The sequence below is a fragment of the Hemibagrus wyckioides genome, linkage group LG10 (assembly GCF_019097595.1).
Source record: "Hemibagrus wyckioides isolate EC202008001 linkage group LG10, SWU_Hwy_1.0, whole genome shotgun sequence".
NCBI classification, from domain to species: domain Eukaryota; kingdom Metazoa; phylum Chordata; class Actinopteri; order Siluriformes; family Bagridae; genus Hemibagrus; species Hemibagrus wyckioides.
Genome location: NC_080719.1, coordinates 8,655,479 through 8,781,817, shown reverse-complemented (window position 1 = coordinate 8,781,817; position 126,339 = coordinate 8,655,479). Strand labels below are relative to the sequence as shown.

General features: G+C 36.7%; 3 protein-coding genes, 2 long non-coding RNA genes and 4 other non-coding genes across 10 annotated transcripts; 5 read left to right on the top strand and 4 right to left on the bottom strand.

Annotated features, from left to right (window-relative positions):
- Positions 1-4,596: 4,596 nt before the first annotated feature.
- Positions 4,597-16,100, top strand: LOC131360070 (uncharacterized). The gene is made up of 4 exons (XR_009205839.1): positions 4,597-4,755; positions 4,892-4,941; positions 8,147-8,211; positions 15,551-16,100. It is a non-coding gene; the product is annotated as an uncharacterized LOC131360070 (long non-coding RNA).
- Positions 16,101-31,021: 14,921 nt separating this feature from the next.
- Positions 31,022-47,172, bottom strand: LOC131360069 (uncharacterized). Its single transcript, XR_009205838.1, has 5 exons — positions 46,749-47,172; positions 44,836-45,046; positions 42,655-42,719; positions 40,838-41,088; positions 31,022-31,937 (listed from the first exon to the last, which is right to left on the bottom strand). It is a non-coding gene; the product is annotated as an uncharacterized LOC131360069 (long non-coding RNA).
- A 4,934-nt stretch (positions 47,173-52,106) lies between these two features.
- On the top strand, positions 52,107-52,179 carry trnar-acg (transfer RNA arginine (anticodon ACG)). The gene has a single exon. It is a non-coding gene; the product is annotated as a tRNA-Arg (tRNA).
- Positions 52,180-52,668: 489 nt separating this feature from the next.
- Positions 52,669-52,741, bottom strand: trnar-ucg (transfer RNA arginine (anticodon UCG)). The gene has a single exon. It is a non-coding gene; the product is annotated as a tRNA-Arg (tRNA).
- Positions 52,742-53,538: 797 nt separating this feature from the next.
- Positions 53,539-53,611, top strand: trnar-acg (transfer RNA arginine (anticodon ACG)). The gene has a single exon. It is a non-coding gene; the product is annotated as a tRNA-Arg (tRNA).
- Positions 53,612-53,999: 388 nt separating this feature from the next.
- On the top strand, positions 54,000-54,072 carry trnar-acg (transfer RNA arginine (anticodon ACG)). Its single transcript has one exon. It is a non-coding gene; the product is annotated as a tRNA-Arg (tRNA).
- kif7 (kinesin family member 7) lies at positions 54,053-73,707 on the bottom strand. Of its 2 annotated transcripts, none has more exons than XM_058401280.1 (19): positions 73,520-73,707; positions 71,259-71,660; positions 69,912-70,112; positions 68,149-68,536; positions 66,825-67,365; positions 65,836-65,976; positions 65,545-65,739; positions 64,427-64,557; positions 63,641-63,768; positions 62,548-62,709; positions 62,124-62,326; positions 58,789-58,986; positions 58,374-58,499; positions 57,844-58,020; positions 57,331-57,546; positions 56,373-56,579; positions 56,002-56,200; positions 54,970-55,119; positions 54,053-54,810 (listed from the first exon to the last, which is right to left on the bottom strand). In XM_058401280.1, the coding sequence occupies exons 2-19, from the start codon at positions 71,587-71,589 to the stop codon at positions 54,440-54,442; spliced, it is 4,065 nt and encodes a 1,354-aa protein (XP_058257263.1). In that variant the 5' UTR covers positions 71,590-71,660; positions 73,520-73,707; the 3' UTR covers positions 54,053-54,439. The 2 variants fall into 2 exon arrangements, with proteins under 2 accessions (XP_058257263.1, XP_058257264.1); XM_058401281.1 differs by lacking the exon at positions 73,520-73,707 and adding an exon at positions 72,709-72,759.
- Positions 73,708-89,921: 16,214 nt separating this feature from the next.
- mrps11 (mitochondrial ribosomal protein S11) lies at positions 89,922-106,260 on the bottom strand. The gene is made up of 6 exons (XM_058401821.1): positions 106,077-106,260; positions 105,561-105,677; positions 103,892-103,990; positions 102,093-102,222; positions 99,367-99,432; positions 89,922-92,170 (listed from the first exon to the last, which is right to left on the bottom strand). The coding sequence occupies exons 1-6, from the start codon at positions 106,163-106,165 to the stop codon at positions 92,063-92,065; spliced, it is 609 nt and encodes a 202-aa protein (XP_058257804.1). The 5' UTR covers positions 106,166-106,260; the 3' UTR covers positions 89,922-92,062.
- A 231-nt stretch (positions 106,261-106,491) lies between these two features.
- On the top strand, positions 106,492-117,614 carry mrpl46 (mitochondrial ribosomal protein L46). The gene is made up of 4 exons (XM_058401390.1): positions 106,492-106,929; positions 107,498-107,699; positions 109,679-109,849; positions 116,914-117,614. Exons 1-4 carry the CDS (start codon positions 106,699-106,701, stop codon positions 117,159-117,161), a joined length of 852 nt encoding a protein of 283 aa, XP_058257373.1. The 5' UTR covers positions 106,492-106,698; the 3' UTR covers positions 117,162-117,614.
- Positions 117,615-126,339: the final 8,725 nt, after the last annotated feature.

The window sequence follows — 126,339 nt, the reverse complement described above, 5'->3', positions numbered from 1 at the left end:
TTAGACTTGGAAAAAAATTCTGGAGCTGAAAATGTTTACCTATAAAGAAATAACTGTTGCATGATATTTAGCAAGGAACATTACAGTATATTGTTGTGGAAGATATGTATATATATATAAAATGTGGCAATTTATGATTTACAGAGAATTTGGCAGTCCTTCATTAAAGTCAGTCACACAATAAAACTTTTTTTTTTCACAATAAAACGTCTTTGCTAACATGCTTCATTTAACATGAAAAGTTATAAAGTAATTAAACAAATCTCCTAGGATCAAGACATTTACTCTCAAACTATTCTACAAATCATACATAGCTTATAGATGATATCTTTTCTCTCCTGTGCGCGTGATTCATTCTTGGTCAATGTTCATTTATGACTGTGTAGGGTGTGTAATGTACCTGCCTTTCAGTTTTATATAACCTTGTTTTGATAACTTGATCACCAGCATAATCTCAGGGAAGCTTCTGCTTGACAGTTTCCAAATTCCAAGTCACACTTCATCTAAACAGCTTCCTGATTTTTTTCTCTGATGTAATTCTATGTTGTCTTCTAACATGGTCTAGCCAAAACACTGACAGAGCAGTAAGCTTTTGGTAAAAATGGTCTGGTTAATGTGTATAACAATTGTACTTTTTTTTTCTTTTTTTTTTACAATTTACTTGTTTTACTGAACAGGGATGGAAGGCTTTTTGCTCATAGTACAGCTGCACTTTTCAAGTTCTGCTTCAGTGAGGTAAATTAAATCAGTCTTACCCTAGCTGTTGGGTTCTATTTCACTTATCCAAACTGTCAGGGTCATTGAAAATCATCAGAATACCATCTTGTGTGTGAACACACACAAACGTACTGAGATATTTAACAAAGGTAAAATGACCTTGAGAGTGATGGCTTACACTGATACTTTCATGAGTGGTGGCTTCCTCCCTGAGCAGGTCTGCTATCCCAAGAGTGGAAGACTTGCATTTGGTCATGACTTTGAGGCGACTTTAAACCTGGGCTTTCTACTGATGGTCATAATACACAATTTTGTAAATCTATCCATTTATTGCATTGAATGTAGTAGAACCTACAGAACATTCCATCTTGTACAAGCCCCCCAGTACATTTCAGTTTACGGCATTTAGCTGACATTCTTATTCAGAAGATCTTACATTCTTTAAATACCATCCCCTCATGCAAGTTCAATAGGTCATGGACAAGAATACCATTGAGCAAAAGCCTGTTAGGGGGGTGTTAGAGGTTAGTACAGCATGAAAAATAAACATGAGTTCCAAAGATATCTAAAATAAATTCAATTGTGCTAATTCAAGTGCTTGATATAGTGGTAGGTCTTGAAACTTTGTTGGATGGCAGCCAGTGATTGAGCTGTTTGGACAGTTAGAAAAAAATTATCCATCTGAGTGTTAAGACAGGTTCTTGATTCATGTCTTACGTTTACCTTGACAGATAACGAGTCCAGTTGAGGGATTCTATATGGTGTGAGGCATGGTGTGGGGTGAGATGTGATAAGTCATGTCAGGTTGTTGTGGGCTGGTCCATGTGTGGCTTTATAGGCAAATGTCAGTGCTGTCAATTCGCAGCCAGCTGCCATGACACCTGAAGAAGGCTGTGAAGGGAACCCACCAGTGGGGTAATGTGGGTAAATTTTGGGTGGATGAAAACCAGTTATGCAGCTACATTCTGGATTAGTTGGATGGCATGCAGGTGGCATGCCTGAACAAGGGCCTGAGCTGCATGGCGTTTTAAAGAAAAAACAATGTGACCGAGTCAGGTTAGTAATGAATTGAGTGCCATTAGGCATAGCAATTGGTATATACGAGAATATGACCTCATTCAGAATTAGTAAAGAGTTCATCTCTGAAAGAGTCCATCTCTGAACCTTGTGGGACACCAGTGGAGAGTCTGCATGGAGTTGATTCCCTACATGTTAGCTGACACAAAGAAAACCACCATTATACTGTGCCACAGTACTGTATAGGCCTAATAGTGGACTTCTTATTCTCAGACCAACTGTTCATGTGTCATGGAAGTAATTACAATGGCCTAGTTACCTGGCCCCTACAGTGACATGCCATGACTCTGCAGGGAGCTTTGTCTCATCATGGACATTAATGAGAGGTGTGTTGCTCCATGAGGTCTGTGCTGCTGCTACCAGCCAGTCAGACACTGGGATTGCCACTTATATTAGTGATGGTCAGTATTTATTCGTGTCAAGACTGTGCACGCTGGATATAACCTGAAGTGCAACTTTGATAGTGCATCAGCCAACCCAAGTGTCATCGTTATTAATTAATATGTACCACGACAAATTATTGTTATATAATTTTTGTAAGGGTGTTGATTTTATTATTTTCAGGGCAAGATTTTAGAGCTATGAGTCATGACTGAGTGAGCTAACATTTGATATCATCAATCAGTTTAATCAAAGTTTAATCAAAGTAGCCGATGTAAAGTAGCATCTGAAAATATATTGTTGAACAGACACAGTCAACATTTAGCTCAAAAAAATTATTTTTTGAAAGAAAACAATTCAGTGCCTTCAATAATTTTCATCTAGCTCTGACACCTGCAGTGAGTTAAGGATTTGATTTCTATTATTGTTCAGACAGAGGAGCAAATGACGTACCATACCAAGCTACTCTGGGTGTTAGCTAAGGTGATATTAGTCGATATTAAATTTCCACTGAAGTTTAGCTGCCTTGGTTTATGCCAACATTTCATTCACTCACATTGTTTTGCTAACTATAACAGCAGTACAACAAGCTAGCTTAAACATCAAAATGAGCAAAAAACATCAAAATGAGCAACATGTCATAAGCTGAAGGTGTGTGTTGGAATGCACGAGTGTGTACTCAAAGCTCACCTGCTATGTCCAAAATTGTCAATCACTGTCAACCACTCCACCTTCTCATCACAGAAAATGAAAATTCATTTATCATATAGAAGAAAATTGGGGGAGATAAAGTCAAAGTCAACTTCAGTTAAATCAACACAACTCTAGTCCTGAGAATTTGAGGAGTTTGTAAGTTTGGATCCTTTCAAATACACTCCCACTCAAATACACTCCCAACAACATGAAATTTATTGCAGCCAGCCACTAGAGGGCCTCAGAGACTTTATGGGATTGTTGTTAAATCTGTTACGATATCAACCCAATATATTGTAAATACACCATATGTACAATGAACACACACTCCAGATTCTACAAGGATAACATTTTAACATATGTAGCATTTCTGCTAGTTACATATGTAACTGTGGCTCTACGAAACCAGATCAGCAACAAGGCTCATTGTCATTTGAAATCAATGTCAACCTTAAAAGATTAAGCAAGAAGGTTGCAGAGAAAGATAGCGGTATGACATCGGTATTTGTTGCACATACCTTTATATACGTAAATTCAGAGCTTTGTTTAAGATAATTAAATCTAAATAATTAAAATCTAAGCTTGAGCTCCAACATAAAATCTGAACCGTTTTTGTCATTTGGCTCTTCATGTAAATGATAGACAATGTCCTGACTTTTGCTCAAATGTATTTCTATAGAATTGTTGCCCATTGTGGTCAATGTAGTGTTCTAACAAAGCATATTCAAATTGTCGAGACCTTTTCTTGTTATGTTCAGACTTCCTGGTTAATATATATAACAATAAAATAGTATGGTATCCATCTGGGTTAAAGAACAAAGACGTGCACTTGAAAAGCGGTCAAGAACAACGTTTGGCTGCCCTATTTTTTAAGATGTCTGTCAGAGAGGCACAATTAACTCAGATTTGCCCTGGGAATATAGTTGATGAGTTTTGTCGGATTTTGTTTCAAGACCTACATTATTCTTGGACAACTCTTCTGGTGCAGTTTATTTTTTTCTTGAAGAACATGTTGCAAAATACACATTTGTCCTGCATGCCTGAAACTGAAATTGTACTCATTATTAAAAAACATTTTAAATACAAAAGCCCATTTGGGGGCTTATACTGCAGTCCAAATTAGAACTGCTGATTTAGGCTGAAGAAGCTAAAGCTGGTAAATATATCTAAATAAATGGTGTGTCAAAATTGTATTTAAAAAAAGTAAAACTAAAATTATATATAGTTTTTAGATTTTAACTTTTATGCAATTTTCTTCAAGGCATTCAACAAGAGTGTGTGATAATGACTGGTAACATCTGGGCAGGTGTACTGGGATTGTTGTTAATGTTTGGTTAACGTGTTTTGCCTTCTGAACAACATGAATTCATTTTGGGCATGAATTTTTTTTTTTAAATGCTGGATATGCTGTACAGGATGTGTTGTTCAAGACTGATGCAAAGTTGCTGTATAACCCCAAAAGGTGTGAAGCAGCTATTCCAATTATGCAGTCAAAACCCACTAGAGTATTTGTTAAATTCCAATCCTGAAAGTGATACCACCCATATACAGGTAAACATGTCTAGGTTATTTGATAAATTAGTATGTGCACTCAGGTAAAATAACTTCTGTGGGTGACATCTGGGCTTGACTTAAATGCTGGCTCCAAGCAATTAGTAGAGAAATGAGATTTGAAATGAGACTGTCAGTCAAATAACAAAGCCATTTATCATTGGTTTTGGGACAAGAGCAATGTTTCTTTTGAACATTGGCAGTTTCTGTAAACCTGCGTCACAAACTGAGCCTAAGGCACTGAACCATTGCGGATCAGTTGCCTACAGTATTTCCCTTATGTGGTTTAATTGTATTTTTTAATTCTGGTTCTTCACACGCGAACATGATGAACAGGTAACTAAGTTTCATTTTTACTTATTAACCTTCTAAGGCACATATTGAAAAACTCCCATTTAAGAAATGACATTGTGTTTTATCATTTTAAATAATTTTCAGTAGGTATTTTTTTATTTATTTATGTTTATTTTAGGGCATATTGTGGGATATGCTGCCATATGGCAACACCATACAACAATGGAAGTAGGTTTACTGAACATTTTTCATGAATTTTCACTGTTGAAAAGGAGTACTTATCTTTTCACTTTTCTTTTGTCAATATCATGTTGATGCTAGACTACATTCCCCATTAGCCCCTGCACCTCAAGAGCTCACAAGCACATGAGTCACATTAATGTCAAATGAGTGTTAGTATTTGAGTTCTCTCTTTGATAACACTCTTTGTCTTGCTCGCTCATGTTTGTGTGTGGGTTCTAGTTGCCAAGATTTTGTTCGTGTTTCTAAAGTTTGGATTTGTGTATTGAGCTAATTAAATGTTTATCTTCACTTGCATCCACCTCTGATACCTCATTACCCTGACAGTTATGTGAATATCTGTCTTGAGAATAAAGCCCTCTCTCCCATTAATATATGAACATTCTTTTCCTCACTTCTTGCATGATTGGGTCGCTCTACAATATGGTCTGCCTCGCTTTTTCATACCTTAAGTGCAATTCATGATGCCTTGAGATGAGCTCATTAGATAAATAAAGCGCACAGTGTGTTAAAATTGAGTTTTTATGATTTCAGTGGATTTCTTTGGAGTTCTCTCACATATTTCAAATAAAATGGAATCGAATAAGATCTTTTACTGGCATGTCTGGGTATGAATTAGCCTTTATTGTTATTCAGGGATATCACTTAGCTTTGTTTGTTTACCTGGTTTAAATAGAGGACAAGAAAACAATACATGTATATGTGCACTTAGCATCAGCAAGTTTATTTGAAATTATGTGTACCAGCTAGCTACATGAGTTAGGTTGGATTGGATAGGGTTTTGTTTCACTTTGGAAAAGCAGATCAACTGTAAGTAAATTGTGCTTCTTTGTTTTGTTTTTGTTCCTAATAATAATTTAGGCTTTTAGATTTTTGAAGCGCTATAGCTTTGGCAGAGTGGGCTTCAGTTTCCTTATCGTTGTCTTTAGGTTACAGTGTGCTGTGCAAGTCTGTTCTCATTAATACTCCATGGTTTATTTTCATTTCCAGTCACAGCTGGCCAAGGTGATCTAGATAAACTGGTTCTAGTAAAAAAAAAAAACAATGTCAAGTTACAGCATGGTTTAATCCCTTGGGTTTAGTCAGTGTTGTCTTTTTATTTTCAGTTTCCTCAATGCTGACTTCTGTGTGGCTGGGTGCCTAAATACATATTGAGCTTGTTTGATAAAAAGTTAGTTCTGTACAGCTCAAGATGTTAAATCTGATTGGAATCATCTTATATGCAGTGGAAAAGTGCAACATCCTCAGTCTTCTACATGTAAATGACACTGAATGTAACATAGTATGTACAAATCATGGTCATGTTTTATCATCTCCATTCTGGGATTAAAAGTAATCATGATTATCTGATCGTACAGACCAGAGATGTTGATGGCTCCATTGCCGTTTGGAGCATATTATGGCCTGTCAATATCATAGGTGCTTTATTGATCAAATTCGTATCAAAGCAAATGCTTTTAAGCCTTCACCTGCCAATCTGGTGTCTTTGCTATGGTTGTTGTGTTAAGAAAACCCATATAGCTACCTAAATATTAGTTTAAATTTTGCAGTTCCAAGATAATTAGAAGAGAGTTAGGGAATGTAACTTTAAACATGATTATGCAATAAAATTAATTTAAAAAATAAATAAATAAAACACCTTCATTAGGTAATTGGGATATTAGAGGATATTTTGGCCCAGTTTCAATTCAACACTGCTGACCATGGAGAAGAGGAACACAGAACTGTCATAAACACCTGTTTGGCTGTCACAAGGTGTCCTAAACACCTTTACTATTTCCCGCCTTTCTACCAAGTGGAGCAGGTTAGACATGGTAATTTTCCAACCTATGATTGTGACTGTACCAGACAGATAATTACCATTCCAATCTTTGTAAGCTAAGACCAAAAATTGGAAGAAGTTGCATCATGAGTCCATAATACACTGTGACTGTGTACCTTTATATTACTCATAAATTGGACAGCTTTTCTTTCAATTTTTTTGGTCTTATTGGCTAATATAGAAAGTTGACATAGCTACATAATTGAATTAGCTAATGCCTATGCAAGCTGTGCACAAGCTGGTGTAAGTTACACACAAAGCTTTTAAAGCAAGGAGATAAAATATTTCCACATGGACACCAAAACAAGCATTTTGCTTAAATTGATGTTATGTGTAGGAGAATTAATGTTTATTTTATCTTACATTCATAGACAACCAATCATTATACACTGTAGGAAGGGAAGACCAGTATGGTAGTGGCCTAGCATGATCTGATTTCTGGGTCCTGATAGACCTGTTATCAACAAAACACATTATTATATTTCATAATTGTATATTTTGGAAATAAATTGTCTTTTGGTAAAATACTGCCTATAATTTACTATATGGTCAGAAATATGTGGACATCTGATCATTACACCCATATATGGTTCTTCCCCAAACTATTGCCACAAACTGGAATCACACAATTGTATAGAATGCATTTGTATGTTGCAGAGCTTTCTTCACTGAAACTAACAAGCATAGGCCAAAATTATTCCATCATGACAATCCGCCTGTGTACAAAGCAAAGTCTATAAATACATGGTTTTCAGATGTTAGTGTCAAAAAAGGGATTTTTAACCTGATTGTGATGTCCTTGTTTCCACATACTTTGTCCATTTCGTGTATATGGAGTTGACTATTATCAAATTGAATGACTATGTGTGTATGTAGCACACTTTTTATTGGCTGCCAAGGCTCAGATTCAGAATGCCACTCTGGCTAGAGGTGTGGCCATGGGCACATCAGCTGAGTTCATGATCATGACCTATGTCCTTGGAGTCCTCTCTACCTTAGGCTAAATTGTGTCAACTGTGAGTGCATCTAAAGCCCTTGCATAATGCAATTTTTAGGATTAAACAGCATTTCTGTTTACATAGCCATTCTTTAAGAAATATTGAAATACCCAGGGCACTCATGGAGTTCACAATTGACACGCCATGCCAGGTGTTCTTGAAAGGATTTATAGGCATCATTACAGATTTCTGTGGATATGATCAGTGTGCATACTTGTTGATCAGTTTATACCAGATTATATTTTTAGTGCCCATTAGTGACAATGAATAAAATGTGATTTGCATTGCTTCATGATTGATGCTTGTATCATCATAAACATAAAAGATGTATTACTGAGTTGTCAGCTTTATTAACACAGTTATCTTTTACCAGATTGAAGAACTTGGAAAGAACCCAAGGAGCCAATCAGATGGCGAGCCTGTGTGGCTCTTATCATGGTAATCGAAGGAGAAGCATTGTGTGCAACTTCTTGTAACTTTCTATTGCCAGTAGCATTTTATAAAGCCTTTTTCTATGTATTCTATGTAATATTCTTGGTATTATTCTGATAATGACCAAAGAAAAACAAATGCTTATGATACAATTGATTATTTACACTGGGATTGAGTGAAATTTGAATGCTAAAATAAATGTAAAAAATCAAATATTTCACCACCAGGTAGCGCAGTTGAGCACAATTTCAGCTAAACACACCTCAGATATACACTCAGTGAGCACTTTATTAGGTACAAAATAATAATACTAGGTAGGGCCTCTCTGTGTTCTTAAAATAGCATTTTCATCATGACACGGATTCCACAAGATGTTGGAAACATTCCGTTGAGATTCTGGTCCATGTTGCATCATGCAATTCCTGCAAAATTTTCAGGTGCAGTTTCATTTGCAAATCACCTGTTCTACCATATCATAAAAGGTGTTCTGTTAGATTCAGATCTGGTGACTGGGAAGGCTTCTGAAGAACACTGAGATCATTGCCATGTCATGAATTTTGCATGTTAAATAATACATTATCATTCTGGAAGTAGCCATAAAAGATAGATAAATTGTGGCCATGAAAAGATGTACAAGGTCAGCAACAACGCTCAAATGTGCTGTGACATGTATGTGTATGGCATTTGGCAGACACCCTTATCCAGAGTGACTTATGTTTATGGTCCTGGGATTTTAGGTCAGAACATTCCAATCGGTTATTCAGTCTGGACTATCTATCTATCTATCTATCTATCTATCTATCTATCTATCTATCTATCTATCTATCTATCTATGTGAATACTGAATATAAAAAATATTATAGTTGAAATTACATTACAATTGTTAGGATGCGTTATGTTAGGTTCAGCTTTATTCACGTTTGTGTGTTTGTGTGCCTGAGGATGAGGAGAGAACCCGACCAATACAGCAGTATCACAGACAGATGGCTGCCAAACGTGTCCCGGTGAAATTATTCGCAGTCACATGATACTTCTTTACACTCTGATCTGATGTATAAAACTAAGTGGCCATTTCCTTCACTGACGCACGTGATAAGTCGCTTTACCTTGAACCACCACTCGGTGGCGGTATATAACCACCATATATCAATTATGATTGCACTTCATCTTCATCTTGTGCAAAAGTCAGAGCCCACCCTTTCCTGCCCCCCCCCCAATAAAATGGCCATTCAGCAGTTATTATTAGATATTTCGTGTTAAATAGTAATAAGAAAATACACAGTATATTCCAATTTCAGTCAAACAATCATGCATTCCATATTAACACAGGACAATATAAAAGCTCATTATTACAAGTTTAATATTTGAAGATTACATACTGCTTCACCCATTATTTCTTATTACAGAAATGTATTCAGCATGTAACAAACAAACAAACAGTATGGAAAAATAATTTATGTTGAACTTTAATATTGACCTGCACAAACATATACATGGTTTTTTGCCTAAAAATGAAATTACTGTACTATATTTTGAAAAAGGGTGATCTTTGACTTTGACAATTACATAAAAATAAGGACATTTTTATTAAAAAAAAAAAAAAACTTTAAGAAATAAGTCTCTCAGAAATAAGTTTACCAGTACCATTTCTTTGTTGCTGGAGTGGTACCATCAAGTGTACATATTTTGTATTATAAAATAAATAAAATAAATATCATATTTAGTTTGCACTAAATGTCTTGGAACACTAGTCTAAAAGCTAATTAAGGCTACACCATATGCACCTTCCTAAGTAAAAGATCCAAAGTAAAGGTACAAATGATGATGGTGAAAAGGAGTTTCTCTATTGAAAGCTACTGTATAAAGCAATTACGTAATATTGCTGTCTCTGCTTTTTAGAAAATGTGCAATTTTGAACTCCATAGAAGAGTAACCAGAAGATATCCACTATGGCATAGTTGTCATTTCTCATTCTCTTTTGGCATGTGAAGGCAGCAGGGCAGTCACTGTGTCTTCCTATGCTGGGGAAGCAGAACATGAACTGCACATTAAGTACAGTTACTTGGCTAAGTTCCCTAATTCTCTTTTATAGACAAATGAGTATGATATTATTCTATAACTTAAATACTGAATGGCCTACATTTTGAGAAACTGTGACCTAGGCTAATATTTGGCATTGCCATTGAGGACAAAGGCAGGGTTAGCACTGATGAGATCTGGGTTTTTTTTTTAACAATAATAAATGAACAATATGATTTAAATATTAATTTGTTGTTATGAACATACACAATCAAAAACATTTTTCTGTATTTTTTATGTTTCTCATTGTCATAGTGGATCAATCTGCTTCATGTTCTAATCTAAAACATGTAACAAGTCATTTTAGACCATTCTCAAATGAAGTAAATGGAATGCCCAATGGCTCAGTAACATGCAGAAACTTGCCATTTTGTAATCATGTCTTAAACTATATATTAACCTTGTAAAGACGAGTCTGTCTTTTTTTTTTTTTAAGTGCCACGGTCCACATTGTATCTGTTTTATCTGTGGTTATCTGCAAACAATAGATTTCTGTTTTAATATAATTTCATTTGCAGAGATCTGTTACAGAAGATTATACAGTCGATTTTCCTGATTTATTAAAAATATTTTTTTTAGAAGAAAGAAAAGAAAAAAGCTTGCTTTTGTGTTTCACAAGCCAGCCTTCTAACTTAGAAAATTCATTACATTATTCTCTGACCGGAATAAAGTAGTTAATGAAGATGAATCAACGAGTAAATGAATTGCTTCTACCTTTCATAGACTATCCACATTGTATTTTACATTCAGTGATGTTTTTGAAGAAGTATTTATAGACTAAATTTACAAACAGGAGAAGTTTTTCACTTCTTGAGACCAATATGGTTCTAATGCATTGGGCTATAGTAATCAAGACAAAGCCTACAATTTAGGGGGAATAGGTGCTGTCTGGCCCTGTTATTTTCCTTTTTGGCCCTCTGTCGCAAAAAGGGTTTGTACAATGCCCTTAAAGTGGTCACCTTATTGTTTTGCCCTTATGCCAGCTGTTCAGCCCCTGTGAGACTCCTAAACTGTTTGTTTAGTTAAGTGCAGAAACATGATGGAGGTCGAAGGGCAAATGGCTCAACACCAGACTCTTTAGCCTGCAGCCCTCATGCGTGTATGTTCTGCAGGTGGTGTTGTCGTCCTCCCTTCACCCCTCCTTTTTGGGAGAATTTACTCCAGTGCCACGAAGGCGTTATGTCATCAGAACACAGCAATGTTGTTGTTTGCATTAGCAGGTTACTGTATGTTATGCCCTCTATGATCTGTTAAACAGATAGTTCTTCAATGTCTTTCTTTTATTTTAAATAAGTTGCCATTGGATATGAAACGTTAAGCACAATCCAGTAAATAGTAATTAAAAATAGATAAATAACCAACAATTTTAGGATAAACATTCTACTGATCCTAACAACAGACTTGTGTATTGTTGTAAATTAAAATAATTACTGACAAAAACAATTAAATATTGGCAAATATTCAATGTTAATATTAATATTAAAATGAATTCACAAGTAAATCTGTTGGTGTTAAGCCTGTTGGTCACCCTCAGGTCCGACTCAATTCCACTATTCTTATGGAAATCAACTCCTTGTAGAGAGGTCAAACAGGGTCAATAGGGTTATTTCCTGATCAATCCCCATGACATTTTAATGGACTTAAAATACACATAAGGGTTTTGTGAATATCTGACAGCCAAATTGTAAGTAGCTATTACATGCATTTGTGAGTAATACTTGGATTTGTACTTTTTAAAAGGTAAAATAATGTGAGAAGGATTTTAAAAAAAAACAAGAAAATTTAATCGCCATTTAATAGCTACAAATATTTAAAATAAAAAAAAGAGAAAGAGCATTGATAGTATAATGAGTTTTTGCCGTAGATCTACACAGCCACAAGGAGTTTGTTATATAATATATTTTTTTACAGATTTCAGCTAGTGAGTTCTAACTATATGCACAATTGGATTTTTGCTCAGAAACCCTTTAGTGTACTTCTCACTAAACTAACTGTGTGAGCCTGTGCATAGCCACCAATACGTCTTTACATGAGTCTGTTATTTTTATACAGTTCTCCAATCTTTCTCTGAAGTAGATTCTTTTTAACATTTTTCTTCCTGTCAGTGTTTGCCTTGTTATATTGATTGTTTAAACAATTGAAAGCTCTGAATGTCTACTCTTGATTTGTGCCCTGGGTTTCACCTGTGAAGATTGCATTTGTTGTACAAAAGTATAAACCAACATGAAGACCAGAGAGGTGTCTACATAAGAAAAGCAAGCCCTATTGAATTTGAAAAAAAGGTTTGGCCAACAATTTGCAATGTCCTTATAAAGAAGGAAACCACTGATGTACAAGCAAACAGACATTAAACAGGGCAGGCCAAGGAAGACAATAAACCAACAAGTTTATAATAAACCAAAAGTCAACTGAATGTCATTGGCAATAACCTCCACAGGGCAGCGGTAAAGGTTTCACATTCCACTGTGTGAAGAAGGCTTCAAGAACCAAAATATAGAGGCCATACTATGAGCAAACCACTTAACAGCAATAAGAATCAGAGGTCCAAAGTGTAGAGAAAGAACTAATCTGCTCATGATCCAAAACAAGCTAGTGGTCAAGCATGGTTGTGGTAGTGTCATGGCTTGGGCTTGCATGGCTGCTTTTGGAATGAGATCACTAATTTTTAGGGATGATGTAACTCATGATATAGCAGCAGAATGAATTCAGATTCTGTCTGCTAATTTACAAAAAAATGCATCCAAACTAAACGGGATGAACATCATCATGCAACGAAACAATGGCCCAAAACACACTGCCAACACAACAAAGGACTTCATCTGGAGAAAACGTAAAAGGTTAAAGACTATCAAGTCAACCACAATACCTCAACTTACCCCTCCTAAAAACGAAGGGAGAAACCACCAAAACAATCAACAAGTGAAGAAGCTATGGCACAAGCCTTAGGTATTACAAAAAAAACAAAAAAAACAAACAGATTTGTCTGTGGGTTGCCAGATTGATGCAGTTATTGTAGTTATTGCAAAATTCAGATCTCTCAGCTAACTCATTTATTTTTTGATCTCCTGCGAATAACTGCAAATAATCATTTAAACAATCAAATTTTGAATTACCACAGCTCTATATACAACCATTGCCTTCACCAAAGAACCTATCAAGAACCGTTTTTCCTTAAAATGTAGCTTAACCATTCTGCAGTGGCTCTCTAAGGAATTCTCCAATTGTAAGGTTCTCACATAGAAAGTCAAGCAAGAGTAAAAAACATGACAGGGAGGATATGCAGGTTTTTTGGAAGGATTACAAGGTACAAATGAAATGGACAGCAGGGGATTGCGTTGGGCAGGCCAGCATTTGGATTGTTTGTTTTGGCTCCTTTCCCATGGGTTGGAGGAAGAACATGAAGCATCAAACCAAGTGGGCGAAAAGCGAAGGAGTCTGGGTCAAATCTCCCCTTCTTAATCAAACATGTCTGCAGGGGATGCAGAGAGGGAGGGAGGTTCAGGTTTTGCATGGAAAGGCGGGGGCTGACCCTGTAACAGAGATGTCCTCGTTAATCCCCCCTCCCGACCCTGTGCGACAGGTGGGCTGACCCAGCTATAGTGTAACCTGAAAGAGACTACTAGTCGAAGGAGAGCACCCTGAGTTTCCACACTTGGATCACATAGCTCAGAGGCTGTGTGTGAAACCACTTGGTCTTCCATTGTCCCGCAAGGCTGGTCTTGTCTGAAAAGCTGTAGAAAGCCTGTAATCAGATTAAAGATTGCCTGGAAGAAGGGGGCTAGTTTTTTCCCTCTCTCCCTCTCTTTTTGGAGAAGGGGAGGGAGATTGCAGCCCCTCTAATCAGTACCTGCCATTGAAGTGCAGGAGAGGAGCTAAATAACTCGGCAGGGAGTGTGGGCACAAGGGGCCTCGCGGACAAATTGGCCTGTTGTTGGTGGGGTATAATGGTGGGCTTTGAGTAGGGGGTGGGAGAAAGGTGGTGTCTTTTATGCACCAGCCGTTCCCCTCCTGACCTGATAATTATATCACTTTGAGGGGTTGATTGGTGCAGGATGATTGGTACATCTGGTCAGACAGATCTTTTTACAGAGAATTGGCATCCTTGGTTATTTTGCACTTATTAGTTGTTATTGACTTTCTTCCAGTGTTTTTTTTTTTTTGCAAACAATATGACAGTGACTTCTGTTGGTAAATGTTTCAGAGTTTTTAAATAATCAAATGAATCCCTAAAAAAACAGTTTTTTGCAAGAGTGAAGCCTGTAAATCTGTACATGCCAATGAATCAAGGGAATGTAAGAAGTTATCAAAAAATTTGTAGGCTAAGATTCAGATCCAGATTTCATATTCAGATTAATATAGATTAAATATTATAACGTCTTAATTTACATATTTATGTATGATGCTCCAGACAAAAAGAAGTATGCCAGTACAAAACTGTAGGTACTAAACTGTCAATAAAAATGCTAAACTGTTGGGTATGTTCTCTCATTAGGGACTCTTTCCTTCCAGTCTTTCATGTATTGGTTTTCTCAAATTTCTCCTCACATCTACTTTCTTTTTATGTTCATTCATCTTCCTTTCAGGCCAGGAACTTTGGTCCTTGTTAAAACGCAATCAAGCCTATCTTGATGTGACATGAATCCATTTGTAAGGGTCAACAGCTCTGGCACACTAGAGCATGACCCTACGGACAATGATGAGGGTAAGCCCGTGTGTAACGTATCACTAGAAATAGTTGAATCATTGGAAGCATGGGCCTTGTTGATTTGGACACAAAAGTAGAGGCATCGAGCCTATAATGAAAGGGATGCTGGCTGAACAATTGGAAGGAACGTGTGGGGTTTGGATTAAAAGATCCATCTAATTAGAGGATCCACCTGCATTGCGTCTTGCAAAAAAGAGTGGGAGGGATGTAACAGGACTCTACATAATGGCGACTAATTTCAAAAAGCTGATTATTTGCCTTTTCAGTCAGTTGTAGGACTTGATTGACAAGTTAAAGACCAAAAAAAACGAGAGGTGTTCAACCATGTGATGGAGCAGAGAGAACATTTTAAGCACTCAAAAGAGATTTGATTTGATGTCTGCAGAATGCAGATGACTGATCCCCTGTATGAAGTCATCATGAAAACGCTTGCGGTATACAACACGTAATCTTGCTGTGTGCTAGTTTTAGACTGTGCTAATTTAACTTCCTTTTTCCTCATTAACACATCCACTGCTGGTCTCACACCTCCTTTCACAGGATTGTTCTTCTGTTCCTCAGGTCTTCTCTCAACCCAAGAGATCTTGAGGTGACGATGGATAGAATCAATAGAGAAAAGCATCTGCTCTACATAAAGAGAAGGCAGTCTTTCCTGCCCAAGGCACCACATTCCCACCCCTAGTCAAGAGAGATCCTCAGTATAAGGAGTTGAAGCCACATCAGGGCTAGAATTACAGCTAATGATGAGGTGAAACCACTGATTATGGCTACCTCTGCTAAGCCAGGGCTCTGACCAAAAGGGGCCTAATTGATTGGAATAAACTGATTGGCAGACCCTTTTAATCAATCCCCTCAGTTATCTGACAGCGACAGGCGAAGATTAGCTTTCTTCAATAGTCAGAAAAAAAGGGGAGGTTACCTGACAGAATGGAGAAAAGTAGAGAGGAGAGGCTTGGTATAGCTGAAAAGTGCGGGCCATGAAACAAAAGGGAGCAAAAGTGGACTGCACCCCTCCCTCTGTTCCACCACCTGTTTGCTTTGTTTGTATTTTGAAACAGCATGCAAGGTGAAATCTACGTTGGTTAAGATGTGTAAACTTCACATATTAAAATGCATCAGAAATGTTTGATTATCAGTTTTACCTTGAAAATATACAATAAAATTTAAAAAGGTCTGTCCTAGGTACTTTAGGTCTTTTTTTCTTTAAGATACTTCTTGTATGTGATTATGACAATAAAAGCTTGGAGGAGAAAAATAGTTCTCCAAAGAATTTTAATTGCATTAAAACGTCTGTGTTTCATGCTAGAAAGAAATGGAAAAACTTTCTTCTAGAACAAAAACTCTCACATTTTTTCTAATCTGTATACAGGATTTACATCCACTCCAATGCTCACTTCCCCATTCATTCTTCATAGTCCATAAAGGTGTTGGTTGTAGGCAGTCATCTGTATTCACCTCAGCCAGCAACTTGTTTGAGAGACTCCGTCGGATCTCCGCAGTAAAGAACAACAGATTAGTCATGATCTTATCCACCAAGTATCTGCCCCTTTTTTTCTTCATTTGACAAGTGTCTGAGTTGGGGGAGGGCTGTCTTTTCAGAGCCATCGGATGAACTTCACACCATGGGGAAAAATAGGCTGTTTTAGGGGTGGGTGGTGGAGGAGGATGGTGTCTTTTCAGATACCCAGAGAAGTGCCTTTCTCAGCTGCAGGGCTCTTGTTGCTAAGGTGTGAGGCCTCCCCATCTCTCGGCTCTCGTTGCTATGGATGAAGCCTCTGTGTCACTTGATGGCGGTTGCTAGGCAGGACAGTGAGCGGAGGAGTGCACGCTATGCCTTATGGCTGCTTTGTCACGCCGGTCCAGATGTCTCTTTTCCTGACAGCGGGTCATAGACAGATCAGTCATGTACTTTGCGTGGGACCGGGATGTCTGTAGTTATTCCATAAGCATGGCAATAGAGATGCCTTTAAACATGACGGGCTGAATGTGGGCATATCTAACTTCTTCACTTCCATTTTTTTGTCTGAAATATGTGCATCGTTCCTGTGCAGGTAGAGGAAAGACAGGATTTCTATCCATGTTGACCACGTTTGTCAGTGATGGACATTAATACAGTAGGATCCAAAGGTTTGTCTTATGGTTTAATACTTGAGTAATGAGCTCAAGTATCAAACCATTACAAATTGATATTTAATTACCACAGTGCTTTCTAAATTCTCAAGTTTTAATACTGTATGTATTAACAAATTCTCTTGTGCAGCAAGGCTCTGACAGTTGTTATGGCTGTATCTCAATGTGTTTGTTCTTTTACATTATTATTCCTGTAGTAACAGCTCATACACAGCAAGTTATATGGCGGATAGCTCACAACATTGTTAAGACTAATAAAAATAATTTTTAAAATATGTTCAAACAAGAAAAAACATAATCGTTCATTAAAATAGGTAAGCTCTGTGCCATAAATTACTGCTGCCAACAATTTCCTTCCTTTCCGTAGGCCTTCCCCAAACTGTTGCTGCAAATTTGAGAGCGTACAATTGTGTTGGATGTCTTTGTATGCTGTAGAATTACACTTTCCCTTCACTGGAACTAAGGGGCCCAAAAATGTTTCCAGGAGGAAGCAGTGTCTATGAAGACATGGTTGACCAGGTTTGTAGTGGAAGAACTTGAGTGGGCCTTTAGAAAGCCCTGACTACAACTCCACCAGACATCTATGGAATGAGCTGGAATGCCAACTGTGCCCCAGGCTGACTTGCCTGTCGTCAGTGTCTAACCTCATCAATGCTCATATGGCTGAATGGGCAAATCCCCACAGCCACACTCCCAGAATCTAGTAAAAAGCCTTCACAGAAGGGTGAAGGATATTATACGATTAAAGGGGGGACTAAGTCTTGAATGGGATTTTTAAAAAGTATGTATTGATGTGATGGTCAGGTGTTCACAAACTTTTGGCCAAGCAGTGTACATTGATAAACTTGATTAGAATAGCACATCGAAATGACTAGATGCTAATCAGAGCCCATTTGGTTGATGTGTTTCATGCATTCATTGCCTAGATGGGATAACTTTGAGTTTTACATACATAAAATAACAAAGAATAAAAATGATGTTTTTTTATTGAAACAGTAGTAATAAAAAGCATACTTGTAAAAAAGACAAATATTTTGTTTAAATAAAGTATCAAGTATAACACTCAAGTAAAGTATAAATACACCAAAATAACAATTGAGTACAGTAACAAATTCAAGTTGTTGTAAACTTTGTGTGATTTCTTTTAAACAATTCCAACATTCTATTAGTGTTTTTAACTGAGGCTCTTAGACAATGGTTTTTAGACTCTACTGTAATTGTCTGTTGCTCTTTGAATTCACCATGGTAGCTGATACAAACACGTTTCCCTTTGTAAGAAATGTGTGAACGCATTTCCATTTCCTTTTATACAAATGTGCTTAACCAGTAAGTACCTCTAGACCGTTAAAGAGACATAAACCCACCCAGGTAGATAGAAAATGTCTCGGGTAGGGAGAGGCTGTACCATTCCCATGCATCTAAATCAGAGTACGCATTGAAGCCATTGCATACTCACAGAGCGAAGCTATAAAGCAAGAGGACTGGGGACCATTGTGCTCTAGCCATGGATCACAATCAAGAGCTGGTCTGCCTCCATTTATCACTGCATGCATATTCATACCACCACATGCAGCACTGTGAAGAACTCGTGGGGCCCCTTGGGGCCGCTGGGAGTGATGCTAAGGGGTTCCATGGTCTTACTGCACTATAACCACCAAAGAGGGGTAACTCTGTCAGGGCGGCTAATTAATGCACATCACATTTGGGAATGTGCAGCCACCACATTCCAGTATAAGTTGTGTCAGGAGGGGATGGGTGGAGTGGTCACATTGTTCCACATCTTGACTGTCTGGTAGGCACTGTCTGGTCAGGGTTCTTTCCCAGTCTGGGTTCCAAATGTCTGGCTGCCATGTACTAGGAAATATTCCAGACAATTAAGGTCAAAGTCAAGTATGGCAGTCCTCATAATTTTGACTATACACCAAATAGACTCAAATAGCATTTCAGGCCCTTGATTCTATGAACATTTGCTCTAACAAAAAAAAAGCCTTTTCTTTTTCCATCTGTGTATTCTGGTATCTGTGCTATGCATTGGAAATGTAAACCCTTACATGTACAGCTGAAATGATTTATATGATCTAATTATCAATGAATAATGATCATCTTCTAGTCTATTCTAAGTCTAGACAAGAATATATTTGAAGGCTAAAACAGCAGGTCAATTAAAAGGCCATTCATTAGTCTGTGGTCTGTGTGCATGTCTTGGTGCATGAGTAAGGGTAAACATGGTTCACCATTGGTAAAAAAAAAAAAAAAAAAAAAAAAAAGCTGACATAAAATAGGAAATCCTCTAAAAATAACAACAAAACAAATAGTACATGCACTGTGTTAGGCATGCATGTACCATGTATGTGACATGTGTCTCATCATATACAATTTCACCCTATTTTCACCATTACTGCTGTTCTTGGAAAAGGTTCTTCAAAGACACCTATAGCATGAAAAATGCCAGGAGTGAAATACATTTTTGAGAGGATCTGTCTATGTCATCTATAGTAACTATCATACACATTCGTGTTCGACTCAGTGGCAAAGCCCCTGAAAGGGTGTAATTACCGCTATCGGCGTGGGGCTGTAGAAGGAAGTGTGAGAGGTGATTACATAGGGGCCACATTGTACAGTACTAGTGCAGACCCTGTTATTAAACAGCCCAGGGGATGGGGGATGGAGAAGTACTGCTCTCCTCCTGTGGACCTTCAGCTAGACTGAAAGGTTATTAGTATAGCTGACCTAACGACCAGCTGTTGATTGACATATTCAATTCCTCCTCCTACCACTGCTCATGAAATCACACTATAGCCCAGAAAGACAGTTGTGCAGTGATGGAGCCGAGATGAAAGAGGGAAAGGGATGATGCCTGCTTCATTTACTAAGGTGATGCTCCCCTGCAATAGGTCAATTAAACTCTCATGATGGCTTTTTTCTTAAATTAATGAATCAGGTAGAATTACTACATTGGTTTGGTTTTGCAGCACCAGACAGAAAGAGGGCAGTCAATACACAGGACAAGAAAGTGTACAAGTATAGAGATAGAGTATCTGGGACAGGGAGGAAAGGATGGGAGAATCTCAGGGAGTGTGTGTGTGTGTGTGTAGAGGGGGGTGTTTGGGTGAAAGGCGACAGCGTGAGTATTGTTCCAGCCCCCTGACTCGCCACCCTCAAGAGCCTCGAGGTTCCCACGGTCTGCGCAGCAAACAAACGCACCTCGCTTTTCTTCATCTCGCTTCTCACTGATGTCATTAATTACCATCAAAATGCGCATGGCAGTGAGCGAGTGTGCGTGCGTGTGTCCGTGCAGGCGTGCATATGTGTGTGTGTGTGTGTGTGTGTCTGCGTGTGAGGGAAAAAGAGACCAAGGGAGCTATAAAGAAAAGGGCTATTGTTTGTGATGAAATAAAGAAATCTCAACTGAACCATTGTAAATGGGCAAGGCAGGAAAGTGGCCCAAAATGCAGGATTTGGTGAGTTATAGTCAGGCTGTCACATCATGTCAAGAGCCCACAAATGCTGATGTCTGAACCTGGCTTGCTTTGCCTTCTGAAAGACACTGTACTTTTGTAATCGTCCTACCCCAATCCTGTAACCCTGGTTTGTATTTTAGTTTGATAGAAATGAGAATATGATCTTACTTGTTGCTGCATGCATGTCAATGCGTTTTTTCTAGTGGGAACACCTGAATTTGTTCATGTACAGTTCAACAGAAACCTTGACCTGAGCAGATCTGCCTGGCACTGGCCACCCTATGTGGCAAACCTCCAGTGGGCAATAGCAGTGCCCTGGCAGCATTGTGTATTGGAATGTGTGTGAAATGACCCAAGCCTTAGTGCAAGCTCTCATTATGGCTGTGGTGCACTCAAAAGGGACGACATGAAACACTGTCCTGTTTCGTTGTGTTGTGCACGGACTGTCAATAGGTGTTTTTTAGGGTGCAGCCAGTTGAAATGATGGGAGCCTGCACCATCAAAGTCTCAGCAGATAATTGCACACATTTGATCACACTAAGGACATCCAGTGTTAATTGGAAGCTCTGAATGGCCAAAGCGGGCGAAGCGAAGGGAAATGTTTGTGCTTTGTTTCACTGTACAAAGCTTGGAGGAAGCTTTGCTGAGGTGCCGAGGTGCACTCTGGCCTTCTGCTCCTGCCTCCTGACTGGCGCCTTGTTCTCCTGTGCAACACAGACCTTCCCTTACTCGGAACTCTCAATAATCTAAAACAATGAACTTTGCTGAGAATGGTCATCAGAAGAAAAGAAAGGTTTTTCTCATCAGTAATTTTCAGTCTGCTGGGAACCCGAACAGAGCGTTCCTTCTTTGGTTTGTAAATGTGAAATCAAACGTGATAAACTACGAATACTTGCAAGAATAATTATTTATGATAATAATGATTTTGTGGGCATCTGTAAGGATGCATTAGACAGAAAACAGTGGAAGACATACCCTAACACTGACTATATAGTCTTTGCTGCCACCAGAGGGTGCTGCGGTGGCATGCCAAGGCTAGAGATTGGCATTGGCATTCTGATGTGTGACATCCACAATGCAAATATATATTTGAATTCAGATGGTCTAAACATATACATTTCCTCTCTTAATTAAACCAGTAGGCAATAGTATGATTATTATAAAGATCACAAAAGGTCCAAATGATTCATGCAAGCACATGTCAGCATTGAGAAAAGTGGCTTCACCATTTCACTGAAATAAATTTGATTTTGAATGATGGTGACCATTTATTTTATCATTTTGGTCCTAACAACCAAGCAGTATAAACTAACCATTCCAGAAAGACTGGTCAATCAAAACTAATACATGCTTGTGCATTGCATATAATTACATGAAATTATAAGTGCAACCCATGGTGAGTTCTGATGAGTGCGTTTCATTTTTGCTGAAACTAATAGCTTAGACAAACACTGTGGAATATGATTTCAATAAAACTGCCTGTCAGTTGCCTGCAGTGGGTTTCTACCCTCTGCTACTGTCAAAAAAGGAAAGCTTTCATTTGTCATTTTCTGAAAGGCAAACAGCATGGGATGTGGGATGTGTTTTTTTTAGCCTATATTTTTTAAATATAGGTTTGAAAGTGTGATGAGGGTAAGTTTAAATCTTAGTGGAGCTAGAAATTGACTGTTCTTCAGTTTTGGAGTGGCTGTATTAAACTAGCATTTAATTATATTTTAGAATTGTAATAATTGACAACACAACAGATTAATCGACATTCAAAAATCTGTTTCTTATGTAGATGGAATGTGGATACATAATAATATAAATTACGTTTATTTTTATTTAAATAATTTGAAAATTGAAATAAAATAAAATAAAATAAAATTCACATTAAGATATATGTTTTGGTTAGCAGAAGTCTGGATTCAGTCATGCTCTGGCTCTTTTCATTTATTTAACTGAACTGTTATAGAGATCTATGAATTGAAATAACATAACAGCAGTTAAAAGAGTGGATGTGTGAAAGACAGAGCTGAGAGGTGTTGTAATAAGAAAAATCTGAGAAAAGGTGTAAGAAAGGCAGTAGTGTGTCGTGGTTTGTTTGGTATCTCTTAAATAGTTATAAAGGGATGTAGAGGGGAGTTTTATAGCTTAAGACTGAATAAGTGTCCTTATTAAAGCTTCCTTATTATGTATTAAATCTTAATATTCAGGCCACCTCAGGCCACAGAGGTGTTACATGTTTATAGTACAATGTAAAACTGTTGGTTTTTTAATATCTCCCCTTTCTCCAACCTTTTTTCTCCTTTACCGCCTTAACAAAACCTCAGCATGCCAGGCACCTGGGTGGCACAAGCAACGTTTCACCCCACTGAGACAAGAGTTATGGCTTTCTCCCCAAGCTTCAAATGCCCCCCATGCCAAACCCAAACCTTTCAACCAATGTTTCCCTGTTTTTCATTCCCTTCGTTCTCAATACAGCACAGGAAGAAGCATTAGAGAGGCAAGAAAAAGCCCAGTTCACAAATCACCACGATCCCCGCGTGGTGAAAGAAACCTGATGGCAGGCTATTTTAACATTCTGAGCAAGCTACCGAACCCTGAACAGTGATGCTGAACCTCTCTGTGACTGTGACAGACTACAGGACAATGAATCCACTGTGCGACTTCCTCTTCTTTTAACGTTCTCTCGTTCTTCTAGGGAAGCAAAACACCATCCCTCACCCTATGCCCAAAATGAACCACTGAAGGGCTAAGAGCAGGTTTTGCAAACATGGTCTAGGTTTAGTAATAGGCTAAACTTGGGCAATCCAGAATTAAAATTCATGGAAAAGTTTAGTTTAGAGTCCCTGCACTCCCTAAACTCCCACAGTATTAAATGAAAGCCTACAGCTTCTACTGCATATGATTCAACATTACTTACTGCACTCATAACTACACTATGGTTCCCAACTCTGGTCCTGGAGTATCCCCTTTAGTGTTTTTCCCAACGCACCCACTTCAAATCAGTCAAATTAGTTAATTAGCTGAAAACTAAACAGATGTTCTAGCAGAGTGGTGCAGATAACCTGTCACTTTCATACTGACATCCTCAAAAGACTAGTTTATTAACTACATCTACCATATGAAGCCATGTCTCATGGCTATGCTAATAAGCCAATTCAATTTACATATGAATAAGAAAAAAGTATAAAGCATTATGGTGTCATTACTACATAAGAGTGGAGTAACAAAAGTTTAGGTTAGGGCATATACTGCTTGAGCTATGTCAGGCAAGAAGTATGGAATAAAACATAACAGAGCGAGTGGGGCAGGAAAGTAATCATTGACAGTGTGGTGTGATGTGATGTGAAGCACTTCTATCATTTTCCAATTACAACATGTCCCAAAGTGCTTTATTCCTTTTATACCACAGGAATTAGATTACAAATTTTAGATTTTAATTATACCTATTGTTTAAATGTTTATAGTTACATTTAATGCTGTGGGATGTATGTAAAAACATGTTATTTCACTTTACATGATTTTATATTAGTTTAAAAGAAAAATAAAACAATCTTGTCAATCCTGGAAACTGGAAATGCAAACTCCTCTGTCCTGAAGACTCTTATGTGGCAGAAAAATCACTGACCATTAAAATTGACACGCTAGACTCCTTCAGTCTTAACAATCGTAAACATTCAGAAGATTTTGGTGTATCAACGGTAATATATATATATATTTTCTTGGTTAAAAAACATTTGTATTACAGCCTGAACTAATCTTAGATTCGTAACGTTATTTCAACAGCTCTGTCGTATAAGTGAATATAGATTTTAGAATGTTTCCACCTCCAAAACTTTAATCCTCACTTTCATAAAGCAATATGAGCTTAATATAATAATTTAGCATAGTTTTCCGTGTAGCAGTTGGATAATAATACTTAAAGGTTTGCTTTCTGATATTTTAGTTTAAGCAAATAGGTGAGCCGTTTTCAATTCCAACTATAACCATGACATTGCCTTTCTTTCTTTCTTTCTTTCTTTCTTTCTTAAGAATTTATTTCGATTTAGTGATCTCGTTAGGGGAGTTTAGACGTGGCTTTCATTTTTATCGAGAGAGAGAGAGAGAGAGAGGCAGAGAGAGAGAGAGAGAGAGAGAGAGAGAGATCAGAATCAGAAAGTTAAACTGATATTCTTTAACTTCTGATATTCTAAAAGGCGGATAATGCTTTCCGCCTTTACATTAATAATCTTAGAAATGTCTAATGTAACAGTAAAGTCCGAATTTAAACATTATGCCTATTAACAATATTATGTAATTAATCATGTAAAAAATTGAGAACTAGTATTATTATTATTATTATTATTATTATTATTATTATTATTTCGTTAAACTTCAACGTTTTAAAATACCTTGTGGCCGCACGTTTCCTGAGATTCTGACATTGCCTATATAGCGGTGTGTGTGTGTGTGTGTATGTGTGTGTGTTTGAGAGAGAGAGAGAGAGAGAGAGAGAGAGAGGGAGCGCTTATGAAACAAAGACCTAGGGTACATAACGCATGCATGAAATTAAGGGCAAAAGGAAGGTGCTAATTTGGCTTTTTTGGTTCTATAGCCCCAGTTCACATTTTAAATCTATTAGATAACGCTTTTTATCCCTTAATCTTACTTTTTAAGCCAATAAACGACCCTAAGCCTAGAGCAATAACCATGCTTTGAAACGTTTTTAGCATCTGATTTATGTATGTATGTTAAAAAAATATAATGGAAATGAAAACTTCAATTCGTATAGAAATCCTTATTTCGTTAAGAGTGTAAGTGAATCTGAGGTTGCTGGCCATAACTAGTGAAAGTTTCATATATGCTGCCAATTGGCTACTCCTGTGAATGTGTAATTGAAAAACTAAAACAAAGAAACGTGATGATTTTTAATTAACCGCTTTATGTACAATAAAGTGACCCGCTGAAATATCCTGATATCAATTTCAGACTAAAAATGTGGTTTACAGATTTGGTCTGAATCATGTCTGTCAGCATGTTCCACGACAGAGTTTAATTCAATTCATTAAAACCAAAGAAAAAGAAAAAAACTCACGTACCAGCTTCTAACAGCCTGAATGCTTTAGGATGAGTGAGTGTACTTATTTATTTTTATTTTTATAATTTTCTAATGTATATGAATTGCTCTCCTTTATTTGAATCAGCAGGAAAGATTGCTGGTCGTGCTGTATATGTATGTGAAAATCCTGTGTTAAAATTTCCAATGCTTAATAAACTAACCTAACCTATAATCTGTAACCTAAAAAGGTTCAGGTTAGTCAACTAAGTCAGTTTTAATTTTGCCATATTGTATTATTTTACACTGGTTATATAGACTATATGACTGCAAGTTAAAAAACTTGTCTCATCACTATTTAATTGTGATAAACCTTTAGAAAAAAATCTTCTTTGCACATATATGCCCAGACTTCTTTTAGAAGCTATAGACTAAGAATAACTGTGGTTTAAAATCACCTGATCACTGGAGTATGGATTACTAGAAGAGATTGCTATGTAAATTGGTGACAGGTTACTTGAAATAAATTAAAGAAAAGCATTTTTAGTTTAGATGTTTTATATAATTAACATTTCAGAATGTATGTTGTTAAAAATATCCATGTTGGCCAAAAAGATCAAGAGCACTTTTAAGCAATTTCGCACGATGTGTCCTATTGTTAGTAGGCCTACCTTAGACTTTCGTGTGCCATGGGTTGCATTATCTGCAGCAGGGCTGATGGGGTAATTATTTTCATTAAAGAGGTAAAATGTGCCATGGGTTAAGATGAAATTACAAGGCCACATGGGTTAAATGTTTAGGCTTATTTATACAGTATGATAGGTTAAAGTTAAGCAGTCTTTTAAATGAAATAGAAAAAAATGGTATAAACAACAAAGGCACAAATTGTGCACAAATAGGCCTATAAGGCTACGGGTTCCACTATAAGGCGATTAGCGCAGACACGTTATATTCTAGTTAAATATTCAAATCAAAGGTTAATTGAAATGCACAAAATGGTGGCCAGAACATCGCAAACGTATCTTATAAATATATCCGCATGTATGTGTGATTGCGTGTATGTGTGTCTTTAAGGGCAATTGAACTGAAACGGAACGGCGGCGTTCGTCTCTTTGCTCTCGCGATACAGCGCGCAATGTTACATCACCCTCAATTAGCTTATGCATAAATTATCTCGCCGCCATAATTAATGTTGTTTAATGCTTTGATGTGCTCAGTTTCAGTCTGCCCACCAACGAATGCGCCCTAGATGGAGGCGTACATCCATTATAGGGTAGGAAAATGACTAAAATCGGGGTTATATTTGGACTTTTCCTTATATTGTGCTAAATATGATTTCATTTCGCAATTGTGCTGTTTGGGTCTCCACTGTTTAGTGCGGTAGAGAGCCGTTTAAATATGGCGGCGTTTTTCCTTTTGTTAAGCCTGTTAATGTGTATTATTAATCGTTTTGTTTTCTGACATGGAACTTCGGGTGTTACTAAAGCGCTGTGTTAATTTGCTTCGTGTTTCTGCCCAGAGATGTCGCCTTTTTCCCTCAAGTCTGTTTTGCAAGAGCGCTACATTCAGCAGAGGAGGGGCTGCGTGTGATTGTACTGTGCAGTGTGCAGATGCATAATGCGCTTGTACAGGTGCACAAATTTGGGCTGGTTTGCCTTGATGAGCTCCATAAAAATTATAAATGCGTATAAATTGAGTCGCTTAATCGTGCAACTTAAAATCTAATAACATCTGAGCAATGAAATTCTGCACACTCATAAAAATATTGATAGCCACGCCGTTTTTGCATTACTAGTAAAGGAATTAAGCGCAAGGGTCGAAATGACACATTTTTTGTCTTTGCATTAGGATAATGTAGTTTGCTCGTTGCTGAATGATCCGTCCTCTTTTGCACAAGTGTGGGGTGTTATATATTTTGCTATTTTAGTTAAAGCCTAAATGCTATATATATATATATATATATATATATATATATATATATATATATATATATATATATATATATATATATATTGTTTTTATAGAACAACATGTCTGGGAATACTGCACAGGCGCATTGTTATATTTTTTCCTTTCTTCTTCTTTCTCCTTTATTATTATCTTATTTACTTCACACACAAATGAAATGTATCATAGCCGTATTTGATGCAATAATTGGAAGCACCAACTCCTGATTAATATACAGCATTTCGAAATTCAGGAAACATCAACCATCATACCAAAAAAAGTTAATTGTTATATTTTTTAAACGAATTCGCAAAACTGTTTTGTGTTTTTTTCTTATTCAAAATTCAAAATTTAATTTAATATATTTAAGGCCTATCATCATATTTGATACCTAAATTGTTCTATTTTTATAGCAATACATAAGCACGGTTTATTAGGTTATGCCAAATAAGAGGCTTTAATGATGTTCTAAGGTGGCATGAATGCCTAAAACAAACTGTGGATGGACGAGAATAAAGGCGGTCGGGGGCTTAAGATATATTGATTTACCATAATTAAGAATTTAGGCATGGTTCAAGCTAGTTGGAAAGAGGCTGGGGAGTCTCAAAGTGGTGCTATTCATCGGAGGGAAAAAGAGAGTCAGGAGGTCGCGGAAGTTCACAGGACCCGTTTCTATTCTTATGCTAACATATAGCACAACCTCTAGTGCTTACTGATTTGGAAGATATAAATGATGGCACAATGATGCCTTGGTTCTCCAAGGCTAGACGAGTAGCTCTGTAGCTAATTTGCACCCTGAATCACATTCACTCTGAGATTTAACGGCTATTTATTACCAACCGCCTAGCGGTGCCAATTCTTTTATTTCTTAATTTTCTGACAGGTTGTAGTCACTATAGTCCCAAATAAAAGTTGATACACAAAACATCTTGTGTAGGCCTACCTCCATGAACGCCATACCTTCAAGCTTCACGAATCTATTACAAGATTAATATTTCTGTTGATTTCAGATGGAGCGTCTCTTATTGAATCAGAGATGAGGTGCAGCATTCCAGTCTTTTAATCTGAAAAACCTGGTTGTTTTGTCTTTTGCTCATTTAGTCATCTCTGACAATCAGAACCTCATCATAACACAAAACATAACAGACTATCGTTTGGTCCTTCCTAGGCGATTAACTTCTGTGTACTATTTTTAATAAATGGGCCCTGAATGCTTCTTAGTACAATAGGAGCTATGCCTATTTATCTCTCTTATGACAAGCAGAAAATCTGACCAGAATCTAAGAATGAATACAAATGATGGCCCATTGCCACACGCAGAGCAGTTCTCATATATAATCAGCTGCACAAACCTATAATATTCACACACTCGGGCTGAGTGAATTTCACTTGAAATCTTTAGCTGCCCTATAATACATAAATACATACAAATCGAAATACATAAAATCGAATTAGGACAACATGAAATGTATTATGCAAAATGTGAATGTTTTAAATTAAATAACGCTTGGGTTAAAAATGGATTTATCTCGATACGCCCATGATATATGAAGATTATGTCTTTAACTCGGAAACAGTTCGACCCTCGATTGTTGCACGTGTCGATCTTTAACAAGAACTGATATGACATCATGAGGACATTCGTGTCATGTCCTGTTAACGTAGCTCGTCAGATTAGCCATGAGGGAATAGCCGGACAACCCACTTGAACCCTGGTCATCACCCCTGACCCTTGACGACCCTCCAGAGACTGGCGATCAAAACCAAACTTACACACCGCCAGCTTCCTCTGACAGCATCTTATTCCAATTAATATTATTCCATATCCTGTTATTTTTGCTCACAAAAGCAATGCACGTTTCATTTATTTAACAGCACAACTGGTATAATGACCTACATTTGTGCATCTCGGCCTATCGGGTGTAGCCTCTTTATTTAATCGAAACCATTTGATTTCGGTGATAACATGAGACCTTTTTACAAACACTAATTAAGATCTACTGCTCTTTCTAGAAGAAACTGGGCCGTTTATGCAATTTGATTCCTGTCAGTTTCGAGTAAATGATGCTTTTTATTACGAACTTAATAAAACCACTACTGAAGTGTAGAACTAATTGTAATGAACATTAGTATTAATTTAATTAATATTTAGAATGCGGACGTTGTCAGGGGGCGTGGTCCGATGTCCACGCGACCATGGCAACCGTCCTCCCATGCATACATCTAACAGATCTCCGATTTTAAAATTACATTGATATTGAACTGAAATGGTCAGTGGTCAATGTTTGCAATTTTATATAAAATTATACAAACGTATTCACCTGCACGTCTTTGCTTGTTAGAAGTGTTTATAAAAATAGACTAAATTTCTTTTCTAAATGTATAGGCTAAAAGAACACTTCATACTGACTTCTGAATATATATATATATATATATATATATATATATATATATATATATATATGTATAAGCCACAATTTTTAATTGAAGACATGCTCTTAATAGCACATAATGCTAGATGTTCAAGGTCAAAAGAAAATTCCCTTACTGCACTCCTGCAAATGCTTTATCTTTTATTATTATTATTATTATTATTATTATTATTATTATTATTATTATTACCTCTTCGACAATTTGCAACTTGTGTTTCAGATGTCGTATATATGTTTGCTCTATTGTCCATTGGAAGTTTCATTTTCCCCCCCTGATTAGTGTTTATTTGACTTGCAGGAGCTGATTGTAGTGTGCTTTAACGTTCTTTACTTCTTTAAATCACATTTAAATCACTTTTAGGCTAATTGCTTCCATTTATAATATATAGTTATTTTACTAATTGCATATTCTTGTAATTATTTTATTAAACCATATATGTAAGAGAGTGTATGTTTGCTTAGATTTGCATCAATGTGATGGCTTATCTTTTTGTTGATGACATTATACTTCCCTCAAAAGATTGTAAAATGCATGTATAATATGCTGAGAATTGAATTAAATCTACCTGAGATAATGTGGCTGCTTAAATAGACTTTCCATATTCATGTTCTTTTTTTTTTTTTTAATTCAAATTGTTATTCAGATTCATTTGAGCACAGCAAAACAAATCATTAAACTTATTACTTTAGCACTGATGTATTTATATTTTTGGAATATGTACTTCAGTATCAGGTAATTCATATACATAATATGTGGATTTAAAAGCAAGCTCTGCTATGATCCCGGATGAAGTACTCATTGTCGAGTACACATTTAGAGATCATCATTGCCACAGTACTGTCCATAATTAATTAATTGTTGATTTAATCATGATTTAATTATGCAGGTGTTTTAAGCAGATGACTACTGTTTGAATTAGAAAGTGGTTTGGTGTAAAGTAGGTTGTGTGCTATGCATTATGAATGTGCTACAACTATGTCATTTTAGTTACCAAAAAATGTTAAACTACCTCTCTGGAAATAACAATTCAACTCATAAATATCATATTTATATTGCACATGTTTATTGATTTTTATTTATCTAACATTGAGTAAAGTATAAAATAAACAATAGTTATTAAAAAAATAGAGCCAATAAAATATTGTAGCACAAGCTATACAAAAATGTTGAATGCATAATTCGTTTTTGTTCAACTGAGGTTTTAAGGAAAACAGAATGACAAGTTTTAATAGATATATTTTCATCACAGAAAGGAATACATTTCATTTATTCACAAAAGAGGCTGAAGGCACAGTTAAAACAGGAGCAACAGAAATTACTCCCAAGTTCATGAACTATATAGTTGTCTATTAAATGTGAATATCAAACTACATTTTTACTGTAAACAGTTCACACAGTAAGGCACATTTTTATTAGCCAGCATTCTGCAAAAGCATTTAAAATGTTCTGCAAAAAATGATCATTATATACTTAATTCATTTAAATATAAATACTTTGCCCTTTGCAGATTAGAAAATTGTATACAGATTGTCAGGTTGTTTATTCAAGAAGCAATAAAAGCATTTATACCAGTTTTCTAATAACATATGCTTTGCTAATTGCTTTGATTGTCTGCTACAAAATAGCCAGAAGCAGTAATTAGATATATTTTAGATATAGATATTAGCTCTTATCTAAGTAATTGGTAGCTCAGTGGTTAAGGTGTAGGACTACTGATTGGAAGGTTGTGAGTTTAAATCTCAGGACCTGCTGCTGGGCTCTTGAGCAAGGCCTTCAACTGCTCAGTTGTATAAATTAGATAAAAAAAAGGCTCTGGATATGGGTGTCTGTCAAATGCTACAAATGTAAATGTACAAGAGATCAGGAACCAGAGTGTCTGATCTATTTGAAAATGACCCAGGGACTTTGAATAGGATGTACTCTCTGTATCAGCTTGGTGTTGTCGTCAACAGAGTCCCTAGAAGAAAACACACAAAAAACAGAACAATTAAAATGGCTTACTATGACATTTTCAACTCTGACATAACACACAATTGGAGAAGAGCTGGTTTATCAACATCATTGTCTACACAATGTACACAGACGCAGACAGTACACAGACTGAAACAGTACCATTCGTAAACTACCAGTTCCATATAACACTTACTAACCCCAAAAATTCTCAGATTAGAGAACTAAGCCTTTAAACAGTTTTATGCTCTTCCACATTGATTCAGCAAGCTTGTGAGAGAACATGCCTGTTCAGATGTTGACAGAATTCCAGGAAGCATGTTATGTGTAATGCACTCTCTCAAAATCAAGAAACGTCTTGTGACTAAGGATCCAGTCATATTCTAAAAACAGGAATCTGTGCACATGAAATGAGTGCGATTTTTCTATTTATGCCAAGCACTAAAAACATATTGTGGGTGCAATTTGTGGCGTTTGATGAATTGGCAAATATGTTTTTTTTTTTTTAAAATGTGCATGTTTCATTAATGTGTTAGTCAATAATCAATGAAATATTACCTTTTATGGTTGTCATGTTGCTTAATAGTGATCAATACATTATCAGTCAATGTAAATGATTACAATTTCAAGCTCTTTTATATGATCAACTGGCAATGTCCTTTCCCCCATTTCTTTACAGCAAACCTTGTGCTGTTTTTCACAAAGTCATAAAAATCACTGCTGTTCCTCATCATGCATGAGTACTATGTAGTGGTGCCATTACCAATTTGACCAAATTATATGTAGAGAGGCTTCTGGACAATTTAATCCCTCCAGGAGACTTGGTGAGACCTCTTTCTCTGTTAATTTTCACCCTCTCCCTCATTCAAGCACTCTCTCTCTTTCTCTGCCTCCACAATGTGGGGTTTCTTTCTTTCCTTTTTTATGTTCCCTTATATCGTTTTTTCCCTCCCCAGCTTCCACCCCCAAGCCCTCAGACAGCATGCAGCTTATGCAAATCATTGGCCTTTTATTCTCGATACTCGTCCTCCGACTTCAATGAGACCTCAAGAAAACACAACCACACACACACACACACACAGACACACAGAGAGAGAAAGCTCTGCATTATTTTGTTATACTACCAAGAAATTAACACATTTACTGTAATTGCCCATAAGCCCACATTACAATACTCTATGGAAATACACAGGACAAAAACACTGAATGCAACATATTCACACTGAGGAAAAATATCACAATATTCTCACAAAATAGCCCATCATTTTAACTTTGAACAGTTTCTGTTCTGCTCTGTCCTGAAAAGTGTTTTGCTCATAATTTTTTATGTAATTTGGTAATTGATGTCCAGTTTAGTTCTTGGTGTGATCTTGGTGAAGTCAAAAATCAGTTGCAATTTCTGTAGCTTTATCAGTATGTAACCTTCATCAACCATCATGAAAGACTACCTTTCATCAAGACCGCTTCATTCATATGAACATGTACAGACAACAATGTGTTCTTGTTAAATAAAAGTGGAAAAAGTAAAAAGCAAGATGGCAGTTGCAGGCAGCAAATCAAATATAATCTAGGGCTCTCTACTTTTTTCTTTTTTTTAAACCAAGTTCTGATCAGACATTGGGGAGGGGGACTTAGTAGATGGGATAGACTAGACACTTAAGATGAGGGGGGGGTATTTACCAAAGTCACTGAGAGAGGGGGTGGAGGGAGGGCCTGATGAATATAAAGTGCTCATTGCAAAGCTGACTTTCCCAGGCCCTGGAAATGCACCCACACTCACACTGTAGTTGTGCCCAGCTGCTAGGGATGGCGTGTGGAGTGTGTATGTGGGTGCGGGGGGCAACTAGCCTGACTTCCCTCAGACACTTTGACAGGCCGGCCTTTTCAGGAACACATTTCTGGGCCCGTCTGCCCCCTCTCCCTTGGCAACTGCCCTGTGCTGGGAACCCCCTCCCTTCAGTTGGGGGTGGATGGAGAGACAAAGTTGACAGAACTGGATGAAGAAGTACTCAGTCTGTCTGGCCATGGCTAGACATCCCTCCAAGTGAACTTGAACTTGACTCTGGTGCTGAAGCTCAAAGAAAAAATACTGAATATTTATATGAAATTAATTAACATATACCTTACTTTAATCATTCTGTGATGCAAATTCTCTCATAATGCAGTAATTGAGGTTCAATCTGTTCCATTCTTTTTAGGATTTGAGCTGAAGTTAGAGACATTTTCACAACTCTATCATTGTGTCACACAGTAGAACTCTCAATCAGTTTCTAGACAGACCGCTTAAATGTCTGTTAAGATGGACATGTACAGAAAACACATTTATGCTCATGGGTACAAAAAGCTTAGAAAATACCGGTTAGCAGAGGAAAAGGTATTTAGGTGATTTTATTACATAATAAATCTTCCTGCAAAGTAGTAGCATATTTATGGTAGTGTTGCCATAAGAACTCATTTTAAGCATGATTGGCGCCTGGGCATAGGAGTAACTTCTGTGCATTTTCTATAAATTTTATAAGTAACAATCAATCGGCTGCAATGCATTATTAGCACAGTTAGCCTCGAAACTAAGTTTGTCTAAACATGTTCCTATATGTTCAGAGACCAGCATATTTGGTGATTTCCCAGTTCTAACCCACTTGGCCAACAAATCCAATCTTAGAATGCAAATAATGATCTCGGATGAGCAAGAGAGGAACCTTCTTCATGCATGGTCATGCTCACACTAAAAAAATGGTATCTTTGTAAATTAAAATGCAGTTAAGATTGCAGCAAATCAAATATAACATTAAATATTAAACCTATTACTGGCCTTTTTTTATTCTTCATTTTAATTTAATTCTTTATTTTTTTAATATACTCTTAGCAGATAATATGAATTAGCAAAAACTGTCTGTCAAAAGAACAAGACTGGTTTAGGCTTGAAATTAGTCCAAATGTTTATAATTAGGATTAATAATCTTGTATTTGGTATATTGTCATTTTATAATATGAAATATTAGATACATCTGGATATATATTTAAAATATTTTCACTTGCTAAGATGTGATTTTTCGCAGTGCAGGAATTTCCATGCCAAACTTTTCACAGCCAATTGGCCAGTGAGGAGGCAAAGAAAGATGAACAGGCCATTTGAAAAGGCCCCTGTAGCCGATACAAAGCTGAGAACAAGCATTCTCGGGATAATCACTTTTATGCTGGGATTAAAACAGGATCGGCAGCTGAGGTAGGCATAATAGATGAAAAAGGGATTTCACCATAAAGCATGCTCACAGGGAAATCCCAGAGGTGGATTGTTGAGATTCTTACTGTGTTGACTGACAGCTATGGTAGTTGCATGTATCTTTATGTCTTGACAAGATTCTATGGCCTGTATATAGAGCATATACTAAGCGCACGATGACATTTAAATACATATATCACAAACCTAGAGGAACATGAACATAAATGGAGTAGTCTTGAGACCTTCAGTGATGCAATAACAGACACGTGTATTGTTGCAAGTGTATCATTTCCACCATGTACTATGAAAGCAGATTTCCCTGTGTTAAATTAAAGTGCTCATATGATTAAAAATGAACAAAAATCTTGATATGATGATATTGGACATGAAATATGACATACAAAATTTGGGGGCTTGGGTGCAGGGGGAAATGGGGGATTGTGACAGGGGTCTGCTGGAAATACTGTTAGTATGCCAGACAAATATTCCCAGATAGTCGGCTCCCATAGGCCTTTGCTATTAGCATGCCAGCTGCAGCATCTGCCACATGGGGCCACAGGCAGAGCCAGAGAGTAAGGCCCTCCTGCCCCTCCCCATACAGCAGATATCACCCTTTACTCCTCACCACACACACGGTGGGCCCAAAGGTTCTCACCATACAAACACCAGTCCCAACAAGTAGCTCTCTGAGATTTTTTTTTTAATCTAATCTGGTCGAAAGGAGATAACCGAAGATTCCAGGTGAGCATAATGAAGAAAGATTGATTTTTTCTCTTATTCACTACTCTTTGGAAACGCATTAATCCCTGTTTTGTCTCCAATACTTCATGCTTTTCCCATGAAATACTGTCTCAGTCCCTGGTATAAACTTTCTCTCTTTTTCTCTGTGGTTTTCTGTATCGCTGGCTCAATTCTTCTGGGCAATATATTATAATGGCACATTAATTGATTGCTCTCCCAACTGCTTTGCCCTGGCAGAAGGGAAAATAGAGACAGGCTGTCTGCCAGGTCTACACTGTTATTATTCCTGGACCTCACGTTCAGACCCATTGTTTTATTTCATTGATAAGGCAAAAAAAATGCTGCCAGTATTTCTGAATTTCTAATATTCTACTTCATATAATGTTTTTTGTGCTGCAGAATAGAGAACAAAGATGTTAATAAAATGCATGACTAAATCATGAACTGAACACACAAACATCACTTGCAGATGGTTGTTAATAGATGTTCATACACATGAACCAGTGTAGGCACCTATACACTTACACCCATTTATCCACATGCACAGTAAAATCAGGGTTCTCTCTGTTGTTTTCTTTTTTTTTTTAGCAGGTTGTCTCTCAGGGTTTGGGCACTAATTTAGGCATCTGGCTCCGTCTGGGACTGAGCATCTTTCCCAGTCTAGTGCCTCCTGTGTCTCTCACTCCCCATCCACACTGACAATGGTGGGAAAAAGGGGCACCACAGAATCACGTCAAGAGCTACACTCACAATGCTGCTATTGTAGAGGGCAGACGAGGATCAGAATAATAATGCAGTAACGTCTAACTGTTTACCAACATGTACCCTACAGCTGCAGACCTCACCCCAATGTGTCCGAATATTTACAAGGCAATCATCGACACTGAAATAAACTCAAATTTAACACTCAAGCATTTTTTGTTGTTCTTTTGATTGTTTGTTTATTATTATTATTATTATTATTATTATTATTATTATTATTATTATTATTATTTATTTGCCAGCATATTGTTTGCTGGATAACCTTTAGAACGTCATAATTTTTTGGTTTTGACACTGAGCATTTTACTGGTTATAATGTACACCCCCCCCACACACACACACATTTGTCTTATTATCCTTGTGCAGACCTTATTAATGCAGCTAATTAATACTATGCCTACGCCTACACCTGATATTCCTATCCTTGTGACCACATTTCATCCACACCAAGATATAAAAACATATCCTTCTACACACAGATACATACCCTTGCCATAATATGCACAACTAGAAGCCGAATAAGTGACTTTCAAGATCTGCCTATTAAAGACAATGACAACCAACATACTACACTACACATAAAGATTATTACATGCGGAGAAGCAATGCAGGTCAAATCTAACATCATCCAGTTTTAACCCACAGCTCGACATGCTTATGCATTCAGCAGTCAGCTTCAGTATCCTAAAAATGATCATTATTTAATCCACAGTTTAAATACACAGCTTAAGCTACATCTCACATGTAAATTAAAGCTTCAGCACATACAATTAAAATTCGCAGAAACAGCAAGCATGCAGTCTGTGTTGCACAACAATAGTCATTATCCTGATTCCTTGTCGTAAACAGGTAGGTATTATTTCTCAAAACTACATCATTAACCACAATGTATACATTTATTCTACACTGCTGAAAAACACAGCGGCTGTTAGTGCTGAACCTCAGTAACAAAGCTCATTTCAATTTGCATGCTGAAAACTGGAAAAATCTGGTATAGGATTGGCACTGTGCCAAGTGGCATAATTAACACTTAACGGCAATGCTCTGCAGCGGTCACACTATGCTCACACACACACACACACACACACAAGCACATGCATACATGCATACACACTGTTTCTCATCTAATACACAAAATAACATTTGGAGAATAAATGAATAAAATAATTATTGACATTGTAGGGCTATTACATACTGCTGTTTGCAGCCATATCTAATCTTAATGTGGTCACCTGTATTGTTCTGTGAATCTATCTTACACACATAGGCAGTGAAGATCTTGTGCATTAAGGTCTGAGAGATGCAAAGCAGTAAGGGGAACCTCTCCCCTCCCCTTCCTCCAGTAATACACCGCCTAATTAGAAAACAGCTATTAAAGGCGAAGCTTAAAAACGTGTAACACACAACAATGCACTTTTGAATTTAGGCGATAGCTTAAAAACGTGTAACACACAACAATGCACTTTTGAATTTAGGATCTTGTCCTGGATTTATCCATTGCATAACCTTAACCTGAATAACCATCATGACACGTTTGTCAATAGGCATTGTGAAGATGCATTTATTAGGCATTCTAATAGTTTCCTGTGCATTTATGTCCATTACGGATGCGACAGCTTCTCCCACACTATCCATTAATGTGCATGACATTTAGGCTTACTGAATCTGTGCTGTCTTGCAAGTGCATCTTGTTTGTGCTATCATTGCTCTGTAAGAACTGTCATTTTGGTTCTGATATTGAAGCCCTCAACTGAACGCCTTGGCCTGGCTGGAAATTGGTTTTAAATAAGAAATTAAACAAATGAATTCAGTTGACCATCATAATGGATTCTTTAAGATACACATGATGGCTCCTGTGAGTGTCATTTTACACAGGAACTCATCACCAGAATTCAGGAGTCGACGCTGTGTCGTGTGACCTCGACACACTTTGACATTTGGCACACACACTTCAGAATACCTAACTTTAAACAGGTCGATGCTTTTCAGAAACTGAAGCTGCGTTAAAGCGTCACTGCGCCTTTAATTGTGAGCTCGTGCGCATATGCAATTATGCTAATACGAGCGCGTGTCTTCTTTTTCATTAACACACTGCGTCTGGGTTGTTGTTTCGGTTTTTTCCCCCATTGCACACGAAGGCAGCAAAAGCGTTTCTCGTGGCTTCAATTTTAATTCCACTTTATTTGTCTTCCACACGAAGTGTATAAATATCCTGTCTATGAACGGCGTCTTTTTTTTTTGTACATAACAATTAGGACAGAGAATCAACCTTTGTTGACGACAGACAGACTGTCTTTAACCTTCTTCCTACAGGTAAGCTGTGTCCTGCCTCAGGACGTCGGAAATGCGTTACAGACACGCAGCTGTTGTTCACGTGGCCGTTTTCATTTCATTCATTTCATAGATTTCATACATAAAAATGTAATTAGTGACAAATGTGGTTCCTAACAACTCGCTTTCTGGTCATGTTTGTAGTCACACCCAAAAAGACATTTATAAATTAAGCATCGACGTCCTTCCGATGCTGACAACCTAGATATATAGTCTATACAAGTAACAGCATTTTAACACATGATATATGAGCACGTGCATGTTCAATACGATATAAACACAGTATAATTATTATAGACGAAAATCACATCTCCATGCCACTCAGCTTTGACAAACCCACCAGGTGTCGAGACATCGTGTTTTCATATAATATATGTCGTTTTATATACTAATCTTTCTCGAGTAGCATTTTGGCAGGAGTGTGTTATTTCTCTGTACAACCCCAATAACCTTATATTCTTATGCCAAATTGTCTAGTACAGTGGTTCTCAAAAGTGGGGTCTGGGGACATCAGGGGTCCGTGACTTTTTAATTTTGTTATACTGCATGCCATTATCAAAGGTATTGGATTTATTATTGAGTTCTTAGAGTTATTCATCTATTGTACTGGTCACCTGAGGTGCAAACCTGAATAAGTCTAGGCCTATAGATAATGTCAACTTGAATCAATGTTTTTTTTTTGTGTAGAACTCCAATAAATAGCCTGAGGATTACTGTACAAGTTTAAATTTTATGCAATAACCAGAATTTTTTAATAGTTGGATTATGATCATAAAATAAATCTGTACTGAGGCGGTCTCTGGAATTGATTTCAGATACAGGGTGCATGGAAATGGTTTGTGAAATTCATAATGCCATGACGTGGTTTGTTTTTCCAGATTAGTTAAGAAAATCAGTAGAACCTTAATTGAACTACATTGCAAATGGTTTGACTGAGGTACACCACATTACATTTAATATACACTACATGACTCCGTTTCAAATTAGCTGTTGATATTATATACCTATGAGTTTGCCTATGTCGTTTTACAACACAGTAGAGTTTGAAAGAGCGGCCTTGACACCTCAACATGAGATCAAGGATAGATGACGTGCTAAATAGAGTCAGCAATTCAGCTTCTCTGTATTGCAGTTGGCTAAGAGTAAAAACTAATTTTATGAAAACTACTCAATAAAAAGCCTGAGAGCACTTTAGAAAAATGGGTCAGCTTCGGTTCACTGGTCGAAAGGATGTGAATGTACATCAGCACTTTTGATCAGAAGTGTAGTAGATCCTTCTACAGTGGGTTCAGCAAAACTGGACAAGTAAGTATTTCTCTGTATATCCTGGTAAAGTGACACTTGATGTGATGATAGTGCTCCTTTTTTAATGATTTTTAATGTCTCATAATTTTTACGCACACTTCGCTCTTACATTGTGCAGAATGATTATACATATTTTAATAAAAGAAACTGGGTGACTGAGTTTCATTAGAAATGTATGAATAAGGGAGTTTATTTTAAACTGTGATCACCCTTTTACTGTATATTTGTTGTTATTTATGTAACCTTGGTATGATATTCTGTTGAGCTTAACTGAAGTCCTGTCACTGTTCCTCTTTTTATAGGATAATTTCACAACACACAAATAAAAGCTAGGTGTATCGATGACAGATTATTCAAACAATAAGAATATGTTGTTAATATTTTGCCAATAAGCAGGTTCTGTACTTTTGCTTTTGGAATGACTGAGGTAATTGAAGGGATGATCAATATGGCCAGTGGAGAGATTATAGGGAGCTCAAAGATTTGCTGTGAACTAGGACTAATGGTGAGCGCTTGGTCAAACAGAGGCAATGATGCAAACGTACCTCATGCCAACACAGCCATTTTAGGAAGCAAGCAGGCAGCCAGCCTTTCCATCAAGATGGCTTCCTCAAAGCACAGCCCCTCATTCAGAGATCCAATCTTCAGCATCTGTGGGGATCGTAGCGACTGGCAGCCTCTTTGTCTCCACTGGCACATGAACTGTAGCCTCTTGCACATCATTTTTCTCTTCTCCCGCCCTCTGCTCCGGGGGGCACACATGGCACCGAAAGCTTCCGTTGATGAAGGGAGGAGGCTGGTAGAAAGAGGATGAAAGTTGACCATTATTTTTTGCTCTTTCATTTAGATGGCTTTTTTTTTTACTATTATGCTCCATCAAGACAGTGTGAATGGCCTGGCAGTCGCTATGGGGGGACAAGAGTAAAGCACAATTAAAGAAAAAGCCCCTTTTAATCACTGCCAAAGCAGATGTCATGGCAACTACCATATAATCTGTCTTTAGATAGGGAAAAATATCAAGGAACAAAATAACTGTAATTTCTTTGTGTTCTCTGCAAAGCAAGTCCACAATAAAGAACTTGGCAGTTGTTTGCTTTACCATTTCTACATTTTTTTTCCCAGATGGTCTCTTAAGTGGAACACTAAATGCAGTATTGCGGATTGTGTAACCCTTGACTATTTGGATTCTTATAGTTTTGTGGTTGCAAAGTAGGTGTACTATATCAGCTTCACCATCAATTGCTGTCCACTCGTAATTTCATCGCATAACCCTTATTCAATTTAGCTGGGTAACCAGTTTAGCTGGAAAAGATCATTGTTAATGAATGATGACAAAATTTCTTTGCTTGCATTAATTTTACATAACAGTAATATGTAATGTGATAGCTAGCCATACATTTTTATCATTATTGAGATGGAGACAGACATATAATTTCCTCTCTGCTCATTTATTGAACTGAAGCCCCCAGCCTAATGTCCTGGAGTCATTCTTGCTGCGTATTCTGAAGCACACCAAAAGACATTCAAATTCAGTCTCACTCTCTTTGATCTTATCTTGGATTCATACAAAATATATTTTGTGGCTTTAACATAGCATCATTGAGTTCTGTGCATTAGCATCATTTCCACTTCCAGCTTCAGCTAGTCATAATTGACGGATATTCCAAGTGCTCGTTTTAATAGGTGATGATAACTAACATACTGTGTTTTATGTAAAACTAAAAATAGCACATTACTTCACTAAATATTATGTAACCACTAGCATGAAACAAACACATCTTGGTCTTTTTTTTAAAATAGAAATCTGTTTTATATAGAAAAAGACAAGTCAAATCTCAGAGTGCCAGAGCAAGATGGAAAACTGATTTTTCATTTCTGGAGAATGCTGGAAATCAGAGCTGCCATTTATGTTGACAGGGTGTATCAAAGGATTTGTGAATATTGAGGGCCAGGTGATGGGTGTGTGGACACACGAGAGGCAACACACACACACACAAAGAGATGACATAAAATAATGAGAGTAAACAAAACAAATGCCAGAGGGTAAAGAGGCTGGTACAAGTGCTGACATTTCTGCTTTCCTCTTCATCCGTCCTCCATGTTCTGTTTTTAGAGCAGATGGTTAAAACTCAAAGCTAAATCTCATACTACATGTGATTCTTCCTGAACCATAGATTAAAAACTTGGCTGCAAAAACAATTTGCTGCTTTGGCATTTTCAGCTGCTTCCTTGGAAGAATCTGGTTATATTTTCTGCTCAAATAAATTACCCCTGTCAATAGTGTCATGTATGCAGTGTGTTTTACACTTGCTAAACAAACAACCCCAGTCTGAATATCATGGGAGATCTTGGTTGTTCTTACCACTTGGTGTTGTTCCTGTGTATGCTGGTCCGGTCTCTCAAGTAAATGCTGCAGTCCGGAAGGAGCTAGAGGTTTGAATGAAAAACATGTTTGATTTTCCACACTATTCTTAAGATTCTAATCATGACACTAAACATATGTTTACATAAAATAATAAATTTTATTAATGTGATTTTTTTTTTATTATTAGTGATGAATTGGGAATTTTAGAAGTCTACTTGTGAATCATTCACTTCATTCTGCATAACTATATGAAATGAAGAATGAGTATTGGTAGTTACACCTCATGGTGACATATCCAATAAGCCTCCTCAGCTGTATGTTTTGTCTTTGCTGTTACAAAAGGATGTTGATTTCCCTTATAATGAGACTCATGGTGATGTGATGCTAATGTTGTGGTTAAGGATCTAACTGTGACTAAACCACTAACGAAGCCACATCAATATGGCATAGTGACAGGAGACCACTGTCAAAGCTTTATGTAATAGCAGTTCCCTTGTGGCCGCATGAAACAGCTGGCCTCCATGGATGCATTGCAGTCTCATGTACCACATTCTGAACATTTTGTCATTTTGTCACAAAATATAAGGGTTGTGTAAACTTGGCACTTAAGCAAGTGTTTCTGGCATTAACACACATTTTACTTCACATATAAGAAAATTTTACTTCATGTATAAGAAAAATATAATTGGGTAATTTGTTGTAATATAGTGCTAAAGTTAATTAGCTCTGTGTGTGTGTGTGTGTGTGTGTAATTATTCAAATGAGAGAGAGCCGACCCATAAGCTGCCTCATCATCTACTGTCTTTTGTGGGGGGGAGAAAATCCACACTGGCCCCTGAACCACTTCGGGCAGAAATCTGTGCCGTCGTGGGAAAACCCTGTGCAGGCCTTTCACAAGTCCCTCCAAATCAAACCAATTAGTAAGGACCGTGCTCAAGCCATTGAGCACCACTACACGCCTATTGAGCACCACTGTAGGCCTCACGGCTGAGAGTGCTATAGGCTGTAATGTAGCCCAGTTGGCTGAAAGAAAGTGGTTCATCACATTTGTGAGCCAGCGACAGTGACAGAGTCCTATATACATAGGCAATCAGGATGAAGAGGTTGGGTTAGGATGAATTGACTTGTGAATGTGGTATAGGGCTTTAGCAAAGCCTTATCCTGCAAAAATCCCCAGTGTTGAATTTAGCTGAACAAAATTGCCCAGTGTAAAGTGGGTGTTAATCCAAACCCTAGGTGTAAATTCAGTATTAGCCATTTTGCTGTGTATGGTTTAAATAGGAATGAAAAATCTTTAAAAAAAAAAAAAGTGCTCACAGTGCATAGGTTAGTGTGTGTACCCCTCTCACGGCAGAATGTGTTTGTCTTAAAATTTCACCCTGCATAGCTAAGAAAAATCACTCGGAGTCTACTCTGTGTGTGTGCGCGCGTGCGTGTGTGTGTTTTGTAGGATTTCCTAATGAATAGCAACTAGACTATATATAGATCTATAAGTAATTAAATTAATATAATTATGATTATTCAAAACAATAGAAATAATTTAAAAACAGACGGTATGGTTATTTACCAGCGGAGTTTCTTTTAATGACAACAGCAAAAAAATTAGTATTCTTAGAGTTTTAAACTAAATTTAATGATAAAGCCAACTTTTCTAAAATATTGCCTAATGATGTATATCTGTCTGTCTATCTATCTGGAACCGATTCTCACCCAAATGACGAGTATAAACTTTGAAAACAAAAACAATAGCGAGTTCGTTGGATTTTGTGAGCGCGAGATCGTACCACTAACCACGCCCCTCACAGTGACCTTAATAAGTGGTAACTTTTAATGCACACTGTCGTGCAATTATTTAACATGCAATAAATAAATAAATAAATAAAAATAAGTCTGCAAACTACTGTTTTAAACACTATATGTACATAGAAAGGCAACAGGGGGCTTAAAAATTATTGCTGACGTAGGCCTAAGGTTTCAGTACTCTAGGATGTCAATACAAAAGATCTATATACTAGAATGTCTAAACTATATGCCATGTTATGTAAATCGTCAGGTTTTAGTATTCAGCACAAAAAATATAATATCGGTTATCATAGGTTATCATGATAACGAATGTTTCAGTGCTTTAGAATAAAAAAATAGAAGCAAAAAAAAAATCGTGCACACACATTTGCTTACCTTCCCTATGATAGATCTCCACGCAGTGGTCAGTATTTTTCCTGCTCATGCTCTAGTGCAGGAGCAGTGCGCAGTACAGGAGACCGCTCCTACTTTCGGTTATCTAGCTTTATGACGGAGGAGAAACACTCATACAGCTAGATAACCAAAGATAGCAACCGACCCCTTCACACACGAAACAAGTCACGAGGAGCATCTCGTATGAGCAGACCTGATAATGAACAAAGAAAAGGTTAAGATGTTAGCAAACGAACAAAGAGAGGCAGTTTGGGTTTTAACGCACTCTGAATCATAGCTGCGCGCGTATGTATTAACGAGGCCTGAGCGCTTGTTCATCGTGATCATCAGTGTTGCCGGTTCTGTCGTTCTGTGGGGTTGTCATTCATTTAGCTCCTTCAGACACGAATAGTCCCTGTCGTCTTATAACAGCCAGAACATGATTAATATGCCGAAAATAGATCTTTTTATCTGTCCCGTTAGGCTTCAGTCCTCCTGATCCCTTTGGCACTTTAAGCGCTCCGTTTCTGTGTTTGCACAAAATGGAACAGACCTGTGTTCCTTTTTAGATCAAAGAATAAATATTACAGTCTGAATAGAAATTTCATTGCAGGAGAATTTTTAAATTATTAAGTTTATTGAGAGACATTATTATTGACATAATTTTTGTGGCATTTTTAATTAATCAGTCCTGAACTGTAATAGACCAAAAGTAAGACTAAAATGCATAATTATGAATAAGGGTTACACTAGAATTATTATGCAATGCCAAATAACATTTAACCATATGAAAAGTATTTATTTAGTGTATTTTACTCATAGCATCGCGCTTTTCTATTGATTAGATAGCATTACGATGAGCTATTCGAAACTTCACTTTAGAATCTAAAAGAATTTCTTGGAAAAAAAACGGAAACTGCATTCTTGTTATCTTTATATCACTGGTGACAAAAATAAAATTATATGGGCCTAACAATAAATATAAAAAAAATACTCGTCTTCTTTTAAGTAAGAGACTGTGAATTTCATGAGTTTTTATAAAGTATTATTATTTTTGCTGTAGCTACTCTAAAATTAGACACCACCCCTTAATGATGACCCTACAATTCTCCGGATCTCGCGCGGCGTATGACGTCATGGTGTTTGATTTCTTTGTGACTGCTTGGCTTACCTGTTGTGTTGCATCTTAAAAAAGATTAACTACATATACTATATATCTAGAGAAAGAGACATTAAGAACAAACAAGCCCACCTTCATAAACTTATATATGGTTACACTCATATAATAATATTTAAGACAGGCATGCAACAATGAACACTTTTTATTTTTATTTTAGGATATTTCTTTTCAAAATATAACGTATAAAAAACGCCAATTTACAATACTTTAATTCTGAAATATACATTAAAAAAATTATTACACAAACTTTCGTTCCGTAAACCTCTTATTGGATTGGATCTTTATGGAGGTCGCACATTGAACTTGTGAAGGATTTTGGCATCAACAGTTTTACAGGAGTCAGTTTTACTACAGGTCTCTTATATGCTGTTATAATTAACATTATTACACCGTTTATACTTAATAATGTTTGTTTCTAAAAGTTCATACTGTATTACAAATTTATGTAATGTAATTTATTTAGCTGTTATGCTTTTCCACTGGCTCCGTTTCACGGTGCAACCGAGGAGAAGGAACATGGAAAGGAATTGTTATCATTTTGTCAGGTTTCTTGGTCTGTACAGCAGATAACTATACAAACAAATCACGTGCCTCCATTAATAAACTTAATAAATAAATAAATAAATAAATAAATAAATAAATAACTATAACACATGCTGGTCTGTGACCATTCAATACGAGTTCATATGATCCAGAGATCAAGCGCAATTCCTGACAATGAAATATGAAGTCTTACTTTTTATGATGCCGTGCGTATTCCTTTCTGTCGAGCTCAGGATGCAAAGTGTTAAGTGCCCTGATTGTTGGGCACATCTAAGTGGTCGTCTCTGTGTTTGCCAAGCAAGATCACTGCCGCGCAAGATGCGTTACCAGCACTGTGTGTACTTCTGAAACATTCACTGGCAAAAACGTTTAAAAATCGTGATCGTCAGTGGCACCAGCCATGGCGCGTTTTCCTCTGTAAGTCCGCGAAGCCTGGGATGGCGTTTCTTTAAGATCCAGTGAGCTGGGCAGTTTATTTCCAACATGGGGGATTTCCACCCATGAAACCAGCACAGCCGTGCTTTTCTGATTTATTTAAGATACACGTGGCTTTGTCTGACCTTTCACAGGCCGATCTAAGCTTCAGCCTGGAGCGGACTCTCCCGTGTGTGTGGTGCGATGCTGTCTCTCTCTCTCTCTCTGGCTCTGGAGTCTTTAGTTTTCGGGTCTAAAAGCCTGCACGGTCGCTTCTTTCCCGCAGTGACGTCAAGAAGCAGCAGGCCACGGGCCAATCAGAGACAAGAGGATCAAAGATGAGAGAGAGGATGCGTTTCTCTCTCTCTCTCTCTCTCTCTCTCTCTCGGTCAGGTAGCGGATTTTTTGCATTTTTTTAGTCAACGAAGTTTAAAAATCGATGGCCTTATTCCTAGACACACAACCCTAGGATAAAGGTGTAATATTGTTGTATATAATATTATTTAAGCAGAAGCTACATTGCGATTAACTGCTATCACGCCATGCTTTGCAATACGCTATTTTAAAACTAACTGGTGAACTTTTTAGGTTTTGTTTAAAGACTGGCCTAGACTAATTAGACTAAATTTAGGAAACCGTCTGTGGAACCTGTCAGAATGCATTCTATTATTCAGGTGTTTGCGATATTAAGTAGTTTAATAAAGGCCGCTTTTGACAATTAATACATGGGTTAGCACTATTTCACAGTAAAATAACAAGTGTTAAATAAACACATTTTCAGGCACTGAATTAACACATCATGTTCATTTCAGTCCAGCCAGACTTAGATCAACACTCTAGGGGTTAATGAAAGTTAGCCTCTCTGGCCTCTTAGTCAAGAATGGTCCCAAATATACGGTTTTTAAAAATATGCTTTACTAAGTATTATAACCATCTTTCTTTCATTCTTTCTTTCTTTCTTTCTTTCTTTCTTTCTTTCTTTCTTTCTTTCTTTCTTTCTTTCTTTCTAATAATATATTTGTTTATTTTAATTTTTTAGTTAAAAATGTCGGTGGGCCTCTCTGAACCGTTTTCTAATTTCTTTTTATTCTCATCCATTCATGAAATGAATCACAAATAATATCCATTATTGGCCTACTCCTTCTTCAAAAGAGTGATATAGGCCTTTTACAGACTATAGTGCTTCAATGTAGCCCACAAAATCTAATAATAATGAATTATAATTATTTTATTTACTTGTAAATAATTAAAACATCCCATCACACACGCACGCACATATCACTTAACTACTCGCAAGCTGTATATAATAACTAGACAAAATACAATTGGTTTTCTTCATAAAAGATCGCCAATGAGACGGACTGGCCAGTCTGATGGAAGTCCTTGACCCCTGCCTTTCCTTTTTGGTATTTATTAAGTGCTCACTTTAAGAGTCCACCCTCTCGGTTTAGTGCAGGTCAGAAGAGAAGAGGTTGTCCTTTGACCCTTGAACTGCTTGTAGTCAGTTGCCCTCCACCATACACAGCATAGCTTGTAACCTAAAGTCAATATTTTAAGGCCGTTTAAAAAAGGTATTTTTTCTTTTTTCTTTGGAGATTTCCCCCCAAATGTAAACAAGGGATCTGCTATATTTACACGGAAATTAGTATAGGCCCAATAGTTAGTTTAGTTATGTGTTACTGGCAGGAACAATACGTTACCTCAAGTCACCAGTTAAAAAGTGTTTTTCCTCTTCTTCTTCTTTTGATCTAGAAAAATAAATGATCATTTTCTATTTTTTGTAACATTTTTTGAACACCATCTTTAAGTGTACATTTAATATACATACATTATCACATTTCTATCTGAACATATTTGACATTTTTTCCTTTTTTTTGGGCGACTTTAGGGGTGGAGGTGCTGATGGGGTAATAGAATAATTTATGGTGAAATAGATAAGCCCTGTGAGAAAAAGATAAGTTGTTTATAAAGATAATATTGCACGAGATCTTGTTTCATATATAGGTCTTCAATATCTTCTTTATCATATTCATCTTTAACGTCTGGATTGGATCATTTAGACCTAGATAATACCAAAAGAACTGTGAATGGATTGTATATACATATTTACTGACTTTGAATTCACGAAATCGCAAGCTTAAAAAATATACTTGTTACCAGTTTGAGAATCAAACCGATTGTAAACCTGCTTTTGACGAGCTATACATTTTCCAGGCATACAAATACATTAATTATCATATGTCTGCGTTAATACGGGTCTTACTGTATCATCACTGCCCTCTAGTGGCGAGAGTTTGCTATGACATCTGACAGCGTGACGTGTTTTAAAAACGGGTCAAAAATATTTTAATGTGTCCATAATGGTGCCTGTTTCTCAGACTCATGCTAAGACATAGTAGTATTTCAACAAAATTATATATAAAGGCGAAACACTTGAAAAAAAAACACGGTATATAGGTTACAAATCGTAATCACTTTAATGATTGAAATGATCTGCTAGGGGATCTTGGAAGATATTAAGGAAGATATTACATTTTCACAAGAGAAAGAATTTTAATATTTAAATCTGTAATCTCTCAGTTGTATTGTTTAGCCAAAAAGATTGAGTAGTCAGATCTGAATCTCAGTTGTACCCAGGGGGCACTTTGCAAAACTGTGTTACACTCGTGTTACGGCTTTATAGGTCTCTCCTGTATGTATATGTTTACAAACATATATGTTATATAAAAAAAACCCCACTGGTTTATAGTCTCTCTAGTTTGTACTTTTTTTTTGTTTGCACATTTTTTCTTGTCTTGCACTGGTTGCACACGTTGCACTTTATGTAGCTAGGACAAACTTTCTGTCTTAGCTCTGTGTTGTTGTATTTGTTTTGGTAGCTATATATTGTTATGTTGTCTTATGTAGCACCAGGGTCCTGGAGAAACGTTGTTTCATTTCACTGTGTACTGCGTCAGCTATATGTGGTTAAAATGACAATAAAAGCTTGTTGACCTGACTTGACTTGACTTGGCTTGAGCTGTGTAACGCCCAAAAAAACAGCCCAAGAAAAACAGACAGGTGTGAACGTGTTGATGTTTTGTCAATGGAAGAACACAAAGTAATAAGGGACAAGTCAATAAGAGCTATGGCTAGGTGAAATCCATAGCTGTCGTGACATTTCACAGATTTATTAAACTGAAGAAAAAGAAGAGGAGGCATTGGTTACTCATTTTATCAGCAAGTTTTCTGAGAAACTTCGTGTTCTTATTGATGTTATTTTCATCAGTAAGTAAATGGATTTTTATACTAACATATCCGTTTATCTTGTGTGTTTTTTTAATTAAATCAGATTAAATTGTTAGTGGAGATATTTTAAGATATCATATCTTTGTGTTAGTGTACCCAACATCCTAACCTTTCACTTTACTTTTTTACATATAAATATTGAAAAAAAATTAAAAGACCACATATTGGTAGCAGACGTGTAAAAAAAAAAGAAAAAAAAAGAAAAATGTGAACCCTAACCACTAGAGATAACAATGTGTTAGGTTGTGCCCCGCTCTACCCCATTTTCCCCCGTCTTCTCTCCGTTACACAAACACGGGCACATGTCCAGCATGTCCAGCTTGTCACACCTTTTCAATGACCCTTTTATACAGCAGATTGACGCGATTTTACCCTGAAGAAATTTCCAAACACGGAGACTGCCAATTAGACTTGTGATATTTTATTAATATTTCTTTAACGTTCATATTTAAAACATAATTCATCTACCCGTGTAAACCTTGTTTTGCTTTTTTTTTTTTTTGCAGGACGCCCATTACAGCTAATTCTCCTGTAACTATATATAGATTTTAAATATAGAATTTAAAATGGGCGACCATTAAATTTTCTTATATATGGTGTCAAATGTTTTGGAGAGATCTGGATAACTATTCTATAAGCAAATACAATTAAGTGTCGACTTTATACTACGGTTGCCTGAGAGCAATCTGCATTAGACCTAAGTATTTCGCAATGTAAGCAAAAATAGCATTAAACTGAAGTATAAATTTTGATTAGAAACTGTTCAAAATCCAAACTTTATTTCTTGTAGCTACACAGATCACTCCAGACTGACAAAAATGCAGTCAATCATTACATTTACCTATGGTTTAATTTTTTATCTTGGGTATCAACATTTTATATATTTTATTTTGGGCCTGATGACTTATTTTTCTCTTGAATTATGTCTTGGTGTAATTTAGCAATAAAAGAAAGGGGTTGTTCTTCTACAACTATTGATGAAGGTTTTATTGATTCTGGTGTAAAACTGGCAATAACAAAGCAGGCTACGTTCAGAAAATATTTTATAAATAGCTAATAGGTATGTATTGAAATACATTTGAACAAATTCTTGATTTGTGTTTCAATATCCAATCGTTTGCTTTGTAAGTAAGTGAATGGTGACATCTAGCGGAAAGATTATGTAACTGCAATATCTTTAACGCTTTCACTTTTTGGAAATCATTTGGTTTCCATGGAGACATTCGGCACACAGAGCGACCTGGACTTTTGAGACAAAAAAATAATCTGTTACCATTGTAATTTTATATGTTTGTTTAGGAATCCATGAAAGCATAAGGCTCTGTAGATTTAACCACAATCCCGACTTGTCCTTCTGAAAAAAGGGGGGCGGCAGTTTATAATAATTTATTTTTGTCATAGTATACATTCAAGATCAAGTAAATAATATTCAAGCAATTTAACTGAGGAACATTTATAACGAAAAGAAAAATTAGCCACATCGCAGACGCCCTTATCCAGAGCGACTTACATCTTATCTTATACATCTGAGCAACTGATGTTTAACTGCTCAAGGATGTTCAGCAGTGGCATCTTGGTGGACCTGGGATTTGAACTCACAATCTTCCAAATCAGTAGCGCCTAAACCAGTACGCTTCCACATTTCATGCTATTTTTATTTGGGCAGAATAAGGAAAATTTAATAACCATTAACACAACAACTGCTCTTAAATGTGAAATTTTGTCTGCAATTTCTTTAATAAAGAAACAGATTACATACTTCATATAACCTAATTATTAATTAATTAATGCCACATTACAGTTTTACTATATATATACAGTGACCAAAAGAAAATGTAATTGCGTCACCGGGCCAGTGGCGCAATGGATAACGCGTCTGACTACGGATCAGAAGATTCTAGGTTCGACTCCTGGCTGGCTCGAGGATTTCACTTTTAGCCATATATAGTAACGTGTAAACATTTTGTTCCAGTAACAAAAGAGTTTAAAATCAACAGAAAATTCTGTTGTTTTAGAGTTTTAAATTTCTTGAGACACCTTCTGAAAAATTCAAGAGGTCTGTTTGCTTGTCAAGTTTGTTTCACTTGTCACGTGTGATATGGCTCAACACGAAGCAGATTAGCCATGTTTATACTTGACTTGGTGCACACGTGCAAAGGCAGCATCAGCGGCAAATGGCATTGTTCATGTACTATCTAAGGCATTTTTAACTAAACGATGATCGTCTTTATTGTTGACTTTAGATTTTATGTGTTAATAGAAACTTTGAAACAGGATGTGGATGTGTGTTTGATGAACCTGTTTACCAACAGAAGAGGCAGCACGAAGGACAGGCTGGCTTAATGATTATTTGATAATACCATACCTCTGTTTTCTTTACCTCATTTGTATTCGGTTATCCTTCAAAACCTCGACCCCGGCAGGACTCGAACCTGCAATCTTCTGATCCGAAGTCAGACGCCTTATCCATTAGGCCACGAGGCCGTATTGGTATGTGGCTACCCCTACCATCAATTCAGATTACTGAAAGTGTGTAAATAAATCAGTGACCAGTCACTGGTATATAAAAATTTATAATTTTATTTAAAAGCTATTATAAAAAAAGAAGAAGAATATTACAGCACAAGAGACACACCATACCAATATACAGTTTAGTTGTTTTTGTTTGGTCATCTTTATATTGTGTTAATATTATATTATAAGTATTATATAATATTTATGTTATATAATATTATAATATTCCAGAAGTTATTAAAATACACAGGTAAATAGGCGATATAAGAAAGCACACACTTTGCTACCTTGCCGATGTGAAACACTGTAAATAAGTGAATACACTTGACTTGACTCACACATCACATGGCGCGCACGATTTGAACGGCCAGTCCATCTTCCGTCAGGCCGTCAGCGTGTCCATCGTTGTGAACGAAAGCGATTTTTTGTACAACTGATGTCAAACGTCACACTCGGCGCTTACTTATGGAATGTAAAATCAAATGATTGTCCACTAGGCCGCGCACATGTAGTGTAACTTACAGCACTATTTTGACCTGAGTCGAGTTATAGAATCTTCGTCGTCGTGCAAGTGCCGCAAATGGATAACGCGTCCACGGGTCAGAAAATTCTAGGTTCGGCCCCTGGCTCGCTCGGAAATCCTTTTATTTAAGCGTAGTTTTGTAAAGTTGTAAGCAATTTTGGCTGTATGTACCAAACTGATTCCGAGTCTCGAATCCGATTCCGAATCGGTTCGTAAGGAACAGTTCGATTCTTTGCATCACGTCGGGCCAGTGGCGCAATGGATAACGCGTCTGACTACGGATCAGAAGATTCTAGGTTCGACTCCTGGCTGGCTCGTCAACCTTTTTAAGTTAATGTAGTGTTACACATAAAGACGCCACACCATTTTCTCAAATCGAACCTTGGAAGCGTATTTAGAAAAAAAGAAAAACAATCAAAACAAGAAAAAATAATCGTGTCCAAACCAGATTTCTCGCTGCTAATAGCCGTTAGCAGTTCAGTCGAGTTATGCTAACGCTACCTAGCTGTAATTTAGGTGAAATATATTTTAATTCGCTTAAAGCAAAATATTAATCTGCCGCGATTAGCAGTTAGATACCATGATAAATTGTTTATGTTCTATAATATTACTATTCAGATTTTGTATAAACACGTTGTCGAAATCCGATGCCATGTTAACAAAGTGCTTACACAAAATCCGACTACACGGCAATTACACTCTATCGGGCCAGTGGCGCAATGGATAACGCGTCTGACTACGGATCAGAAGATTCTAGGTTCGACTCCTGGCTGGCTCGAAAATCGTTTTCTATTAATTTATTGCTTTACAAATTACACATACACACACTTAACACCATCATTACGTACAAAAGTTTAAAGTGTAAAAAATGTCTTATGTTTTAGGCCACTTGTCATGTAATATTTTTGTACAATAACCACCAAGAGCAGACAAATGGCTAAAATCTGCTCAAGTAATTAGCCATTACGTAAAGTGCTTTTGTACTTTATACAACAATGTGATATAACTCAATGGTTTAAGAATAGTCCATAGTATAAATTTAGCACTGGATTTGTACACAAGGCAGAGATGCAGTTTAATGAAAAAAAAATGAATGCACAAAAGAACTACAAACAAACAGATATAATTGTCCAGTTATTAGCTTGCTATAATGGATTTTTCCGAACGTCAATGATTGCAGAGTTTGAACCACTGTGTCCTGGGTTTAGACTTGACCTCCGGATCTCTCTCCGTGGTTTGGTGACGGATAATGAGCCTGTTCCACTCCAATATGCAGTGTTTTGGTTCATATTAGGCTGGACAATTCTGTTGGGTGGCAGCTCACAAGCTACCCTCTGCCTAAGCTCATCCATTACATGCTGGTCTTCAGTGGGTAAGGAAGAGCGCCTCCATGTGGGGGGCAGTGGCGCATTCACCAACTCCCGCATTTCCTCTCTTGACTTGTGAACTCTGTCAGGTTCAGGAGTGTACTTGGTACTGTCTCCACTTGCCTTGCACTGCACCCTGTCTAGTCCGCCTGCAAATTAAAATCAGACATTTCAACTGTTTGTGATTATGAAACTGAAGTTTTGTAAATATATTAAATACCTTTAATATAAAGCAAACTAGCTGTTGCTGATGATGGCAACATGAACTAGTACACTGCAGTCATCATGGCATTTAACTAAAGGCTCACTTTTGTTCTGTTCTCCCAGTCCACACATGTCCCTTATTTTGTTGTTGAGCTCCTGATTGGCTGCCTTGCACAGATTCAGTTCTATGCTTAGGTTGTGGATCAATCCCTCATACTGTCGCTGTCTACCAGCCAGACCTTCATCCATTTGATCTGTGGAAAAAGCCCAGTTAGACGTGACGTCAGACGTTTCACTCGTATGCAAGCATTTTACGTCCACAATACATTCCAACTAATGACCTGGATCTGCTGATTCACTAAACAGAATAGAAAACTAATAAAAAGTTTAAACAAATTCAAGCCATTAAACTTTATCATTAGAATGTATTGTTGGATAAACAAAAACAAACAAACAAAAAAACATTGAGACAAATGATGATTATGATTATGCTTTAAGCTGATCTATCTGGTACTTTGTTGTGCTTAATGCTTTTTCTTCCCTGCTGCCAGTAATATGCATGTAACATGGAAAATGTATGTATATCATTTCCCTACCTTCTTTACAGCTCTTACACATCCACAGGAATAACTGCATTTTTAATGACCCTGGACCAGAAACCTGAACCCTTTTCAGACATTTCTTTTTGTCTGTTACCGTTTAGCATGTAATCTGTAAATGATCTCTGTGCTTCTGTGAATTTATGGGATTATAATTAAGCACATCTTAAAAACCCAATGGAAAATAAAAGTGATTATTTCTCAATTATGTTTAATACTTTCTAATTATGTTGGTTTTATGGCACATAATATGCAGCTCAAAGGATGTGTAAAGAAAGCATGAACATTTGGTTAATTTTTTTAAAGCTAACTAATAGATGAATATATAGTGAATATATTAGGTTCTCTATCTCTCTATTCTCTATATAGTACTATATAATATATAGGTATCACTATCCTTAATAACCTTGTAAAACTGATCACATTGCTTTCTTTTTACTGCCAATATATGTGAAGAAAGAATCTATTTTTGAATAAATGAATAAACAGATAAGCATCTAAGTAATCAGTTAGTCTGCTGATGAGTTTGCTGGTCACCTCTGCACTGCTGCAACAGGAGCTGTACGTTTCTTTCATGCTCTTTTTGTTGCTGTGTGAGCCGGCGATCTGTGTCCAGTTGCTGGCGCTCCAGAGCTGCTTCCAACCACCCAACCAGGTGCTGCTGCTCCTCCACACGCATCTCCAGCTCAGCCAGAGCCATCTGCAGCTTTCGCTCTTCTTCTCGCAGAGACACCACCTTCACAATAATTCACAGAAAACATTGGAGAAAAAAACAACAAACAAAAAACGTAGCGCATATTAATAACACCAGACATGAAAAATACAAAGGTAAAAGGCACACTCTAATAATACAGTCCCTTGGAGAGTAGATAATAATAGCAGATGTTAATAAAAGAGAAAGTGCAGACCTTATCAAAGTATTTGCAGAGCAAAGCGCGTGTCTCAGAGGCAGACAGGTAGGTGAGTTTGGCCATTAGGTTCATCTCCCACTGAGTGAGCATGCTACCTGATGCCCTCAGCTGCCTCTGTCTCTGTGTGATGGCCTCGTTCTTGTACTCAATGGCAGCGTCCAGCGCCTCTATAGCCTCATCTAGCTGGAACAGGGTGCGCTCCTCCTACAAGACAATTAGAAAACAGTAAGCATTTAGAGGTGATACACCTTTAGGAACATCTTGAGAAACCAGAAAGCCTTTTCAGGGACTTTCTGGAGGAATCAGAAGGTACTTTCCAGCAGTTCTGAAAATACTGTGGTGTTTGGCTTGCTGTTCTAAAAACAATGGCAAACACAAACTTAATGCCAACCCTCTTACACATAAACCTTAAGCTCTTATATGCTGTAAAACAGAGGTGATGGTGAAGCTATGCTTTTGGCAGGAGTGTATCTTGTACATTTTGTATATAGCCTGAGTGCATTTTGATCAACATCAACAACAGACTCGTGACCACTGCTTTTTCAGCATACCTAGTTTGAAAGGTTACAATAATGTTATCATTATATTTGCACAAAAAAAGCAAATCAATATAAAAAACAAGTAAAACTTCTGCAAAATTTCTACCAGTGGTGTGTGTTCCTGCAGTTCCCTGCAGAAAAAGGGAATTCAAGAGCAATTTAAAGTGCTATATCTTGTCAGCATGATAATGGGCTACAAGTTCGGTTTTAGAAAAAGCCCAAATGCTATCGTTTTTAGTGATGAGCTTAGCTTATCTGTCAAAGCTTCTCTTCGTCTCATACTATGTTCAGTAACTATGGAATTCTATCAACAGAGAGAGAGCAAGAGAAAGAAGGAAGCAATGTGTAATGGGGTCACTAACTTAATTTGTTCAATTAACAAAGCTAATAAAGCAGTGTTTGTGCTGTGGACCCACCTCAGGAGACAGTAGGTTACCCTGGCGTAGCTTGTCGTCCAGCTCTACTCTCTGTTTGAGGAGCTGCTCTTTCTCCTGACGCAAGTTCGAGATCTCCTGGCGGATGTGTTGCGAGTCTTGAGCACTGCTACTACGCAGCTGTCCGTTCCGCTCACTCAACTCTCTTTCCAGCGATTCAATACGGTTCGACAGTGTCGCCAGGTCCTTACTCAGAGCCTGCCAGGTGAAATGAGCATGTTGGACATTCAGACAGTACTGTATGTATTATTATATGCTTCAGTAATAAGTGTTATGTTCTTGATACTGGAAATTTGCGAATAAACAGTATTCAGGTTTTGTATTGTATATATTTAATCAGATAACTTTGCTATAGGGTCTCCATTAGGTTTAACATTTGATCAGTCAGATTGCTTTTTTATGAGCAAGAACTTTGTCAGGGCAATATGCACAGGGATTGCAAGAAATGTTTTGTATCAAATCATAAAGACATTGGATGAACAGTGTCAAACATACCTGGCTGGATCGGAGTCGTTTGGTCTCCAGCCCGCTACGCTCTAAGAGCAACGCCTCCTTCTTGGCCAGGATCTCCTCTCTTTTGGTCAACTCCCCCTCCAGGTCTTCCAGACCCCTCCTCTGTTCCAGAACCTTTTCCATCTCCTCATCTAGCCATCGCTTCTGTTCTTCTATCTTCTGCTCAAAATATCAATACCAGTCAAAAAGAATGCAACAGTCTGAACTCTGCAACATTTTAGATAAAATGCTGTTACTCTTAGAGGAAAGCATGAACTTTGAGACATGATGAAGCATGTTTACTGCAGACAGAAATAACACTGTTATCAAAACACAAGCTCAAATACCAGTCCAAGAGTGAGTAAAAGCATATAGTGTAAACTTAGAACATGCTGAAACAAGCCATGAGACAGTCACCAAGTCTGCCTATTATAAAACAAAACCACAAAAAACGCACAAGATTAAGGTAGGTTTTAATAAAGATTTAATTTATGTTTTGACAACACTGTGGTTAGGCTTCCCCAGGTCTGTACCTGCTGTTCCTCTAGTGAGACAACTGAGCCGTTACTGCCACTCCTTCTTTGCCTTTGGAAGGCAGCAATTTCTTCCGTCTTGATCCGCAGAATCTTCTGCTGCTGCTCATTCTTTATTTCCAACTCCTGAAAATAGACAGGCAACATATGTCATCACAAATTTTTCCACTTTGCAAACACTTAGGGTCCCTATATTGCAGGCATACTCTATGCATCCTATTTTAAGTGTAAACTGGCTGTAACATCAGGTTATTTCGCATGTATTGGCCATAAATTGACGTAAAATGTGTGTAGGGAGGTGCACCGATATCTAATTAACTATTCCAAAAATCTCAAAATTATCTGTCAGCTGAGTGATCATAAGAAACACAGTTGGTAATATTAAGGCTGAAAACTCCATGGCTAATGAGTTCACCTTTACACGATGTTTGCCTCTTTGCATCTCACTCTCCAGCCTTCTCTTCTGTTGACTCTCTTCTCGGAGGCGCCTCTGTAGCTGGTCCTGTTGTTGCCGCAGACTCTGCACACTCCTCTCCAGCTCTTGTACCCTCCGCTCACTCTGCACTGACAGAGAGGCCAACTGTGCAGTGTCCCGCTGCCTCTGCTTCAGCACCTGCAACCATGCAAACCAAACAAAGACATTGCACTTGGAGCTTTGATTAAAAAATTAAAGATGTCCAGTTGATGGTGCCGAAATTCACAGGGAATGTTTTTGGAAATATTACCATGCTGATATTCCTTGGCCAGAAATATTAAATCACACTTAACAACCATTTAAGAAAACACATTAAACAATGTCACAGCCTCTGAGGGACAGACGTTTTCTGTCACCATTATAGACAAAAACCAGAGGTGCCAACATTGCTAAGAGGAAAATCTTGGCAGGAAGACAGGAAAAACATGATCTTACCACAAAAACCCTAGCATATGCCAGGGGATGGGACAGCATATGCTAACAGCATAAATCATAATTAACTGCAATCTGTAGACATGTTTGGATTTGTAAGACTACAGCTGTGTGTATAAACTTTATATCATTGATACAAAATGAACACAAGCGCATGTCCAGTCAGTCTATGTCATAATAAACATTGTACATAATAAACTGTCTACAACTGAACTGGAGAATACATAAAGAATAATGCACAACAGGACACGCTGTTATACAAAAATAATGCATGCACTGAAAGAGAATATTTAATTGCAATGCACAGCACATTCTACCTTGTGGTTTTAATTATTGAACAACATGCCTGTTACTACAGAAATGCAGAATGCAGGTTGTTTTATCTAAAAACAAAAAAAAAAACACATAGCATTTTTTGCATACGCTTCTTCTAGCGTATCGCTTCATATCAATGTATTATCTAGTCATATTAATATGATACAGCATATGAAGGATACATTTAAAGCTGCTAATAACTCAGCATGGTTTCAGTTCTGGCATCCAGTGTAATATGATGTGATACAATAACAAATGATTTACTTCACTTGTAATCAATCAGTAAGTATTAGATGTCAGGGATAGAGGCCATGCTTCCTTCACTGTGACCTGTGACTGGCACACAAACATGCATGCAGAGGAAAACATTTTACATTTATGGCATTTGGCAGACTATCTTATCCAGAGTGACATACCAAAGTGGAAAAAAAGCAAGTAAGAAAAAAAACGAGGACGCCCTTTTCCATAGCAATGTGCAAAAGTGAAAGAAAGCAAGTAAGAAAGTAATGAAGGAACAGAATTGATAACAACAAAAACAAAGTTTACAATAAGATAGATAGATAGATAGATAGATAGATAGATAGATAGATAGATAGATAGATAGATAGATAGATAGATAGATAGATAGATAGATAGATAGATAGATAGATAGATAGATAGATAGATAGATAGATACTTTATTCATCCCAATGGGAAATTTCCAACTTCCAGCAGTATCCACAAACATAGATAATAAGGTAATCAATCAATCAATCAAATGAATGAATGAATGAATGAATGAATGAAAGAAAAGGTGTAAAGATACAGTGTGTGATTTAGTACTGTGAACCTCTACACTTCAGCTGGGATGACAGGTCCCAGACCACCAGATGCAGCCCATGAAGACCTCATCATGTGTGTTAAATTAGGTTGAATAAATAAGAAAATTAGAACTTTCTAGTGCCATGATCCCCAAGACAGGACACTTATGCACCATATTGTATTCGCTTGTCCACAAATTACTGACAAATGCAGATAAATGAGTTACAGTAAAAGTGAAGTGGGCATTTTATCTAAAGTAACTAAAATGTATTGCAAGGATTTATTTTTCCATGTGGTATTAATTGTTCCTGGAGGTATTGTAAGGTCTTGTGATTTTGGATTACACTCCTATCTCAAGTGCCTCAGGAAAATCTCTAGAAGAAAAATGGTGAAAGGACGGTTATAGCTGCAGGCCTAACATGCTTTGTCCCAGTGTCTTAATGCTCCACTGGGAAATCAACTCTTCAACCCTCCAGTAAAAAGCATAGATCCTCTGCTTCCTTCAAATTTAATTGCCAAGATAAAAACCATATGATCTTTGGTTCAGCATTACATGCTGTTACGTTGGTAAATAGATTACATGGGTGACGAAGCCCACAAATTAAGAGTCAGGGATAAAATGACAGTATGATTTCATCAGAAAAAAAAAAATCCAGCACGTGCTGAAAAGGAAACCATGGCTACAACTGCAGTAGTGTAACTAGCAGGAAAGCTTCAGTCAAGATGTGAATGTTTCTGCCATAGTTTCTGTAGCCTCACACAAAAAAAGGCTTGCAGTGTCTAACAGAAATATTTAATTCATTTCTAATATTTTTAAAGTCATTTCTAATATTCATTTCTAATCATTTTTAAAGTCATTTCTAATATTTTTAAAGTCTATTTTTTAAAAAAAATAGCCTTCATTAGAATTAACTTTCTTTTTAAGATAAGTTAATCTATTAAAAAAGTCATTAAACAAATGTAGGAAGTTGGTCTACACTGGAGGTGCTGAAATACATGTGGTGATAGCATACATGTAGCTTTTAACATTATTCATTTAATAGAGAAATGTGTCTTGATCTTCATTAATATTGTTCATTAATTTTCTATAATATGACAGCCCTACTTTCAGGAACCTACCTGACCATTATAAAGCACCTTTATTAAAGACTTTACCCTAGGTTTCTCGCCTACCATGCAGAAGGCCTGGGTTCAATTCCCAGCCAGCGCCCAAACCCCAGCCAGTCAGGTAGGTTCCTGACACTGGGGCTAGCTAGGAAAAAATACTAATGGTCTGCTGTTAGAGAAAAATAATGCTGACTGTTTTTCTTATAAGAGCATGCCCCAAAGCGTTTTATTCTTCGTACACCACAGCCATTTACCAAAGAATACAATTAAGTATTTATAAACGACAAAACTCTGTAGTTTTTATGTTTGTAGTGACATGTGATGTGGAACATCCACAAAACAAGCTAGTTCCTGTTACCATTTATGTTATAGCAGCGTTCCCTCACACTTTCTGTCCAGTCAATATCAAGACTTTAACAGCACTACATTATAGTATTTTAATGACCAAATAATGGTTACTGAAGGTGTCTTAAACCCATTTGGAAGGAGGGACAAGTGAGACTTAATAGATGTAATTAACATAAATGTGATTAAAAGCCATTTAAGCTAGAATTCTTGTTTAACATTCACATACATAACATGTTAATTTTACTTCACAAATACACATGTAACAGACTGACCTGCACTTTGCTTTGAGCAGCTGCAATCTTTCTCCTGCACTCCTGTGCTTTAGAGCGGTCAGCTGCATCACGGCTGCCTTGCACCTCCAGCTCCTGCAGCTGTTTATGGGCCTCGGTGAGCTCGGCTCGTGCCTGCTCTGCCTCCTGCTCCAGCTCGGCTACCTTTCTGCTGTACTGCCTGTTCATGGCTTGGGCATCTTTCCCTGTGAACACACCATGAGGAAAGAAAAATCAGAATTGTGCTCATTTATTTATGCCACAGAAAGACAAATAATTAATATTTATGCCATAGAAATGCAATATTTCATCGTTTCAAAAAACTATACATCTTTTACTTCATTCATTCCTTCATTCATTATGATTCAGCCCTGTTGCCCAAAATTTAACATCACACACACCCTTATGTCTGGATGATCAAAATTACCTGTCTTGACCAGCTCCTTGATGAGATCCTCCTTCATCCGGATGGTCACAGAGAGCTCTCTGATCTTCTGCTGGGCCAGGAGCAACCCCTTCTCTGAGCCCATCTCCCACCTGCAGCCTCTAAGACTTTCTGGCACTGAGCTCTCCCCTACACTGCTGTTTGCTATCCAAAAAAAAAGAGGAAGTATAATAGTGATATAAGCATAAACATTGTTTTATCACAGAATGCAAAATAATTTATACATCACAATGCTATAAATACAGTATACTTATAGCAATGCAGTTTATCTTTAACAATGCTGTTGCACTGTTACTCCCAAGGTGCTTCTAAATGCTCAGCCATTGTCATTACTGCTGTAACTAGCTGTCATGTCAAAGCATAGGCAAATAATAACCAAAACAATTTTTCAATAATTAAGAATAACTGAAAATGCCACAAGGCTAAATTAAGTCTGGGTATGAATAAGTGCATGAATGGGTAACCAAGATAAAGCAATTAATAAAGATGAAAATGTCACTCAGGACAAGATTAATAGTAAATGAAATATAGTTAAATATAATACTTGTGCTCATGAGCAAAAGGTTTTGTTTTGTTCATTAAGATTTAAGATTAGAGTAGCCTTTTCAACTAGACATATCTGTAATTAGAAATGCTCAAGAATACAAAAGCAAGTACTGTCTTTGTTGCTTTTGGTATTCACTAAAACAAGGACTCGGTACTCCAATTCCTGAGTTACACTTCTTGCTAATTGTCCTAACACTGGATTTATTTTTAATAGCAAATGTCTGAATTTTGAAGGTCAGCATGCTTTGGGCTCATTTCATTTGTGTATTTTAGAAATATGGCCTCTGTATCACCTCATATGAAACAGGAAGTCATGGACCACTGCTTTAAAAAAGTAAAATATTTATAGTATCATTGTACAGATAGAGTTTGTTCATAAGAATTTCTAAGGGTCGAATAATTGTGACAGGGAGTTTTGTTTAAAAAATAATTTCTTTAAAAAAATTTCCTTTTTCCTCATATTTTCAGCATGAGGTTGATCTAATTAACATTTTGACCATACTCTAAACCATTTCAGTGCTGAACTCACAAGTCCGTCTGCTGTAGTGAAATCCTGGGGGGTGACCAGGCCCCAGGACCTGAGACAGGGTTCCTCTAGCTCTTCTGGGTGATGCTTGAAATGGTGTATCCTTCTTTGACCAGGTAATATTCATGCATCTGTAATAAAAGCATATGAATACAGAATGAAACTGCTTACAAAGAACCAAAGTTATATTTAGATCAGCAAAAGCAAATAATATATCTTGTAATCATTCAACCGATCATTAGATTCAAGTGTGTGCAAGTATTTTTCACACCCACCAACTCTAAATAACAACTCTAGAATAACATTTCACTACGCTGCCTACATATTACAGTTCGGTTCAGGGCACCCTTCATGCTAATTTGCTGCCTCCTTCTATTTTCCTCCAGCGTTCACACTGGCAGTGATTTTTTGCCCCACTTCACTCAAGTCACTGAACTCTTTCTTGTGGCCAGTCCTATCTTGAGATACTGCCAGTTGTTATGGTTTCTGAAGTTTCCCCTTGCTAGTGGAATTTGGCCATAATCATGTATCACTATCTGTTATTCCTATTGGTAGTTTCCAAAAAAATTTAAACGCTGCTAAAGTTAGTTGCCTGTACCTTGAAAATGAATCACTTGCAGATGTTCGGTTGAACTGTGTTTACTTTAGACAAAATGGTTACAACCCCACCCCTGAAGTTACACGCAAGCTCTAATGTGCTATAATTCACAGAGGGTAAACATTACTGTTTCTTCTGAGTAAACCTACTTACATGCAGAAAAGTAGCAAGATAAAGATTACCATCCATACTTGCGTTTGTCTTTGACTCCTCTGTTGGGAGTATTCTCGCCTTCTCTGTCCTCTCCACAGGATTCACACTCCTTGTCCCACTGGGGTTGTTCAGAAAACGAATGGCTGTCTATAGAAACACTCAGGCCAGTCTGAAAGCACAAAATATTAATTTCATTGCAATACACACTATAAGGCAGACATTTAGAGAAGATTATCATGGTGCATCTCATAACAAATAATTGATATTGCACTCCACACTGAGTGGGTGCAAGAGCATATTTTGAAAAGATGCTATATAATGATGTGGGAATCTAACATAGATACTACACTTTTAATATTGTTCTACAATATAAACAACAATACGAGAAATCACTGCGAGTTTCAACTCAGGGGAAAAAAGAAAGAGGCAGAAAATTTCCCTGAACTGAAATGTAATATGTAGGCAGCATAGTGAAATGTATTCATAAGCAGTATTGTCCTCATTAGCTATCTAACATATTTCACTGTGCTTAAATGCCTAAATTTATACAGTGAGATACTGAAAACCATTTTTGTACAGATATACTCTATAATAAAGAACTAAATAGATGATAATTGCATATTTTAAACAGCAATGTGGAGCCACTTGGACATGCTAGCCTTACTTCTGAATAAATCTGACACATTTCCATACATCAAAACCAGTGCTTGCTTTATGTCTTTGCTTTAAAACATCTGAGTATAACTGATGTTAACTTGTGGCAACATAAATTATGCTCTGTCTCGAGTTAAAAGACAGTCTAGTGTTTTTACTGTTTAGATACTGGAAAAAATAATCAATTTAGCTCTTCAATTTTTTCTCGCTGCAAAAGTTCAGTTAAGCAAGTAAGTTGACTCACAAACTGACAGTGTATGATGGATATAACTGTTAAGAAACACTAAAGTTCACTATATAAGTGTTGTTCTCTGTAGGTAACATGCTTTGTTTAATGCAAAAAATATGCTGTTGGCTTCCAAAGATTCAAATGCTTGGCTGTATAGTTATCTTAGAATAATATTTTCAATGCTACCACTGACCCTTAATTCATTGCACCATTTTTGATAAGTAAGACCTAATCTTTGACTGTCTGTTTTGAAAGAAGGGAAAAAGTAGTTACCTGACGTGCAGGGCTTCCTCCGGCCTCTCCATTGCAGAAAGGTGTCAAATGGCCTGGGCCAAGACTTGCTTGCTGTGATGAGTTAATAGGTGCAGTGTGGGGTCTCTGTGTCAGTTGCAGCAGTCCCATCCCTGGATGGGCCAGAAGACAGTGCAACTCCTCTATGAGGTCCTGCTGCTCCTGAAGCTTATCACTCTGGGAGGCAAAAGCCAAGGCACAAATCTGAGCTATATTGCCGTTAAAAACATAACAATATCTTTCACCCCGATGAATTTACATGAATTCTCTAACCTGCTGTTTGTACTGTTCCATTGCATCTTCCAGTGCAGCAAGAAAGTCTGTGTTTTCTTGCTCTAATCGCTGGATCTGTGCCTGCAACTGGGAAATGTAGTTCTCCCTTTCCCTGTTCCACTCTTCTTTCATATCTGACTCCTGGGACACAAAAACATTTAAACAAATTACAACATATGGTATAAAATAAGAGCTAATTGAAATGGTAGGGTTTTTTTAAACAAGGCAACAAATTGGTCATTTCTCTGTTTGCCTCGCAATACTTCCTAAAGAAAGAAAAGAGAAATTGGTTGCATATATTAAATGATAACCATAGTGCTAGCAATACTAAATACAGTTATTGTTTGCCCATAGGCTACAAGTTAAAAACAGCAAACTGCTGCCCAATTAATTAAAATAACTTTTAGTCACCTCTTTTGAATTTTAGCAAAATATTAACATGTCTATTTGGATGAAGCTGTTTAGAGATATTAGTGACTTACAAAAAAGTGGCAACTTGCTACTGTACTTATATACAGAAATATCACTAAAAAATGCTTGCTAGCATTTTACATCCTTCATGGTGATTCATTACAATCTTAAAAGGTTAACAACTAGGCAAAAAGAAATTGTTGGCCAACGGTGATTTCTGCACCATGACCTGAACTTTGCGATTCTGACAGGCAGCACATGTGCAATGATTTCTCTGGGTCTAGCATGCAAGACACACCGCCTGCCACTCCGTCTGTGTCACTCTGCCTGCCTGCTTGTATCTGACAGAAAATGAACACAGGGTGTGAATTAATGTCACTTTTCATGTGAAAACCCCTTAAAACAACCAAGATTAGCTCTGCTACAAGCTTTGCTTAATGTCAGAAATAAAAACAAATTAATGACACCTAAATGAAACCTAATCCCTAAGATATTGGTGAAGGTACAGTAATGAATTTAGGCCTCTGGGTGTATTTATGGTCAATAAATGAATAAAACTGTACTGACAGATCGCCCACCTGACATTTTAGAATCTCCCGTCCCTTTTTCAGTGCAGTGGTGTCCTCAGTGGAACTGCTCTCAATGCCACTGTCCAGCCCTGAGGCTGTACTCAAACCGCTGCGCTCCTCCTCCACCGTACAAAGCCACTCCTTCACACGCAACAGCTGGCTCGGGTTTAGGGTTCCCTCCCCCTGCAGCTCCATCAGCAACCTGTAGGCTGAGTCTGTGCACGTCCTATAGTGGGTACTCTCTGCCTGCAACTTGCTTACATCTGGTTCAAGGGAACGCACCTGGCGTTCGGGCTCTGAACGAGCAAGGATCCGGGTCTCAGAGCGGTGCCGGTTCTCCAGGGCTCGCTTTAAAGCTTTAATCTGAAGTTCCAGGCTTTCCACTCGATCTGGCTCCCCATGACAGTTCACCATGGCTCGGTTTTGAATGTTGCGAGCTCGTTTAGCATAATTGAGGGTGTTAAGACTTTCATCAAAGTCAGAGGATGAGGGACTGATGCAGGCAATCATAAGTGTTTTGGCATTGCCTCCAAGAGAGTCTTTTAAGATTCTGAGGAAAAGGGAAATAAATACAGTTCTGTATTTCATCATTCACGTTTCAATAAATCATGCTAACTGGTCCCTAGGGCTATTATATGGATAATATGGCCAAAGGTTTTTGGACACCAGATCACTCCACCTATACGTGCTTTTTAAAATCCCGTTCTAGATTTAGTTCCCCTTTGATATTATAATAACATTCACTCTTCTAGAAAGGCTTTCTACGATATTTTGAAGCATGGCTGTTATGATTTGTCCATTCAGCCACAAGAGCTTTAGTGGGGTCAGGCACTGATGGATGCAGTCAACTCCAGTTCATCCCACAGGTGTTCAATTGGGTTGAGGTCAGGTCTCTGTGCAGGCCACTTGAGTTCTTCCACTCAAATCTTGGCAAAACATTTCTTTATAGAAATCATTCTGTGCACAGGGTCAAAGTCATGCTGGAACAGGTTTGGGCCTCTTAATTTCAGTCAAAAGAAATTATAGTGCTACAGCATACATGCTGTAGACATATGTGCTATTACACATGCTACAAGACATGCTACACAACTGTCTGCTTACAACTTTGAATCAACAGTTTGGGGAAGAACCACATGGATTGATGTACAGATGTCTACAAACCTTTGGCCATATAGCATATTCCACCATCAGTGATCTCTAATGCCATTCCTTCACTATCAATTTTACATTTTATTATTACTTCATATTATAAATCACAAAAAATGGATGTCAGTATAAAAAAATGTTCTCTGGGGTTCACTTTATAAACTAAAATTTAAACTAAGCTTCATACCTGGTGATTTTGGAGTCCCTGTAAGGAATATGACTGCCTTTCCTTTTTGGGTCCCCTAGTGCCCCGATCACATTTCCCAGAGCAAGAAGCCCACTATTGATCTGAATACTCTCCTTGAGTCGCTCCCCAGTGTTGCCAGTTTTAAGAATTCGCTCAGATCCGGCCAGATCCACAAAGTGAAATTTAGAGGATAGGATCTGTGAATTCTTGCTGGCAGCCCGAGAGCCACCACGCCTCTGCTCCATCAGCATGGTGAAGATGGTATGAGAGCGGCTGGAGTGAGGGTTCATCTGAGTGGCTCCTGTGTGGCGGGCTGTGTTTCCAGATTCTAAAAGACTCAAGACCTCATCAAGCCCCTCCACTTCACATTCTTTCACTCCACAAAGAACTGTGGAAAAATAGCAGAGAAAAACACTTTTTTGAAACTTCAAAGCAGATTTGTGGTTAGGGGTCTAGAGGGAATACAATTGTCTGCATCTACAAAGGAGAGTCACAGAATACCACCAATGGGCTTTATTAAATTCACACAAACTGATGTAATTATTTCAAATTTATAAATGTAATGATGTAATATAAGTTATATATAATATTTTTTGATGCTGAATTGCAATGGTCTGCACAAAATTCAATTACTGTTCAGTGTACTGAGTTGTATGTCCTCTGAGCATTTCACATGTATAAAAATAAACACAACCTACTGAAAATGATGAAAATTGTGACACACTAGACTTTCAACCAGCAGCAATAAATTATAGTAATAGTATTTAGTATTCTCCTACAAATATCTTTCAAAGAAATGAGGGTAATGTTATGTGGGCCTCAGTAGGAGCTATTTGGTCATTATTTGGTCAGCAATAAACAAGCACTTACTCTTGTACAGACATGATTTGTCACTCAGACCTGTGACATGAGGTGAAACTGTTATTAATGGGGCCACAGCATGATTGAAATTATTTCAGATTAACCCACCTTCAGGTCTCAATGCAAACAACTGTATGCCATGATAAACTGCAAAAACAGGATGCTACTAATGTTCTGTTAATTATACCTGTTAAACATTTGTCTAACATACTGTTTTTCACTACTGAGTATTTATGGTTTAGGGAGGAAGAAAAAGGCATAAGAGGCTTTCTCTAATATTGAGTAAGACGAATAAAAGGCTTTTATCACATGAAATTATGAGTAAAATGTAGTCAGTGCTGCCATTTCCTATCTAAAGAGGCAGGCTAATTTGAGATCCATTTATTGGACATGTATCAAGAAATGGGAACTGCCTGCAGAGTTCTCAGCAACAACCGTGGGCACACTGTATTCACAAACAAGCCCACAAATGCATCCATAAACTGTCTATTTAAGCTCCATTTATTCCAAGAGCTTTTGAATTCTCCTCATGATCCAAACATAAGAATTGAGGCAATCCTGTTATAATTTCAGCAATGAGGATGTTTATCCACTGCTTCTGAGTGACTGACATCTGTTACTACCAATTTCAATATATTTAGCATTTGATAAAAAACACAGTTACTAAGAAAATGAACAATGAAAATTTAATGAACTTGTCCTGTCAATATCGTTTATCTTTAAACTAGAATGACGGCCTGCTTATATATTTATTGGGTGCATACTGAAATATTATATTACCTGCGGACAAACTGCTATTTGAATAGCTGTGCAAATCCATACATGGCATTGAAGAACATGACATTTCGCTTAGGCATTTCACAAAGTCCACATCAAACCCTGAGCTAACTTAAGCTTCTCACCTATACTGCCCTTGTCATCCTCCCGGATATGAATGTCCTTGCTAGCTGTTTCCACCTCCAAAAGGTCTCTGAAGATTTCCTTGTAAACCTCGAGGTAGGACACTCTGACGGAGAAGTCGCTGAGGTCATTCTCATCCAGGAGCTTGAAGATCTCAGCTACTGCTCTGGGAATGATTCCTTGCTCGTCATCACTGAAGGAGGCTGCAGCCAAAAAAACAGCAGTGGGTTTGTAATCGCTCTCCACAGCCAAATGCCAAAAAGCAAGATCTCAGATGGCAAGAGGGGCTGTGCTTTCGAGCAGTGACAGCTGCGCCGGGGGAAGTGTTGTTGGCATCCCAAATGTGTGTGAACTCAAATGAAGATTTTAACAAGAAGCAAGCAACCATCTTCAAACCCAGAAAATCGCTGGCCTTGATAGAACATAGAAACTCTATAGTTGTCATGAGAAACACTTTTTAATATACGACTAATACACTAATAAGGCATATCAATGTGTCATGAATTCTTTCAGGAAGTATGTAATGGAGAAATTACATTTTATGCGAGTACACTAGCTTGCCATTTGATCATGTACACGAACAATATAGGTGCATTTGTAGGTAGTACAGTTACTGAGTATAGCTCATCTTACTAAACAGTGTATTAGTTCACCTGGATCTCATCCATCAGTGAAAGGGACTCCCACAGGACCACTACAAACCAAAGATTCTCAACCAGTTCCAATCCTGTTCCAAGAATAATCACCCGAATTAACCTGCTAAAAACAGTTTACAACAGGGTTTTTGGACTCCTAGCATGTGTACCAACATAGTAGGTGTGACAATAAAGTGGACAGGCTGGCCTGTGCTAAGAATAATCCACCACCATAAGAATTACTCTTAAGAAATACTCTCTTCAATAGTGGTCTTGATGGCTAATCTACAGACAGCAACCGTATAGCTATAAAGCGCACCTATATGGTAACTAGTGAACCAGCATCTTTTTACATTAGATATTTAAGTAATAAAAACAATAAAAATGCATGCAGTTATAGGAAAATAGTCAGTGATGGGTGAAGCTAAGTTACTGTTACCAACCATAAATTGTCTGTTTTTAATCCATATACAGCTATATTGTGGAACTTCCACAAATCACTTATAACAGTTCTAAAGAGCTGTTTCTTCTAAATAAACATCTCCTCAGAGAACATGTCACCAAATTCATGTAAACCTGTGATTAGCCTACTATGCAAGCCTAGGTGTTATAGAAAATTAATTAACACTGTTTCACCAGTGTCACTAAATGTATTGCATACTGACCTAATGTGACACTAAACTGCAGAGGAAATGCAAAACAAAAATGACTTACATATATTAGCCTCTCCAATCGTGTAGGTTTTGCCTGAGCCTGTCTGACCATAAGCAAAAACCGTGGCATTAAAACCCTGAAAAAAGGCTTCAATGAGAGGTTGGACGCAGGCTGCGTATACATCCTCCTGAACAGCACTTTCCTCAAAAACAAAGTCAAAATGAAAGTGGCGATCATGGCCCAGAGTGACCCTTTTATCCTCAGGCAGTGCGGTGATGCAGCTCTCATGGTTGTGCAGGATTTCTTTAGGGAGCAGAGGACGTACTCGCACTGCCACCTGCACCGCTGTGTCCTCAGCTCTGCCCTGCTGATGTGCCACTTTGGGAGACATGACCTCTGAAGAGCTATGGCACAACAGTGCTCAAGATCCTGCATCCATTTTCCTTTTGCTCCAAAATATCACTGAAAAAGAAAAAAAAAAGACTTAAAAGTGAGCACATTTACAGCATCTCTGCAGGAGCTACTAATTGGCTATTATTTTCACTACGCATGAGAGATTGATTTTGAAATGATGAGACACTTTAGCAATACATTGAAATGCTCTTTATCAGTACACCATGTTGCAATAATGTGTTATTGTTAGAAATTTAGTCACATTAATACAGAACAATAGAAATATCGGTTCAACTGAAACCATTTGTCTGACCAATTTGATCATTTTATATCAGTTTTCTGATATGAAACCAGTTGTGTGCTTTGGGTATTTTGTAGAGTCTGCATTTTACACACAATACACTTGAATACTCTTGTCGTTGTTTTGTACAATGACAATTTAATTGGCAAAAATTAAAAACCTATAATTAAATAAAATTAGAAACTTACAGCATAGTTTTTATTGTTGTCTTATTAGATAGATAGATAGATAGATAGATAGATAGATAGATAGATAGATAGATACTTTATTGTTGTTGTTGTTATTATTATTATTATTATTATTATTATTATTACGTGATAATAAATGCTGTTGTAGTTGGCATGCTGCAGCTTTAGGTTTGTTTGCTAAGTTATCTAGCATAACTTCTTGTTAAGTTTATTTTTTCAGATGTTTTACGCTGAAAACATTGCAACATTTTTACATTTGGAAACACTAGGATAACACAGCGATGAGAGAATATTTTGCCCATGAGTAACAAGAAACGCACTGATAAAAAAAAACATTTGCTGTTTTTATAAGATTTATAGACATGCAAGGTAACGTATGATTTAGTTAGCTCTGATGCTACAAGCGTTAGCTAGAGAAAAAAAGAACCCCGCTAGCCAGCTAAGTTACACATAGAACCAAGAAAAGTTTGCTGCAAAGATTTTTTTTTTACTGTTTAACGTTTTCAGTTTTTAATAAAAAACAGAATTCTTACTGTATGTTAACGGAAGGACTTAAAATTTAGTTACTAAAACGTAAATTGTGGCAAATTGTTACTTGCGAAAGTCTATAATACATTTACAAACTTACTGTTTCCGACTCCATGTTTTTTTTCCCGAAAGGAACAAACGCGTTTTAACCCACACCCGTATTATGATAAACCCGCCTCCTATGATATAATTGGTTAATATCCCGAGTCCGTTTCTATTATTGGTGGAATGCTCTGAATAGTAGCCAATCCTAGCACAGGACACGGGATTAAATAGAATACGAGTGGGGGGAATGCCTTACGTCCCACCGCGTTTCGGGTGAGGTGGAGTCCTTAAATTTGGTTCCTTTGTGAATTTCCGAAATCTGTGCTTCTATCATTACTTCTATACAGAATGTCTTGTCGTTTGCATTAAACATTTTCGTTTCCATCAACTGAAGCATTTCAGCTGTTGCAAATAGGGTTGTGGTTAGTGACGGGTTTTCTAATGCAAAAAACAGAGCACAATAAACAAAAATGTAAAGGGAATAAACGATTTATTTTGAATGAAATAAATCGTCTTCGTGATATTCTGCGGATTTTGAATCATAAAGGTGTGAGCCACAATAAATTTGTGGCTCACAAAAACCGCTACTTTGAAGCGGTTTCTGAATTAGTAAAAGCAGTCGTTGTATGGATTTGATTTTAATTCTTTTTAAATATAATTAACCCCTTTAACCCGATCCGAATTTTGATTCTCTGTTGGGTTCGTCTACAAATGTTTGTAAGCTACAGATATAACCTGACATAATTTATAACCTTACAGTTAGAGTTATAACCTTACAGTTACAATTACAATGACCAGGCATAACATTATGACCACCTGCCTAATATTGTGTTCGCCCCCCCTTTTGCTGCCAAAACAGCCCTTACCTGTCATGCATTGCCTTTCTGTCAGAACCAGCATTAACTTCTTCAGAAATCTGAGCAACAGTAGCTCGTCTGTTGGATCAGATCACACGGGCAAGCCTTTGCCCCCCAAGTGCATTAATGAGCCTTGGCTGCCTATGACCCCACAAGAGCTGCAGTTTTGGAGATGCTCTGATCCAGTCGTCTAGCCATCACAATTTGGTTCTTCGCTCGCCCATTGTTCCTGCTTCTAACACATCAACACTGAGGACAAAATGTTCACTTGCTGCCTAATATATCCCACCCACTAACAGGTGCCATGATTAGGAAATAATCAGTGTTATTCATTTCACCTGCCTGTACTCATAATGTTATGGCTGGTCAGTGTATATACTTTACATTTTATTAACAGATTTATCCTTACAGTTACATTTATGACTTTACAGTTGCAGATATAACTTCACAGTTACAGTTATATCCTTGAAGGTATAGTTATTACCTTACAAAGAAGGTATAATAACAAATAAGGAACTTGTCAGTAGATACAATAAGCCCTGAATCTGTCATGCTCCCCAGAACAGGCTGCAGAAATGTAAGAAAAATACACTTGCTTCAAAAAAAAAGCGAAGACAGAAAGAAGTAACCAATGAAGTCTACCATCTGCTTTGGACATCAGGGAACCTGTAACTCAAACTGTAGCAAGCTAAGCAGAATGATCTATATGGTGGTCTGATACAAGTGAGAAAATACAAGGTAGACATGACTATATGACAATATAACCAGCTATATGTCATCTTTATCCCAATGTCTTCCAGGTTTATTTTCTTTCAGTTTGCTGAGGGCCTCATTATACAGGGTGATACCCAAAATTCATTATATTAAAAGATTATATTGTATTTATTGCCTATGTTTCAAAGACCCTTTTCTAACATAGACCCTGTTCTATGTTATGTCTTTTATTTTAGTGAATAGCATTTAGTATTAGTTACATGATCTACTTCATGTTGTTGTCATACAGCAGTATGCCTTTTGTCTGAGCATTAGATTAATAACTGATTAATCTGTTTATAGTTAGTGGGCTCAGGTTGTACCAATTATGTACTTAAATGTAGACGTTGACATTGAAATCTCCCACGGGCCTCATCTTTTCTTTTCCATGATGAACATCTTTTGTGCCACCCATATAACACCTCTACAAATTTCTGTTACTCATGAGCACTTTGTCATTAAATATTGTATTAATTAAATATTATATAATATATCAATATGTTTGTCCTTAAATAATTGTGGCATTGTTTAAACTGATATTAAACTATTTTGTATTATACAGGCAAATATGTATACTTACATAACCTGCTTTCAAAAGTCCATAAAAAAAAATCATCCCATTAGTATGAAGGTCATAAGACTATAATTGTTTTTACAGTCTTTGTAAGTGTATTATTTGTCATTCATTGTATGTATTATCGACTTTTATTTTAGACATCTTTTATAGCATCTTTTATCATTTTTTTAGAACATGGACATGTAAATGGGCAACACGTTGGGCTTAAAGAGGCATTGACTATTCCTACAGATATGTTAGACCACAGCTTAGTGAGGAGTGGACCAAGGAAGTGAGAATAATCCAGCTTTAACAGATACACAGACACACAGGCACAAGAAATAGGTATGTGCTATGAGGACTGTTCAGGTTAAATGTAAGTTCCTGACTCCAAAGAAAATGTATTTTAGTGATGGGGAAGATGCACAGACAGTTTGAAAATAAAAATTAACCAGATATATGTGCAATACCCTGGTTGCCAGATCATCAGAGTTCAAAACATGGTATGGGCCTATTTTCATGGTTATACTGTGTTGCCATGTGACCAAATAACTAAATTTGACTAAAATAAAAAAGGAATATTATTAATATTGTTATAATGAAATCAACAAATATATAAATGCTAAAACAATATAGATATAAACCCACCCCTGTATATTGAAGTCTCCTGAATGCTTTTGAATGCTTCTGTAATGTTAATTAAAAAAAAAAAAAAGGAATAATAATTTCTTTCACAAAGGAAGAAGTCCCATTGTAATATGCTAGACTCAGACATGATTATTTGTACATAGCAAGGCCTCGGACTGAATACACAGTTCTCTCATTGCTAGTCTTTTAAGTCTCACCATCATGTTTTAAAACTAAATGAAAAAAATAGAGGGAAGAGGTCAGAAATGTAAATGCAATGAATAAAACACCAAATAATCACATTTGTTATTTGTCAATAATTCACTCCATGAACCTGCTGAACCTGGTGTTATTCTGCAATGTTTCTGGTTTTAATTTGCTTTTCCTTAACCTTGAACAGATCAGTGTGTTGGTTTCTCGGATATGGAGTATGTAAGCACTTTGCCTTTTGAAATCCATCCCAGTTAATATTATTTAAACTGAAGTCTACTGACATCAAGTGCAAAAATTAACAGATTCTCAAAAATTCCCAAGGACACACTCGTCTTTCTTTGTACACCACACCAATCAGAGTGGTAGCCATGACTGTACGTGATGTGAATATGTATTATAACCTCTCTCATCTTTTCTCATGATAAATGCTTCATTGATATAAAAAAAGAATTGTGTTTATAAAACCACACTGCCATTTAATGGCCAATCTTAAAGCTGATGGATGCCGACTGATATTGTATTGTATGCAGCCATCCTATCATGCATTGTTACAGCTGTGCGAGAGACATTTATGTTTTAATGTCTTGAAGACTTTGTGCTTGAATTGTGATAGCGGCTGACAAAGGAAATTATATGATCCATTCTATTGTGTGTGAAATTATTTTGATTTATAATCACTCCTTATTTGTTTGGTCAAGAATGAGACGGAAACCTCAGTGAATTGTCTTTATTGGACAGGATGGGAAAAAAACACATTTTCAGCTTGCACATAAAAGAAGTTGGCCATGAAAAAAGGAGGAAAGAATAATTACCTGTAATGACAGGAAAAAAGTCAAGTATTTCATTGTCTCGTAACAGCATGATAAAAAGAACATTTCAAATTTTCTAGTTCTAGCAGGACTTGATAATAAACCTTTATGCGACTAAGGATGATTATCAGAATATATGAGGTGGTAATACTCATTGTCAATGCAAAACTATCATGCGAGTGTGTCCTGGACACTGAGGTAGACTATGACTTGTTGTTGCCATTGATAGTTTCAACAACAAAATCACTAGTCTTCCACAATATCCAGAACTAAATTGAATCACACTGTAGATCACATTTATATGTATATTCTGATGTATTGCTGGAAACAAAATATCAAGTGAGAGGTAATTTTTTTATAATTATAAATAATTGGTTTGCTCACTGTGTGGAAAGGACAGCCTCTGTCTATCTACTACTGATGAGTGAAATCAGCGATCAAAGTTAAAAGCTGTCAGCTCAGGCATACGGAATTGTGCAGTTACCATCTCCTGCTTATTCATCCAACAGTCCTGTGACATTACATAAGCAACTGTAAAGCAACATGTTGAGGTTTCCTGTGTCTGGAAGACTCTGACCTCCTAGACAGGGGGAGACTTGGATTAAAGGATAAAAAAATAAAATAGAAGAAAATATAATTTCATTACAAATTAGGAGATATACACATCAATTACTAGTGGTGTGATTATATACTAGTTTATATATTAGTATTATTAATGTTGTATCATGATAATAAACATAAAATAACTATCAATATGGTATAATAATAATAATATTAAATATGGTATGAAATGGTATGGTAGAGCACTCTAGATATTGACAACACAAATATATTTCCTCGTCCAAGTCATCACATGAAATGTGATGGAAATAGATGAAACCACTAAAATCCCTAAAGCAAATTTCTGAATCCCTGCTTGGCTCCTGAGTTATAAAGACATCATCTTATTGTCTTTTAAAAGTAGTCACATATACTGTAGAAGTTACATACCGGGGGGAAAGCCTTGAATATTTCATATAATTCCCAAAAAACACAACTGCATACATTTTATATGAGTATATTTTTATATACGGCAACAATTACACACAGATTTATATTCAGGGGAATACCAGTCACATGCTCCTTGCAATGTTTCAACCCAAAACTGAAAGACCTTTAAACGAATGATCTGAGGGAGCCGTTTGTAATATAAAGTGACTTACGCAGGCCTGAAAAAATAGCTCCAGTTAATAATGTCATGCTACTGAGCCACATGCCCTTTCCACAAACCATATAGTCCAGTCCCATATTCGCCTTTATGTCAAAGTTCCGTCTCTGTCCCTCGTCTGTTATGCCCACTGACTCATTTTGCTGCAGGTAATTATTGTGTATGAAATGCATTTATTGGTTTGCGCCAAGCCTTTCTAATTCCAGCAACTGTGTAATTATGTCTGTGGCTCAGCAAACAATATGATAAGAGCACAGAACAATTGTAATCAAATTCAGAAGGATGGATGTCTCTCTGTCCCCTTGCTTACCTTATTTTTCTTAGATCCTTGTGGCCTTCTGGGCATGTGTTCATCCACAGCTATTCATCTGTATGAATATCATTTACATGAACTGTTAAGAGCCCTGCGGAAAGAAAAAAAAATGTACACAATTGAGAACTTGTAAGAATGAGTGAAGTGCTCAAAGTCTAGGGAATAAAAAAAACACCATGCCAAAGTAAGGTGGCTTTGAAATTTATTTCACCTTCAAATCCTGCTATATGCCTTGCTGATTTAAACTATAGTTCTCTTGAGACTATACAACCAAGGTCCTGGGGGAATATAATGACTGCCATGCTGAACAGTACTGCATTATTAAAAGCTGAGAAATTATATCCCTGGTTGCGATGAAAGCCTTACATTCTGCTTGACTGCTGATGTGGCTCAGCAAGGAGAGACGGCCAAGCACAGCAGCATGTACTTCCGTCCCTCCAGCATCTGAATGGAAACTAATGATCACGATAAGTGCCCATGCAATTTAGCAGACGTATGACTTATAAAGCACAGCCAATCTTTCATATGACCACTTCGGATAAGAGGGGAAGTACAATGCAAGCTACAGAGCACAATTCTGAAAGAAAAAAAATCCAAACGCTAAAATTGAAAGAAATTATTTTAAGAAAACCAAGTCAGCCACAAGAGATTTGACTGAAATGAAATGTCAAGATGAGTGGCAATGTCATGGGTGTTTTTTTAATCACAATCTTACCTCAAAAGAAGAAAACCAAAAGAGATTTATTATTCTTTTCAAGTTTTCATATGCATTCAGTAAACATGGATTAGCCTGCATCAGAGGCTTATATTAAAGTCATAATGCCAACCCTTTATTGATGCAGGCAAATTCATATATATTCAGCAATAAATATAAATATGCAAACAGATACCTAACACACCACTGTTATGCATGTTTTAATGGAACCTGATCAGTAAACTCAGAGCCCACACACAGATTTAATTTATAGGATCAATAAAGCTGATAAGCTGATAAACATTTCCTCAAATTTTGTGAAATTATTACGCACAGTATTCCATATGTCCAGAATTCTACACTTGTAGTTGTAATTATGCACCAGATAAATTGAAGTGTTATTGGAATGGTAATACAATGCCAACAAAAAAGACATATGGCCCAGATTGATAACAGTACACATAATGAAGTGAAATTAATATTTTTCTGGGAAGGAAAAATAATATAATAGCATTTACTTTGAAAAATCATGCCTTTAAGGCAGAACACTGTCCTCCCCTTATGCCATGATTTGATTATGCTGACATATCAAACAAGGCTGCTATCGGGAGAATTTGACAGAAATATTTTACAATGTTTTTTTTTTATTCAATGCGTCTTTTTTTTTTCTTCTTGTTTCTGGTATGCAGATGGATTTATGGAAATAAGCAATGGCACCTCACTCAATCTTTTTCTCTTTCTTTTTCTCGGCCTCTCTTTCTCTCTCTCTCTCTCTCTCTCTTGTTCTCCCTCTGAATGCTTCCCCTCACACACAGGAGGTAGATTAGGTTTAGAAGAAACCAATCAGCCCAGACAACCCGCAGAATTCCTTCCCTCTGTGTGTGTGTATGGGCAGAAAGAGAAAGATGCAGCACCATGCCGGCACCATCAGATGCACCAAGCAGGTTCCATATTAACTCTAATGAAAGATGACAATAAAAATAATGGTGACATTTCTTATCAGTTTAGCTGGTGCCATGGTACTATTCGTTAAGGGTAATGTGGTGCCTGGCTGGTGTATCTGTATTTGTTTCCGAACAACATTTCTAAATGGTTGTGATAACTGCAAACACAATCACAGCAAATATATTTTTGCATAGACTTTCTGTCCATAATTTGTACCGAGCATCAGCTGAAAACTGGATTAGATAGAAATGCATGTCAATTTGCAGTGAAAATCAATAATCATTAGAACAGAGAAAAACATAACATAAATGTTTATTTTAAAAAAATGCTTCGGAGTTTCATTACTGATTTTGTTGAACAGCAACTTAAATGTAAGGGTTACAACCAAAACAATGCAGTTTAAGACATTATTTTCTTTCACAGCGTTGTCATGGAAAGAAACAATAGATTACTTAGAGTCTATTAAAAGATTATTAACCTCTGTAAAGGAAATTAGTAATGGCTGAAAGCCAGGAAGTCTGAGCCATGCTAGCTTGTTTCCACTAGCTTTAATTAACCATAAACACAGCACTTTTCCCATATTTTGTTCAGTTATATTGAATCAAATTGAGTGAGACCTTGACTCAAAGCAAGGTAAGGACAGAGCTGGCCTCCCACTCTTGTTGCCCACTCAGCTCCATGGCACAACAGAGCCAGTATGGTTAGAGTCTTTGTGGGCTTCATGCCACACCCCCACTTTTGGTGCCCACTCATTTTGATGATCACATTTCCTCCTAACATTCTCAGTTTTTCCTGCCTCTGTCACAATTATCTTTCTCATGAAGGATCTTTACATGGATCTCTGTAAAGCTTTCTGAACAGGACTGTCATTTGAAGTGCTATATGAATACATAGAACTGTTTAAAATTGTTTCAATGTGTTGCAGAAATCTTTCTAACAACACTTTTATGTTTATATTGAGTTGTTGTCAACCTCCTGCCTTTAGATGGTATTTCAACACCAGAAAGACATCATGTGGAGCTTGCGCATCCTAACCATTTGCTTGACTTGGTAAGAGTCTTAACGCCCCACCCCCCACCCCCTACCCTTATAATACCACATCAAAAAAAGTCTGTGACCCCCACAGCCTCTAGGGACCACAAGCCCTGCCGGTCTAGTGCTCCACCACAGACTGTAATAGTGCATTAAATGTGTCCTTAAATGGAGTCCCTTTGCACACATTCTATCATGTTTTGATCTCAGTTTTTCCCCAGTGTCCTGGTGCTTCAAAAGAGCCAGTTGTCTCCTTCAAAAGCCCATAGGCCTCTTCAAAGATGGCTGCAAAACTGTAGCACTTCCATGTCTAAAGTCATCCATCCTCACAAGCTATGTTTATTGTGCACTTTGGCAGCAGCCTGAATCTATAAGTGGTGTGCGCCTGCGTGTGCATGCACTTATAATTACAGTATACTAGGAAATACCCCAAAATAAACATATAGCAGGGGTGACAGTTTCAATTCACTGTACACAAGAGACAGTACTAAATAAACCTAAATGAATCATAAGCAAGTCTATTTAATATCATCTGTACATGATGTGTATAATAAAAGCGCAAGAAGAGACGTGAAACTATATTTCAGTAGCTTACAACTGGATTAAACTGTACAATTACCAAATCACAATCTGTTAATTGAATGCAATTTGTTAATGTAACCTTTCGAGGTAAAGGTTAGCACACGCACACATCAAGCAAGAATTTCTGGCTTATTTAGTGTCGATTTGATTTAATCAGGTGAATCTGCTCTCCACCCTGACCTTTCACAACATGCAGGGTTTTTATGTGCAGCTGCGGTTAGGTTCTTTCCAATACCGCAAACATTTCCAAAACTATTGCATGCATAAATAGTGCACATAATAATTTGTTAATTAGGAATTCATTCACTAGTTCATTGAATGAAACATTTAAAGGTTGTATTTGCAAATATCTTTAAACCAGACAATTTACTGTACATTCTGCATGTCAGATGAACTGTAAACCATCACTTACATAAATTAGTGCCAATAAAATACAGTAAACCTAATCAGCATTAGTAGATTTACGAGGAGATCATGTAGATTGTAAAGGTTTCGCTAATGGGAGCTGTCCATCTCTCGGTGCTGAAACACTCTTAGACTGAGGGTCTTCCATGAAGGGCTGTATTTTTGACCCCCACGTAACCCTAAACCTAAAAGAACACCCAATAATGATAATCGCACGAAACGATCTGACTAAATCAATTCTGGTGGAGGAACGGAAATGCCCCTCTACAACAATACACGCATGACATTTAATATAGAATTGTTCCATTGGCCTTAAGTATCGCATTAAACCAAAACCAAAAGCAATCGTCTGCTTTCCATGAGCTGCAGTTAACTGTTTATAGAGACTTTATCTTATTTATATATTGTGCTTTTAAAATGCTCAGATGACCTATGAGATTAGGAGGATAGATAAATTAAAGACGCTACACCGAATATGAAGATAAATCAGATAAATTATATAAAATAAAGTACACGTGGGCGAGAGAAGGTTAAAATTAAAAAAAGGGGAAAAAAAGAAAAGTGCAAACAAACAAAAACAAAACAACGAGCAAATCTATGTAAATATGAAATAACTAAATCATACAAATATCCTTAGTAAAAAATATATAGCGTTGAGCACATGGTCGAAAAACAGTCTATAAGAAGATTAATGTTCATAATTGTTTTATATGGGATAATAGTAACAATAATAATAATAATAATAATAATAATAATAATAATAATAGCAGCAGCATACCGAGGACATAATAGAATATCGCGGATATCCGGTTGAAAACGTGCTTGAAATATAAAAATCTACCTGTTGCATCGATGCCGCTGAACTGCGCGAGAGCGCGCTCACACACACACACACACAGACACAGACACACACACACACGAGCACAGAGCCACACCAGGAACCGTCAGCAAACCCGTCATGTAGGAAGGAAGAAGGTGGGATACACACGTCTGATCGAGGTCCCCTTTTTCCAGTTATTTGCCTTTCCTGGTGTTCACACGTCATCGTATGTATTCGCTGATTTACACGGCAAAGGCGTTTTATTATTATAATTTTTTGTGCTCTCCGCATGTCGACCATATCTGATCGCACTGATAATCTCGCTTGCGTTTGCACAAGCCGCTCCTTCAGCACCATGTGAGATGAAAAAGCTCCGGCTTTCACGCCAGCGCCGCTTCTTAAAGGCCCGGCAATTTCACCCCGCGTGACGTCATCGCGACGCAAGCGCCATTAAAATAAACAAATAAATGAAATAAAACCTTCGCGCACCTTCATAACAAGAGACCCTGCGGGGTGGGGTGGGGGGGGAGCAGGGGGGTTGCAGGTTTGAAAAAAAAAAAGGGGGGAAAGGGGTTCATTAAAATCTGACACGGGATTCAAACTTAAATTCATAAAAGGCTAAAATCACTGCTAAAAAATGTACAGTTTTTGTGCTCCCCTTAAGACAAGCTCAAATATTAACACACACACACACATACCTGCATATAAACACGCATTTTTGGACTGCTGCTGTAATCATAAAGACTGTGATGAACATCTATTCAACACTTTTAAGAAGAGAAGGTTCTCTGTTACGTCTGGTTCCTATCAGTGTTTCTTCATCCTGTTATCTCAGGGCCATTTTCCTGGCTCATTTACCCATATAAATCAAAATAATCATATTTCTATAAAGCTGTTTTGTGACAATGTCTTGTGCCAAAAAGTGCCAGACAAATTTAATTGAATTGAAAACATAGGAAATTAAAGCCTACACATTAAGCCTGCACACCGTTTCTTATTATTTATTCATAAACAACCAAGTAGACACACATCACCCAGACACACACTGTATTATTATAGCAAAAACAACCAGCCTACTCCTATTTACATACAGTATTAGTGATTCAAACAGATTCTTAACATTATCTAAAGAGACACTGAGTAGGTGATGCTCTGTCCTATATAGGCTTTTAATTGAAATCTTTCAATCATTAGATTGAATTTAAAGTATTTTACTGGCAGTTCATCACTGTAAATAATTATTAACTATAATTATAAATTATAATTTATTTACAGTAAACTACAGTAACATATTTAGAGATAATTACTGCACTTTTTAGTGTTTTTTTTGCATGTAAATTTTTAAACTTTTATAAACAATATTGCACACTACATTTGGCTAACGTTTTTACCCAACGTGACTAATGACTAAGGAAGAATACAAGTGAGCAGCTGAAAGTTAAGGGTGTTGCTGACAGACCTTACCATGGCAGCTTAGTGGCACTGGGAGTTTAACTCACAACCTGCTTAACAAAAACCTGCTCAGAACCTTAACCACTAAGCAACTCTGACTGCCCCTTAACTAGCTCTCACTAAAAGACAAGCTGTCCTTTTTTAAAGCAAAGGCTGGTTTGTGCACAAAAAAGTCCACTGGATTTTAGATGTCAAAACAGGGAATCTTTACAATTCTCACACCTGCCTAGAATGTTACATATCCCATGTTTGCTGATATTTTACTGTAAACATATTTGTTTATATTGCAATCCTGAAACAGTATTCTGCTGTAAAATACATACCGGAAATTCACAGCAATTTTTTTTCAGCCCCCAAAAGCCTGATTTACCTTATCATTCAGGAAAACACATGTAATGGCTGGATTACATTCTACAGGACATACATAACTGACCACTACACTTCTGGAGAGGAAAACATTCAGTAGATTTCATAATTCAACCTGTGCCTTTGGACCATATTGGTTTTGGGACATTTCTCTACCAGTTAAGACACAAGAGGTAGTGCAGTATGTACCTGGAGGATTATTTTCATGTTCATCTTATTGTTAAGTAGAAAAAGAAGAAGGAAGAAGCCTGTTTGTCACACACACACACACACACACACATATATATATATATTGTTAGGAAGCTGGGGTCAGAGTGCAGGTCAGCCATGATTATAGGGACCCTGTAGCAAAGAAAGTTAAGAGCCTTGCTCAAGGGCCCAACAGTGGCAGCGTGGAAAGACTGGGGCATGAAACCCAATTCTTCAGAAAAAAGAAGGAGATTTTAACCATTGAGCCACGACTGCTCACTACAGTAGCTATCCTCATAGGTCATAATCAGAAGGAAACAGCATTTGAAGTGCAAAAGGTTCTTGCCAAGTTTAATCAGGGACTGGAGCAGAGCTATTTAATGCCCTTTGTTACTGAAGGAGGGTGGTACACAGCTGGGGGCAAATTGATGCCCTCTTGTGGACCCAAAATACATTACATTTATGCATTGTGTGTAGCTCTAACCTGTGCCCTAACCTCTTTGCCCTCACACAACTCACACACTTATAGCGTGCGCGTGCGCGCACACATACACACACACACACACACACACGCATACACGCCACCAGTTGTACACAACCCCCACCACCTACCCCCTCCCCCACACATATATGCACCAGCCTTGACTAAAACCCCCTATTTACATTGACTCACTAACTAAATTACACACAGCTAGCACACACAATCACCTGCTTGCTGTGGGCGTCTGCTGCCCCTCGACCAACCACCCCCACCCCACTTCCTGTTTCTCCCTCTCCTTTGGCAGTGTGCGGTAACCATGACAACAAGTATCAGGGAGCCATAAGTACAGAGAAATGTTTTGTCTGAGGCTGTCAGGATATCCCGTGTAAGCAACCAGGGATGCAAGCTGTGTCCTAAAAAAAACATAAATAAAAAAAGGAAATAAAGGTTAACATTGATTCAGGTACGAGATCGGAGACAACAGAAGATGAGGCGTGTTAAACATTCATATTTAGAGAGGAAATTACAACTGCTGTCAATTTGAAGCCGTGCAGTGCAGACCAAGTGAAGCGACAATTAAGGCAGAATAGTCATGTTCCTAAGCAACAGAGGCCTGTCACATTGACGGCTAATCATCCAAGCAATCCCTTGTTGGACTTTTTAGTCAAACCAAATGCCTCTGTAGAGAGGTTTGTTTGTTTCTGTGCATGTCTTTCATACAGAGGATTCTCTGCATCCTAGGTGACACATGTTGCATCTCTTCTTCCACGTGTTTTGTGTGCAAAATCTAGGTTTTGTGATGATTCATAATACAGCGTTCCTCTAAACAAGACCAGAAATGACAGAAAAACGTGACAACAGAACTCCATGTCGTATCTGTGTCAGATGTCAGACGTGACCATGACGTGAAGCAGTCACTACTATCTATATCCAGTGGTCATGTCACTGCAGGTAATTGGTATGACATAATATAGCTGTCACGATGCTAGTACATTTACAGTGTCACATATTGAAAGCCCACACTGGTGCTGTAGTCAGCATGAAGGATCTGTCATCAAATATGTAACAGAGCACTAAATGCAAGATACCAAGCGTCACATCACTGGATATATGAAATTAATGATGGCACATGACCACTGGCATGAAAAAACAAGAAACAAATAAAATACTCAATACCCAACCTCCCATAATGAACCCAGCCACAGCCCAAGAACTACCTAAAGCGTATCCAAATTACTTGATAATTATAATGACAATTACATTAAAGGAAAATGTTAGCAATTATTACGAATCTTATAGATTCATTTGAATAAACTCCGTCCAAATATTTTAGATAGCTATCAATAACTAGAGCATATATCAAAACCTGCATCGGATTCATTGTGAACTAAGAGTATGCAGGTAAACAAAGTGCCCAATAACGCCACGCTAAGGGCACGACCAATTAGCCGTCTATACTCCTGGGTTTAATAAAGCCATTGTATGCCTTACGAGCATCTTATACTGTACTTCAAAACCCTTGGGCATGCTGGCCAATGCAGAGCGAGTCCTTCCAGTTTCTCTTAGTTTAGAACAAAGGTGCTATTGAATGCACTAGGGCAGTTAAGAGCACCCAAATGGAGCTCAAGTGGGTTCTGGCCTTCTTGACTGAATAGCCAATGAGCATTCAAATCTCTCCATTCATTCTCTCCCTCGGTCTATCTGTCTCTGCCCCCATTACATTTTAAAAATGTACCATCTCTGGCAGCTGCTAAAAGCTTGGGCGTGGAGTAGGAGGAATATTAGGCAACAAAAAAAAAAAAAAAAGGGGAAGCTGTTGTCTTTAGGATCCTCCTGGTTGAGACAGGTATAGGCAGATTTCAAAAGGACAGAGCATTAAGGACTAAGCGGCTGCTGCTCGAAAACCAACAACCAGAAAACATTCTCTGAATCCACTTAGCACAACTCCTAGTCTTCTCACACATTTTTGTAAAACTACAGCTCCCCGTCCATGTTCCAAGCCTGCTATTACAGTAAATTACAACTAAGTCTAGATTCTTCGAACAGGGATAATTGGAAGGCCATTATCCAGCACTCATGGCCAAACACAGAGCTTTCTTTCCTGCTTTTAATGTGTTAGTTCTGTGCTCTTTACCTTTATTTTTTTAGATTTAAAAGAAAAAAAACAACATGCTTGCTGTAAAAAAAAAAAAAAACAACAAAAAAAACATACAATGTGCAAAAAGACTGCAGGAACAGCTCCAGCCACCCAACAGCCACCTCTCAATCATTGCTTGTTAGTTTCATTTAGGCTTTTCCAGAACATGCAGCATGTCTCATGAGAGAAACACCAATCAGTCGGATTCCCCCCTCCCCTGCCCTCTCCCCCACCACTACAAACTCAGCTGAACCAGAGGACAAGGATGTGGCATTAATAACAAAATGTCATAACGGGGAAGAAACAGAAGACATAATTGCTCAAAGAATTACTTGCAATTTTAAATTTTGGTTAGGGGAAAAAATATGTGCCTTCCATATGATGACCTCCTTTAAATAAGCAGATGCAATTAAATGGAAAATGCTCATAATGGTTGCAAAATCCATATTCAACACTGCAGGGTGCACTTAGCGGTATGAATATGTTTGATTATAATAGTGCAAATGGATTCCTGAACAGCTCTCATTATATCTCCAAGGATTACTGAGGTCTGAGGTCAAAACATGTTTCGATGCCCTTACCAGAGTCAGAGCATCAGTACTGTTTACAGCAATCATTTGGAACCATGACTTCTCCTGTAAGCCATCGAGAACGACATGCATGATCCCAGAGACAGGGCTGTGAACCTGCAATGAAATGTCACACTGCATGTTTCCAAAATGAAAAGAAAACAAGATGTGTAACGATTACGAGCCTGATGTACTGATGTGTACTGATCATTTGATGGGAAAACAATCTGGCATGTTTGCATGAAAACTGGACATCTGGATAAATAACACCTTAGTCACATTGATTTAGCCATTTCACTAAATACGCCAAAAATGAAATAAAAGGCTGAAGGAGTTATAATTTCAGTGCACTTAAGCCTTTTTTCCCCTCAAGACTTGTGCACATAGAATTTCGGCAAGAAGAAGACTTCGAGTTGTAATTACATAAATAGCCTTTCAAAAGGTTCTGCCATTTTCAGAATTGTCTTTCTGAACATTTTAAATTTGTTTTTCTAAACCAAACCCAAGCCATTACACATAAATGTATTTTTTTTCTAACACTGGTTTATTGGTAATCAATTTCACATGTATCGCCAAGAAAGGTATAGAAAAAGAACTGAGAAAACATTCAAAGCATTGTTACTTTCATAGATTATATGATCATATACCATATTGAGGTCAGAGTCTATGTAATAAATAAAAGAAAAAAATTAAGTTTAGTCTTTTGGGGGTATTTTTCAGGATTTTTCTAATGAAGCAGAGCACTAAACCCCAGCAGACATTCTCAGGTTCCACTTGTGTTCTGCCTCTGTATGTAAAAGGCTAACTGAGGACATCCGAGACGCCTGGCCATCTGGGTGAAACACTCGATGCTCCTGGATGCTGATCGAAAAGCGGCTCTGTTTTTTCTGCCAGAATAGACGAGGTTATAAACAGTCTGACCTTAGAACAGTGACTGGGAATCTGCCCCATCAGCCTGAAATTTAGTTTGGGGAAGGTTTTCCTCCTGGGTAATTCTCTTTAATGAATTAAATTTCTTTGTGCTAGAATGCATGGAACCAGCAGCACAGTGTTTGTTCGGCTTTTCTGCCTCCATTCTGAATCTATATTTTCTGTCATTGTCGTCATGGTTACTATGAATGACTTATTTAGTAATCACTGTGTTTATTCTAAAAGATAATTTGAAATACACAATATTGTCTGCACTAATTTCCTTGTTACAAACAGCAGGATTCTGCATATTCCATGATCAATCTATCCCTACGTCTTTTATAGAATTGTTATTAATACTTTCATGCTAGACCTACTTATCCAAGAGCATTATTATGTCTATTTCACCCAAAATTGTGCTCAAATCTCTCATTCCAGATGTCTCGATCATAGATCCAACAGACACACATAATATATTTTCATAAATTGTCTATTGTGATTTTCACACTACACCGATGTGAAAGTGTGAAACATTATAAGGTCATCTAGCAATCTGCCGAGAAGTGAGGCGTTTCTAAGTTTATGAGGAAAAAAGGTCATTACATGTTGGTTGAAAGAGAGACTAGTGTGTGTGTGTGTGAAAGCTGTAATTATGAGGATGAGGACACAGCAGCTGTGCTGATACACTTCTGCTTTCAATGAATCACAATGAAGAATACAGTGACATTAAGTGTCGAATGCCACATGAGCGGCAGAACACAACTGCCTTCTGCTTAATAACAGTACTGATATTCTGCCAGCGATGGGTGGACGTAGTGCTACTGGATGTAGGATTTGTAGGCTATAAATAGGTTCAAATAATGGTTCTGTATCCTAGTTTTGGTAAACATCCCAAAATCATGCGCATACATACACAAAGAAAGAATATTGCACATTTTATTTACTCTGGCTACTGACCATTGAAGACTTTTGATCAATAATTATTTTTTAAAATAATAATAATAATAAATAAATATATATATATATATATATATATATATATATATATATATTTTTTTTTTTTTTTTTTTTTTTTTTTTTTCTAACTCATGATCAGGGAAGTCACTTACTGATCAAACATCCTAACTAGATTTAAAAATATTAAAAATATTGCTATTGCACCAGCAATGGAGATAGAATAAATGCAAATCTGGCTTGTTTATACATTCAAATAAACTCTGATGATAACTATTGTCACCAAGGTCAGATCAAACTAATAGATCATCAGGGTTTGCCTTTCATCACTGAAAAGAAATAAATACCAGACAAAAAAACACCCTGTCTTATTAAGCTATTATTCCTCAAAGTCTTGATCAGAGGTTTTGTTATTTATTTATTAAGACTTATGTACTTTACACATCATGTGAACACAGGATGTGTGAGGGGAAAACAACCTAGATGGGACACCACACATCCACATTCTTATACAGACTCACACACTTATACACACATAGGGGCATTTTGGCACAGCTAATCCAGCTCCCATCTATCAATGTTTTTTGCAGGTGTTTTTAAAAAATCTCAGAAAACCCATAGGAACCACTCTCATACATAAGGTCGACACGTGAAACCGCACAAAGGCAGTAACCCGAGCGCCAGAATGAATCAAACCAGGGATCATGGAACTGTGAGATATTCTTGTTATCAAAAAATATCACGCTTTTGATTCCACTGTCAGAAAACAATACGTGAAGAGCTTTTAATGTGTTAAAGGTTATTGACTGCTGGATCTTGCCTTGTTATGAAAGTGATTCGTTTGAGGACAGCAGTAGCCTGTGAACGCATCCAGATTATGACTTGTTTCATATTTCAGTTATACAGATGGAGGAAAACCTTAGCCATAACCATAGAAGAAAACACAAGCAGTCATGATCGATTATTACGCCTAAAGTCTTGGCCATGGATCATTTATAAAGCCATATGAATACTCATTAATGTGTAAAAAGTAAACCTAAACAAACAAAAACAAAACTTATGCTTGTACAACTTTATTTTATATATATACATACATTATATATATATATATATATATATATATATATATATATACTTGACTTGTTCTTATAGATATGTTATTAATTAGACAGCAGCCTGTACAATTTTCATCTAATGATTTAATTGCTTAGTTTTAATTAATAATTAAGCATATTTTTCTATTGGTGATGGAAGAGTGAATAAGTGGCTTTTTACTCAAATATTATGAGTCAGATATGGACAGATTTAACATGGTTCTTTTACAGTACAGTGTTTTTTACCTGTTGCTCTGCTATAAACATTATTATCTTGAAGATGACAAAAGCCTGTAAATGCAATAATAATAATCACCTGCATCATAAAACCCTAAAAACCATAAATATAACCATGGAAAGAAAATTAACTCTGGACTTGGATTATGTCGGGTCAAATCCTTCAATCAATATCTTGACTAATTCTCCTTCATGAAGTAGCAGACATTGTGATTTTCTGTTCAGAGTACAGGACACCTGTAAATTCTAGCCAAAATATCACACAAATGGACACAACAGGTTAGAAATCAACAGTCTGGAACAACGGCAGTTGTTGTTAAAGTGGTTCTTTAGGTCAGTGACAATTGGTTCTTACCTTCCTAAGAATGCTATTAATTTGAAGATGGCAGTATACGCTTAAGGCCCTTCCTTCAATGATAAGACTACCACTTTGTTTTCTAATTACCGCTTTAATCGGGGTCTAAATAGAAGCCACAACATTTTGGAAATGGCCTCCCACACAGCCTAATGCTCCCTTAACCCTCTAGCTTTAGTGCACGCTGAAAGCGGGTTAGCAATGAAAAGCAGATGTGTGTTGCGGGCCTGACCTTGGTTGCCATGGGTACGAGGGACAGGCTCGTATTCAACCGCCCGCCCGAGTCCTTGCTAATTGCTGTCGCTATGGCAACGAAGCACCTGATGTAACACTAGGAAAGGGCAATAACCTTACAACAGTCCATTTATTTATAGGGAGCTATTCTGCACTGTGCCTCTCACTCAGAACTGGGAAAACGGACTTGAGAGGCGGATCTGACATATCTAATACCAGTGATGACAAAAAAAGACAGACATTCTTAAGTGCGCATTAGACTGATGGGTACCATTGTTCGAACTGAACGAGCATCAAAAGGTGCCTTTCGCCCATTTTCTATAACTAGCACCTTCATATGGCAGTGATGACTGTCTTTATCATGTACAAAATAACAGCTGCTGAAGATATGTGATAATGTAAAAGAAAAGACAAAAGTTAACTCTTTAATTCCACTGGTTTAATACATTTAAAAAAAAAAAACAACACAGAAAAAATCTACCAAAATACCCCAAATAGTTACATGAAGTGTGATACGTCATACTGTGCAAAGGAAATGAGCAATGTGTTCAGCTCCTCCGCTCAGACTGCAGGCTCAGCTGTTGATGCTTTCGGCACAGACGGACTGGATTACTGGGGTTTACATCCTCCGAGCTTTACGAGGCCGACAGCCATTGTGTGGAACCGGCGTGTTGTCAGTGATGGACACAATCTCCAGTCCTCCCATGGTTAACCCTTTAATGGCAGACTAAACACAAAAACAGAAAAGAATGAACCAACTGGTAAACATTTACAGTAACACAGTGCTTTTCAAGTCATGTTTACTATCAAGAAAGACCAGCCTGAATAACTATTATCTTATTTATTATCAAGTTGGACAAAAATTGACCTTCCTACTCTGTAAAAAAGTGCACCAAGTTGGCAATGAAATTTACTATTTGGGATTCACCCAAACAAAGACAATCTTCCATCACTTTATAACAACACCTACGAATATGCCTTTCTGAATCATAGTCAATCTAATACAACATTTATTTTTACAACAAATAAAGAGACAAGAGAAACTGGACACAAATGTGCTGGACACATGAAGTGAACATCTATCAATTAATTTTTATCTTACATTAATTCTGTCATTGTTGCAAGCTACTGAAACTGGTTCCACCGTATTTGTCTGACACAAGTACACAAGCTATTCTTGATGCGCGTTTTTATTTTAACCACAACCTGTTGTGCATTGCTTTGCCAGACTTAGCATCTTGTCTTTTAGCTGCTAAGACTTGATTATTGACAGTAATCATTTTCATATGCATGGCTGATTCCCTTTTGTTTGAACTGTCATTGCTTTATACTATTAACATGCTGAATATATTTTGAAGAATATATTCTGAATATATTCTGCAGAAATGAACATGCATAAAAATTAGACTGTTTCTGAGACAAATATTATTCATTTACTCATTAGGAACATCAACAACTCTTTAAAGTCTACATAATGCTGTTTATCCACAGGATACGCATTATCTTCAAAAATTTGTTGAAAGAACTTTAGATGGATGAAGCAAACACCAGTAAGTTGAAACCTTCTACGGTATACCTGTACATTGAAAACTAATGTGTGTTAAATAATAACATTTTTTTGCCCAAGAAATTGGTTATTGGCTTAAGAATGTCTATACCTTTAGTCTTATAAAGGATCAGTAGCATTTGCCAGAGTCTGTGCATGATCACAAACTCGTACACGAACCTCTCCTAATTATTTAAAAAAACAACCCATCTACCTTTTCCCTGTTGTATAGAGAATTTCCCATTTAATAATAATCATAATGTCTTGAAACAACTTTCCATAATCACTAATCTATATAATCAGTATCAGACATCTGAAAAGATTTAACCATTTAAAAAGACTTTGCCTTGAATGCAGAATTAAATTAACATAACAGAATTGTTTTTTCCTTGAATGCAGGCTCACATTAGAATATTAGGGGTGTCCAGTCTTATATGGAAAGGGTCGGTGTGGGTGCATATTTTTATCCCAGTTAAGCAGAATCCACACCCGAGTCTACTGAAGGTCAAGCTTAATTGGTTAAACAGGTGGAATCAGGTGTGGCTTCTGCTTGATTGAAATGAACCGGCCTTTTATGGATAAGATTGGACAACCCTATATTAGAATCACAGAAAAATCACACTAATGGACGTCATCCTTTATACCCCTCATTCTCAATGCAGGGACCGAGAACCCCCAGGGGTCAGTGATGTACATTATGAGGCTGAATCACATGACATTTCTATCAGCAAGCATCAATGGTGTTATGGTTACAATATAATGATCATCATTGTAAACTATAGCTTTTATCCAGCAAGTGATGTTAATATGATACACAATGTTTCAAAGTTACATCTAGAGAAGTAGAAATTCAGGAATAAAATTCATGGTACATGTTTACCCTGGTGTTCTGCAAATTTATCTGTTTGATGATACATATTTAATAAACACTACTCTATATACATATAGAGAATAAAAGACAAACGGCTACTCTAAACATGCTGGACAGGATTTGGGGTCAAATGCTAACAGAGACCAATAGTAGCAATCTGGTGGTGCTGGGAATTAAATTCACAACGTTGAATTTAACTGCCTGAACATGAGTTTTGATGCCTGTTGAGCCATCACTGCCTTGTCAGAAATTGCCAACATATATTAGCTCTTGACTTCTAAGAACGCTACTCTGAGCTAATCATACGATGTGATATGAATGCAAGTAGACATTAAACTGATGGCCAAAAACTCTACAAAACAATGTTCTAAAAAAAGAATTCGCTTGTGGTGGATATGGTGGAAACATTGGTTAACATCACATTTACTGCTTTGGTTTAATCCTGAGCTTGGGTTTCTCTCTGTGCATTGCTCTCAGGCAGCCTCAAACCTGCCAAAAACTTTTCATGTGGATTGGTGACTCTAAATTGGCCCCGTGTGAATGGCGTCGCATCCCAGGTGCATTCCTGCCTTATACCTTATGTTCCTTATATACTTCGAATCCCTCAACCCCACCTTATCTACGACAAAAACGGTTACTGAATGAATGAAAACTCATTCACTGGTTGATCTCAAGCATCTTCCTGTTCACATTTTACCTACAAGATAACCATCATCACACTGTCCGAACCCCCTGAGGTTCGCGTTCACATTAGCCATTACTGTAGGCCCCACACTGGCATGTCCAGGCTAACATTAGCTGTAATACATTGTGATTCTAGATGCTTCTTGAATATTCTGGGGTGAAAAAAGGGAGGCATGGAGGTCTTAAAAGCCTGTGGTTGCCTGTGGCTCTGAAGGAGCTCATTATATTCTCGCCCTGCCTTAATGTCCACCCCCCCAGCTTACACTCGACAGCCAGGGAACCTGCTGCGGGCAATCAGGTCGACGGTCAGGCTCATATTATTTATTGGAAAATTAGCATTCATAAAAACCGTTTTGCCTTACAGGGCATGGTCGTGGAAAAAAAAAAAAAAGAAAGAAAGAAAGAGGCATTGATGTCCTGGACAGATTATGCCAAACAAAACAAGAATTTGGATGATGAAATACATTAGATGAACAGTGTTGAAGTTTAGAGTTTTTGAGTTGAACTGAGATGCTGGTTTAGTTGAGTCAATGAGTCTCACTTTGCGAGTATAATCTTAGAATATGCACTGGTCACTGTTATTTTTCCTCAACAATCAAACTGGATGGTATAAAACATTAGGTGTATTTTAGAAAGCGGTGACAAAGTAAAGATTAGTTGATTAAAAAATGTGAGTAAGTGGAGAAAAAAAAACATAATTTGATTAAAATCACACCAGAAGGGTGCAGTAGGAGCTATGATTATCATTCATTATTTTATCCTTCATTTTCAACCGCAACACAACCCTGAACATTCATTGCTCTTTTTTTATTTTCACTTTTATTACCTTTGTGTCATTTGATCATTTCAGTCTGTTTTTTTATTACTTCCCCCACATTTTGTATTGATTTGGGACTAACTATTTTAAATTGCAAGCAAATAGTTTAACGTTTACCTGAATTTATCTTTACCTCAATCCTTCCTTTTAGTTTCAGGATTTGAACTCCGATAGATAGAAAGTGGTGATAAATCATGATCACAACCCATCGTTTACAAAATCTGCACTGTTTTAATCAAATTAATCAAATCGAATGGTGGTTTAGCACTTGTTTATTTAATTCATTTGCATTTGTCATCGAATTTGACTTTTTACTTCACCTAGCATTTTGATCCTTTTCCAAAATATTTAGAAAAATTAAAGGATGGTTGCTGGAAATAAAAAAAACCTGCACTCACACTGACCCTTTCCCGATAAGACTGGAATCCTTTTACTTTCTCACCCATGAGCTTTAGCCAGAAAACAGCCATCAACACAGAAAAACAAGTTGATATTATATGTTTTATCTCTAATAGATGCCTTTGTATCATGCTAATTTCTCGTTCGACATCCAGACTACTTAATTTTCGATTAATTCCTTTTACCACCACCAACAAAAACCCTCGCTGCATTTTAATGCATCTCAAATATTTTTAACAGCTGAGAACTCAATTAATGCACAAACATCTTTAACCAAATCAAATAACGTCAACAGAGTCAATTCATTTAACGATCGAATTAAAGACAAAAAAAAACAAATGAGCATCTTTAGAATGTAGAAGGCATTCATCATTACACAGCGCTGCTCACCTTTGGTTCTTTTTCAGAGACTCAGTTTGGATCACAGGCCTGTTGCATGAGCAGACAAGCTTTTTTCCATACACTACAGAATTCACCCTGCTGTCACTGTCACAAGCCAACTCCACTGGCAGCTACACATGCCCAAGCAATGATTCACAGATGGTGGTACGCTTTGGATCGGGGCGAGTTCACTTCTTTCCCCCTGCCTAAAACCTTCAGTTTCCCCATCATCCTAATATGTCCGTAAGTTTCTGGATCCTAAACAGGGGTCTTTTTTTATGAGACTGTAATCAGGCTGCTGTGATTTATAAAATGCTCCCATTTCATCTTGCCAAACAGCTCAGATCCTTATGCATTGAATTACTGTTTGAAAGAGCTTTTCTGTGCTAGACCACTAGAGATTGTAGGATACCACTTAGATACTGAATCCATGAGTATCAGCCGATAGACTTCTTTTATTTTAAAAACTGTTAAATGTTTATTATTCTTATTTATTTTATTTATTTATTTATTTTTGCACTTACAATACACCTTTTTTTAAAATTAATTTAAAGTCTTTCAAACAAAAATCCCTTACAATGTAAATATAACAAAACATCTAATAATAAAATAATACCTTTAATAACAATAATAATACACAAATACACATCAGGACTGTTCATAAGTACTAGTTAAAAATAAATAAATAAATAAGATATGGGGAAAAAAAATTAAATAATTTCCAGTTGTTATAGGAGCACACTGAATTAATTCACCTTTTCAAGCATTTTTTGCTAGTATCAGACCGAAACCGAATCCTGGGTAATGGATCAGTACTATTTTTTTTTAATCTACAATCAGGATCATCTGCCCAACTGAGTGAATTCTCATTTGGGAAAATAAGTAAAAGTTTTGAGCTCAGTGTTGGAGACATGTGCAAAGAGGACATCATTAGACATTAGAGTAGAAACCTGTATGTGAAATGTGAGCAGGCAAAAATGTTAGTTAGCTGCAGGTATTAGACTGAAATGGATGAGTGCCTCTGTTACAGAGTTTCAGGAAAAACGATTTAATTTCAAACATTCAACCTGGAGTTCTGGAGAGATCACATTAGTGAGAAGAGAGATGGACAAGACAACCCCGAAAATAACGTACAAAAACAAAAAGAAGTGAGAAAATCAGCAGTAGACAGTGATGGAAAGCAGAATTCCTATATTTTGTTTTACATTTTAAATCAGGTTGAACAACAGCAGAAGCTTCTCAAAGAAAAGTAGAAAATTGAAAAAATATTTTAATTCGAATTATATTTTTAATCTTACGACAAGACAAATTTTTACAGCCACGTTTTTTCCTATTGTGGGTGTATAAGACATCCATGTGGTAGCCCATGTAGAGCATTATTTTTTTTTAAAACAAAATAAAAGCAGTGTAATAATCTTGCACTGAATGTTAGTACTCATTTAAAATACATTATTATGTGGCTCAGGTCAGATCTAATTGATGACTCCTGCTCTAGAAGATTAATTACTGTGGTCAACCAGTGGAGCCTTTTTTGCTTTCTCATTGAATCCTTTGACTCTGAACAGTCAGCTTTGAAAACCTGTGATGTTACCACAATTTCTGCAATTAATGTATTCTGATTATAATGATGTTCTGCTTTACCCCCAGAAACATGTTTTTGACCTCGCAATTGGCAGTTTTTTGAAAAAGTCATTTTAATGGAAATGAGTTACTGGCAGCAAAATACGCAAATATTATCTGATGTTGGACATCAACAACGGAGCCAGCAACGTGCTTGTGGCAAGTACTGACTCATGCATACTGTGAATGCCAAGCGCAGCAAAAAAAACACACCTGACTGATAAAAACAGCCATGAACCGATCCATAACAACATGAATAATTTCTAAATTCTCCTAAAAAGGCTCATTCAATATGCACACGATTGCTTTAATTTAAAGCGGTCATTGAATCCTTTCAGTTTTCCAGAACCGTCGAAAGAATTCTTGTCCAAAGGTTTGTCAAGCTAAAACCGAACAACGTACATTTTATTTCTTTCCCCTTAATTCCACTGTTTATTCATTTCTTTGACTTAAAACACCTTCCTCCACACACCCCACCTCTCTGCAAATCCCTGCCACTCAAATAAAGCATCCAACTACTATTGAGCTCTCCTTACATTTTCAAGGCCATAGCTGATGTACATGCCACCCCTTCAGCTCATGTTGTGTTGCTGTGAATACTGTATGCGTTTTTTTCCCCTTCTTTTTCTATCCAGCAAATGAAACCAGTTTTCACTCACCATGTCCTTCAATTCTCAAGCAACCACTGCAATGCTGGTGTGTTAGACAGCATGATGCTTATTCCTACACGCTGAGTCTTTCGCTTATAGTCCAATTCATTTTGGATTTAATCTAAAGTTTGATCTCTACATAGTTATCTAGCTCTAGACTCAGTTCATATGCTAGGTTTCCATTGAAGTGATCATATGTCCAGAGTGTCCAAAAAGTTCTACATGTTCACCCTTCTGCTCTATGCATTTTCTCAGCCACTGTTCAGTTAAATGATTTAATCAACTATTTAAAGAATTGTCCGAATACAAAAATAAAGAATACTTTAATTACACTTTTTTAAGAATTAGGCCATAGCTGTTTTATGTTAATTGACCTAAATCGTAAGTAAAGTATAGACTCTGGTGAACAGCACGCAGGTTTCATAACCGATTGCTTACGATGCTCCACTCCTGTAAATACTTTTGTGTGTGTAATTCACAGAATATTTATTTAATTTTTAATGAGCATGCTCACTGATACTGCTTAACAGTTCACCGAAAGGCGGCAATGCTGTGGATAGTTATTCATTTTGTTTGAAAATTGTTATGTTAACATAAGAATATAGGCTACTGAAGAAGAAAGGATACCTTGTGTGTAGGCTAGGGATAATACCGTAACAGCACACAAAACTCAAAACTCAACAGGGTCATTTCTAGAACCATTTCATCTACGCTATGCAAAACATTAATTTACGTCATCACATCACCCAATGTGTTTAGGTCTTGCTCTAATTTACATGAATTAAATCAGATCAGTGTTAACCAAGTTTTACCCTCACTGGCGGCTGTTACCATGGTAACTCAGTGTTAACCATTGCTAGGCACAGCCTTATACTCATTGAGTTATATAAAAAATTAAATATACATAATTAACCTGTACATACACATCTCAGTAAAGTCCAAAATGAATACTCACCAAGCGCCCTGGACCAAGTCCTTTGACTAGGACACGCACAAACGTCACTCCCTTCGCCTGTGCCTTCTGTTACAAGGAAACAATCACAAAGTAAGGCACTTGTTCTATTAAAGGCTAATAAAATGACAGGAGCAAAACAAAACTATGGGGGGTGTGTTGTGAGGGCTTGGGGAAAAAGACTGATTTAGACAATGCTGCTTGTGTCTGCACAGTAAATGAAGGGCTGTAAGAATAAAGTCATGCAGTTATTATCTGTGGAGCTGCAGTGCGGGGTTCTCATTAACTCCCCCACGGCAGACACTGATGAAATTACGATCATGCCACTGAGGTAGCTTAGAAGGTGAAGGATAAATATAACAATGATATTTCTGTCCATTGGCCTAATTGTCTGATTTATGAGTGAATAAACTTGATGTACACGAAATTTTTCAATAGAAAAAAACGTGCATTTGAAAAAAAAAGGTGTCTGAGGTACTTGTGTCGGAGGAAAATCATACCGGCGATAATAGATGGAGAAGCATATCCTCTCACAAGGAGGCAAAAAAGGATAACAAGCCTTAATCAGAAAGTTCAGTGTCATTGCTGCGCAATATATTGTCGGGCAATTGTTATTTGTACCACAGAGCTGTTTAGGTCTCAGTTCTGAATAGTCAGGGGGCGTTGATTGATTTTCTCTAACAATAGCTCTGATAACATTGGTTTATATTAATGTGCTCATTTTCTAATACATTATCTCTTAAATACTAACAATTTGCATAGGGACTTGTATGGCAGACGAGCCACATAAATGGATAAATACAACTTTTTTTTTTTTATACGAAGTGTTGGTATGGCTACGGAAGTCTTCTGTGAGAAGATGTTTATTTAGCATTTCTGGAAGGCACCTCAAGAGTCAGCACTTTGTAACAGTCGCACAGTAAAAATCTCCAGGAGAGGATTTTACACTTCCCACTTCCTGTGTAAAATGACAAGCTGCGTTGTCTAATTAGAAAATGAAATATAAAGAGAGGCTGGCTGGTGAGGGATCGACTATCTACAGCTGTTATAATAAAGTGATGGGACAGGAACTTGTTTTGCACAACATTAAAAACATAGCTACAATATGATATGATAAACATAAGAACATGTCATTTTTATTTCAATAAAAAAACAAAAAAAACATCATGTTGGCATATTGTTGTGGAATAAAAGAAATAAAACACATCTGGATTCTGTTATTCCTCATGATTAACAGAGGAATCAGCTAACACTTTCTGAGAATTTATTCAGCTCAGATTGTTTAACATGCTCAGAGTAAACTCCTTTCTGAACATATTTCCAGGAAGAATACAAGCTGGTTTTGATACATGCTAAAATATAGATTTTTTTTAGGTTTGAGCGTTTCCTTTTGACATAAATGAACAGAATAAAAGCCAGTTTGAACTCCAACTGCTACTGGTGATATTCACATGAGCTCCACATCTGACCAATCAGCAGCTCTGCTTTACACTCCCATGTAGCACAGTGGCACAGTGTAAGACCCCTTCTCTCACCCATTCTCTCCTCTTCATTATTCTCCCCACCTTCTTTCTCACTTTTTTTCACATTCTCTTCCTACCTGCTTATTTCACAGGATTTCTTTTTCCTCTTTCGGTCTCATTTTCCCTTCTATTCTACTTCTCTCCTTCTCCCTCTTCACCTTCATCAGTCTCTTTTCTCATTTTCTTTAAACTCTTTTCGCTTTTGTTTCTCTCACGCCTTCTACCATGACCTTTACTCATATTTTCTGCACAGTGTAAAGACTGTACCTGCCACACAGAGCATCATAATCAATATATGCTCTTTGCATCCATTAGGTGCAACCATTTACAACACCTACTGTGATCTTAATGCACTACTTGGAAAATAATCATAAACAAATAATTTGGATAACCTATATGAAATTTCTTTTTTTTTTTTTTTTTAACTATATATAGTTTAACTATATAGTAACTATAATAAGCACATGCCCTTAGTACATTACTAAAAGGAACAGTGGTGCCATCCAGTGGACAGCATGTATATTAAAACTCACAAAAAATCTCTTCTTTTTAATAAATCCTTTGGGGAAATTAATTCAGTTAGCAGAATAGTCTAAGAGTAAAAACTGCAATGCCATGTGTTTTTTTTTCAGGAAACAAGAGAGCTAAAAAATTCATTGTAAATTAACGTTTCCATTAAACACAAGACCCTATTACATTTCAGTGTTTTTTTTCTGTTGTCTGATGAGGGCATTTTTGTGGAACTATCACACTAACCAATTAAAACAAAGCTGGCAAGGAAACATTTACACAAACCCTCAACAGCTAATATAATGGTCTACATTGGTCTCTTCTTAACCAGTTCAGTGGCAGGGCAATAGATTATATTACATTTTATTAGACATACAATTATTTGTTACAATTATTAATTAAAAGTGAATCTTCATCTGAACTGCATACTGGCTAGTTGACCGCTATATAACTCTCTATACATCTCTGCATTCATCTCCTAATACATGATCAATCTCCAGGGTGGATACAGTATTTCCTCTCTGAATCCTCTTTGAAATATATCTGTATCCCCCCCCACTTTCTTACCCCTCGTCTTCATCAGGCTGAAAAGCTCCCTGACCTACTTGTGATTTGCACAATGTGTTAATTAAAGTGGATGCTAACTGTGGTTTAGGAAACTAACAGGGGCAATTTCATCTTGACTGAACATCTTACCGCAGCAGCCGCGATGCCGGTGGTCTGGGCAGCAATTGGAGTTGATTTCTTTATGTTACGGAAACCTTCTGTCCCACACGAGGTTCTGGCCATGGACTGACCCTCGCTGTCGGTCACCTGGATGTGAGTGCTGCAACAAAAAAAAAAAAGAAAAGGAATCTGATCAGTGGTCCTCTTTCAGACCCTGGCTTCTACAACTGATCCACCATTCAGTTTACATTAATGAATTCAGCAGATGCTTTCATCCAAAGCGATTCAGAAACTGAGGCACGGATACAGTTGAGCAGTTGTGGGTTAAGGGTCTTGCTCAAGGGGCTTTCTGACAGCTCTGGGATTTGAACTTACACTCTTCTGATTATGAGCTCTATTTCAGTGCCTGTGTCCTTTATCTCACATTCTACAGGAATTTTATTTCATCTTTTCATACACATGTTGCTCTTAGCCTTTATAGAAACAGCTTGCCTTTGAATGTTTAGAATACAGCCTCTATTAAAAATATACCATTTCAACCTTATTAGTTAGACGTACAGTCAGATGATCTGTATTAAATGCTTAGAGCTACAGAAGGATTTTTTATTATTATTATTATTATTATTATTATTATTATTATTAAGTTAAGGAACAACAAATATGATGTTCCTTTAATATGTTTCTGACCTATAAGTCCTCCAATCATTTAACAGTAAATCTCAGTCAGAGCTGTTCAGATACGCTAAAGGTCATCATGCGCCAATTTCTTAAGGCCAAAAGAAGCCACACTAGTTACATTCTGTAGCTTTGAAAAACAAAATAATACCCCACCAGCAATACTATGCCATGTGCACTATGTGGTTTGGGACACAGCTGTGAAGTCTATCTGAATGTGCGCACTAGCGGCCAGGAGACTGACGTGCAAAGTGGAGAATGACGCACAACCCATGTTATGAAATGTTCAGGCAGCTTGCAGGAGCATTTTTCAAAGAGGGAAGATTCTCAAAAACTTTCGTCCTTCAGCTTTGAAACATATTTCTCTGTCACTAATCGAACACTAGTATGCAGAGACCTTTCTCACGCTTGAATCGCTACGCTTTTGACCGTCTCCACATTTTAAATTCAATTCAATTTTATTTCTGTAGCATTTTAACAAAGGACATTGTCACAAAGCAGCTTTACAGAAATATATAAATTCAGGATATTCCAATTTTACATTTAAATCGACACCTTCTAAGCCAGCCAGAGGCGACAGTGTCAAGCAAATTCACCCTGAGATGATATTAGGCAGAAACACTGAGGTCTGGGTTGCACTGGAGAGTACGTTTAAAGGTTTTCCCTTCTGTAACTGTGAGATATACGGTCAAAAAGTGCAAATGTTGAAGTCATTTTGAACTGTTCACTGATGGAGACTTGAGTGCAAGAATGTCTGTGACAATTGCAGCCTAAAGCCATCTTCTACCACCTTCATCTTCTACCACCATGGTTTCTAAGAGTAGCCGCTAAGTGATGAGACTCCACAAGGAGTGCATCAGGATGGATCAGGCATTTTTGTTTTTACAAGCGAATCAAATTCTGCTGGATAAATAACATTAAATAATCTACTTGGTTTCAATAGAAAGTATGTCTCATTGTTTTTTTACTTCACGCACTCTTTGTAGCATATTTTAAATGTGGTGTCAAGATGTTAGCAGGTAGCGTGTTCTGCAGCATGATTTATGCTCATATTACAGTCCATCATGATACCTCTAAACACAAACCAGTTTGCAAATGTTCAGTAAACATCACACATGCTCAAATCCTTTTGTGCTGAAAATGCAGTAACTTACTTGTTATAGGTGGCTTTAATGTGAATTATCGGTAATTCTTCAAACTTTTTGCCACCCCATGTCAAACCACTGTCCTGGCCTGGGAAGGGAGGATAAACACTGCAGGGGAGAAAAGAAAGAATAGGACATGGAACTGTGATTATTTAGGCATGCAAAGAAAACTGATGCACATTGTACTATATTATAAAAACTATACATTTTTTATTATTGATATCCAGTCCCTATAGAATTTCAGATTTTTTTGTGTGATTGTTGTGGGCAAAAATGTTGTAGCTTTTTTCAAAGTTTGTGAAGCGGCTTGAGGAGTTTTTTGTGCTTTATTTTGAAAAGAAAACCTCTAGAAAACCTCTCGAATTGGTAAAAATGCAAAAAATATTTTTTTAAAAATCGTGGAGGGACTGTATAACTTAACATGAATTAGTTTTTAATTTCTTTATACAGATTCAGACATTAATTGAATAAGTGCAACTTGCATAGAAATATGCTTGTTCCATTCTTAACTAAACATGTTATTTTGCAAATTTTAGCATTTTTTTTTTTACTATAGGGGCCCACATTGCTTATTAATATTCATGTGTTACTAATGTTCCAGCATTTTCATTAAAAGTAACAAATTTAGATATGCGCTGCATTGTTATCACCAGTCTCTATTTTTTCTCACTTGAAAATAAGACAAACAATTCAGCTTGTTTCTGTGCAGAAAACACTCTGTCCTGAAAACACACATTGTGGACAAATAAAAAGAACCATTTTACCAATTTAACGGTCACAAAGTCAGTCCTTGCAAAATAAATGCTAAGTAAATGTCTACTTACACAAAACTTCATCACATTAACTAATACAGACACTTTTAAAAACTGGTCTAGGTTCAGCATCTGCAATACAATTTAGTCAAAAACAGTCTGAACAGTCAGATTCGAGAACTGAAATTTAATTAATAGCAATAACAGAATAAATGTTCTCTTGTATGCCCACCACTTATCATTATAACCATTTCCAACCTCTTTTACACTATATTTCCAAAGGTTTTGGGACACCCCTCCAAATCATTGAATTCAGGTGTTGTTTTTCAGGGGTTGGGCTTGGCCCCTTAGTTCCAGTGAAAGAAACTCTTAATGCGGATGACCCCTTCATGTTCCAACATGGAGTGAGATTGGTGTGGAGGAACTTGACTGGACTACACAGAGTCCTGACCTCAACCCCATAGAACACCTTTGGGATGAATTAGAGCAAAGACTGCGAGCCAGGCCTTCTCATCCAACATCAGTGTCTGACCTTGTGGAAAGCCTTCCTAGAAGAGCTGAAGATGTTATGGCTACAAAGTGTGGGCCAGCTCCATATTACATTCATGTGCATGTAAAGGCAGACATCCCAGTTTTAGCCTGGCTTGCAGTCTCCGCTCTAATTCATCCTAAAGGTGTTCTGTCAGGTTGAGGTCAGGAGCATTAAGAGTTCCTTTCACTGAAACTTAATGGGCCAAGCCCAACCCCTGAAAAACAACACCTGAATTCAATGATTTGGAGGACTGTCCCAAACCCTTTGCAATATAGTGTATATTTTCAACAGTTTTTGGACGATTTAAGTCATTTGTACCTTTTGTTATTTCTAATGTAGCGTCACCATGGTAACGTTAGCAGTCAAAGTACTCTGGTCTGGTCTGATGACCTACCTGAACTCTTTAGAGCTTTTTGGAGGAGTCATGCTGGACGTGAGCTCTTGTGATTGAACTTCAGCCTCTTGGAATCGGACAGAACTTGTGTAAAGTGTGCGCAAGACATTTCCTCCTCTGCATTAAATAAAAAGACAATTAATACTGAACATATTATTACTTTTTAATTCATCTCTTTCCAGGTTCCCTGCTCGCTCTTATAATAATCTCCTGTCATCATGGAAGGCTTTCACTTGAGGTTCTCTTACTATCTACTCAGGCTTTAAAGTAAATCTCAAAAAGGCTTTTGATGGGAAATGGAATAAGACGCGTTTATATTGCATCACTAGCCAATGGAAATTATTATTTTACTGTTTTATTAACTGAGGAGACCAAGTACGTGGAATACTACTTTTCCAGGTCATTTTAAATCACTATATGTTTGGTTTGCCAACACAACCCATGCCACTATCCCACTACCAAATACACATGCATAGTATCTGATGCTAGTTAGCCAAACATACACACACAACTTACGTCGTTCTTCCGGATAAATTCAAAGGCTCAAGGAGCTGCTGACATGCCCCTCTTATAAACGACGATAATGCAAAATTCATTTTATACATTTTGTTTTTATGCCATCTATTGACTACCTAAAAACTAGCTACGACTGACAGTATACTTTAGTTTATCCCTAACCGTTTTGCGTTAAATCCCGCCTACCTGCTTACGATTGGCTATTACGCTCCAGCTTTATGGACAAGGATTGGCTAGTATCATATATTTGGAGGATGTCTATCTCTAATAACCAATCATTTCCGAGTGGTTTGCCGGAATACGGGTTGGAATTATAACTGAACTGCATGACATTGCGGGGTCGCGTGTATGTGGAATGTCCCATTTGGTAAAATCAGAGGGGTGGTTGTTATGCCAGGTCACGCACCTAAATATATTTCGCAAGACAACACTATATGCAATATGCAGACAGGACAACACTGTACTTTCACACTAAAAGAAATAATTATTGTTATTTTATATAGAACAGCAATTTATGCCTTTAATATATTAGCTTAGAATTACTTTGTATGATTCGGCTCACCCAACATCTTAATGTTTAGACCGTAAATCCCTCACGCTTGCATTGTGGGTACTTTCAAAAATGGCGGCGCCCTGTTGGAAGTATGCTTGGCGACCGCTATGGCAAATTACTTCAGGACCAGGACGATTAAAAGCAGCAGTGCGATATGTTTCTTCCAGCGCTCAGAAAATCAAGATCGCAAGTCCACCGTCGCCATGGGTCCTACACGGCGCGGTGTGCTTACAGAGACTTCCGGTCATCTCTCAGGACCTGAGCCCGATTGAGGAGAAGTTCATGGAGCTCATGCGCCAGGTCATCTTCTAAAACCTCGTTTTAGAATGACAGCCGGAGCATATTGAGATTAAGTACAATGTAGCTGCCGAGAAGCTGCTAAATCCTCAGATAACATCTTTTCTTCTTATTTAATTCTATCTTACTGCTCTGTTTAAAGCGTGAAGCTTGTTATTTCAAAACCTATTCTAGTGCATGGTGTAGTGAAAAGGATGCTGCATCCACGCTCCACATAATGCACATGGAGCCATTTAGGATTCAGCTTTTCAGACCAAGCACCCAAATCCTGAGGATCACATAACTTTGTAATGAATACTAGAAACACAATTTGTCATTTTTTTAATGCAAGAAATATTTCAGGACTCGTAGTACAGATCAATACTCGATATTTATCCAATAGTAACAGAGCAGATTTGATGTGAAACTTCATGATGGTGAGATTGTACACAAATGCTGCTCATGTTGTACATCATGCTGTTTTCTAAACATTTGTCATGTTTAAATATTTAGCGAACAGTGCATAGTTCTGTCCAGATTTTAACCAACAGTAGCTTTATGTTGTAAAACGTTGCTGTGGGTCTTGTTGTAGATGGAGCTGGAGAGAAGCCTACTCTCAGACCACGAGCTGCGGCTGTTGGAGGACGCCGAGCGCATGAGCCGTAAACAGGATGCTGATTACGATTCGGATGATGAAGAGGCCTACGGAAGTCAAGAGATTGTCACAGCACAGGATTTGGAAGACATGTGGGAACAGAAATTCAAGCTTTTCCAAGCTGCTCCTAGGATGAAAGGTTTGGAGAATCTCTAATGAAATTAAAGGAATCTATTTTATTCAAAAATTAATTCAGAGTAGCAGTGAAATAGTCATGCGCCGATCCCATTTTCTAAATTAATGGTGGCAAATATCTACTGAAATCTAATCCACTTACATTTTACTTTAATAATTGCACATGCTTGACTGAGTCTCCTGATCTTTGCAATGAGAACACTCTGTTTGCCACTATACTCTAGTTCCTGGTGAACATGCTGATGAAACAATTTAGTCAAAAAATGAAAACTTCAGATTTTCCTCCAAATGTATTTGAATAGCCAGCAAGTTTCATGTTGGAGGTTTGCTTTTACATCAAAATTGAGCATTTTATATTAGGTAGATGAAGCATTTCAACAACATTTGGTAGATGAAAGGTATCAAATAACAGAGTAAGTTGATTTTTCCCCAATTTTTATTTGTGATCAGTTGAAGGTGAATTTTCAGACATCTTCTGAAGACAGACAGTGACTCGGCTCTTCACATAGCCTGGGGATATTATTTCCTCTGCTTTGGTGCCAGGACACAGAAGAATTTTTAGTTCTGTAGTGCACTATTGTCTTGGAAAAATGGCTCACTAATGCTATTTGTACTTACAAAAAAATCTCTCCATCTAAACATAAACTAAAATACACATCAAATTAATGTCAACTGTATGTATCAAATTCTACCTTAAAATAGCTGGTTTTAGCTCTGGAATGTCCTTTTGTCCCTTTTTTATAGACAATGGCGTGTCACAGGATCAGAAATCATTCCAGTCTCAAACAAAAAAAACACAATTCTTGGCTGATCGACTGGTGTGTTGATTTGATTTTTAAAATGAATCTATAATGTATTTATTTAATTAAACTTTTGGTATGATTGACACCAAGGTTTAAATTAAGTTTAGTGCTCATTATGAATTTGTTGATTTTGTTATTTGCAGGTTGTGACATTGTAATTTCCCTTAATTTTGTCACATTTTGGACTTTAAACAACAGTGAATGGTTTTAGCAAGAAGTGAATGAACTGATAGTGGAGAAGAGTACTGCAAGCCAATGTAAAATTTGAAGGGTTGTTTTTGGTGGCTTTTACTGGTGGTAGGCTGGGAATTACAAGTTGTTACCTCGCTTCGGACACAACATAATGTTATTAGCTGTGCGGTCAGGAACTGCTGGATGGCAGTGGCAAAGACTCAGTTGTATGGTGGATTTGTTTTAGATGATTATGCAGTAATGTGCTGCAAAGAGTGCTTTATATTTTCAGTATACTGTTGATCTGCTGCTGCTCAAACTGTTTGAGTGTATCAGAGAGGCAAAAAACACTATATTTAATCACTTAATCATTCCCTTAAACATTATCTGTTAAGTGTTAATTTGACACTTTCTTGTGGGCCTTTGTAATCTTTTTAGGTCAAACAATATTATCATTTTCCAGTCTATTGATTTGTTCATCTTCTGTTTTATTGGATAGAAAAAGACACTTGCGTTTTTGTAGCAAAGGGGCGGGGCTTCCAGGTGGTGTCATGTGTAGATTATTCTAGATTAATATTATGATTTGCTTATATCATGTTTTATTGTGGAGATAAAGACTGCTCTTTTAGTAATAAATTATGCTAGATGTCCTGCTTCTGTGCAAACGGCATTAAAGTTGGAAGGTCTGGAAATATTACAAGTGATTACTGTAGCAATGTAAAATCATGTAAAGATAATAATCATAGCTTACTGGAGTCTTTCACCTTACATTAATAGAGTTATGTAAATCCTGCCTTGCATATTTTTAATCCATAAGCAGTATGTCCTGATAAAATAGCAACGCTGTAATTGTTTTCTTCCTGAAATAATTTGAACTACAACAGTGTCACGGGCCACAGATGGATTTGTTCTTCTTCCCACGTTACACCCATTCAAAGGATAAATATTAGCGAGCACAACTTGCGCTAAGCGTGTCATACTGAGTCAGTGATCTCCAAACATTTTGTAGCTTCTGACACCACAGATGTGAGCTCGGCTGAGCGCTGCCTGGGAGACAGCTTGGTGCTGCTGGTGAAGCAGGATGTTGGCTCTCAGAAGGTTTGGCTTCTGCCTCAGCTGCCATGGGAGGCGGGAGAGACGCTGAGGCAGACCGCAGAGCGTGCCCTCGCCAGTCTGCCAGGTAATGTGCCCACTTCCCTTTACACCGTGTGTGCGCCAAGAGGAAGATTAAACTCCCTCGTTCATATGAACTTTAAAATGGGTTTTACTCATTCCAACAGCATCCAGATAATATATTCAGACTACAAACATTTGTGCCGGATCAAAAAAAGAAGGCAAAAAAAAAGTAATCCGATACACACGAGCTGCTTTAAACAGATGCACCGGTTTTAGGTGGTTAATCATACTAGCTCAGTTTTCTCTGATTCTGTAGTATATACTTCGCTAAAAATTAATTAACATAGTAATCAATGCTTCTTTATATAACTGGGACAATTACTTGCTAATTACACAATATTTATACACACATTTTCTCTTCAGGCATGTAAATACTTTCTGTTGCCTGATGCAACTGTAACCTGTTTCCCAGCAGCAGATGATGTGTAGGAGATGATTCACCTACACACACAAACTGTTTTGTTTACAAGTGTGTTAATTAGTCGCATGATTTCATTTACTACTTCTTTTACTTTTTTTTTTTTAGATTATTCATACATATATTAATGTATGTGTTTTCCGAACGTGTAATAAACCCAATACATGGGTTTCGGTTTATGTATCTAGTTTGTTTTGAAACTAAGCGAAACACAACTTTGGACTAATGCCAAAATTATAACCTTCAACCAATTTACCAGTTTGTTTATTAGTTTGTAGCTACACTCGTTGACCCTAAAATAGTGACTAGTTAAATTTAGATTTTCCCAGATTTAGACCTATATACAGCATTGTTTACTATTTCGTTTGGAACGTTTCAGCATTCAGATTTCGGTGTTTTCTGGGCAAATTCTGCTCCTGAAGTCTATATTTATGATTCCTTCATTTAACATCCCCTGAGCTACTTAGAGCTAGTAGAGGAATGGACTGACCTATAAGATAACATTAGGTTTTCTCAAAGGGAAATGGTGAGGGAAAGAAAGAAGGAAGAAAGGAAGACATAATTGAAGGATGATAGGAAGGAAGAATACAAGGAAAAAAAGCATTGAAGAAAGAAAGAAAGAAAGAATGAATTAAAGAAAGAAAGAAAGAAACAATGAATGAATTGAAGAAAGAATGAATGAATGAATTGAAGAAAGAAACAATGAATGAATTGAAGAAAGAATGAATGAATGAATTGAAGAAAGAATGAATGAATGAATTGAAGAAAGAATGAATGAATGAATTGAAGAAAGAATGAATGAATGAATTGAAGAAAGAATGAATGAATGAATTGAAGAAAGAATGAATGAATGAATTGAAGAAAGAATGAATGAATGAATTGAAGAAAGAATGAATGAATGAATTGAAGAAAGAATGAATGAATGAATTAAAGAAAGAATGAATGAATGAATTAAAGAAAGAATGAATGAATGAATTAAAGAAAGAATGAATGAATGAATTAAAGAAAGAATGAATGAATGAATTAAAGAAAGAATGAATGAATGAATTAAAGAAAGAATGAATGAATGAATTAAAGAAAGAAAGAATGAATGAATGAATGAATGAAAGAATGAATGAATGAATTGAAGAAAGAATGAATGAATGAATGAATGAATGAATGAATGAAAGAATGAATGAATGAAAGAATGAATGAATGAATGAAAGAATGAATGAATGAATGAATGAATGAAAGAATGAATGAATGAAAGAATGAATGAATGAATGAATGAATGAATGAATGAATGAATGAATGAATGAAAGAAAGAAAGAATGAATGAATGAATGAATGAATGAATTGAAGAAAGAAAGAATGAATGAATGAATTGAAGAATGAATTGAAGAAAGAAAGAAAGAATGAATTAAAGAAAGAAAGTAGGAAAGAAAGAAAGAATGAATGAATTGAAGAAAGAAAGAAAGAATGAATGAATTGAAGAAAGAATGAATGAATGAATGAATGAATGAATGAAAGAATGAAAGAATGAATGAATGAATGAATGAAAGAATGAAAGAATGAAAGAATGAATGAAAGAATGAAAGAATGAATGAATGAATGAAAGAATGAATGAATGAATGAATGAATGAATGAATGAATGAAAGAATGAATGAATGAATGAAAGAATGAATGAATGAATGAATGAATGAAAGAATGAATGAATGAATGAATGAATGAATGAATGAAAGAATGAATGAATGAATGAAAGAATGAAAGAATGAATGAAAGAATGAATGAATGAATGAAAGAATGAATGAATGAAAGAATGAATGAATGAATGAATGAATGAATGAAAGAAAGAATGAATGAATGAATGAATGAATGAATGAAAGAAAGAATGAATGAATGAATGAATGAATGAATTGAAGAAAGAAAGAATGAATGAATGAATTGAAGAATGAATTGAAGAAAGAAAGAAAGAATGAATTAAAGAAAGAAAGTAGGAAAGAAAGAAAGAATGAATGAATTGAAGAAAGAAAGAAAGAATGAATGAATTGAAGAAAGAAAGAGAATGAATTGAAGAAAGAAAGTAGGAAAGAGAAAGAAAGAATGAATGAATTGAAGAAAGAAAGAATGAATGAATTAAAGAAAGAAAGTAGGAAAGAAAGAAATAATGAATGAATGAATGAATTGAAGAAAGAAAGAATGAATGAATTAAAGAAAGAAAGTAGGAATGAAAGAAATAATGAATGAATGAATGAATTGAAGAAAGAAAGAAAGAAAGAAAGAAAGAAAAAGAATGAATTGAAGGAATAAAGTAGGAAAGAAAGAAATAATGAATGAATGAATGAATGAATTGAAGAAAGAAAGAATGAATGAATTGAAGAAAGAAAGAGAATGAATTGAAGAAAGAAGGTAGGAAAGAAAGAAAGAAAGAATGAATGAAAGAAAGAATGAATGAATTAAAGAAAGAAAGTAGGAAAGAAAGAAATAATGAATGAATGAATGAATTGAAGAAAGAAAGAGAAAGAAAGAAAGAAAGAAAATGAATGAATTGAAGGAAGAAAGAAAGAATGAATTAAAGAAAGTAGGAAAGAAAGAAATAATGAATGAATGAATGAATTGAAGAAAGAAAGAAAGAAAGAAAGAAAGAAAGAATGAATGAATGAATGAATGAATGAATGAATGAATGAATGAATGAATGAATGAAAGAAAGTAGGAAAGAAATAATGAATGAATGAATTGAAGAAAAAGTAGGAAAGAAAGAAAGAATGAATTAAAGAAAGAAAGAAAGAAAGAGAAAGAAAGAAAGAAAGAATGAATTAAAGAAAGAAAGTAGGAAAGAAAGAAATAATGAATGAATGAATGAATGAATTGAAGAAAGAAAGAAAGAAAGAATGAATTAAAGAAAGAGAGTATGAATTGAAGAAAGAAAGAAAGAAAAAATGAATGAATTAAAGAAAGAAAGTAGGAAAGAAAGAAATAATGAATGAATGCATGAATGAATGAATGAATGAATGAATGAAAGAAAGTAGGAAAGAAAGAATGAATGAATGAATTGAAGAAAGAAAGAGAATGAATTGAAGAAAGAAAACAGGAAAGAATGAATTGAAGAAAGAAAGAAAGAATGAATGAATGAATTGAAGAAAGAAAGAAAGAATGAATTAAAGAAAGAAAGTAGGAAAGAAAGAAATAATGAATGAATGAATGAATTGGAGAAAGAAAGAAAGAAAGAATGAATGAAAAAGTAGGAAAGAAATAATGAATGAATGAATTGAAGAAAGAAAGAGAATGAATTGAAGAAAAAGTAGGAAAGAAAGAAAGAATGAATTGAAGAAAGAAAGAAAGAAAGAAAAAGAAAGAAAGAAAGTAGGAAAGAAAGAAATAATGAATGAATGAATGAATTGAAGAAAGAAAGAAAGAATGAATTAAAGAAAGAAAGAGAGTATGAATTGAAGAAAGAAAGAAAGAAAGAAAGAAAGAAAGAATGAATTAAAGAAAGAAAGTAGGAAAGAAAGAAATAATGAATGAATGAATGAATTGAAGAAAGAAAGAAAGAAAGAAAGAAAGAAAGAAAGAATGAATGAATGAAAGAAAGAAAGTAGGAAAGAAAGAATGAATGAATGAATTGAAGAAAGAAAGAGAATGAATTGAAGAAAGCAAATAGGAAAGAAAGAAAGAATGAATTGAAGAAAGAAAGAAAGAAAGAAAGAATGAAAGAATGAATGAATGAATGAATGAATGAATGAATGAATGAATGAAAGAAAGAATGAATGAATGAATGAATTGAAGAAAGAAAGAATGAATGAATGAATTGAAGAATGAATTGAAGAAAGAAAGAAAGAAAGAGAAAGAAAGAATGAATTAAAGAAAGAAAGTAGGAAAGAAAGAAAGAATGAATGAATTGAAGAAAGAAAGAAAGAAAGAAAGAAAGAATGAATGAATTGAAGAAAGAAAGAGAATGAATTGAAGAAAGAAAGTAGGAAAGAAAGAAAGAATGAATGAATTGAAGAAAGAAAGAATGAATGAATTAAAGAAAGAAAGTAGGAAAGAAAGAAATAATGAATGAATGAATGAATTGAAGAAAGAAAGAATGAATGAATTAAAGAGAGTATGAATTGAAGAAAGAAAGAAAGAAAGAAAGAGAAAGAAAGAAAGAAAGAAAGAAAGAAAGAAAGAAAAAGAATGAATTAAAGAAAAAGAAAGAATGAATTGAAGGAATAAAGTAGGAAAGAAAGAAAGAAAGAATGAATGAATGAATGAATGAATGAATGAATGAATGAATTGAAGAAAGAAAGAATGAATGAATTGAAGAAAGAAAGAGAATGAATTGAAGAAAGAAGGTAGGAAAGAAAGAAAGAAAGAAAGAATGAATGAATGAATGAATTGAAGAAAGAAAGAGAAAGAAAGAAAGAAAGAAAGAAAGAAAGAATGAATTGAAGGAAGAAAGAAAGAATGAATTAAAGAAAGAAAGTAGGAAAGAAAGAAATAATGAATGAATGAATTGAAGAAAGAAAGAGAAAGAAAGAATGAATGAATGAATGAATGAATGAAAGAAAGTAGGAAAGAAATAATGAATGAATGAATTGAAGAAAGAAAGAGAATGAATTGAAGAAAAAGTAGGAAAGAAAGAAAGAATGAATTAAAGAAAGAAAGAAAGAAAGAAAGAGAAAGAAAGAAAGAAAGAATGAATTAAAGAAAGTAGGAAAGAAAGAAATAATGAATGAATGAATGAATGAATTGAAGAAAGAAAGAAAGAATGAATTAAAGAAAGAGAGTATGAATTGAAGAAAGAAAGAAAGAAAAAATGAATGAATTAAAGAAAGAAAGTAGGAAAGAAAGAAATAATGAATGAATGAATGAATGAATGAAAGAAAGTAGGAAAGAAAGAATGAATGAATGAATTGAAGAAAGAAAGAGAATGAATTGAAGAAAGAAAACAGGAAAGAATGAATTGAAGAAAGAAAGAAAGAATGAATGAATGAATTGAAGAAAGAAAGAAAGAAAGAATGAATTAAAGAAAGAAAGTAGGAAAGAAAGAAATAATGAATGAATGAATGAATTGGAGAAAGAAAGAAAGAATGAATGAATGAATGAAAAAGTAGGAAAGAAATAATGAATGAATGAATTGAAGAAAGAAAGAGAATGAATTGAAGAAAAAGTAGGAAAGAAAGAAAGAATGAATTGAAGAAAGAAAGAAAGAAAGAAAGAAAGAAAGAAAGAGAAAGAAAGAAAGAAAGAAAGAAAGAATGAATTAAAGAAAGAAAGTAGGAAAGAAAGAAATAATGAATGAATGAATGAATTGAAGAAAGAAAGAAAGAAAGAAAGAAAGAAAGAAAGAAAGAAAGAAAGAAAGAAAGAAAGAAAGAATGAATGAATGAATGAATGAAAGAAAGAAAGTAGGAAAGAAAGAAATAATGAATGAATGAATTGAAGAAAGAAAGAAAGAAAGAAAGAAAGAAAGAAAGAAAGAAAGAATGAATGAATGAATGAAAGAAAGAAAGTAGGAAAGAAAGAATGAATGAATGAATTGAAGAAAGAGAGAATGAATTGAAGAAAGCAAATAGGAAAGAAAGAAAGAATGAATTGAAGAAAGAAAGAAAGAATGAATGAATGAATGAATGAATGAATGAATGAATGAATGAATGAATTGAAGAAAGAAAGAATGAATGAATTAAAGAAAGAGAGTATGAATTGAAGAAAGAAAGAAAGAATGAATTGAAGGAAGAAAGAAAGGAAGAAAAAGAGAGAATGAATTGGAAGGAAGGAAGGAAGGAAGGAAGGAATTGAAGAAAGAATGAATGAATGAATTGAAGAAAGAATGAATGAATGAATTGAAGAAAGAATGAATGAATTGAAGAAAGAATGAATGAATGAATGAATTGAAGAAAGAATGAATGAATGAATTGGAGAAAGAATGAATGAATTGAAGAAAGAATGAATGAATGAATGAATTGAAGAAAGAATGAATGAATGAATTGGAGAAAGAATGAATGAATGAATTGAAGAAAGAATGAATGAATTGAAGAAAGAATGAATGAATGAATGAATTGAAGAAAGAATGAATGAATGAATTGAAGAAAGAAAGAAAGAAAGAAAGAAAGAAAGAAAGAAAGAATTGAAAGAAAGAAAGAAAGAGACTGAATTGAAGAAGAAGAATTGAAGGAAGATCATGCTCACTAACACAGCCGTGTGAAATACTCAGAGAAGCTTGAAATGATTAAAAATTACTGCTGATTTTTTTTTTGCAAATTTGGTTCAGGCCACAGTGTAAATATCACGATGTGCATTCAGCTGAAGCCTGTATAGATTTCTGTGCGTCAAACATGAATACACCTCTCATGGAAAGTAATTACATATGTTTTCACTGGTATGAGGTTTAACTGGGAATTCGGTGCTTGCAGTTTCTCCAGTTGAAGTAATTTTCCACAAAAATCTCTACAAGATGCATCATAGGTTTTTAAAAAAAAAAAAGCTGCAGCAAAATCCAGCATTTTGGCCAACAATCACCCAAAAAAACCCAAAAAAAACCCTGGAGTGACTGAATAATAATAATAATAATAATAATAATAATAATAATAATAATAATAATAATAATAATAATGTAAAATTTGTATGTATGTGTGTATATATAAATACAATATTTATTGCTTTGGTTTGTTTGTTTCTGCACTCAGGCACAAAATTGAACGCAACCTTCCTCGGCAACACCCCTTGTGGATTTTACAAATACAAATTCCCCAAAAGCATCCGGACCGAGAACAGAATAGGAGCCAAGGTGTTTTTCTTCAAAGCCATGCTCTCTGGTAGCGACAATCTGCCACAGAAGAAAGACTCCTGCGTGTGGGTGAGAAAGGATGAGCTCCAGGATTATCTCGTGCCAGAATACCTGAAACAGGTCAAGCGATTTATTTTGAATCTGTGACATGCTGAGACACTGGACCTCACGTAGAAATGTCATACACATTTATGTAAGACACTTGCTCTGACTCGGTGTAGTGGGATTGTGTCAGATCAGATGCCTCGTCTCTGCTGATCAGAAAAAAAATGTTCATTTTTTTTTTTTTTTGGAGCTCCATTTCCATGCCATAATCAGTTAGGGCTCTGTGACCAAGCGTGACATAGCTGACTAAATAAATCTAGATTTCCAGATGAGTTGATTAAATGAATCAGGTGTGATGGACACTGTGTGTGTTGGAGTGTGGCGAAGGTCTTGAGCTTGATTGAATTCTGTTCCAGTTCCACAACCACAGATGAGACATAAGTCCAAACTTTCATGTGCATTTAAACATAATAATCCCATATTTTCTAATGTTTGAAATTTGTTCACTTGTATTTCTTTGTCATGTCTTGAAAAATAAATTTGTTGTTTATTTTATTGTTGTTGTTTTTTTTGTTTTTTTTTTAAATAACCCAGCCCTCATGAATATGACCCTCAGCCTGTCCCATTGACTCAGTCCACCTTTTTAGATTTTATAATGTTTTATTGTTATTTTTGTGTCACTGCTTATCAATATTAATAATACTGATGGAAATGGAGCACCTATAACCTTTCTCCCATGCTTCTCTTAAGGTCAGGTAATGGAGACGTAAACAGGAGATGTAATTTTGATTAAATTCAATCACGATTTCTTTTCACCTTGTTTCCCACAGCTCAGACCATAAACAACATCTCTGTAACGAATATATGAATTCTTAAAAAGTGTGTCATGCTGAATGTCGCTGTTTTTGAATTCTTGAAAAAAGTAAAAGGAAAACGCAAGTTGACAATGAAAAAAATGTTTTTGTGCCTATAACATTCATTGATACTTGATATAAACACATGCACAATATGGACAAAATTTTGTGGACACTTTACCATCATACCCATACAGTAACCTAACAGTTGCTATTCAGTTGGTGTTCTCTCCACTGGAGCTAATGAGCCTTGCTTACTGTCCGTGTTCCAGCATGACAGTGCCACTGTGCACAAAGTGAGGTCCATGTGGATTGCCAAGGTTGGTGTGGAAGAACTCAAGTGGCCTGAACAGATGCTTTTCTGCTCAGCATGGCTTCCTGTAGCCTTCCTGTCAGCTCAGTCTGGCCATTCTCCTTTTGCATCTCTTAGGTATTTCCATGTCGCTCACTAGATGTTTTTTTTTTCCATTCTATGTAAACTCTAGAGACACTAGTGAGTGAAAATCCCCGAGAGATCAATCTTTCAGAAAATACTCAGACCAGCCTGTCTCACACCAACAACTAAAATAACAATCTAAATATTTATAGGCCTGAATGTATATGTAGAATAAAACCTTGTGATTTGCTCACACCGTGAATATAACAGAAGCAGACATAAGCCTAATCTGTTTGGTTTGAAATCAGATACTGGCTGTCAAAATGTCAGTCATGCTCCTGCACCACAGTCAGAATCCATCCATTTTTTTTGTGCTGCCTATTCTTACACAGGATGCCAAACCATCCCAGAGCACACACTCATACACCACGAACAATTTAGAGATGCCAATCAGCCAACAATGGAGTGGAGTACCCAGAAGAAACCCCTGAAGCATGGGGAGAGCATACAAAAGGCGCACACACAGGGCAGGGAGGGAGACGAAACCCTAACCTCGAAGTTGCAAAGCAAAATTGGCTTCCACCTACCAAGAGTATGGAATCTTAAATGCATTTATTTTCTTTCTTTCCCATTTGGGGCTTACCAGAATCTAAACAATACAGACGGAACATATAAATGTCAAAGTTGTCAAATTTTCACCATATAAAGGGGTTCAAGTTTTTCTCCCAAATGTTTATGCTCTCCCTCAAGGGAAGAGTCAGATGTTCTTGAACATGTGATTGATATAATCTGCTTCCTCTAGAAAACCCCACTGGGAGGCAGTAGTGAGTTGCAGAATTAAGGAAAAGCATTTTGAGGACATAAGAGTGATATTCTATTATGCCTTACCACCCAGACAGTAAATTCCTCCCTCATCAAACAACTAGAGAACATGCTTTTAATATAGCTCACTCCAAAGCATCAAACACTCAATGGCTTTTACGCTGAGTGTGCACAAACAGGGATTAGTCAAGCTATGACTTATTGGACAATTGGATTGTGTAGGTGTCAGAAACTGGAGCTTGACATATTTTACACAGTGTTCCGGGACAGGCTGTTCTAGTATATATTAAATATACGTTTTCACAACCACACACAAACAATAAAACAGTATGTTATGATTTGTGACAGTCTTTGTGTGTGTGCATGCGAGTGTGTGCGTGTGACAGATAAGTTTGATATAGCACCTGTGTGTAGGAACATCATTCCGAACTCCAATATCTCCATTTTCCACTGAGGTTTTTCACTCATAAATTGCCAAAACCACAATGGAGCAGGCAGTCGACAACAGAAAAACACACCCGAGTGCCCTCTGGTTTTAATGCAGCCATATTCAGGAATTAAATAAACAAGTCCAAGGTCAAAGACTTAGTCAATAAAATCAACTGCAGTCTGATGTAAGAATTCAGGAGGAGGAGGCAGGGCTAAACAATTCTTGATGAAAATAGGAATAGTGAATTTTAGGCTTTGGAGTGATCTTGAATTTCTGACCAATATTATATTTATTGCATTCCGAAATTAACAGACTGTGGTAGCTAAATCTTCCTAGCAGATGTTTATGAATGACGGCTCATCTGCATTTTGCATGAATTACTGATTTATTGGCACGTTTGTACTGCAAGAGCCTAAATCCAGAGCACAAAAATAAGCACCATGTGCAGCCATGACTCACTACATTCGTTCATTTCATACTTTTAGTCATCATTTGTCTGTGGGAATTTCATTTTCAGTACACAATATTAAACATTTGCTTGGGACAAATCTGTTCCTTCCTACAACAAGGAAGCATTTTTTGTTACTCGTGCCCAAAAATCTGCTTTTGTATCTCTCTCTCTTTTTTTTTTTTTTGTAGACACACCAACCTCCAGGTGCATGTGTGCGTTCATGGTACAACGGCTATGGGTGTTGGTTATCACAGCAAATAAGAAGAAATAGATGGATGCTTTTCATGAATTAAATTGCACTGAGAATTGAATTATCATAAAAAGATTATGATTTGAATATCATTTTTATTTCTAGTGCCAGGTAGAGGTTAGACTGAAGGTACTTTGAATCCCAGAAGGTTTTCTTTATGAATTGGCAAAAGTTTAAATGATTTGTATTACTTCCACCTTGTACTTGATTTCACTTCTGGCCCTTAAACACCCAGCTGACTGTCACCTTCAGTTTTTGCGATATTGAGTCCCACACCACTGGCAATAACACTATAGTCCGTGTCAGTGCACTTCAGCATCAGCTGAATCAGCATCAGAGGCAAGTGATAAGAAAGTTTCTGTCCATGTTAAGTCAGGTCATTCATGTCAGGTGAATGAGGGGTACGTTGGCTAGATTGGTTGACTTACCCTTCCAAAACTGCATACAACGTCACTAAATAAACATACAGTATCTATGGTCACTATAGGTTTAATGCTATAGTATGTGACTCAGGAAGTAGACTTTGTCCTTTAGGGAAACTGAGGTCTTCCAAGTGTCTTTTCTGCCTTATGAATACAGACTAATGCCACCTCCTGGTATGGAGTAATTATTTTTTTTCCCTGACTAGTACAGATCGTTCATCATCAGTCTTTGGGAAGCTCCTGTTGTGTAACTGATGACCCACTGTTGTCTTCTGTGGCGAGGCAACAGGAACTCATCTGTCAGCCATGTATAGAGCTAGTTCATTATGGTTCTGTGCTAGCATCTGGAAGGTTTTAAGTTCGACTTTCAGAACTACCAGAGAGCCATTGTTGGACTCTTAAACAAGGAAACAAGCAAGCCGGTGCTTAGTTCTCTTCTTGGGTATTTGCCAAAATGGGTAGCATTTTAAATTTAATCAAACATTTTAAGGTAAGATCTGCATTAAATAAGCCATAAGAGCTCATAACTTCTGCCACAGATTCATAAATTTTGTCAAGGACTCATCACTTTTGTAATTTTAAATACAGAGTAAAAATTCAGTGTAGTGTAGTTTAAAGCCAGTTTCTGGAGGCATACAGAAAACTTTGCTGGAATGCAAATTTAATTAAAAAGTAAAACAATAAAAAATAATAATATATGACATAAAATGTATATTTGTCAGCCATTTATCTACATTAAGGCCATTCAACAAAAAGTTTAGAAAATGTTTCTTTAGACAGAAATGCTAAGTGTATTTCATTGTGACATTATTGTGGCTATATTGGAAAAAATCAGAACATCAGAGTCAGTAAAGCTTCCATTAACAAGTCTTAAGTGAACAAAGTTGTTCCATTGCCTGGACCCCGGTTTGATTGAGGGTCCAAGCACTGGCTTGTTTGCTTGCTTGTTTGTTCGCTAGCTGGATTTCTTTCTATTCTTATACACTGCTCATATGATGTATGTGGTTAAAGAGAATTGGTGAATGAAAACACTTGGCTTTAATTTCCCATTAGGCCGGACGCAAAAAATGCTGAAAATCCAGTTATAAGATCTCTTATATATAAAACATGTCCCTGGTTCTGTACACACAGCTACTGCAGTCTTTGCGCTGTCCACCATCTTTGATGTTTTTAATCAGTTCCTGACCCAACTGTGAAGGAGCTTAGCATTCACCATGTTTAAAGTAAATGCAGTTTTCCTTCTGACATGAATTTCTATCTAGGGCATATTGTTAATGAAAATCTTGACAATCTGCTACAAAATGGGATCACCAGAGTGATGTATCTGGTGAACATAAAGTCTTAGATATAAGAAGATTTCTTTGATGTGGTAGTAATAGCTACTCTATGGCCAAAAGTCTGTGGACAGCTGCCCATCACACCCGCATGTGTTTTTTGAGCATCCCATACCAGACTTAGTCCCTCCACTCTTCTTGCAAGGCTTTCCAGTAGATTTTGCAGCTTGTTTATTTAAACAGAAGAGCGCTAGTGAGTTCAGGCACTGATGTTGGACACAGAGGACTAGGGCCATCAGCATTCCAGCTGATCCCAAATATTTTCAGTTGCCTTGAGGTCAGGGCCCTGTTCAAGCTCATGTTCTTCCATGACAGCCTCGGCAAACCATGTCTTAGTCCCTGACCCAGTGAACCAGCATCAAAGTATTCATTGATAGAGACTTCAAGGCACTTCCATAAGTCTCCTTTGGATCAGGGCGTCTGCCAAATATAAATGTAAATGTCTTCATGGACCTCGCTTTGTGCACAGGGGCAATGTCATGCTGGAACATGCTTGGACTAGACCCCTATGTTCCAGTGAAGATAACTGTAGAAAATTGTAATGTTACAGCAAACAAAAAAGATTTCCTATACAGTAGTTTGCTTCTGACTTTTTTGGCAACGGTTTTCGAGAAGAAACACAACACAACTGTGATGGTCAGGCATCCACAAACTATATTTGGCCGTATAATGTATGTTCCACACTCTGTCAGTTATAGCAGCACTATCCAAATGTGGATGTCTGTAAGCTTATGTATGCAGATGAGTGCAATTTCCTCTAAGTGTGTTTATCTGTGCTGTAACATAGCATGACCAGCAGTTTGTAGCATGCCTCCCCAGTTGCGAGCTGTAGTGTGAAAGCTGAGAGCTGGTTAGGAACTGGAAAATTGGAACAAAATAGGATAAAAATACATGAACGTGGATTCAAAATTTGATTTGAATATTTTGAATATGAACCTATTCTGCTATTTTATTCAATTATTTTCATAGCTTACGTAAGATTCCCTTAAAATTTCTGGCAATTCTAGCACAAATCAAATTTCAGACACCAAACATGTCCAAGACAATCAACTGGCAATTTATTTTGGAAAAATTATATGCATTTGCTTCTTGACCAAAACAGTGGTAACAGTATCTTTTATAGGCCAGACTGGTCCACTAATGGATGTCTTAGGCCAGTCTGTGCTCAACAGGAAGCCATCCTTTCCATCTAATAAGACCACAGCCAACTGTACCCTCATGGTTTCCTGGTCACAGATGGCTGTAGCATTACACACAGCAGGTTTATGACTGGCCCCTCTTGGTTTGTAGAGACAAAGCAGCTCTGTTGTGGTTTGCATGCAACTATGATAAATTCTTCATTGATTTCCGTCTCTACAATCTGCTGTACAAGGCAGGTATAAGCTATCAGTGGTGCTTATGAGCTTTGTAAGGATTTTTGACATTAGCCTAATAGAATTCTGAAATTTAATATTATCCAGTGTATGAAATTTCTTTATTATATCTGCAGTAATCTCAATTGCCAGCTTATAAGATACAGCTACCAAATGGTTCCCTTTGTCTGTATACAGTTGTCTACAGTTCCTATACACAGTTTTAAAGTGAGCACCATATAGTTGACATATATGTATCTTTCGTGTGACCTGGCCAAGATTCATTTATAAGGTGTAAAATAAATCACTTTTAGACCAGTGATGTCCTTGAGATACCAAGACCACATCCTTCATTCATCCATCTTCTCAGGGTCACATGCTATCTGGAGGTATCCTGGGAATCCTGGGTGTAAGGTGTGAGGGAATATACCTTGGATAGGACACGAGTCAATTGCAAGTCACCTTGCACACATTCACACTAATTTAGAGACAGCTTGGTGTCACCCTTTCCAGTATCTATGAAATCAGTCAAGTTGGTGTTTATGTAGAGAAATACTGTACATCACTTGTTAGAGATGTAAGCACTATGTACTTTGACCAGAATCCCCTTTCAAATTAAATTCAATGATGGCCTCGGCTCATAAACACCGTAAAGCCTGAAAGCTTACTTTCTAATTGAGAGGTAAACCAAAGCATTATAGGTCTTAAGAGGCAAGTAAATGGTCCCGGAATGTAATAAATGGGCTATGAGGTTGCACTATTCTGCACTTTAAAAACCACAGGTGCTGAAATCAGCAGGATGAGATCAAGTGGGGCTACTGAGAGACTACAGCAATTAGCTGACCGGTAAACCAATCCACTCTCATCCTTATGTTCCTTGCTATGGTGTCTGAGAGCAATGTGTTTTTTTAACATCATTATCTATTCCATATATTAGAAACACAGTAGGAACATAATCGGATTCTCAGTTCAGATCAGAGCCTTGATTCATTTTAAAGAGAAATACCTGCTGTTGTTTTAGAAGTAAGATTTCCACTGCTATGATTAAAAAAGTGAATGAACCTTTTGTCCATTTCATGTCATGTCCAATTCAAGACTCATATTTACAATATTTATTCATTCATCATTTTCAGTAACTGATTTATCCTAGGCAGGGTTGGTGTAGATCCGGAGCTTAGCTCAGTGGAACACTGGGGTGTAAAGCAGGAATACATGCTGTATTCCTCCAACTCAGCACAGGGCATCATGCACAGACACAATCATACACTCATTTACACCTAAGGGCAATTTAGAGTCAGTCAAGCAAATGCTACTTGCAATGCCAACATCATCACTCTCAAACATGTTCTATATATCATATGTATACAGGTATGTAGTATACTTTTCTCCATGTTGTATTGTAATGATCAGAATTGGTGTTTTGGAGATGGTGTTGTCTTTAAAATAGCTTATACTGTAGTTCAGATGGGTTGAGATCTGATAACGATATGAGATGAAGGTATAGCATATAACTGACATAATTTTTGCCTTAAGTGATGTCTTTTGCCCGGAATATGAGTCATCCTGAAAAGAGACCACTCCCATCAAGATATAACTGTTTCATCATAAGATAAAGTCATCGTTCAAAATAACTTTGTGTTGAATTGAATGATACAACCTTCTGGACCCATTTCACTTTGGAAATGGAGATAAATGAATCCAAGAAAATGCTTCCACAACTTAACAGAACCACTGGGTTTTCTAATTTGTCGACCTTCTGTGTATTCTTGAAAGTGTAGTAGTAGTTTTGGGTTCAAGACCACCTTAGCTGAGACCGAGTCAACAAGAACAAGATCATAGTTAAATGAGTTGTAGTATGTTTGTTGTAGTATTCTGGTTGTAGTATCTTCTTAACCTGACATGAAATTTCTCTTTAAAATAGGTATTATGATTTTGTACAAATAGTACACAGGACATATATAGGATGTTAAGCATAGGTCATTCTTCTAGCAGGTGCTGCAGGGTAATCCTCTTTTATATCATTGCTTTGGGGGATTTAGGAAGCATATGTTAGTTAAATGAAATATACAAGTTTGCTAAATAAACAAAAGATATATTTTTCTTCGAAAGAACTGCATCAGCATATGTAAAGAAAGCATCTTTCCTTTGATTCAAGTCTTAGCAGGCAAATAAAATGCATCAAAACTTGCTCGTCACTAGCTCGTACACAGTCCTGAGATCAAATAAAGCTGTGCATTACAAGTTCTTGTGCTATATTATTTTGAACACTTGAAATGCGCTACACAACTCTACGCTCAGAGATACACATTTACATTTTGTACTGTAAAAGGGATATTACAAAACACTTGTTCATGGAAATGATGTTATGGTCTTTATAGGTTGAGATTGAGTTTTTGACACGAAATAAACACCAGTCTCTAGTACCACAACATTACATACTATTCAATTTTATTTGCATAGCACTTTAAACAATAGACATTGTCACAAAGCAGCTTTATAGAAATATATTAGAATTTATCCTTTTCAAATTTATTCCTAATGAGCAAGCCAGAGGCAACAGTGGCAAGGAAATCTAGGACAAAACCTTGAGAGAAACCAGACTCAAAAGGGAACACATCCTCAACTGGGTGATAGAGTAGCTTTATAAAAAATGAATTGAACTGAATACTTTTCTGTTATCCCTGAAGGGCATCTAGCATGAAACCTATGCCAAAATCATATATGGGGATCAGATGATCATTGCAGCCACCCTGAAAAGCAAGCAGCTGAAGGACTACAATAATAACAACAACAACTACTACAACTTTTATATTATCCCCATTTTACTCAGTATCACATAATGGAAAATCAGTGAAATTGATTGAGGGTTGCCAAGCATCCATCAATCACGATGGCTTAAGCATGATCTGCACCCTTGGTGAAAATGAAAATGCAACACTTGCAATTGGTGAAACAGACTGTGCAGGTCTAACACAATCATGGTTCAGCC

Bases quoted from the DNA above. Each gene is read 5' to 3' on its own strand.
- kif7 (XM_058401280.1), bottom strand. From the start codon at position 71,589: ATGTCTCCCAAAGTGGCACATCAGCAGGGCAGAGCTGAGGACACAGCG. The intron at 65,977-66,824 runs GTGGGCGATCTG...TTTGTGTCCCAG, and splicing joins GGGAGATTCTAAAATGTCAG to GAGTCAGATATGAAAGAAGA. The intron at 56,201-56,372 runs GTCTGCACTTTC...ATTATTGTGAAG, and splicing joins TCTGCAAATACTTTGATAAG to GTGGTGTCTCTGCGAGAAGA.
- mrps11 (XM_058401821.1), bottom strand. From the start codon at position 106,165: ATGTATAAAATGAATTTTGCATTATCGTCGTTTATAAGAGGGGCATGT. The intron at 99,433-102,092 runs GTAAGATGTTCA...TCCTTGTAACAG, and splicing joins CCGGCATCGCGGCTGCTGCG to AAGGCACAGGCGAAGGGAGT. The intron at 92,171-99,366 runs GTGAGTATTCAT...TTTTGTGTTTAG, and splicing joins GACTTGGTCCAGGGCGCTTG to TCTGCCATTAAAGGGTTAAC.
- mrpl46 (XM_058401390.1), top strand. From the start codon at position 106,699: ATGGCGGCGCCCTGTTGGAAGTATGCTTGGCGACCGCTATGGCAAATT. The intron at 106,930-107,497 runs GTCATCTTCTAA...GTCTTGTTGTAG, and splicing joins TCATGGAGCTCATGCGCCAG to ATGGAGCTGGAGAGAAGCCT. The intron at 107,700-109,678 runs GTTTGGAGAATC...AACATTTTGTAG, and splicing joins AGCTGCTCCTAGGATGAAAG to CTTCTGACACCACAGATGTG.